Source organism: Coptis chinensis, chromosome 2, assembly GCF_015680905.1.
Source record: "Coptis chinensis isolate HL-2020 chromosome 2, ASM1568090v1, whole genome shotgun sequence".
Lineage (NCBI taxonomy): Eukaryota > Viridiplantae > Streptophyta > Magnoliopsida > Ranunculales > Ranunculaceae > Coptis > Coptis chinensis.
In genome coordinates this window covers 68832620-68976798 of record NC_141457.1, presented here as the reverse complement: position 1 = coordinate 68976798, position 144179 = coordinate 68832620, and the positions used below count along the sequence as shown (strand labels likewise).

At 37.8% G+C, this 144179-nt stretch overlaps 7 protein-coding genes and 2 long non-coding RNA genes across 20 annotated transcripts; 5 read left to right on the top strand and 4 right to left on the bottom strand.

The window, feature by feature from the left end:
* Nucleotides 1-27044: 27044 nt before the first annotated feature.
* On the bottom strand, nt 27045-28393 carry LOC147517413 (uncharacterized). Its single transcript, XM_086593581.1, has 4 exons — nt 28273-28393; nt 27865-28063; nt 27327-27780; nt 27045-27179 (listed from the first exon to the last, which is right to left on the bottom strand). The coding sequence occupies exons 1-4, from the start codon at nt 28391-28393 to the stop codon at nt 27045-27047; spliced, it is 909 nt and encodes a 302-aa protein (XP_086449707.1).
* Nucleotides 28394-39780: 11387 nt separating this feature from the next.
* On the top strand, nt 39781-42266 carry LOC147517412 (ABC transporter A family member 1-like). 5 transcript variants are annotated; one of them, XM_086594678.1, is made up of 5 exons: nt 39781-40137; nt 40265-40443; nt 40661-41010; nt 41243-41383; nt 41997-42266. In XM_086594678.1, the coding sequence occupies exons 1-3, from the start codon at nt 39823-39825 to the stop codon at nt 40704-40706; spliced, it is 540 nt and encodes a 179-aa protein (XP_086450804.1). In that variant the 5' UTR covers nt 39781-39822; the 3' UTR covers nt 40707-41010; nt 41243-41383; nt 41997-42266. The 5 variants fall into 5 exon arrangements, 3 of the variants coding, with proteins under 3 accessions (XP_086450804.1, XP_086450806.1, XP_086450805.1); XM_086594680.1 differs by having other exon boundaries at nt 40648-41010; XR_015213872.1 differs by lacking the exon at nt 40661-41010 and having other exon boundaries at nt 39781-40081.
* Nucleotides 42267-73992: 31726 nt separating this feature from the next.
* LOC147517411 (uncharacterized) lies at nt 73993-77714 on the top strand. Its single transcript, XR_015213870.1, has 3 exons — nt 73993-74130; nt 74823-74876; nt 77018-77714. It is a non-coding gene; the product is annotated as an uncharacterized LOC147517411 (long non-coding RNA).
* Nucleotides 77715-89986: 12272 nt separating this feature from the next.
* On the bottom strand, nt 89987-92249 carry LOC147517410 (F-box protein At5g49610-like). Its single transcript, XM_086589628.1, has 2 exons — nt 92030-92249; nt 89987-91366 (listed from the first exon to the last, which is right to left on the bottom strand). The coding sequence occupies exon 2, from the start codon at nt 91361-91363 to the stop codon at nt 90200-90202; it is 1164 nt and encodes a 387-aa protein (XP_086445754.1). The 5' UTR covers nt 91364-91366; nt 92030-92249; the 3' UTR covers nt 89987-90199.
* A 1127-nt stretch (nt 92250-93376) lies between these two features.
* Nucleotides 93377-95738, bottom strand: LOC147517409 (F-box protein At5g49610-like). 4 transcript variants are annotated; one of them, XM_086589625.1, is made up of 2 exons: nt 95586-95738; nt 93377-94810 (listed from the first exon to the last, which is right to left on the bottom strand). In XM_086589625.1, the coding sequence occupies exon 2, from the start codon at nt 94805-94807 to the stop codon at nt 93641-93643; it is 1167 nt and encodes a 388-aa protein (XP_086445751.1). In that variant the 5' UTR covers nt 94808-94810; nt 95586-95738; the 3' UTR covers nt 93377-93640. The 4 variants fall into 4 exon arrangements, with proteins under 4 accessions (XP_086445751.1, XP_086445752.1, XP_086445753.1 ...); XM_086589626.1 differs by having other exon boundaries at nt 95578-95700; XM_086589627.1 differs by having other exon boundaries at nt 95582-95682.
* A 405-nt stretch (nt 95739-96143) lies between these two features.
* LOC147517408 (uncharacterized) lies at nt 96144-99925 on the top strand. The gene is made up of 2 exons (XM_086589623.1): nt 96144-97835; nt 99345-99925. The coding sequence occupies exon 1, from the start codon at nt 96167-96169 to the stop codon at nt 97826-97828; it is 1662 nt and encodes a 553-aa protein (XP_086445749.1). The 5' UTR covers nt 96144-96166; the 3' UTR covers nt 97829-97835; nt 99345-99925.
* A 4253-nt stretch (nt 99926-104178) lies between these two features.
* Nucleotides 104179-112844, top strand: LOC147517407 (uncharacterized). 5 transcript variants are annotated; one of them, XM_086589619.1, is made up of 9 exons: nt 104179-104391; nt 104490-104552; nt 108211-108268; nt 108580-110228; nt 110314-110948; nt 111031-111281; nt 111371-112359; nt 112453-112631; nt 112711-112844. In XM_086589619.1, the coding sequence occupies exons 4-5, from the start codon at nt 108582-108584 to the stop codon at nt 110536-110538; spliced, it is 1872 nt and encodes a 623-aa protein (XP_086445745.1). In that variant the 5' UTR covers nt 104179-104391; nt 104490-104552; nt 108211-108268; nt 108580-108581; the 3' UTR covers nt 110539-110948; nt 111031-111281; nt 111371-112359; nt 112453-112631; nt 112711-112844. The 5 variants fall into 5 exon arrangements, with proteins under 5 accessions (XP_086445745.1, XP_086445748.1, XP_086445743.1 ...); XM_086589622.1 differs by lacking the exon at nt 111031-111281 and having other exon boundaries at nt 112245-112359; XM_086589617.1 differs by having other exon boundaries at nt 110314-111281.
* LOC147517406 (uncharacterized) lies at nt 111641-117440 on the top strand. Its single transcript, XM_086593580.1, has 8 exons — nt 111641-111949; nt 112245-112359; nt 112453-112552; nt 112743-113004; nt 113063-113079; nt 114405-114441; nt 114532-114807; nt 117096-117440. The coding sequence occupies exons 1-8, from the start codon at nt 111641-111643 to the stop codon at nt 117129-117131; spliced, it is 1152 nt and encodes a 383-aa protein (XP_086449706.1). The 3' UTR covers nt 117132-117440.
* A 5005-nt stretch (nt 117441-122445) lies between these two features.
* LOC147517405 (uncharacterized) lies at nt 122446-123864 on the bottom strand. Its single transcript, XR_015213869.1, has 2 exons — nt 123397-123864; nt 122446-123216 (listed from the first exon to the last, which is right to left on the bottom strand). It is a non-coding gene; the product is annotated as an uncharacterized LOC147517405 (long non-coding RNA).
* Nucleotides 123865-144179: the final 20315 nt, after the last annotated feature.

Here is a 144179-nt window from a genome sequence, read left to right as displayed (position 1 = left end):
TTGTTTTCCACGAGTCATATGCGTGGGGCGAGACTTGTATGACGGAGCCCTCTGATGGAAGCTGATATAAGCTAAGAAGGTGTCTCCAGGTAGTCTACCGCGAGCCATATTGATGTGGAGTATATCGGTGTGAAGATGCTTATACAGGCATTGATGATTCTTTATTGGCATAGAAATATACTCATTTAAAAATACCTACTACATAATTAGAACTGGTGTTGAATCTGATTTCGACTAAATCTCCATGTTCCACACTATTATAAACAAAAGATTAAAAGTAAAAAAGACTTATCTGATTGAGTGAAAAGTTGTCTTGGTGGATTGCTATGGATAACATACTGATGAACTTGAAATTAGCTTTCTCCCTCACAATGACTTTTTTGCTAATTCCCCACAGGTGGCGCTAATTATGTTTCGACCAAATATGATCAAAACACTAAATGGTGACGAAAGAGATGAAAAACGTAGAAAAGTAGTTAGAAAAGTAATGGTAATTGGGAGAATGATGAGATTGTACCTTTCGGTTGCCTACGTACCCAAATTATCGATGGGATCAAGTCTCAAGAACGTAGTTCTTTATGAAAAATAGTTTGGTATTTATATAGGTAGAACGTAGTTCTTTATGAAAAATAGTTTGGTATTTATATAGATAGAGTAGAGACTTCTTGTAGCTCAAGTAATTGTAATTGAATATAACTCTCAACTGATAATTATTTCTTTAATAAGAAACGAATCTGAACATAAATTAATGTACGTTAGTGGCAAACCATGTGGCTAAGGTTCAGCCTTAGACACATGAGTTAATGGGCATGTACATTGATCCATGGTATTGCAAATTGAGCTTTAGCCCTGACGATTAAACGAATAAAATGGAAACCCCTACTAATGGACGTTTGCCACGTAGGTGGGGGTCGAAACATCGTCCTCTCTTTGGCATGCGAACAAAGTTCATATGACAAAGAAGAAAAGAAAAATCAAGGAAAAAATGGAATAAGAAAAGAGTAAGCGGAATGTATAACAAAGTGACGTGTGAATGTAAATGATAGGAAAATGGACTGTCGAAAAAAATTCGTGAATTATTGTGAACGAAATAATTGGGATTTGAAAAATGTACAAGAGTAGGTGGAGTAAAATAGGACCAAAGAATTGTTCTAAAATATGAACACGAGTAGCGTTATAGGTGGACATAAAGAAATATAAAGAAGTGTACATACTGATGAATAACAAAATTGACTTGGAGCGCACATGCAAAAATTGCACAGATGGAATTGTAGGTAATAGAACAATAATATATACTAGGTGGTACGAAACAGATTGAGGAAGTGAAAAGTACATCCATGCAACTAATAACTTATTTGCATGTGAGAGCAATTCCTAGTATCCTTACATAACTCGAAGATGTGCACGTGATGGGATCAAATACCATAGAAAACTAGGACTCCAAAATTAAATCCGGATTGGATAAGGCTTATAAGCGAGTCTCCCACCTTAAATTGGTTTGGATAATAGAATTATGTAAGGACTGGGATACTGGACCAACGCAAGATCGGGAAAAGGGAAAGAATATATAAACAGATGGAACATGATGATAACTAATAAAAAAATAGCAAACACAAGCACAAATAAAAGAAAGAAGTCCAAGCCTAGCACAAATCTTAGAGAGAAGTCACGAGCTAGCACTGATAAACAAGAAGAAACAAAAGTAAACACCACCTTGCTAACAAAAGTACTACACCATTGTGACAGTGAATTTCCGTACTGTGTCGTCGTTGGTTTCGAAGAAAAAAGGTTGCGGGTAGATGAAGAAAAGGTTAGTACTGCATTCGTTTATTTATACGGTCTTAGATCTGATAATCAACCACTTCTTCTGTCTCCTCTGCTTTCAGGTAACTCCTCTCCTTATCTTCTTCTTCCTTTCTCAACTATCTCACCAGAAAAAAGTTTATCGGAGAGATCACGAAAAAGATTGCTTATTCCAAAAAGCTCACCTTGGTACTCCTTGCAATCCTGGACGCCTTCAAAATATCTTTTTTCCATCTTTCCTGATACATCAATATTTGAGAGCTGCTGTTTATATACCTAGCGTGTATACACAAGTTCCTCAAGGGAATTAGCACCGAGCAAGCCCACAACATGTCGTCTTTGCCCATAGCGAAACGACCTATCCTGGGCTTGTAAATCTTGAGCAGGATTCCAATTTGGATCAAACAATACAACTTTATTAGCACTGATGAGATTTAAACCCAGTCCACCAGCTCGAGTAGATATAAGAAAAACCAGCTTGCTTGGGCTTGAGTTGAACTCATCAATAAGGGACTGCCGAGAGCGTGTAGGGGTTGACCCATCTAGTTTGGAGAAGCAATAACCTTTATGTAAGGTACTTGCTATGGGCACCTCCCATTTTGTGTTAAGCAGACTAAAAAAAAAAGAATTATTACAAGTTTGTCAATGCCCTAAAAAACATGTTTTGTGTTGGGCACCCTTCTCTATTGAGTACAACCACGTTAAACACTATGAACGATAGATGTTTGCCCATTTCCATTTTTCGATTATTTCGGCCATTTACAAGTAGTGAGAATTTTGCAATGATAATTTCATTACTTGCTTTCTTCAAATTTCGTGGTTCAATTTACTTTCAGCCAATTTCCATGGCTTTGTTATGAATAGAAATTTCACTTTCATGGCTTCGTTCTGAAACACTATAGAAATTTATAGGTTCTAAGCGATTTAAATGGTGGTTGAGAGGGAGAGGGAGAGAAATCAGTCAGTTGGAGATGGTGGATATTGATTTTGGTTCAGGCTATTGTTGGTGGGGGTATATTGGACTCTATGTTGTGCCCAACATAATTACAGACCCTAAGTTGGGTCGCGGTTTGCCCAACACAATCTGGGGTCTGTCAATAATAGGACCCTTACGTATTAGGAACTTTTCCAGTATGTCCAACAACCTAACAGAATTGCTGAATAGAAGACTTTTATCGCCATGTGCAGCCCAAGATACCATTAACCTTTCCAGTGCTCGCAATTTTCCACAATGTTCAACATCACTAAGACCCATGAAACTCTCACTCTGCGTATTGCCTCTAACCAAATCAATATCAGTACTGAAGACAGTAGACACGAATTCCGCATCCTTTCGTTGTTTCTCTATGTCATCCCTAGGATTAGGCTAAATGAGCTCTAGGTGATTGCTTACCTGCTGAAGCTTCACTAGGCAAGGTAGGACAAGGCAGAAGGGGCACGAAGGACAACCATCAGGATTCTCTCGATGAATAAGTGGAAAATTGAAAGAAACACGTTGACCAAAAAAAAATGATGAATAAACAATGAAGTGTAGATAATGGTGTCGTTTGCACTGGTTTTGTATACATCAAAAAGGTATACTGAACTTGTGGCGTTGAATTGTTTGGGTTTTCTTGCTTTTAGTTAATATGATTGTTGACTTGTTGACTTTGGTAGGAAGAACTGATTTGACAAAAAGTTTTTTTTTTTTTGCTTTGTGCCGCAGGTAGATACGACTGGATTATTCGAGCGAAAGAGAATTGAGAATAGCAAGAATCGATGACGATCGTAGACTTGGTGAGGTGGAAAGAAGGTGACAGATATAGTTAATACACGAGGTCGCGGTGATGGTCACTTAAGGAAATACAAAAAATATTAATACTCGAGAGATTTGAGATGGACGAAGTGTATAAATTTGAAACGAAAGTCGAAGAAGATGAAGTAGTAATGACTTACTCACAATTAAGGTGTACGAATGCAATTCCATTGATCAAAGAAATTGCGCAATTATTGGAGTGGTGGCAAATTGCACCGGGACAACTGCAAATTCCGTCCTGGTTAATTTTTACGAGAGCGCACCGTTCACAAAATGAATTTAATAGAAGGTTCGGGGCTCAAGAATTCTTCGCGTTGATACAACCGAAAGCCGTATTTACGAAAGGGTATATAAAATTTGAATTTGAATTTAAGAATCCAAACAGAAGATTTCAAGGGTTCCCGAAAATATATACCAGATGTGATAGATTTTTGTATTGCTTACGAGGGAAATGGAATCCGGCAGAGTTTAAAGTGCCGAACAAATTTCGAGGTAAGTGAAAACATTAGTATGGAAAATTGTACTAAGAGTAAATTATTGACTAATATGAGTTATTTTGTGTCTAACAGAAAACACAATTATATTACCAGAAATTGAATTGGACAAGGAAGTGGAGAATAATCTTCGTTTTTTCTTTAATGAATGTTCTAATGAAAGATTGGTAGATTTGAGTTACTTTGATGATATCGTTGATTTCAAAAACTATGGGGATATCGATCGGTGGCCTGATAACTCAAGGGAGACACATAGTGAAATGGAGAACAGGAGTAAGAGACTCAAAAATTCATTATTTGGCAACGATAGTGATAATGAAAAAGAATATGGAACGGAATTAACAAAGCGAGAATTAGTGTTATGCTTGCCAAGCACAAATAACGAACTTTACAAAAGAAAAATTCTCACAAGAAACAGGCAAACGAAGACCAAGAGAGACAAACGACGCGACAATGTATGATGCCCCGAGGGACGGGACTACAATGTTCAAAACAACCCACACGAAATATAAGACATTCTCAACACAAGGAAGAAAAGGTATGTACTGTAGAAAAACATATATATGGTAGTTTCTCCTGGCTAAGTGTGTGCAAGATATAATAGAATCCATAGGAAAAACAAAAATATGTAAAACAGTCGGGGAGATGTAATATATTGTTCTACTTTGGTATATGTAGGAAAAGAATAGCTGGGAAGAGAATGAAACAGTGATACTTGCAAAAGATGGTGCAGCGAAGAACACAAAGTTGGTGAGTGAAAACAAACAGCAAAGCAAAATACAGGAGCAAAGAATCCCATAACCACTGACAAGTATTGTTATGGGTAATACACCTCACAGAGGAAAACCACAGAATCTGTTAACAGTAAGTTGATCGTTGAATTTTATTATTGTGTTTGTACGGTAATGAAATTCGTGTCCAACACTAATCCAATGAAATTGGTAGATGAAGTAGAGGTGCTCAAGTCTGGAAGACGAAGCGAATGGATCGCCAGGGACCAAGCCAAGTACCAAGGACACTGGCAGAAACTCAGAAAAAGAAAAAAGCAACAAAAAGAATTTGTACGAGCAAAAATAAAATCTAGAATCGTGGTCCAAAAGAACGAATGATGAAATGAGCGAGAGATTGTGGGAGAATGTGGGGCCGACTATCCAAAGAATATGGGATAAAGACAATGTGTCGTGCACAATGGAGGGGCTCGAAAAATATCGAAAATGTGACCAAAACACGGAGAAGGTCAAAGAATATGACAGAGCAGTGTCAATGATTTTCGACAATATGAAACAGGTATGTCAGTATTTTTTTATCAGTTATTTTAAACTTTTGGTTAAGTCTGAAAGATTGATGAAAAACTAGATATCTTCCTTCCGCAGGTTGAAACGGCGGTAGTACGGGCGAAAGAAATTCACGAAAAGGCCGTGAAGAAAAGTTTCGTTCCGAATGATGTCAATGCCGTAGAAGAAATAAAGAAAGTGAAGATACTCAACCGAAAATTGGAAAAAGAAAATAAAGCGTTAAGCGGAACCAATAGAGAGTTAGAAGACAAAAACAAAGACTTAATTGAGTGGACAGAATAGGCAGAGCGGAGATCGTACGAAGAATTCGGGAAGGCCTATGAGATAATGGAAGAACACAAACACTTAAAAGTAGAGGTGATAGAATTGAAGTCACTCGTGACGACCAAAGATCAGGAACTTAAACATGTGAAAAAAGAGGTAGAGAAAATTAACAAGCGGATGACAGATATAAACGAGCGGCTCGGTCAAGATAACGTGCAAATGACACATTGTGAATCGACCATAAGACAATTGACAGAGAATCTAATAGAAACGAGAGATGAACTAGAACATGAAAAGATGAATTACCAAGATTTGTACGAGTTGTATAAGCGAAAAACTGGTAAGGAACCATTGGATTTTTCCAAACCAATTATTATGTGATTGTGTGAATGTAATACCATAGAGCTAAAAATTCTTTTGATGAAAATAAAAATAAAGTATGTGTTGTCAATTGAATATCGTGGTGATGTCAGATAATATATCTGTGGAAAACTGACAATGTTGTTGAGTTATGTAGATGAAACGAAATAGAATGAAACACCCCCAATTCTAACTTAACTTGGCAAAATTAGACTAAGCGAACGTAAAAACGTTCAAACTCAAAATGACGAAACTAAATGGTGTAACTTCGTCAGATTTTGTCATAGCAATAATAACGAACTAAGCGAGTGTAAAAGCGTTCAAACGTAGACTGACGAAATTAAACGTGGTAACTTCGTCAGATTGTGTTGTAGCGATAGTAACGAACTAAGTGAGCGTAAAAATGTTCAAATTTAGACTGACGAAATTAAATGTGGTAACTTCATCAAATTTTGTCGTAACGATAGTAATGGACTAAGCGAGTTTAAACATGTTCAAACATAGACTGACAAAACTAAACGGGGTAAGTTCGTCAGATTTAGTCGTAGCGATAGTAACGAACTAAGCGAGCGCAAAAACGTTCAAACCTAGATTGGTGAAGTTTAACGTGGTAACTTCGTCAGATTCGTAGCGATAGTAACGGACTAAGCGAGCGTAAAAGCGTTCAAACTTAGACTGACGAAACTAAATGTGGTAACTTCGTCAGATTTTGTCGTAGCAATAGTAATGGACTAAGCAAGCGTAAAAGTGTTCAAACTTATACTGACGAAGCTAAATGTGGTAACTTCGTTAGATTTTGTAGTAGCGATAGTAACGGATTAAGCGAGCGTAAAAACGTTCAAACTTAGACTGACAAAGCTAAACGTGATAACTTCGTCAGATTTTGTCATAGCGATAATATGGTTTGCTAGAACCAAAATAATACCATTGGAACGGAAGTGAAAGAACTACTTCTTTATTGATTACTGAGTCTTAAAAAGTGCAAAGATAATAACGGAAAATAAACGACTAACCTATAAACAAACTAAAAGCAAGTTTTTTTTTTAACTGGAAAATAACAACTAAAATCTATTCCTATAACTTGCGCAGATGAAACGCAGTCTACGGCTTATCGAGAACACTCCCATCTAAATCTCGGAGAAAATAAGATCCTTTGGTGGCGGGGCGATCAATGATGTATGAACCTGTTGATAGAACGCTCTATACACACGTTTATTGGCTTTCAGTTACTTATTTTCTTAAGTCCGAGGTCCACAGTCCAAAGTCCGAGGTCCACAGTCCAAGTCCAAAGTCTAAAGTCCAACGTCCGTATAGTCGTACGTTTTAGTCAAGTTACCTTACTCACGTGGGATTGGTAGGATAGGCCGAGTAAGGGATCGTCCAAACCTTAGGGCTCGGATAGGTTCACAACTGGAGTTACAACTTTAAGTGAGAAGGATTTTTAGGTTTCTTTTTAGTTGGTTTTTAATTAAAATAACGGTAATGCAAATAAAATAAATTACTACGGCGATTATATGTAGGTAAACAAAATGTAGAGAAACAGGGAGAGAGTTAATCATGCTCATGCAAGAATCATTTCTTAACAGTTTTTATTACCAAATCACTACATCTCTAATTCGTCTCGTTTCGGAGACGACGTCGAGTATTGATCCCTAGTGCATGCCCACATCTCTAGGTCGCATTTCACTAGCATAAGGAGTTTTAATAATACCGCATCTCTGGTATATTATTTCCGCTCCTGGCTCGATTTCACATCAGCTGGATGAATTGGAGAGTCGTCGACACTGAGAGTCGCCGCGCCGAGACATTTTAGGTCTCGCTAGATGACCGCCCCGAGCATCGCCATCCAACTTTGTACAGCTCGATCATTTTGGGACCGGATGTTAATTCTATGCCTAATTCCTAAGTAGTGATTCTAGAATATTAACGAAGTCAATCCGATTTTTACACGAAAAGAAAGATAACCCTCCCCGAGGGGATTAGCTCATCATCATAGAAGGAATAATAAAACTTTTGTATACATTAAGTAAATAAATGCGGACGTAAATTAAACTAGAAAAGAAATGACCAAGTATTAAGGGTAAAATAACTTACTGTATTAAGCTGCTGAAATAAAAATGGCGGAATGTAAGTACTGAAGAAGAAGAAAAACTAAGCGTAGCTAAAGCATTAATATGCTGAAGACCTTATAATGAAGGCGAACCCCTCATATATATAGGCGGATGTCTGGAGGATGATTTAATTCGGTCTTGGCTGTTTCTCCATTTGAGACATTCAAAACTTTGAATGTCGAGGTTTTGTTTTCACGTGACTTCTTTTAAACCAAGTTTTGTTTACGAAACAAAACTCATTTAATGTTTCGTCCACTTGCGCCTTATATTTGTCCCTTTGCTCAATTTCATTTCCATCTTGAACAGGTACGTGTCTTCTCTCATTGCAAGGTGGCATCAATTTGAAACCATTCTCTGCCACCTGCCTATGCTGACTCATCATGCCTTCTGGGCCTGCAGAGTGTGTCTAGTGGCGGCGCCGATTTTGGCGCTTTTACGACTTTTGTCCTTTTGGCGTTAGAAGTTCGTCGCCTCGTCGCTATGGCAGCTTCACTAGCCAACGTCGGCACCTAGATTTATCCGATTTGAGCTTCTAAGTTTCCTCGCTTCTTTATATATGGGCCCGGCCCCGACCGGTTCTCGTTCTTTTGGAAACTTCGCTCTAGTCGCTTTGTTGGGCTTCACGGGATTGAGTGGGAATTCCAAATATTCCCAGTATTCTTGTACTTGGCAAATTCACTAGCCAACGCCGGCACCTAGATTTATCCGATTTGAGCCGGAAGTTTCCCTCGCTTTTTATATGTGGGCCCGCTCGCGACCGGTTTTGTTCTTTTGGGAACTTCGCTCTAGTCGGGCTTTGTTGGGCTTCACAGGGATTGAGTGGGAATTCCAAATATTCCCGTATTCCTATACTTTGCAGCTTCACTAGCCAACGTCGGCATCTAGATTTATCCGATTTGAGCTTCGGAAATTTGCTGCTTCTTCATATGTGGGCCCGTTCTGCACTAGTTCTGTTTTTTTGGAAACTTCGGCTTCACGGGGTCGAGTGGGAAACTCCAAATATTCCCGTATTCCCGTATTTCGATGCATGTTTTATCACTATATTCATTTTAATTGCGAAACCTGCAAAAGTAATGAAAAATATAATTATTACATGATTATTAAACACATAATCGACCAAAATGCTATGTCTCTGGGTTTAATATTACAGTTTTGGGTGCTTATCACACCACCCCAAACAACACTTTTGCTTGTTCTCAAGCAAAGAAGAGACATTAAAACGATAAGTGATCAAAAATGTGTTGTCCTAAGCTAAATCTCATTTCGCAGAGATATGGGTTGCATTGACCGTATGCAATAAGGCCCTTGAACCACTAGGAATTCCCTAGTGGGCGAAAGTTATAGCCTCGTGAGAGTTTTCCGAGAAGATACTCACAAACTTCATTTATACTACAACGACTCAAGAACAAAGGCTTGTTTCCTTAATTAATCTCGGTATCTAGACATCTCACTAGCAAGGGAAACAAGGATTTTATTCTTTTGAAATTCAAGTTAATATACATACAATAATCGAAACATCTATGTATGAGCATGCATGCAGTGATCTAATAATAAAATGTACGAAGCGGGGGCCGTTTCGATCCTTTGGATAACGTCCTTAAGTAGGTTCTCACAGGTGTATGTGTCGAAACACAATTTCTCTTTATTTTTCCACTCAAGCTTTGCTATCTCCAAATTAATGGTGGGCACACGCGTTTCCTCACATACTCAATGACAAATCGAGGAGCCGAAGTTCGAGAAGTCACAACTACTACTTATTATCACACTATCCTATCCCTAATTGAGCTAGAGGTCTTTATTAGGTGTTATGGGGCTTAGGTGGTAGTGTAGAAGAAAATGGAATGGAAAATTCCAAAAAAACGATAAGTATGAGAGAATAAGGTCTTCGAGATATTTATACTAGAGAATCCTTATTTTCCTTCCAGCTTTTAACATGGGTTTCCATACTTGGATTTTGCAAGCTTTTGTATTCCCTTTTGATTTGATTTTTGGCCTTTTGATTTTTGGAAACATATTTCTATTTTCTTTTTCTTTTCTTCTTAAAACAGTAACTGATTTTGATTTGTGACAAGGTTTTTTTTCTTCATTTTTCTACACTTCATCCTATTTCTCATACTCATCATCTAGGTAGGCTTATTTATTTGTGGTTACTAGATGGGTAATGATTTTTGGTGAAGTAGAAAGGATTAATGAAAGGTTCAATTAGGCTTAACTAGCGGTAAATTTTTTTACAGTGCGAATTTTGGCTATATCGATCCAAAGAAGGCCTAAATTCTTGCCTAGGATTTGGGTAGTGATCAAGTAAGTAGACGCGTGTGAACTTCTATTCGGAAGAACTACTCCTCGTGTCATTACTCATATATCATACATTTGAGGCTTTTGGTTAGATTCTTACAGGGATATGGAAACTAAGTTGTCTAACCGTGGGTCCTTAAACTTACTCACACGGTACATTTAATGATAGTCGCATGCATGAATGCTCATGAAAAGATGTAAAACTATTGCATAATGTATTAAATTAAGTTTCTAAGGACAAGTCCCCGATTCGATGCTAGGGGAGATTTCTAAATATTTTTCATCATAGAAAGGGAAACGAGAATTTGTCACTAAATACGTTTATTTAGACATTAAGTAAACTATATACAACTATGCATGCCTAATTTTTGCAAAAGTTCTCACCACCCCAAACAATCGGACACCGTGGTCCTCAAAGTGTTAAGAGGAAGAAAGAGTATACCCGGTGAGGCTTTGAGTAAAAATAAAGTCGACATCTTCCACGTAAATTTATTGTAACACACTATATATTATACATCATAAAAGTAGAAGCATAATTGTTAGGTCATTTATTTATTTCACATCAAAACATAAAACAAATATGTACATGCATTAACTCACATTGCCCCAACCTGGCGGGGGATAGTCCTTCCTTTGCCTCGCCCCCCCTCAGAAATGCCATTCCTTCGCAGATCCCGCCAATCTATCATAGCTTTCCGGACTTCACCCACTTCCTTTTCTTTGCATTGTCTAGATGAGCTATCATTTTATCATCATTAGGGAAAGAACGATTTTTCTTAAGATACCTTTGCGGCGCGTCCATGTCCGAAATCGCAAGGAACGAATTATCTTGTTTGTTGGACACATATAGTCGACCTTTACCCGCCTTGAAAGGTGGCTGCAAACTCGTGGAAGTACGCCCTCACAATCCTCGCATGTCTGAATCGCGGGGGTGATATAGTCTTGCCGAAAAGACCGAGCCTTCTTAAGATTCTCAATTACTAGTTCTCAGAATGTCGAAGGTGGTACATTGTCGGGCCAATGCATGGAATGTCTTACACGCCGCCTTTGATGCCGTGGAAAAATGCCAATCTCCCATGATGTTCGAAGAATAAATAACATGGCGCTTCAACATTCATGGTCATAATGGCTAGTGGAATAGTGAATTCTCGCCATCGCCGCCTTCGCACGACGCTTTTTGACGTGGGCAAGGCCATCGCCATATAGCGGGCAGCAAAAATCTTCCCTAGAGTAGTCATTAAGGTCATTCTCTATCATGTATTGGATGGGGAGATCCGGGCTGAAGGAGGAGGAAGGTCTAGAGCCATAGCCACCGTTGGCTCATAAAAGGCGGTCGGGTGTTACCAATAATGTAGTGTAAACCCATTCAAAGGGAAACCCCGGACACCGTAGATCTTCCATGTTATTATAAAAATAAGTTGCCAAACTCGGGGAGTATGTCACCGGTGTAGAATGAGAGAGTTCCATCCAACTTGAGTGATGTAGTCTCTGAAAAGATGTCCATATGCCGGGAGAATTTAGCAAGGAATGGAAAGATTGTTCGAATCATCTTTGGAGCTTCCATTGTGAAAAAATGTGACCTGTTTAGACAAGGATAAACAAATATTAGAGCATGATGAGAATAATTAAGTAAAAACAAATTACCATACGAAAATTAAAAACTAAAAAGAAAATGATAATATAAAATTGCAATATTTAAATGGTTTTATTTGCCCAAGTAACGGCGAGGATCCTTATGTGGGAGGAATCCGTTTATAAGATTCTCTATGCCATTAATCCGCAAATGCACAGCCTTTGTTGCAACATTTTGCTTTCTGCCTGGTAAATCTCGGCATGGTTCTCCATTATGAGAGTGTGATTTGCCAAGAATTGGTTGTGGCTGTGCAAAAATTGTGCTTGTTCCTCTTCGTTTATTGTCCGCAAGAATTAAGCGAAGCCCTTCCATGGGATTAAATATGTTGCATAAGGCATTTTCAGTAAAGATGTTGTCAGTGGAACAATCTTCGTTGGTTTCTACACCGACATGGTTCTTTGCAACGTCGGGGTTCCAGAATCCGTTCCTACATACTGAGTGAATGGTAAGAATGTTAGCTGTTCGAAGAGGTGTATGAGGAGAAGTACTAGAAAAACCCCAATGTATCATGATAAGTGTCACAATGGTTGGTAAAGGGGCTGCCTTTTTCCTGGCACGTGCGATCGCATTCCAGAGAAATTTTATAATGCAAAAATCATTGCAGTTAGTCTGCAACACCCAGAGTAAATGGAGGAGTGGTTTGGTTATTTCGGAAGTCTTAGATGTGCCTAGGACATTATGAGCTACCCATTGGATCACAGATAATTGGTTCTTTTGTAAAGATCGCCGATAAACAATACGGTTTTTCCGGTTGTATTCGGCCGTGAAGGATAGTTGCAAACATCGATGTCGGATATTATCGAAAAGTTGAATCCTGAAGGTGTACTCCTTGGTTTGTAATAGGAATTTGAAGTACCTCAGAGATGATTTCCATAGTCAATTCATGCTCGCATCCGTTAGCACGGACAAAGAATTGTCCGTTTTGGAAATAACCGCTTTTATAAAATAACAAGACCAATTCTCTGGAATAAAATGTTTGCTTATGGTGTAAAAGAGGGTACCATCCTTGACGTAATATTTCAGTGTCAAAAAAAAGATGAAAAAGACCATTTTGAAAATTTTTCATAAAATTTTGCTCAGGCACGAAACTTCGAGCGAGGGCCATTAAAGATGGAGTGGTGAAAAAAAAAAGGGAAGTTAAATTTTTTTTGAGGTGTCTATCCTTGGTATAAATAGCCACCCATCCAAAAATGTAAAAGATACGTTTCGAGGTGTCACAGGGTAGTTAGACCACGTGTATCTTCTAAGATATGCGCAAAAGTGGATGAAGTGTGGATGAGAAGAATGGGGCATGTGACAAGGAGTGCCCCTTTGTTTGTTTGTTTTTTAACGTAAGAAGAAGGACAAGGAAATTATAGATATACTATCACAATAGGATGTAAGAACGCATAATGGTATGGAAACACAACATAATGATACGATGACTTAACTACAAACCTAAATATTAGATAGAATTATATGCCACATTAACAACATGACTATAATAAAACAACCGAAAGCATGAAAACTTGAGTAGCATATTCAAGCTGCTGCCACGCTCAAACTTTTCTAGTGCATCCATGAATCTTGAACTTGGAGTGATCTAAAAACGCTTTTTAGAATAAGAAGTGTAGAGGGAAGAATAAGAAATGAGTGAATATGGAGGAAGAGTTGAACTTATTTATAGAAAGAAAATTGCCGCTTTCTAACCGTTTTCGACCGCTTTTCTAGATGTGGTCATGACCGCTTTTCGACCATTTTTAGTTGTGGTTCATGACCGCTTTTTAGATGTGGTTCATGACCATTTTCGACCGTTTTTTGATGCGTTTTCATTATCGGTTTCTGAACGTGTTAGTTACGTTAAAATTTGTTGTTTAAGTATGACATATGAAATATATATATATATATATATATATATATATATATATATATATATATATATATATGTATATAATTTATTATTAGCAATATATGTTCCTACCTATATACTATAATATTAGATATAGCTAATATAAAACTATTTAGGAACCATCTACTATTAAGCTAGAAAGTGAAAACACGTAAATAAAATGTCTGATATAATATTATACAAGACCGAAAAAAATAAATCTAGCTACCGATGATCCTCCTCGTGTCAGAAGCGTAATCCTCCTCTGCTGCGTAGAAGAAGAACCAGAGTCCCGCGACGCCGCGGCAAAGACGAGCTCCCGTGGAGGCTAACTGCTCCCGGATATCACCAAGAGTATCCATCACCGAAGCCTGAAATCGATCTTTCCGGCTTGCCATGAACATTCAATGAAACCGGTTCTCGGCGAGTAAGCATATCGTCTCCGAAATGCACCATGGAGGCTCTCATTTCCTCGCCGGAATTCACCCATGCCGCTCGCCATCGACTCGTGGCGAGTGGTCATATCTATCCTTAACTCGCCCAAGGTACGTCTCATCGATACCTGGCGAGTGTACATGTCTCTCAGACCACTGTTCACTGCACGTAGGGCCTCTATGGGTTGGGTGATCTTACTCATGGCAATCTCATCAAAGTATGGTGGGTGAGAGGATCCTATGCTAGTGTGCTCGGCAGCCCTAGGTGCTGTGGGTTCCCAAGGGTCTTGTATGCATTTCTTAAACACCAGCATATTCTCATATTGTGGTATAGGGAGTAGAGGGTGGCGCATGTAAAGCCCAGATTAATCATGACTTGCGTTACTAGAACGGCAAGGGGGGCTGACCTAAGAGTGGCATGTGTGATAATATCAAAAAGAAAGGTAACGATGCAGAAGTTACCCTTTCGCTCCTAGAGGATCCAAAGAAGGTGGAGGAAGGTCTTGTTGATGTCGGAAGGCTTCGAGGTGCCAATGACGTTCAGTCCAAGCCATTGAGTCACTGCTAGCTGGTTCCGTCGCGACCGAAAGCCGACGATACGCCGCATTTCCCGTCGATGTTGTACTCTCCCTCGATAAGCGTGTCGAGCATTAGGTCGTAAGTCCGTGGGTACACGGACTGCTGAAAGTCGACGCGGGTCGACCGCTGGAATGCCCGTGATCCCGGAGAGCAACACCGGTGTGACTTCTTGGCGCACACCCTCGACGGTGACCCAAAAATGGTCGCCATTAAAGCTTCCATTATCGTAGAATTTCATCACCAAATCCTTAGAATAAAGCCCTCCATTGGCATATAACAAACTCTCCCATCCTCTAGAGTGAATTTCGTGATCAAAGAATGGAGCAAACATCCCGTTTTCAAACAAATTTCCAAAAAAAAATTCTACACAAATCCGTCTGTTTCCAGCCATTGCTGATCTAAGAGGGAGGATGGCTATTGATTATTGATGAGGGGGAGAATTGGGATGATCTGACGGAAGGAAATCTTGATCGGAGGCCGCGGTCTCGCGAGACCTGGTTTTAGTGTGGGCCTGTCTCGTGCGAGACTGATTCGAGAGGGGGCAAGATCCGGTTTTTTAGGAAGACGAATCGTGGATTTGTGACGTGTGTGATCGGGTATTTTGGGTTTAAATGGACCGAGAAATTGATATTTGGGTTGGGCCAAAATTTTTCTCGAAGCCCAAATCAAGCCTAAAGCCTGATTTAAACCTAAAAATCTAAATGCGTACCCACGACTCGCTTGGACTCCGAATTGGACGAATGAGATATCGAAACGATCGGCACGAAAAATTCTATCCAATTGTATGAGTCATTCTTGAAAGTCACAATTTTTTTTTTTTTTTTAAGATAAGGAAAGTGTAAAGGTTTTATTTACATACAAGAGAGATATACGTGAAAAACACTGGATGTCCAGGGGAGTCACCATCTTAAATCATAGATAATTGTCATGTCGGCTCTGGAGCGAACCCAATCCAGCCAGACTGTGGCTTCACCTCTATGTATTATGGGGTTAGGGGCAGGACGGTACCATCCCCGGACCGCGCTGCGCTTCGGTCTAATAAAATTGCCCTTTTACATAATGACTATCCTCAAACCGCCCAAAGGGACTCAAAAGTAACCAATTCTAGGGTTGGTCCGGTGGAATACATTGCCCGCTTTGTGTTCCAAGTATGCAACAACCGAGGTTTGATTACGAATCCCTTTGTGCAAAACTTAATGCAAAGGGAAAAGGTAACAAAATAAACATATTTACAAGGTGAGTCTTTTAACGCCGATCCTCAAGACGAATCCCATCCCGTGGAGAAAACGGCGCGCGACGAAGATTATTATCCCCGCAGCTGGTGTTAGACAAAAGTATACCTTAAACCGGCTAGTATCGGATAGGAAGTCCGGCCTAGACAGAAGGGTATTTGGCAATGCATACACCAGCCCATCCTTCTTCAAGACGCCGCTTACGAGCAAAAAGAACTACGACCATTTCCTATTCGTGGATGAGTGAGACTTACACCAAATGATTAGCTGAAGTTCATGAGGTAGAGAGTAGAAAAGGGAAGAGAATGAAGGAGGTGAAATTTTAGGTACCCATCGTTTCGAAAAAGCACGCTTTGCTCGTGGTTACGTAAGACATTTATACTCGGTCACCGTAAAAGAGTTTTCATGGACTAAGGTTCCGGCGCTTGCAACCACACACTTCAAAGAACTTTGGAGATCATAAGATAGAAGATGGCCCGGCTACCAAAAATGGCGTACCCTCTATAGAAACAAGATTGAGTACGCCAAATGAAACATCTAGTCAGTGTAAACTGGATTCTGAAGAAAAGTCTGTTCAACATCTGGTGAGCGTAATTCGTGGTAATGTTTTAGGCATTGTCCATTGACTTGAAATTCGCTGTTATCTTTTGGATTAAGCAAAGAGATTGCCCCATAATGTTTCACAGCTGACACAATGAAAGGACCAGACCATCGTGTTTTCAATTTACCAAGAAAGATGTGTAATCTGGAGTTGTATAGTAAAACTTTTTGGCCAATTTTGAAATCCTTACGCAAAATGTGCTTGTCATGCACTCTTTTCATATTAGCTTTGTAGGATTTCGAGAGATCATAAGCATCACTCCGAATCTCCTCCAGCTCATTTAATTGCAGTTTTAAGCTTCTTTGCCTCGATGATATTGTAATTGAGGCTTTTGATGGCCCAAAAGGCACGGTGCTCAAGTTCAACCGGATGACAAGGTTTTCCAAAAACAATGCGGTAGGAGACATCCCTATAGGTGTCTTAAATGCTATTCGGTATGCCCACAAGGCATCCGATAAGCGGAGAGACCAAATTTTCTTGATGGGTTGACAGTTTTCTCCGAATAGACTTTATCTCTCCTTGTTGGACTTCCACTTGGCCACTCGTTTGTGGGTGGTATGGAGTAGCAACCTTGTGAGTAACTCCATATTTCTTCATTAAAACCCAAAAATTTTGTTACAAAAATGTGTACCCCCATCATCGATGATAGCTTTGGGAACACCAAAACGAGAAAATGTTTTCCTTTACAAATCTCACGGCAGTCTTATGGTCATTTGAGCGACATGTGAGTGCCTCAATCCATTTGGACACATAGTCTACAAATTACTAAAATGTATAGAAAACCTTTGAGAAATAGGGAAGGGTCCCATAAAATCAATGCCCCAAACATCAAAAATTTCCACAATCAAGATAGGATTTAGGGGCATCATATTTCGCTTGGTAATTCGACCTAGGTGTTGACAACGAATGCAAGCTACGCGAATGTTCGTGGTGCATCGCGAAAAAGGTTAGGCCAGTAAAACCACATTGTAACACCTTGGCCACAGTTTTTCTTTCCATCGAAATGACCTCCGCAAGATTGTTCATGGCAAAGGATAATACGTCGGTGTGTTCCCAATCGGAATGCAAATGACGAATGAGTTGGTCGAACAATACTTAAAGAGGTAGGGTTCATCCCGTAAATAATATTTTACAAAGCCGATAAGAACTTTTATGATCGACGCGACCAAAAGGAGGGGACTTCCTCAAGAACTAGGTAGTTAACGATATCCGCGCACCATGGAGATGAGAAAATAGAGTACAAGTATTCGTCTGAAGGAATCACCGATAGCTTCCGTAATCACTATCGATGTCACCAACCAGCCTTGATAAATGGTCGACTACTTACATTTTCTCGTTCCTTTCTTGTCTTTGATTTCCGTGGTGAATTCTTGTAAGAGAAGGATCCAAATGGAACAATCGTTGTTTTAAGGCCCTTTTCATGAAAAGTAAGTACCGAATGCGGCATGGTCAAGATATACTATGGTCGATGTTCCAACTAGGTAGGGGCTTAAACTTATCCAAAGCATAGACAACAGCTAGAACTCTTTCTCAGTTGTGGTATAATTACGCTTGAGCGTCGTTAAGAGTTTTACTAGCGTAGTAAATGACAACGGGTTTGTCGTCACGCCGTTGGCCCTAACACGGCACCAAAACAAAATCGCTAAGCGCCACACATCGATTCGAATGGTTGAGACCAATCGGGGGTTGAATAATAGGAGCGTAGTCGAGCGGTTTTAGAGTATCAAAAGCTTGTTTGCAATTGAAATTGAAGTCGAATAATCGATCCTTAAGCAGAGATTGGTTAAGGGTCGAAAGCAACTTTAGAAAAATCCTGAATGAATCTCCCCAGAAACCCAAATGGCCTAAAAGGCACGGATATCCCGAATCAGACGTGGGAAGGGTAGCTAAGAAATTTTAACAATTTTAGCTTTATCAACCTCTATCTCGCCTTTTGAAACAATATGACCTAGAACAAGTCCTTTGGTAACCATGAAATGACACTTCTCCCAATTGAGTACCAGATTTTTCTCTTCGCAACGCTGCTAATACTTTAGAAAGGTTGGATAAACAAATCGTCAAAAGAATTTCCGTAAATGGAAAAGTCGCCCATGAAGACTTCCATATAATGTTCCACCATATCACTAAAAATGTGAAGCATGCAAATATTGAAAGTGCCCGGCATTACAAAGACCAAAAGGCATTCGCCCCGTATGCAAAGGTTCTAAAAGGACATGTGAAAGTTGTCTTTTCTTGATCGGCGGATCGATGACAATTTGGAAGTATCCGAATAGCCATCAAGAAAACAAGAGTAAGCATGACCGTTAAACGCTCTAGCATCCGGGTCAATGAATGGGAGAGGGAAGTGATCTTTACGGGTTCCGCATTAAGTTTGCGATAGTCAATGCAAATTCTCCATTTCAAAGGAATGCGAAAGTGGAGATGCACTCACCATTTTCATTTTGCACAACTTGAATGCCGGACTTTTGGGAACAACGTGGATGTGACTAACCCAAATACTATCCGAGATAGGGTATATGATACCCGCATCAAGTAAACGAGAACTTCCTCTCGCACTACTTCCTTCATTGTTTGGGATTAAGGCGGCGCTGTGGTTCTCGTGGACGCTTTGGTGCCGCCATCAAGATGTATACGATCGCGCATATGCTAGGGTCTATTCCCTTGATATCATCTAAGGACCATCCGATAGCGGAGCAGTGTTCACGAATGACATGCATCAAACGCGTGCTCTTCGTCCAGAGTCAAGTGAGCAGAAATTATTATAGGGTGACTACCATCGGGATCGAGATGCATGCGCGCTTCAAATCCGGGGTAAAGGTTTTAAACCGAGTTGGAGGATTGGGGATCAAGGATTCGTGAGGGATCATCTCTTCAATGGAAAAGAGCTTAATCCGTTCTTCCGAATTAGTTTGCACCAAGCATTAGGGTCAAATAGTGGTAATCGACTCTAATAATGCATGGACATCCCTTTATGTATGAAGTCATCGCCAAACTCCGGATTATCAAAAGAAAGAAATTGGTGTATCTCGTCCCGGGGAAAAGAGTTTGTGAAATAATCATGTTCCGCACTATCAACCAAGCTAATCTCGCCTCCATTATAGGATCGGAAACTGCTTTCATTAATTTGAACACGCTGAGTTCGACGTAAAGGTTCCCGAAAAGACAATGTCATTGAACCATCCCGACAATTTATGAGAGCGCTAGCAGCAGTTGCAAGGAAAGGACGTCCCAAGATGATAGGGATGGAGTCACAGTGCTACTTCAAGATCTAGAATGACAAAATCAACCGGGTAGTAAAAATCTTGGACCTTTACTATAACGTTCTCTACTATGCCTTTTGGGTATTTGATGGAGTGATCCGCGAGTTGTAGAGTCATATTGGTAGGTTTCAATTCATGAAGACCTAACTGCTTAAATAAGTAGTAGGGAAGTAGGTTAACACTGGCACCTAGGTCTAAAAGCCGCTAGAAGCGGTATACTTATTTGTCGCCCAACGCATGGTACAGCTTGGTCGACTGGTCCTTGTACTTTACTACACCATTGGTAGTGGTAATCGAGGGAAACTGCTCAGTGAGGAACGCTTGTTGAGGTACATTCGTACTTCGTTTGGTGGTGCACATGTCCTTCAAAAACTTGGCATGCTTGGGCAAATGCTTTAGCGCATCTAGGAAAGATAAGTTTATGGTCAAATTTTTGAAGGTTTCACGGATCTCATCAAAATGTTTGTCATGTTTATTCTTTACCAAACGGGCAGGGAATGGAGCTTTTGGATGGAATCGTGTATAAGGATCAGTGGTGTCTTTTCCTAGGGACGAGGGTGTAGATTTTGATGGCACAACTTCGTCCGCTATAGGTTCGCGAGGTAGGAGTTGGAAGGACGTTAGTCGGGGCTTCCGCCGATTCCTCGTCCGCATAATGATATTATTGTCGATGGTTCGCCGAACGAAGAGTGGTAATGGCATTTACCTCACCCCGGCTTGGATTACTAGGTCCCGTGCATTGTTGAGTTCAAAGGCGGTGTTTGTAGGCTTAGGGTTTGAACCGCTTGGCGCCGGGAACACGCCTTTTTGACTTTTATCCCGAAAGCTAACAAAATGAAGAGACCGGCTGATAGAAACTAGGATTTGATTCTATTAATTCATGTATGTCGGAAAGTTTCAGCCATTTTATCGGGCGTGGATTGTACCAAGGGAGCAAAGCAGGAACTAGTTCACGGTTATTATTCACGGGTTGATTTTGGTAGCCATATCCTTGGTTAGCGGAACAAGGTTGCGGTTGTTTTGGTATCCCATATTTTGCGCTTGTTGGGAAAATTACTTTGCCCTTGCTGAAATTGTGGAGGATTTCCTTGACGATAGGAATTGTAGTTCGCGGGTGGTCGACAGAACGCTTGTTGCCACCGAAGGAGCTTGTTGTTGACGGGGTGCCCAAGCTAAATTTGGATGTTGTTGCCAAGGTGCATTAGGGATGTTGAAAGCACAAGCCTCTTCGTAAGGTTGGGGAGGACACTCGTGATACCAAAGGACAATAAGAATCGGGCGCTTTCGGACTTAAGCAAAGAGGGCATGGGGAAGCGTTGCAGCCCATGACCGTTTTGGGTTTTGTTCATTTACTTGTACCGAAAGAGCATCGACCTTTTGTTTAGGGACTCGATTAGAGTTTTAATTCTGGATCGGGTTTGACCTCAAACATAGACGTAACTTTGGTAGGAGTGTCTTTAGAAGATCTAGAAGAATTAGTGTTTCCCCAATGGGTGCTTCATGAGGCCTGTTTCTCAAGAAAAGTGTATGCTTCAAGAATACCCTTGTCCATGAAACAACCGCCGCTCATGATATCTAATTTTTCCTTTTGATGGTCGAGAGACCATTAAAGAATGAACGGACTAATACAAATGGTGTCAAGTTGATGATGGGGACATTCGAGAAGTAGATCAAGAATCTGCTCCACGCCCGAAAAGGATTCCCGGGGTGCCGGGCGAAAAGAATTGAATCTTTTGAAGCATTTCTGTAGTTTTCTTTACGAGTATAGAACTTTATCATGAATGCTTGAACAAGTTTGGCCCATGTGTCAATGGATTGCGGGGCGCTTTGTCCGGGCGAGCTAAACCGAAGCTTTTATCGCCTAAGGTGAAGGGAAACAACCTAAGCAAGACTTGTTCGTTGGTAACGGTCGATGGCGGAAAGTGGTGACTACTTGTTGCATCCGACGAAGATGATTGTACGGTTTTTCATGGTCTAAACCATAGTAAACAGGTAACAAACCGAAAATGTTTGGCGTAATCACGAAAAATCACCTACAATCGCGATCGAAGTTTAATGCGAGAAGCGTGTCCTTCCCCAGAGGGCGATAGAACCGAAAGGGTTTCTCGACCGTGAGATTTTCTTCACCCATAATTAAAGGAGATAATGGAAACGGAGATGTTTGACGAGGTTGATTTACTTTGAGGAGGAACTATGCCCGTGAGATAACATAAACAGTTGTTTCTTGTATTTTCGACGATGATATGTAAGTTCTAATTCCTTATGTTTACCGACCGTAGTCTCATACAAATATGAATTTTAATTTAGAGCTCATAAGGAACGAATAATGACCGGAGGTTTTAGAAGTTAGGAAGGAGGGAGTTGAAACGCGCCTTCCTCGAATGCTTGCTAACCTCGAAAGCGAGGAAGCTAGGATAACGCAGAATATTCCAAAGAAGCCTAAGTTACCCGAGAGAGAATTGAGGGAGGTTGTTCGTGCTAGCACGCTCCTTTAATTAGGCAACCCCAATTTTTTCAAGTTTCCTAGGCAATCGATGGAATAGGATGATGATTTATGATGGTGTATTATGCGGGGTGTTATTAAGATGATTTAGATGAAATTTTTAATTACTATGATTTTTTATTTTTATTTTTATTTTTATTTTTTTTTTATTTTTTTTTTTATTTTAATTTACGTAATTAGTGTATTATGGAGACGGATTACTTAAATATGCAATTAAAACGATAGATGCCAAAATAGAACTAATTAATTATATACTAATTTACGCAGAAAAGTCTACCCATGCAAATCTATATTACCTATAATGCGCAACTATATGTAAGTTATATGTGAGCTAGGGGATGTCAAGAACGAACTCATGCAATTGAAGACCGTGGTAATGGAATTGATGTAACATACACATACAAAAATATTCTAAGTGGTGGTTTGACGCCACGCATATATCAAAATATATTCAATCATATTAATTGTGTTACGTGAATATGGAATGACGAACCATCTTTACATGCACCGAAGTTCTCATGCCAACATATACATATACGAGGTAAAACAGGTTATAGCAAATAATATCCCTCGACAAAGTTTGAGGAGTTTAAGAGTTTGAAACCCAAGGCCCCGCCGATTCCTTTGTATAGCGATCGACTACTCCCAAGCTTATGCTTACTAGAAAAAAGACCAAAGAGCCCAAAAGAGTAATCGAAAAGGAAAGTAGCTCAGACTGAAAACCGGAGTGTTGATACTCCGTGTTAGTTTCAAGGCTTACTAATTCTCGTCTCGTCCGAGACTCTTTTGTCCGCTTTAGTACTTCAAATTCCTATGGAGTACTTAGATCTGCTAATGAAAATAAACAAAACTTGGCTCACGATAATTGTTAGTAGAAAAAAATTACGGTAAAAGAGTTAGTATTGTAAATGTAAATGAAAATTAAAAAGATGAGGAGGTAGGGGAGGAGTTTTTATGGATGTATTCCAGTTATTACGTTAAGTCCAGAGTCCTTCGCTTCGCATGTACGGCTTTATTTGATAGAACGCTTCTTTACACACGCTTATTGGCTTTTCGCCATTTATTTTCTTAAGTCCGAGGTCCATAGTCCAAAGTCCGAGGTCCACACTCCAAGTCCAAAGTCCAAAGTCCAAAGTCCAACGTCCGTATAGTCGTATGTTTTAGTCAAGTTACCTTACTCACGTGGGATTGGTAGGATAGGCCGAGTAAGGGATCGGCCCAAACCTTAGGGGCTCGATAGGTTCACAACCGGAGTTACAACTTTAAGTGAGAAGGATTTTTAGTTTCTTTTTAGTTGGTTTTAATTAAAATAACGGTAATGCAAATAAAATAAATTACTACTGGCGATTATATGTAGGTAAACAAAATGTAGAGAAATAGGAGAGAGTTAATCATGCTCATGCAAGAATAATTTCTTAACAGCTTTTATTACCAAATCACTACATCTCTAATTCGCCTCGCTCGAGACGACGCCGAAAGTATTGATCCCTAGTGCATGCCCACATCTCTAGGTCGCATTTCACTAGCATAAGGAGTTTTAATAATACCGCGATCTCCGGTATATTATTTCCGCCTCGCTCGATTTCACATCACCGATCGAATTGAGAGTCAGTCCGACACTGCAGAGTCGCTACATTTTATTTTAGTCGCTAGACCGGCCCCGAGCATCGCCGAATCCAACTTTGTACAGTCTCTCACCATTTTGGGACCGGATGTTAATTCTATGCCTAATTCCTAAGTAGTGATTCAAGAATATTAACGAAGTCAATCCGATTTTTACACGAAGCAAAGATAACCCTCCCCGGGGGGGATTAGCTCATCATCATAGAAGGAATAATAAAACTTGTCAGATACATTAAGTAAATAAATGCAGACGTAAATTAAACTAGAAAAGAAATGATCGTATTAAGGGTAAAATAGCTTATTGTATTAAGTCAAAATAAAAATGGCGGAATGTAAGTAAGAAGAAAAAAAAACTAAAGCGTAGCTAAAGCATTAATATGTTTGAAGACCTTATAATGAAGGCTAACCCCTCATATATATAAAGGGATGTCCGGAGGATGATTTAATTCGGTCTTGGCTATTTCTCCATTTGAGACATTCAAAACTTTGAATGTCGAAGTTTTGTTTTCACGTGACTTCTTTTAAACCAAGTTTTGTTTACGAAACAAAACTCATTTAATGTTTCGTCTCGCTTACTTTATATTTGTCCCTTTGCTCAATTTCATTTCCATCTTGAACAGGTACGTGTCTTCTCTCATTGCAAGGTGGCATCAATTTGAAACCATTCTCTGCCACCTGCCTATGCTGACTCATCATGCCTTCTGGGCCCGCAGAGTGTGTCCAGTGGCGGCGCCGATTTTGGCGTTTTTACGACTTTTTGTCCTTGCGCAGAGTTCGTCGCCCGGGTCGCTATGGCAGCTTCACTAGCCAACGTCGGCCCCTAGATTTATCCGATTTGAGCTTCGGAAGTTTCCTGCTTCTTTATATGTGGGCCCGCCCCGCGACCGGTTCTCGTTCTTTTGAAACTTCCGCTCTAGTCGCTTTGTTGGGCTTCACGGGATTGAGTGGGAATTCCAAATATTCCCAGTATTCTTGTACTTGGCAGCTTCACTAGCCAACGCGTCGGCACCTAGATTTATCCGATTTGAGCTTCTAAGTTTCCTCGCTTTTTATATGTGGGCCCGCTCGCGACCGGTTCTCGTTCTTTTGGGAACTTCGCTCTAGTTAGGCTTTGTTGGGCTTCACGGGGATTGGGTGGAATTCCAAATATTCCCCAGATATTCCTGTACTTGGCAGCTTCACTAGCCAACGCCGGCATCTAGATTTATTCGATTTGAGCTTCGAAATTTGTCGCTTCTTCATATGTGGGCCCGCTTACGACCGGTTCGTTCTTTTTGAAACTTCGGCTTCACGGGTCGAGTGGGAAACTCCAAATATTCCCCGTATTCCCTCGCCGATGCATATTTTATCACTATATTCATTTTAATTGCGGAAACCTGCAAAAGTACGAAAATATAATTATTACATGATTATTAAACACATAATCGACCAAAATGCTATGTCTCTCGGGGTTTAATATTACAGTTTTGGGTGCTTATCACCTGTCCAGTTTTCTCCAAATTTATCGGAATCTATCAACCTCATCTTTCGACAGAGTACCTAGTGATCTTTCTCAAATACTTTAAATCAAACTTTCTTATCATATTTGCGTTTCATATCAGCCTGATAATGAATTAACTATTGAAGACCAACATCTCTCGTCTCATCTATCAAGGCTTTGGCTTGAGCAAATGCTTGATCATTTGACTCCAATTCCATGGCAGAAGTTCATGTGGTTGGAGTCATCAACTTTGTAGGCAAGACCGCTTCCGTACCGTAAGCAAGCTTAAACGGAGAAAATCCCATGGAATGCTTAGGCGTGGTTCGATAAGCCCACATAACCGCAAGAAGTTCTTTAACCCAATTTCCTTTGGCCTGTTGAAGTCGCCGCTTGAGCATTGCAAGAATGGATTTGTTAGTAGCCTCAGCTTGTCCATTAGCTTGTGGATGGTACGGTGCCGAGAAATTGTGACTAATCTTCAAGTCAGAACAAAATTTTTGAATTTCGTCAGCGTCAAATTGTTTGCCAATGTCGGAAGTCAATGATGTTGGAATACTGAAACGACAAACAATGTCACGCCATAAGAACTTTTTAACATCTGAAGCATGGATCTGGGCTAAAGGCACAGCTTCAGCCCACTTGGTAAAATAATCAATTGCGACAAGTAAGAAACGAACACTGCTAGGAGCTTTCTGAAGTGGACCGATAATGTCAAGACCCCACTTTGCAAACGGCTAATGGCTCAAGATTGGATGAAGTTTCATTGCTGGAAGGGTTCCCATATTATCATATTTCTGACAAGGAACACACTTCTTAGACAAACACTTAGCATCCTTTTACATGTATGGTCACCAGTACCCTTGTGTGATCGCTCTATGAGCGAGACTTCGCCCCTGGGAGTGGTTCCCACATAGGCTTGAATGAATTTCTGCAAGGACGAGTAAACCTTTCGCTCTACTGAGACAATGAAGCATAGGGTTAAGACTTGTGCCTTTGTCATAAAGTTGCAAAAGACCGTCCGAAGTCGAGATGATACAATATTTCCAAGCATCGCATTTGACATGATCACCAACTTTATGATCGTGAGGCAAGATGTGATCATGTAAATATGTGATATATGGAAAGCGCCAGTCATCCTCGTCACAAGGCGTAAGTGGAAAACTTAACTCTACATTAGGAACTTCTAGAGCATTGTCAGCTTCATGATCATCGTTGGTATGGACCGAGACAATATCATTGACAGGATCATTAGGGTCATCAGATAGCATAAGTTGTGGATCAAGTGTTTCTCAATGACAGCTTGATTATCAAGATCACACTTGCGCTTTCGAGTCAGCATAGGAGATATCAAATTGGTGACGTGATTCGTCAGAAAATGTCTGGACGAAAAAACAACTCTGAGTGATGTACATATCTCACAAGTCCTTGATGGACAAATCGATACCCAGCTCCTTTTCAAATTCAATGGTAATCTGGCAAGACTCATCCGACTTAACTGCTGCAGATAAATATGTGAGAGAATCAGCATGTCGTACATCATGATCCGGACGCTACACAATACTGATAGATTTAAAATTTTGAGCAATCCTATGAATTAAGTCCAAATAAGTTGTCATTCTCTCGTCACGAGCCGCATACGATCTGCCAAACTAGCTAGTGACTAACTTAGAATCTGTGAATAATCGTAACTTAGTCACCCCTAGGTGAAAAGCAGTGCGCAAGCCACGAATGACAGCTTCGTACTCAGCTTCATTATTGGAAGAGTCAAAACCCAAATGCACTGACTTCTCAATTTTTTCTCCATTCGGCTGCAAAATTACACACCCAATATCGAAGCCAGACTTATTATGTGAACCATCAGTGTAAACAATCCAGCAATCGGCAGATACATTTGATAAGTGTGGCAAGTCATCACCCCCAAGAGGTAATGGCGTGTTGTCGATGACATTTTCTTTGTCCAGTAATGCGTTAAACATAGGAATATCATCAATAGGAAAATTGGCCATTAGCGAAGCCAAAGTTTGCCCTTTCTTAGTTGTGCGAGTTTCAAAACCAATGTTATAAGCGCTAGAGTAACTTTCCCATTTTGTGAAGCTACTTGATTCCTGGGCATTGCGAAAAAGCTTTCGCAGTGGATATTCGGTATAAACTCTGACAACTCATCCCTGGAAATAAGGCTTAAGACGTCGCGCAACATGAACCAAGGCTAATGCAATTTTTTCCACTCAAGAATACCTTGTTTCAGCTGTTGTAAGAGTCTTGCTAACAAAGAATATAGGACGACCATCGTCACCGTCGACAAATAAGATAGCGCTTATGGCATGATTAGTAGCGGCTAAATACAGACCTATAGGCTGCCCCATTGCTAGACTGGCGAGAACTGGAGGTTGGACTAAGTACGCTTTCAAGTGACGAAATGCAAGTTCACAGTCCTCTGTCCAAATTGATGTATCTTTCAATGTTTGGAAAAAAGAACGACATCGATTAGAATACCGAGAGATAAAGCAATTTAAGGCAGCCAAGCGTCCTGTAAGTCGTTGAATCTCTTTCTTTGATGTCGGAGAAGACATTTCAAGGATATACCAAATCTAATCCGAATTTGCTTCAATTCCACGTCTAGTCATCATGTATCCTAAGAATTACCAGACAACAAACCAAAATAACACTTAGTCGGATTCAAACGCATGTTGACATTGGAGAGTCTGTCGAAAACAGCTTGCAAATTAGTAAGATGATCAGGTGCTTCTGTAGATTTGATAACCATGTCGTCGATGTATGCTTTGATTGTCTTTCCAAGTAGATTAGAAAAAATGGTGTTGACTAGCTTTTGATATGTGGCTCCAGCGTTTTTCAGACCGAAAGGCATTACCTGGTAACAGTAAATTCCTTGGTCTGTAATGAATGCAGTGAACTCTTGGTCCTCAATGAATAACGGAATCTGATGATAACCAGAATAAGCATCCAAAAAAGACAAACGCTGAAAACCAGATGTGGCATCGACCATTTCAGATATACGAGGCAACAGATACGAATGAATTGGACATGCTTTATTGAGATTTGTGAAATCGATACAAACACGTAATTTTCCCTTCTTTTTAGGCACTACAACTACATTCGACAGCCATGTTGGATAAATCATAGGCCTTATAAAATTAATAGACAAAAGACGGTCGATTTCTTCTTTCACTTTCATCTTTCTATCGAGAGCCATCCTTCGGGGTTTTTGTCTAACCGGCTTTGCATTGGGATCAATGTCGAGTTTATGACAAGCCACAGAAAGATCTATACCAGGGATTTGCTCTATTCACCAAGCAAAAACATGACTATTCTTCCTCAATAGCAAAATAAGCTCTTGTCTCTCCGCTTCTAGAAGTTCAGCTGAAATAAAAGTTGTCCCTTCAGGGAGTTGACCAATTTGAACTTCTAAAAGTGGATTGACGGTCGGGGGTCCTTCAACATTTCTATTGGTAGAGTAAACTGAAGGTCCCAAATGCTGTAATTGCTATTTGACGGCATTAGAACTAATAATAGTTCGTCCAACAACTTCAGACTTCTTATAATCATCGAGAACATTGTCATGGCAAATTAGAGATACAAGTTGATTGCTGCGCACTTTAGAAACTTTACCATTGAATGAGAACTTGATTGCTTGATGATATGTTAAGACGACAACTTCCATATAATGAATCCAATCGCGACCAAGGATGACATTGTAAGGGGATTTACAATCCATCAATAGGAAATTAATATTGACTTCCTTCTTTATAAGAGTGACCGGGAGAGAAACCTTTCCAACGCAATGAGTAGCAGTACCATCAAAACCAACGATAGGTGCATTTCCAAGAGTGACGAAGTTATCAATAAAAAGAATACTGCGATAACAACCAAAAAACATGACGCTAGCTGAACTACCAGTGTCGATCATTATACGTTGTACGCACATATAACTGATATACGCAGTTATCACGACAACATCATAATGAGGAACATGCACTCCCATTAGGTCTTGGTCAGTGAAACACAACGGTTCATCTTTAATAGTCTCCGTGCGAAAACTTTCCACGAAATTGATCTCGTTTACTTAGTAAAAATTAGAAAAATATTTGACTTTAGAACGACGAGCATTTTTCCGTTGAGTATTAGACAATGAATCAATGACAGCATGCCCAACCTTAATAACATTGTGTTATGTTACAGTTAAAGCTTGAGTTGTCACTTTTTCTGCACATATTGATCAAGTTTCCCATTCTTCATAAGCTTTTCAATTCTTCCCCTAAAAAACCTACAGTTCTCAGTCTCATGACCATAATCATTATGAAATTTGCACCATAAAGATTTATCGCGAGTTGTTTTAGTGTCGTCGGGCAGGGGAAATGGCGGATTGAGTAAACCTTTATTCTTAATTTTGTCGTAAACTACCGCATACTTAGTATTAAGCGGAGTTCATTCAAAATCATTAAAAGGCTTTTCGGTCCTACTCGTGGTGTCTTCTTTCTTATAAGGAGGCTTCTGACCAGGTAGTTGTTGATCAAAAGTTGGATTCTTCTTTTTATTTCGTTGATCATTGAAATATTTTCATTTATTATCTTTGTCATGAGAAGTTCGAGCAGCCGTGTCATCCTCAACATTGATAAATTGTTGAACTCGCTGGTATAACGCCCGTCGAAAAGATGGAATGTCCCAAACAAGAGAGTTGTACAACCCATCTTTATAAAAAAAAGATAGCTTCTTTAAAAGCATAGACTACCATTAGATCGGACTGTTCGGAAATCTCAGCTACAGCTTGGCGGAAACGAGTGACAAAACTACGGAGAGTTTCATCACGTTGTTGTTTGATGTTGAAAAGAAGCCAGACACCATTTGGACATTTTAGATTATGATGAAAATGCTTCAAAAATGTTTCGGTTAAGTCCTTGAACCAATGAATAGATCGCAGGGTAATTCCCTAAACCATACCAATGCTTCCCCTTTTAATGTAGAAGGGAAAAATTTGCATTTCATAGCATCATCACCTCCCAATAAAACTAGTTTGTTCGTAAAATTAATCACATGAAGCATAAGGCAGCCCTCTACATCATCATATTGATCAAACTATGGTTGTTTGAAATCTTTGTTATGAGTAGCCCGTTGGACGGCGAGAGAAAATTTGTCCAAAATACTATCTTCAACTGCAAGCTTCTCTAGTGTCAATTCAAAAGGATCACTATCAAGAAGGGTTTTTTTAATCATTTCTCTGACATATTGAGGAGTCATCAGATCCATATCAGCTGGCTCATAATCATAGTCACAATGACGTCTATGGAAACGAACGGAACGAGAAGAAAATGATGAAGATTCATCATGTCAAGATGAATGTGGTCGGTATATTGGGCCTTCAGTACGTTATTGTTCGGAATGATAAGAATCACGTCGCTGAAGTGTATCTCCATACTGATGGTTCCGATCATGAGTGCGACCATTATTCTGTTCGCCACCCGAATTCCTCAGGACTTGTCAATAATCTGTAGGACCTTGGGGTGCAGTTGGATGGTCATTAGTAGTACCTTGCCTACCGAGAATGTGACTGAGTAATTGGTTGTTTCTCGGCGGAGGTCGGGGAATTTTGTGCCTATTACTTGGAACTCGTTGATGGCTGTTGCGAATATCATAAATCTCATCCTCACCACTTAAACAATCTCACACACTGTTGTTTCGTTGGCGTGTGTTACGTTATGGTGTAACAGATACAACATCATCGGCGAGTGGAATAGGTCGTTTCAGACGACGCTTGTAGTAGTTATTCTGTTTTCGGACACTCTTGAACTTTTTAAAAAGTGCTTCACGAGACATTTGACTGATATTATCTATATCAGATGATGGAGAATCGTCAGAGGCAATAACCTCGTGTTGAATAATTTGGCGCATTAGTGGAACGACAGTATTATGAGGGATTAGTCCGTTATCACCAAGTTGACCTTGACCATCACGTTCATGATAATCGTCAGTAATTGCATCGGGACCTTGAGCTTTTCGAGTATACGTCATAACTTTTGCAGAACGTGATCGAGGGTGTTAAATAAGAACCGCAGACAATGCCAATTATGTTTTGACCAAATATGATCAAAACACTAGGTGGTGACGAAAGAGATGAAAAATGTAGAAAAGTGATGGGGATCGAGAGAATGATAAAACTGTACCTTTCGGTTGCCTACATATCCTAATTATCAATGAGATCAAGTCTCAAGAACGTAGTTCTTTATGAAAAATAGTTTGGTATTTATATAGGTAGAGTAGAGACTCCTTGTAGCTCAAGTATTCTTGTAGCTTAAGTAATTGTAATTGAATATAACTCTCAACTGACAATTATCTCTTTGATAAGAAACAAATCTGGACATAAATTAATGTACGTTAGTGGCAAGCCATGTGGCTAAGGTTCAACCTTAGACACATGAGTTAATGGGCTTGTACATTGATCCATGGTGTTGCAAATTAGGCTTTAGCCTTATCGATTAAACGAATAAAAATGGAGACCCCTACTAATGGACGTTTTCCACATAGGTGGGGGTCGAAACAGATACCTTTGACCATGTTGCTTGATTTCTTCTTCTTTGAGAGTTGTGAGGTTTTTGAACATTTCTCTTGAATTTGTAATTTTGTACAAAAGTGGTGGAGATACAATAGAGCTGGTTTCCTGGGTTTGCCCAGGCAGTTCGCCTTACTTATTGTTGTTGCGTGGCATTGGTCAGATACATTAAGAGTTGATAACCTGGGGCGACCTAGACAGTTCGCCTTTACTATCTGCTTTATTTTTGAGACCTTGACGAACTGGTTTCCACATAAGTGGCAGTTCGGTAGTTTTAAAGAACTGGTTTCCTGAGTGTGTTCAGGCAGTTCGTACTTGCACTTATGAAATGCATGTTTACTTTGAAGTATGATCTTACTTTTGTCTGAATGGCTTTAATATCTCAGTAGGAACTTGACCTAGAGATGTATGTTCTGTCGTCTAAGAAAACTTAGGATGCCTTGAAGCATTATAGCTCGATTGAGTAAGCATTTTGCGATAAGTTGATTCTCGAGTTGTAGGTATTCAACTAGTGAGAAGTGTTGGAGCTGTGAAGCCTTTGAGCTTGAGTGAGCGTTGTAGCTTAAGTAAGCGTGTTGCTCTTAGAGAGCATTCTTCACTAAGTTAACCCTAGAAATGTAGGTTTTGAACTAGTGAGAGGTGTGTGAGCTATGTTGCCCTTAGCTCGAGTGAACGTTTGATCATACAGAACGTTTAAGCTCTGGGGAGCGTTTAAGTTCGTTTGAATGTTTTCCTCTTAGAGAGCTATAGCGACCCGCCCCATCCTACCACATTAATACTATCCCCACTTAGTCACTACGGACATCCGACAGTGTGAGGTTTTCGGACTCCGGACAGCAGCTTCCCAGGAGGTCACCCATCCTTGGACTATGATAAGAGCCTAAAACTGTAGTTTCAACCCCTTAATAGTATTATATTTAGGCCAATTATGTTTATAGTAAATAAGAGTTAGTAATGTTTACGTGTTTTTCTATATTACAGGTCTTAGAATCAATTATATGAAGAAATACGTCACTTTTGCAAGAGAAAGGAGTCAAATTGCTTGCTAGAGAAATTATATGATTAAAGCCCAAGTTTCAAAGAGAAAAAACCTTTTTAAAGCCTAATCAAAACTGAAAAGTCAAAGTCAACGCGGGTAGAAAAAGAGCAAAAAAGTCAATTGAACTTCTACAGGCCATATCTTTGGACTCAGACCTCGGAATTAGTCCTATTATATGTCAAAATGACTGGCTCAGAAAGATCGTTCTAATGGTCTAAGTCTTGACCTAATTAGAGTAGTAGAAGTAGACGAAAAAGGTGTTGCAGTAAATTTGCGCAGAGAAACTCTTTTGGGACTTAAGTAATTAGGTTTTGGGCTTGATTTAGTGGCCCAAAACACAGCTCTAAAGCCCATGCACGAAATTGTAAACCTAACCCTTTTTTATATAAAGCGGGTTAAGGCTAAACAAAACTTGGCTACTCCCCTCTTTAGTTTAGTTATAAATTAGGGTTCTCTCTATCTCTATCTCACCCATTAGTTAATTAGTCTCTTGTCTCTTAGTTTTTCTTTTAGTAAACCTATTTTATGTTATTTAGCCTAGCCACCATTAATAAAATCCAAGTTCATTATATTCTTCTATCATGTCTTCTTAATCTTATTCTTTTATTTATGATAGTCCCATGATTCATAGCTAAACCTCCATTAGAAGGGTTTGATTGAAGCTTTGATGAAGACATGATATATTAGTATAGAGGGTAGTTGTTTTAAAGAGTTTCAATTCTAGAAGGTAGTTAATTCACCATGAGAATTGGTTTCAACTTCCTCTCATGCTAATTATTAGTTGGTTAGAGATGCCATGAATTATTAGGGATAAAAAGACCTAACATTTATGTTAAACCTTGTGTGAAAACATAAAGATTAGGATTTGCAACAAACTCCATACTAACATGTTAGGGATTAATCAAGGTGGATTTCAAATCTCTCTATTCTTCTCCATATTTTACTCAAGTCATATCCAATCGCTTAGTTAAATTATTACAAGTTAAATTCATATATTCAGTTTCGTAATATAAATTCACATCCATAAATATTGCTCTCACAATTGTTTCTTTGTGTTTGATTAGTTGAATTCGTTTAAGTCTAGAGAGTTAAGAGTGGAACGATTCCATACTCGATATATTGCATGAATATATATGTGAGAGTAGGAAATAAATAATTGATAACATAAGAATAAGTTAGAGAAATCTAGTTGTGTTTTTACGTTTATCAGAGTACTCCTGCCCGAGCACGCTTAATTGTGGAGTTCTCACCAACCCCATAGCCAAACAATCTAGAAAAGGCCTCGATGTTAGGATTTGGTGGATCAATTACTTATAGCCAAGATCTTTGGACAGCTACTTAAGCAAAGTGAGGTCACACCATGGCGCAACCATCACCCAAACCTGAGCTAGGCGCCTTTCCATCATACCCCCTCCTTGGACCTTGCCCAGGGGTATCACTTTCCCACCACCTTAAGATCAAGCCATCCTCGGCTCTGATATCATTTTGTAACGACCCTCCCTATCCTACCACATCGATACTATCCCCACGTAGTCACTACAAACATCTGACAGTGTGGGGTTTTTGGACTCCAGACAGCAGCTTCCCAGGAGGTCACCCATCCTTGGACTACTCCTGTCCGAGCACGCTTAACTATGGAGTTTTCACCAACCCCACAGCTAAACAATCCGGAAAAAACCTCAATGTTAGGATTTGGTGGATCAATTACTTATAGCCAAGATCTTTGGACAACTACTTAAGCGAAGTGTGGTCACACCATGGTGCAACTGTCACCCAAACCCGGGCTAGGTGCCTTTCCATCATACCCCCTCATCGGGCTTTGTCCAGGGGTATCAAAAGAGTGTTATGCACTTAGTTGACCCTAGAAGTATAGGTCTCCAACTAGCGAGTAGTGTTAAGGCTAAGTAGCCTGTGAGCTATGTAACCCTGAGCTTGAGTGAGCATTTTAATATGGAGAACGTTTAAGCCCTGTAAAGCGTTTTAGCTTGAGTGAGCGTTCTTCTCTTAGAAAGCGAGATGTGCGTCTACTTGATAACATTGAGAGATACAAAATAAAAACTATATGTATAATGCTAAGAGTAAGAACTCATGAAAACGGAATTGTTTATTGATAAAATTTCTTTAACAATAAAATATTCCAAGGACGTGGAAGTGCCTGTCCATCTTGGGTTTTGATCCAATATGCTCCATTGCCAACAACTCATTCCACTAGGTCTTTCCATGTTAGTGCCAGTTTTGAGTCATCTTTAGTCTTTTTTAAGACTAGGTCGCCAGGTTGGAAACTTCGAGGGTTAACTCGTTTGTTGTATGTTTTCCTCAGGGTTTGATGGTAGGATGCCACTCAACACTAGTAGAAAAAAGACTTTTTGTGACTGTTTTAAAATGTTATTTGTGATTGTTCTGTTCGAAACGGTGACAAATAGCAAAAAAAGGGTTTTTGTGACTGTTTTAAAAAGTTTTTGGTGACGTGCGTTTTTGAAACAATCACAAATGGGGTTTTTTTTAAAGAAGGTGTATATGTGTGGAGAACTATTTGTGACTATTTTACTAAAATAGTTACATATTATCCGACCTTAAGTGACCGTTTTACCCAATATTTGACCCAACTAGTTTTTGGTCCAGCGCCCCCACAAATGTACTAAACAACAATTAATTCGAAACACGACACAACCACGTTCTGCTCCCGCTAACTTTGGATTCGAAAACTTTTGTTGTGTGTTGTGTCATAAAATATTGTGAATTTGTAATTTCAATGTGACAATTTTTGTTTCGAAAAGTTTTCCAACCCGCTCAAAATTTCAGATTATCTCTCTCCCATTAAAAGAAAAGAAAAAGAAAAAGAAAAAGAAAAAACCCTAGGCTACTACTACTAACTGTCGCACTCTCTCCCCCACTGAACCGCCCTTTCTTCTTGCCTCCACCACCAATTATTAAATCACCTCAACCGATGAATAACCCTCCCTAATAGATCAGAGAACTGTTTCCCTCCCATACATGCTTCTTTACTCTTAGAAATTTAGAATTTCTTAATTTGACATCTGCACGTGTTGCTGAGATCATATGCTGATTGAGTCCTTATACTCGACAGGTTAAAGTATATTGAACAAGAACTGGTGAAGAAAAAAGGTAAAAACATTGATGTAGCAGATCAAGTTGAGAACGATCTTAAACGCGCGGAGGACGAATTATACATCATTCCAGAGCACCTTAAAGTGAGTTGGTACTACTTTATCTTCCCATCCTTCTTTTTAGTTTGAGCAATTTTTAGGAAAAAGATGTTATACTTTTATTCTATAGCAATTTCCCTTATCTTGAGTTTTACATCCCAACTGTCCAAGTGAGGGGTGGGGTGTATGTTCAGGTGATACTTGAGGATTTCATCAACAATACAAAAAAACAAGTGATTTTGGCTGATGACTTGACTATTTAGTATCCACTTGTTGTCAAATACCTTGTGTTGCTTCTATATGGAAGGAAAGCTATTTTTAGGAAAAAGGAACCAACATCTGAAATAGTATATTGGAATTAAGAATCAAGGAATAATTTCTCGAGTGACGAGCATTTTAAAGTAAATCCACTGCAATGAAAGGAAGGAAAACAAGAAAACTTTGGTGGTTTTTCTGAGTGAACATTATAATAATGGCTCAAAAGGGCACCCATATAGACGTGAGAGCAATCCGATATTATACACTTTCTTGCAATCAAAGTATCTTTTAAAAACTTGTCCTGCAATATTTTTCCATCCGGCTTTCTTTTTATTTGAGTAGCTTTTGTGGATGTTCAGATGATACCTGAGGATGCATCAAGTATCAACACCGAGTGATAATGGTCTCTGATTTGACTATACACTTGTTGTCAAATGCATCACGTAGATCCATAAAGAAGGATTTCATATATATAGAAAAAGAACATAAGTCTGAGGCAAAATGTTGGAATTAATTAGTGCTCGAGTTAGGAATTTGCTCCTAGTGCTCCAATTTTTTTAGATGCACAGTGTACTTCCTCTCCAAAGGTGTTAGGTTTGGAGAGTGATCCTTAATGTACTTCCTCTATTATTTAAAGGAGTTCAATTTGGTTTGTGGGATGCTAAAAAGATTCTTTTCAGAGAGGATAGTTCGTTTGATGGTGGCCCCCTTGCCATCGCTTTTCGGTTGTTGTTTGATCATCCGATTTAAAGTCTAACTTATTATGGACTGCGTGTTTGGATATGAGGATGACATATTTTTGAACTTTGGTCTACAAAGAGCTTTGAATTGTTGGAAAATTGATGTATGGGCATCTCTTATGGCTAAGCTCAACAGCTCATGTGGTGCAAAATTATAATAAGCAAGTGTGCCCAAGCAAGAAAGGTCTCGTTTATTTGAACTATTTTAGTAGAAGGTACACTCTCTCTATCACTCTATTCTCTCTCTTAGGGTTTTAAATTTGATTTTTTGGGGTTTCAATGCAACTTGATTAGCAAATGAAATTCATTCTAGGGGTTTTACTTAATTTTGGCTACACATTTGTTTTCTCTACTAATTTTACAGTCATGGGTTTTATCACAAGTTTCTTATAGAAAGTGTTGCTGCAAGGTCCAAGTTAGAGATGGAGGATGAGAAAGGGGAATGAGAAATGTGTAGTCAATTGCTTAGTCTGTTTCGTATGATTAGTTTATTTTGGGAACAATTATCCTTCTAGTTTTTGAAGGGAGTGACTTGCTATGTATGTATGAGGTAAAAGTGGCTATTAGATACTTTCATGCTTTGTTGTGGTATGCTAAGGTATTTGTTTGCAGATAAATGGTTAGACTAAAATTCTTTTTCTGTTAAATGGTTAGACTGAAATTCTTCTATGCTAAGGTTTGGAAATCGTTAAAGTATTATGAAGATCTTAAGTCAGGTTCCTACATACACCTAGCCTTTTGCTGTTGTAGTGGCTACTGCTCAAGCTATTCTTGATGAACAAGCACTTCAAGGTCATTGTTGCCATAGAGAGGCGGCTTTGTCTTTGAATATTTTCACATTGGGTATTAAAGAAGAGCGAATGAAAAGGCAATCAGGTGATGTTGTTTCACTCAACCTAAGATTTGCTCGATATCTATGTTCATTCAAAGTTTAAATTGTTTTGGGTAGTTAGGGTTTTTCACTTTTAGCTTTGACTGATCGAAAAAATCCTTAATTTTACTGAAAGTTTACAATTAATAAAATGCACTCAAATAATCAAGGACTATATTAGTTTGTGGTATTTAGAGTTGCATATAGGCTGACATTATAGTATTAGTGATGGTTTGACATTGTTACTCAGGCATCTTGAATATAGTACATAGTCAAGTGCATGTCATATTGTCACGATTTGATATAGGGCTACTGCCAAGAAATAAGTTTCCGTCAGAACTCATGTTAGTTATATTTGGATGCTACCTAAGTCCTGGTGATATGAAGTAGGTGATGGTCGCCTGGATTCTAGCTTAAGCTCTTATGTTATTTTGTTTAGGGTCAGGAAAGTAAAGAAGGAATCTACTTTTGTTGCTTGTAGTTTCATGGCTATGCTTTTGAACAAGGAATACTAAGAATTTCAAATATCTTGTACTATCGTATTATGCTGGTCCAGAGAGTACTTCAATTTTTTTTATTGCCAGTTGTCACTTGGTTTTGTGTTTGTCTTTCAACCGGTGGCTCGGGGCTGGCTCCTCACCATAACACCAAGAGTAGAAGAATATTCGGCGTGCTTGGTCCTGAATGCCTAAATGTTTGCTTGAGAATGAACAGTTTGTTTTATTTAATCTTTTCAGGTAGGTACAGAGATTTCCTTGAGACTTCCTCTAGCATCCTCATCTTCATTTGAGAGTATGTTCCATGAAATAGAAAGCTGCGTGATAAAACACACTATATCATAGACAAGTCGTAACAACGGTTTATGTTATGGTACTGAAAGTTATGGAATCTCAGTCACAACATTGGAGGATGTTTTTCTAAGAGTTGCAAGATGCGACGTAGAAGAAATTGAACATATGGAACCGGATAAGGATCTTGTTTTACCTAATTCTCTTGATTCTGATGTTCAACAGTATTCTCAGATAAAGGCTTCGTATACCAAAATACTCTGTGGATATTATAGGAAAGTTCTTGAGGCAGTATTCACCATAGTGAAAAGCAGGGCCGAAAATATCAGTTGAAAAATCAATTTTTTGCCAATATTTATCATTTTTTCAGCCTATCGACTTCGAAACATTCAAAATATCAGCTCCAAAAATTAAATTAATTTTAAATCGATATATATCAGTAAAACCGATATAAATATATATATCGGCGATATATTCCGACATATTCGATATATATCGTTTGACTTGGTTGGACAGTTTGACTTTTGACCGATTTTGTTGACTGTTGACCGATATATCCCGATATATATTGTTATATATTGGCGATATTTCTGATATATCCTGATTTTTCGATTTTTTTTTAATATTATCACCAAAATGGGCAAAAACGATATATCGATCCAATTTTTCGATTTTTCTAATATATATCGATTTTGGGAGGATCCGAAATATCTTCAAATCCCAAAACTTTCGACCTTGGCGAAAAGATCTTTCTGTTTGATTTTCACCATGGTTTTCGGTTTATTAGGTTTTGTACAGGGGCTCTGTTGTAGTTGTATCATCCCAAGGTCTACATTCTGGGAACATTTTAAAGCTCTTCTTATAAAGAGGGTAATATCTACTCGTAGGGACCGAAGAACAGTTGCTTTCCAGCTTGTGATCCCAGCTGTGTTCTTGTTCTTTGGCCTTCTTTTCCTCAAGCTTAAGCCACATCGTGAACAGTTGTCTGTGACCTTAACAACATCAGAGTTTAATCCTCTTTTACAAGGTGGAGGTGGTGGTGGTCCGGTTCCTTTCAATTTATCATGGCCAATTTCAGCAGCAGTACTTGTCTTTTTGTTTTTTACATCTTTCTTCCATAGTTTCATATTTATTCTGAATCGTGCCATGTACTACTGTTCTTCTCTACTTCATGACATGCAATTTCCAACTGAAAGCTTTCATCATGCAGGTTTCACATTATGTTGAGGGAGGCTGGATCCAGAGAGCTGAGCCAAGATCATATGAATTTCCAGATTCGGAGAAGGCACTAGCAGATGCTGTTGAAGTGGCAGGACCGAGATTGGGTCCAGCCCTTATTTCAATGAGTGAATATCTTATATCTAGTTTGAATGAATCATACCAGTCAAGGTGTCTCCCTTACTTCTATGCTTTACTATGTCTTAAATGTTTTTCCTTTTTGCGAAGAAATTTATTTTGGTCAAGTCAGAAAAATTAACATAAGTTTAGGAGGACATGGACCAATCATAAGACACAATTGGCAAGATCCCATCTCAAAACTTACTAGTTACGACATAATTCGTCTTTCACATAACTAAGGAATTCCTTTAATAGAATGTTCACATAGGTACAAGAGAAACTTTGCTGATCCAACATGGTGCATGCTTTCTTGACAATATTCACAAGAGGGGAGATGTTTTCAACGGCTTCTTTCTCGCTTTGCTATCCACCTCTTTACTTTGTGCTCCATAGTCGTACTTGACTTTGTTTTGTTTTTTCCATTTTTTGTTGGCCACACAACTACCACTTGAGGTCTTTAGTCCACAACAAGGTTGTTAGCAATCAGTGTTATGGATCTTGAGGTTTGTGAAGGATCATCACTCTACATACAGTAATCGTTAGTTATTTATGAAACTTTGTAAAGAAGGATCATCACTTTGTAAAGAAGGAATCTACTTCTGTTGCTTGTAGTTTCAGGTGCTTCTTAATTACTAGGTTTTTTTTTCCAATAATTCTTTTGTTTATGCTACTACACTTGGCTATATGATGATTATTTTCTTTTGTTTCCATGTTTATATGATGATTCTACTATAGAATGTTTCTTATATTTCAGTGGACTTCATCACCAAGTTGATGCTATTAGTCTCTATTTGAAATGCTGATATTTGGTAATGTTACTAGCAAAAGTGATAGTAGTTGTGTTTAGCAGTGTGCGCAGGGCATAAAGTTTGAGTCGTGTTCAAGCTGGGATTCCGCTACCTACACAAAAATGTTACCCCGTCGAGTCTACATTTAAGCGAACCAAGTTTCATTACTTGTCGATGTCTGCTAAAAGCTACAAAACTAACAGGTTAGACTGTTCAAACTAAAAAATTTATCGTTCATATACTTGCACTGATAATGAATTTTCGTAGTTTATTTTTCGACTCTTAGGCACTTAAAGTGTACATATACATTTTTTTTTTATCTCCTTGGGGGTAGGCTAAAGCATTGGCCATATGTTTATTTATTTATATATAGGTGCTTTGTACTTGGTTGTAAGTGTTTGAGTTATTCACAAAGGGTATGAGTTGTACATGTGTTCTCCAAGAACAATTAATGGGTATTAGACCTAAGTCTATCTTGGTTTAACTTAACAATGGACAGATTGTTTGTTTGCGATCAAGGTTTCTTATAAGATGCTTATAATGACTTCTAGCTTGTTTCAAATAGTTTCGGTCGATTTAACCCTTAGATATATTAACAATTGCAATTCTACTTATTCACATAGGTATTTATGATCTTAAGTTAACTATTTTGCATTAAACTATCATACCTACTAACGACTTACTTTAAATCCTTAAGAAATATCTTATGTATAATTAGTGCATGCCTAGATTACTTGGTTACCTTGTATATCGGTGCATTTATTGGTTATTTTATATCAAGTTATATTGAGTGTCACCACTTCTTTTCAATTGCAGGATTCAAGTGGGCTAGTGTGTTAAAAGATGTGAGATAGGATTTTGGAGTTCCCTTGGAGGAATGAATGCTACCAGTTGGGAAAGCGCTGTGGATTTGTCCAATTTGTTCATATGTGGGTGATCGACTTTGAAGAGATTATGTTATTTTTTCATTTAGATTTGGATTAGGATTAGGATTAGGCTGATTATATTTATATGAATTAGATGAGAAATGTGTTATTTACTTCATTACGTTTTACGATTAAGTAAAAATATATATTGGTTATCAAAGGGGATTGGAATGTTTCAATAAAATTAGCAATATATACGTATTACTTGAAATTTAATGGATCATATTTAGGTATGTTGTTTATTCAGAAGTGTAGTTTATTGCAGGTTCCCAATTTTGTGAGTTTTATATATATATATATATATATATATATATATATATATATATATATATAAAACTCACAAAATTGGGACATAAAATATTGGAAAGAGTCGCCAAGGGATGAAAATTTCCCTCGACCCATTTATGATAAATGAATCGGAGAAAACCCGGATAAAATTCCTTGCCTTAGGCCGATTTATTTCCTCGAAGGGGCAAAATTATCCTAACCTTTTTTTTTTTAGTTAGGTTCAAGTCCGACGGGAATAATATTCTACGACTAGCAATTCATTTATTTTCAAACCGACCCCTTACTATCTATTATTTGATTGACCAATCCTTTATATTGGGATGAGTGAAGAGTCAAATGTTTTGGCAATTCCTCGGGGGATGAATCAAGATAATTTTGAATCGAGCTCGATTTTGTTCATCCCTTGTAGTAATAATATCTCGGGTTTGCATCGATAACTTTCGGTATGTCTACTATACGCCATTAACTAAAATATGCCTATGGTTATATATATATATATATATATATATATATATATATATATATATATATATATATATATATTCACTTTTTTTCTTAATAAAAAAAAATATACATATCACGATTTTACCCGAACCGTCATGACTAATGGTACTTTTTATGGTTGTTCAAAAAGATGAATGCATAACAGTTTATTTAAAACCGTCACAAATGGTATGATTTGTTGTGACGGTTTTTGAGCAGTTGTTACTATTTTTTTTATGGTTTTATGACTGTTAAAAAGGATGAATGCATAACTGTTTATTTAAAACCGTCATAAATTATATGATTTATTGTGACGGTTTTTGAGCAGTTGTTACCATTTTTTATGGTAGAGAGAGGCTAGTCCAGAACAAATATTTGCGACGGTTTTGGAAAAAAAATAAATGACTCCCACTCCGTCACGGTTTTAGAAAAAAAAAAACAGTGACAAAAGACTTTTTGTCACTGTTTTTAACAGTGATATAAAGCCTTTTTTCTTGTAGTGCGAGTGGTTGCTAGGTCACGCCATTCTTCAAGTAAGTTGACCTCACGAGCAAGGATGGAATCGTTCTGACCAGATTTGACGATCTCAGAACAAGTCGTTGTAATTGTCAGCTCAGTAGAGATGACTACCTCAGTACCGTAGCATAGTGAGAATGGTAACTCGCCTATACTAGAACGAGCTATCGTTTTATGAGCCCATAGGATATTTTCTAGCTGCATTGGCCACTGGCTTTTGTTCTTTTCGATATTCTTTTTCAAGTTCTCCAGAATTACTTTGTTACTAGCTTCTGCTTGACCATTGCTCTGAGCATACTGAGGAGTGGAGAATGTGTGAACGATCTTCCACTTGGCCAAGAATTCTTTGACTATTTTTCCCTTGAATTGAGAGTCATTATCCATTACTAATGTGTGTGGGAGGCCAAATCTGGTAATGATGTTGGTCCAAATGAAGTTTCTGACATTAGATTCTTTGACATGAGCAAAGGGAATCGCTTCCACCCATTTGGTGAAGTAGTCTATTGCAGCTAGGACGAATCAAAAGCTAATGTTTTTCTGTGGGATGAATGGACCCATGATGTCCAAGCCCCACATGTGAAATGGCCAAGGGCTGGCAATGTTGATCAGTTCGTGAGCTGGCTGGATGATGTTGTGGCCAAATGTTTGACACTTAATGCATTTGAGTACATACTTCTTGGCATCGATCTGCATTCTTGGCCAGAAGTATCCTTGTGAGATTGTTTTGTGAGCCAAAGAGTGACCTCCTACGTGGTTCCCACATCTCCCTCATGGATTTCTGCAAAAATCATCTGACCCTGTTCTGGGCTTATGCACCTCAGATGGGATCCTCTAGTGGATTTCTGAAAAGTTTGTCGTTTACTAGGCAGTAGCGACCTGACTGATATTGAACCTGTCTGGCCTTGGTGCGATCTGCTGGTGATTTGCCAAACTAGATATAATCTATGATAGGTTGCATCCATGTTTGACTCATCTGACTGTCAAAGAGTGGGCATAGGTCGGTAACTTCTAGGACGTGCTCAGTTTGGTAAGCAGGTCGATCGACTACTTCGATAAGTAGTTTCTTGGGGTCACAGCTTAGTGTTTGGGTTGCGAGGTACGCCAAGCTGTAAGCGTGGTGATTCTCTTCCCGTAGGAAATGTTATATGGTAACTTTCTTGAAAAAAGGTAGTAATTGATCTACAACTTGAAAGTACTTAGCAAGGTTACCTTCATTGGTGGTATACTCATGGGCGACCTAGCGAACGACTAGTTGTGAATCGCTAAAGACTTTGAGATCCTGTACTTTAAGCTTTGATGCCATACAGAGTCCCATGATCAAGGCTTCGTACTCAGCTTCATTATTGGATGTCACAAAATTGATGCGAACTGATTTTTCTACCATGGAGCCATCTGGTGACACTAGGACTACTCCGACTCCGCTGCCACCTGGATTGCTAGCTCCATCCACAAAGAGTGACCATACCTCCGGGTCGTGTTCTTTAGAGGTCGGGGTATTATCTTCTGGTTCCCAGTTCAGGTTGTCAACTGGGAAATCTGCTAAGAAATTAGCAATGACCTGACCCTTCTGAGAGGTTCGTGGGGTAAACTCAATATGGTGTTCACCGAGTTCTTCTGCCCATATTGCCATGCGAGTTGTCTTGTTGGATTTGAGAAGGATCTACTTAAGTGGCAGGTCGGTGAGCATTTTGATTGGATGTCCTTGGAAGTAGGGCCTGAACTTTCTTGCTGAATTAAGTAGTGCCAATACTGCCTTTTCAATGTTTGAGTAGTTCTTTTCAGCTAGCATTAATGTCTTGCTGGTGAAGTAGATCGGTTTCTCAGCGTTCTACTCCTCTTTAAAGAGAACTGAACTGATAGGGAAGTCAGACACAGCTAAGTACTGCCCCAACGTTTCACCATTAATCGGTTTTGCCAGCATAGGTGGTATTGTCAAATAGTTCTTAAGAGTAGAGAACGCTTGGTGGCATTGCTCATTCCAAGAGAATTGTTCACCTTTTTTGAAAGACATTGGTTTCTGATGCTCTCGATATGAATCGGTTTAGAGCGGCCACCATTCCTGACAGTTTCTGTATTTGTTTCTTTGTTTTTGGGTTGGGCATGTCCAAAAATGATCGAATCTGGTTAGGGTTTGCTTCTATCCCACGCTGTGAGACTTGATACCTTATAAATTTCCCGGAGGACGCTCCAAAAAGGCATTTCTCAGGGTTAGGCTTCATTTGAGTTCGCCAAAGTCTGGAGAACGCTTGTGTGAGATGATCTAAGTGATCTCCAGTTTTCTTGCTTTTGACGACCATGTCGGTGACGAGTCGCTAGTAGGTCGCTCCAGCATTCTTGAGGCCGAACGGCAGGACGTTGTAATAGTAAATCCCTTGCTCTGTTACGAATGAAGTTTTCTCTTGGTCTTCTTCTGCTAGTGGGATTTTCTTATAGCCATTGTAGGCATCCATGAATGACAAAAGCTCATGACCACAGGTCTGGTCCACGAGTGGGTCGATTCTTGGTAAGGGGAAGCTATCCTTGGGAGTCTCCTGATTTAGGTGTGTAAAGTCTAAGCAAAGGTGAACTGTGTTGTTCTTCTTTGGGACTGCTACTATGTTAGCGACCCATTCAATGTAATCTACCTTCCTAATGAGGCCAACTTTTTTTAGATTTTCGACCTCTTCATTGATTGCTTTTTGGAACCTAAGGGATAGCTTTTGAGGTCGTTGGCAAACTGGTTTAGCATTTGGGTTGACATTTAACTTATGACATGTAATATTGGGATCAATTCCATGCATATCGATATACGACCAAGCAAAAACATCTTTATTTAATGATAAAAAGCTGACAAGTTGTACCTTGAGAGTAGGATCAAGGTTAGCTCCTACATAAATGAACTTGGGGTTATCCTCAGTTCCTCGGTTGACCTTTTCTTTCAGCTCGGACTGAGCGACCTTTAGGGTCCTGGTCTCTTGTGGTGTCTCTTTCATCTGAAGGGGTAGGGCGACCTCTGGGGTCTGGACTTCTGGAGGGATGTTTTTGACCGAGCCCCCAGTGTTCTTATTTACGAGTTCACTGCGGGGGGGGGGGGTCTTGGTCAAGGTCTTGACCTCAGAGATGAAGTCTTCTACCAGCTTGGTTTTGGCGATCTCTCCCTTGTTTTTTAGTGAAGCCCCAACAGGCTTGCTGACTGAGAGGATCTTATTACAGTTGTGAGCATTGAGCTGGTTGCTTCGGAGCTCCATCACGCCTCTGGGTCTGGGCAAACACAACACTTGATGAAGTGTTGATGGAACTGTTGACATCCAGAATGCTGAAGCGCGTGTTGATCCTGACCTTGTCTTCATGCGACCCCACTGAGATAGGTAGAATGATGTCCCCTATTGGGTCGGCTCATGATCCGTTGAAGCCATAGAGGGGGGCTATTTGATCCATCATGACTGACCTGTGCATGTTCATCTCCTTCAGAGTTTAATAGAATAGGATATCGCACGAACTGCCTATGTCGATCAAGACGCATTTGACAATCGAGTCGTTGATTTTGACGTAGACTACCAAGGCATCATTATGTGGGAGGCACACCTTGTTGAGGTAGGCCTCAGTGAAGGTGATGTCTCATGAGCTACGACCATTTGTGCTTGGGATGGGGGCCACTTGTGAGAAGAACTGGTAGACTTCCTGGAAGGCACCTACTCGTCTCCTTTTCTCCCTAGAGGACATGACAGAGTCATCCTGGAAGGTGATCATGTTGATGGTTCTGTTGTTGTCTCTGTCAGAGGAGTGCTGGCGATGCTCGTGATGAGATCGCTCACTGGAACGTCCTCTAGCATGAGAGTGAGCTCTGTTGTTGGGGCGAGGTGGAGTTCAGCTTCGCTCTCTGCGAGCCATGAGTTTGTGACGTAGATCGCCATCAGGTATATCAGTATAGTGTTTGATATGCCCTGCCTCGATGAGGTCTTGAAGGTAGTGCCTAAGCCCCCGGCATTCGTTGGTCTCATGGCACTTTGCTTTATGGAAAGCGCAATACGGCTTCTCTGGTATGTCTTCTAGCCATTTTACCTCAAGTCGGTAATAGGCCGTGTTTTTTATTTTCTCTAGTATGTAACTTGGAGATCTTGTAAGCACAGCGAACTCTCTTTTGGTTTGGGTTCGGATGCTGGACTGTTGACCCTGTTGCCTGGGTCACTTCTTGGAAGACGGGGCGCTATCTGAGATCGCCGCGACCTCGCCTGGTACCTTCAGTCTTTCTTTTTCGAGACCTTCAGCAAGCTTGATGTACTTCATGAGCGACTTGGACAGATCGGTATTCTTTCTGATCACGTTGGTGAAGGCCACTATGGCGAACGACTCCTTGAGGTCGCTTTCCATAGACAGTAGCTCTGTTTTAAAACGTCCTAGGAAGGTGTGAATTAGTTCGTCACTGTTCTGAGACAATTGGAAGAGTGAATTGAGGTCGGCTGTCTTACGTCTGTTGTGGACGTACTGGCTGGCGAACTGGTTAGTGAGCTTTTCAAAGTTGTCGATTGAGTTCGGACCTAGCGAGTAGAACCAATCGAGAGCTCCATCTTTTAAGCTTGATGGGAACAAGCGGCACTGTAGGTGGTTGAACTCTTGTGCACTATAAAGTGCAAGGCTCTGAATGTAGCGAGCTACGTGCTGACCAGGGCACATGCTGTCGTCGTACATTGCTAACCAAGGCTGAATGAAATCTTGGGGGGAGGGTTTATTGAGTACCTCGAATGTGAAAGGTGATGCCCGGTACGTCTTTAACATCTTTTGGATGACCTGAGTGGCGTCCTTCTTGCCAGTGCTCTGTTCTATCCACTGGGAGAGGCTGTTGATTTGCTGATTGACCTCATTGATCCCGTCCTCAGCGGTAACTCCGTTCGGGTTCTGGGACTTGACCTGGGTTTTGAGAGCGGCATTCTCCTACCGGAGTTGGGTGATGCTGCCGTTCATGGCTTCCATCTGGGTAGCCATAATCTTCAGTTGATCCTGGAGGCTTTTCATGCTTCGTGGGCTTGAAAATTGACGATTCTATGAAGATGGTTGGAAGAAGTGGAAATTTGAGTAAATGAATTTTCAAGTAATTTGATCCACATATGGCGTCAATGTAAAGGTTAAGTTTCGTTTAACCTTACTGGAGTAGGCAATTTAGGGAAGATGGGTTGGTTGATTGGGTTTGACCGAGTTCGTTTGGACAAACTGCCTACGTATCAAGTTCTCTCTGCTGGGGAGAGTCTTGAATCAAGTCAGATGTAGTTCCTCCTCTTCTTTATATAGGTGAGGGTGCTCGCGCCTCCCCCTCTCCCGTGTCCAATCAAGTTCTGAACTTGATGGCACTTAAAAAGCCATAAAGGCGTCCTGCGGTGGAGTAATGGTGAGCGCATCTGCAGCTCCGGTCTTTAAGGTGACAGCCAGGCCATACGTTACTAGACGTTGAGGTGATGGACAATATGAGCATTCTGGATGCTTACCGTTATGGATACGGACAATCTGAGGGGGTAGCGTTCAGGGTGTTAATGAGGTCACATGACCTATATGAACTGATCCTTAGCGACCTGGAGGCATAGATGAGTGTTACCGTCCTGGTGTGCTGGACACGTGCTTAATATTATTGGGAAGTGTATATTACTCCCTCACAATAAACAAAAATTTAGCAGTAGAGGCGTTTAGCGGGTGGAACTGAGTTGCTTAATCTGGGTAAGTGGATTAATTAAAAGCTTAGAGAGACATACTGATAATGCCATAATGTACACTGAGGGAAGGAAATACAATAATTCTAGGGAGGCAGGGTTTTGAGCCCATTCCTCCCACTCACTCAGGAGCCCTTTAATTTACAAAAAGAAAATAATTAAAAAAAAAAATACTAATAATGGCTTCTCTTCTGTGTGTGTCTCTATCTCTAAGTATGTATCTGAAAACACCCATCCCCATTTGAAACCCCCTTTCATCAATAAAAACATCATATATGAATTTAATGTCAACATGACTAATATAAAAACACCTCAATTTTTTATTTTGCTGTGTTGGGTTTTCTATAGAATTTTTTTTTTTTTTTTTTTTTTTTTTTTAGCTTTAAAATTGAGAACTTTGAGGTTTTAGGAGATACCCTCAATTCCCATTTTAGTTTGAATGATCTTAAGTTCATTTGATTTTGGATTAAGATTTGGTGATATATTAGGGATTTCTTGAATGATCTTGAGGTTTGTTTATTTCTAATGAATAGTAGCCACTACCAGTAGGTGTTATTAACTTTTTATGATGATGATGGTTGATGGATGATGACAGTTGTAAACTTACAGAGGTGAAAAAAAAAAGTCATTGTGAAGAAGAAGCTTAATTACTTGGCATGCATTTGTTTTACTTTTTATTTTGTGATTTAAATGACAGAGGAGCAAAATTTTCCTTCCACGTCGACAGGTCACTAGAACGGGCTCAAAATCCTGTCTCCCTAGAATTATTAAAGGAAATAATACAAAAAGGAAATAAGATTTTAATGAGCTCCGAGTAGATATATGTTTCTCTTAGGAGAAGTTGTTGATTGCCAACTAATTGGAATACTAGTAAACTATAAAGGAGTGGAATCGACCTACAACTGTAAAATTGTATAACAGTATAAGGGAGTTCTGTAAAAAAAAAAAAAAAAAGGCAGTTTTGACTCCTAAACTTGTCCAATATTATTAGCGGAGACCCTGAAGTTCACTTTAGGCAATTTAAACCCTGAACTTGAAGAACGCAAGCAGGTCTGTTCCGGTACCTGAAAGAGGATGTGACAACTTCTTTTCATGCATAAAATTTTATTTTAATGACTTGTAATCCAATCAAACTACACCTGGCGAGTGGGCAAGCGCTGAGGTGTCCTTTTAACCCACATCAGCACTAACTAAATCACACACTCCTCACGTGACACTAACTTTCCCACAACATCAGATCCAACGGTCAGCACGCGACATTAAAATCGATAAACCAAGTTTAGCGCCAATTATTTTCACAAGTTTTATTTTCCCTCTCTCAACCCTCGAAACCCTAGTTTTAAAATTTTCTAATTAAAACTGAATGAAATCGATAAAATTAATCCCTAGTTCAACGAAAAAACAAAGATATTGAAGTTAGTTGATGCTGATATTGTGTGAATTCGATCGTTGCAGCTAATTGATTGACTGATGAGGAGATCAAGTAAGTAATTTTATAACAAATGTTAAATTTCTCAATGATTGTTCAGTTTAAATAGATTTTTTTAGTTCTATGAACGAGTTTAAATTGATTTTTTAGTTGTATGAACAATAGATTCAGTAGAAGTGATAAAAATGTTGGTATTTTTTGTTAAAATTGTCTTTGATATTGTTAGGGTTTTCTGTTCATATTGTTAGGTCGTTGTAGTTATGGGTTTTTAAATTTGAATTAATTTTTTTTGTAGTGAATAGTTTTTTCATCTTAAACATACATCATAGAGGAACTTTTCTTAATATACCCACATTACACTATACTGGTGGTGATATGACTGCTTCTTATGAAGATATGACCTCAAATTTGACATATCTTGAATTGAGGAGTAGGGTAGTTGACTTGGGTTATCATGCTAGAACTATAGATAGAATTATATTTAACACACCTGGTTTTGAGATGATGAATGGAATAAGCAAGCCAATTGCAAATGATGATGATGTAAGGCTAATGATAAAACAGGCTAAGGTTTTTGGGGCCTTGGATGTTTATGTTCATCACAAACAACCTAGTGATGCGGATAGTGAAAGTGAAGTTGATAGTGAAGCTGAAAGTAATATTTCTAGTTTAGATAATGTTTCTGATGATGAGGAGCTTATTGAGTTTAGGAAGATAAGGCTTGAAATGAGGAATGGAAATAAGCATACTACAATGGAAGGGACTAGTGCTGAAGAGGGTTCTGATGTGGTTGAATGTCCTCGATCATGTTGTTGAAAGTGAAGTGCCTAATGTGGTGGAAGGTGAGGTTCCTAATGTACCTGATGTTGTTGTCTCTGATAACATTGAGTACACTGGGTATGATAGTGAATATGGGAATTCATAAGAGAATGAGAGCCTCAATGAGAGTGATGAAGATGATGGTGTATGAATTAGGAAAAAGAAAAGTAGGTGGCCCACATTTGATCCTAAGACTGATATTTTTAGTATTGATCTTGCATTGGGTATGAGATTTGCTAGTAAAGAAGAGTTTAAGGAATGTATTAAAGACTATGGAGTAGGACATGGATACCCTATTATGTGTAAGAAGAATGAAGCAGATAGGGTAACAATTGTATGTTCTAGGGGAGAGGGATGTGACTGGAGATGTCATGCCAGTCCAATGCAAGTTGAGTGTACTTGGCAGATAAAGTCATTAAACAATGTGCACAGGTGTAAAAGGGATTTGAATGCTAGGTTTTGTAATTCTAGATAGCTCTCTAAAAGATTTAAACCTGAAATCCTTGCCAACCCTAAGTGCAAGTTAGAAAATTTTAAATTTGCAGTTTTAAAGAGATTCTCTATGAATGTTTCAATTGATCAATGTTCTAGAGCTAAGATATTTGCATTAGGTGAGATGGATTTAATTATGATAGAACACTATACCAGAGTACATGATTATGCACATGAGTTATTTATTAGAAATCCAGGTAGTACTGTGAGAGTGCACTCTGATAATCTGGTTTCCAATGATGATACTTCTCCTAAAATTTTCAAAAGATTTTATGTATGTCTTGATGCCTTGAAGAAAAGGTGGAAAAGTGGTTGTAGACCTATCATAGGATTGGATGGTTGTTTCTTGAAGGGTTATATAAAAGGATAGTTGTTGGCAGCTATTGGGAGAGATGGTAATAACCAAATGTATCCAATTGCATGGATTGTGGTTGAAGCTGAAAACAATGACTCTTGGCTGTGGTTTGTGGAGTTGTTGGTTGATGACATTGGTCAGTCAAATATAATGGGGCTGGGTGGACTATTATATCAGACCAACAGAAAGGGTTAGTTGAGGTTGTTCACTCACTCTTGCTATTGGCAGAACACAGGTGTTGTACGTGCAAGGCACATATATGCCAATTTCATAAAGAGATATAGTGGTTCTATGTTGAAAGGGTTGTTTTGGAAGACTGCTAAGAGTGGGGACAAGTCAATGTTTGAGGCAAACATGAAAAGAATTGAAGTTGTGAGTAAAGATGTTGTTGATTATTTGAGGAACAAACAACATCTAAAGCAGTGGCGTAGAGCTTTTCAACTTGAAACATCTTTTTGTGATGCATTAGAGAATAACATGAGTGAGTGTTTTAACAATTGCATCTTGAGGGCAAGGTTCAAACCATTAATTCACATATTAAAGGACATCAGACTTTACATAGTGAGTAGGATTCAGAAAAGAAGTGTTTTAATTGAGAAGTGGACATCAGACTTGTTGTCACCAAGAATTAGGAAACAATTAGAAGATAACAAGATGGATAGTAGGAACTGGCAGTGCACTTACCATGGGGGTTCTGAGTTTCAAGTAATTGGTGAAAAGGATGCATTTGTTATTGATTTAAAGAAGAAGACATGTGGATGTAGGTCTTGGAATCTGACTGGAATTCCTTGTGCTCATGTAATTTCTGTAATTTTTACTGCTATTGATAACCCAGATAAGTATGTGCACCCTTGGTATATGGTGGAGATAGTTAGGCAATCTTATGCTGAATATATAAGGCCTATAAATGGTGAACAACAATAGGTCAAGCAGCATTTTGCTACATTGTTGCCTCCAAAGGCCAAAATGACTCTTAGAAAACCCTAAAGAAACAGAAGGAATGATCCACATGAGGAACCAAGTAAAGGGCCCAAAATTTCAAGGAAGGGAAAACAGATGAGATGTTCCAATTGCAATGAACTAGGGCATAATAAGACAGGATGTAAACAAGATAAAAAACCAGAAGCAAAGCCAAAGTAATTGCATGTAAGTTGATATTATTTTTACTTACTTAATTTAAACTACATTTGTATTGAGCTTAGTTTTTTTTACTTTATTGTAGGTTAAAAGGAATACTCCAGTCACTGAGCCAGAAGCAGAGGGGAAGAACACCACTGCTCCTCCAAAGGCTATAGGAAAGCCTCCAAAAAGATCAAGGAAGGAAAAGGTAAATATGTCTCACCACTGCAATATATTGTTTTCAATGTATCTTAGCAATATCAATTTCTCATGTGTAGGCCCCAAGTACACCCTCAACCAGTACTGCAACACCATCTGGAACAGATACAAGAGAGATCCCCTCAAGCAGTGCTGCAGCTCCAGTTTTGGCTTCACAAACTGCATCAAATGCGCCAAGTGGAACAAAAGTCAGAGCATCCAAGGTGAAAGCAACTGTTACACAAGTTAATACTGCTTCAAATCAAAATGTTCAAGGGCACAAATGAGTGAAGTTCTAGATATTTCAAGTCCAGCCAAGAGTACTAGATCAAAAATTTCAAGTGCACGAGAGAGTGAAGCTCCAGTTAGTTGTTTCACTGAATACCAGGGCACAAAAACGTGTATTGGGAATGAAACCTAGTGGTAGGGGCTATAAGCCTAAGAAATAAGAGTTGAGAACTATGTATGTTGTTGGTATTTTGAAGGAACCATGTACGTCAGGAGAATCCTATTTCATGATGTTTTGATTTCTTGAAGTTTATGAACACTGTGGTGTCACTATTAAGAGATGCAATGACAAGAACAAACTACTTTTTTTTGTTCTTATACTTGTTTTGGTATGGGAACTTTTGGTATGTGTGTTATTTTAGATATGTTTCTTTTTCCTACTTGAATAAGGGACCAAAATAGGGAACAAACACCTTGTGAATAGATGTACCCATTAACTTCTCATGTATATTTCCTTTTTTTCCAAAGTGTCATAAGCACTTTCCAACAACTTGACTCACTGCAATTCCCATGCCTTATCAAGAAAGGCCTATAAAACACATCACACATACACCTTATAATGTAGATTTTGACTGGCAGAAGTTTCAGTTAAATAAAATCTACACTTTAATTGAAACACAAATTAAAGAAGACCTAAAAATCTCTCTTTTATTGAATCTCACAACTCATAAATTTCAACACCCTGGAACCCTAACTACAAGCCTCTTATTTATACTAATAACAATAAAACAACAACTAAACTAGTGGGCTCATGGCCCATGAACTTGGACTCGACTAAGGGGCGCACGCCCTCAACATCAGCAATACACTAATATTCTACATCACTCTCCCCATGTTGAAGAAGCTTGTCCACAAGCTAAAGCAGTGGAGCGCCTGAAGCTGGAAACACTGACAAAGCTTCATGCTGGAAATCTAGGAAAAGATCAGGTGGCTTGGCAACAACATCTTCGACCTCATCTTTACCTTCAGCTAATAAAACAGGGCGCTTTTTCTTCTTAGGACACTCGGCAGAAATGTGACCCATAGGGCCATAACGCCACATTCAAAGCATTTTCTAGCAGCACTATATGAACTAGCAGCCGACACAGGAGTAGCAGTAGGAACTGCACTTGTCAAACCAATGTAAGGAGGTGCTGATGTCACATTAGGTGAAAACACTTTTTCAGCACGCAAGGCATACTTAAATTCAGTAGCCATGTCATCAATCTCAAACATGATAAGTGTTTCACGAATTGCTTTGTGCGGGCCATTCAGATAATGACCCACTCTCTGTTCACCCGTTTCAACCAACCCAGCACAAGTACACAACAACTGAAAGTGCTCATTATATTCTTGAACTGGAGACAATTGTTGTTTCAAATTTTGTAGACGAATGAACAAATCTTGCTGGTACTGTTTAGGAACAAAATGAGCATGTAACTCTCGACGCATAGTAGACCAAGTGCAGACATGATAAGTGCTCAAAAAGTGCTATTTAACCCTCGATTATGCCTCTTGTTTAGCCATCTTAGTGGACTAATAGTGTTTGTAAGTTATGTTTTATGATTCTACAGGAAAAAAAGAGAGTTTTGTAGAATATTAGAGAAAATGAGGTAAAACGAAGCAATTCGGAGCATTAATGATCACATGGGAGGTCCGTGGACAATCATAGAGAAGGCCAAGGAATTGGAGCTATTAAAGATGCGACTTGGACCTATTTTAAAGTCTATTTGAAAGCCCAAGGCCAAAGGATTCGTTGCTTGGACCAAAGCCCGCAAAAGAGGATAGAAGGATAAAGCAGAAGGGAGAAAATCGGCTTATGCGTCTGGGACGCATGGATCGAGCGTCCAGACGCATTGATCAAGTCTGGGACGCATGGATTGAGCGTCTAGACGCATTGATTAAGTCTGGGACGCGTGAATAATGCGTCCAGACGCATGAATCGACAGTGTAGCCAATTCCTTCTCAGTTTTGGACATGAAGTTGGACTCTGAAAGAAACCTATTTGTATTAGGAAACAAATGACGGTTTGGAATGCTTCTAGAGCTCATTGTAACCACTATAAATAGAGGACCTAAGTGCCTCATGTGGAGAGCCAATTCACTTATATTCTTGTCTCCAGAACTTGAGGCAGAGAGAGATTAATAATAAAATATCGGTTTTAACTAGCTGAGTCTTAATAAATTAGTCTTTCTAGTCTTATGTTCTTCAACTCTTCTTCTTCTCGTTCTTCGTGTTCTTCCTTCTATATGGAAGGCTAATCTTCTCCTTCAATGGAGGAGATGAAGCCGGTGCTTAAGGTTTAATGATTCTTCTGGTTTATGGTGTTCTTCAATCAGGTTAGTTCTTTATGTTTTTAGTTATTAGTTCCATTGCCCACACCAGGGGATGGAAGTATAGATTAAGGTTTTTATTTATTACAATTGAATATCATGCTAGTTTAGGGTTTTATTTATTGCAATTGAATATTTGCTAGTAATATGCTTTTATTTATTGCAATTGAATATAATGCTAGAATAGAGTTTTATTTATTGTAATTGAATATTATACTATTATTCTCTACTTTTCTTCTAATTGTGTAGTGTTTTAGAGTAAGGGAAGTATTCCTTGTGTTTGCCTTAGATGGTGATTCATTGAATAGCTGCCCAAGCTCACATAAAAGGAAAGAAGATACTTGTGTTTGCCTTAAGTAGAGTTAATTGTTTAACGATGTTTCACCCAAAAAGGCATCGACACTCGCTCGATTGCCCGATTGTAGTCTACTTGGAGAACAACATGAAGCAAAAAGTCATTGAATCAAAAGCATTGGTGGATTTGAATCTCTTGAATCTATCTCTCTCATATTCTCTCCTTATTTCCAATTCTTAGCTTTAGTATAAGTTTAGTTAGTTTAGTTTAGTTTAGCATTAGAATCTACAATATCTATAATCATAGTTTTTAATCCCTCAAACCCCCTTTCCAGTCCTGTCCTTCATATAAACATACACTTAAAAGTGGAACGATACCCTACTCATCCTTTACTTATTGAGGGATAATTAGGTTTTGATACGCTTCTATTTGTTCAACGACCATCATACATCATACATCTACATCATCTATACACATCTACACACACAAAAAGAGGCAGTGTCAAGACACGCCTGTAACCTTGATTAACTCTCTACATATTTAACTCATCCCACCATACCAAAGCATAACCCTTCAATTTAGTAGCAGCTAATTTAACCTTCTTACCATCATCTAGGTTTTTATAATCAAAGGCCTTTTCAATTTGATTAAGCCAATCAATAAACTCATCAAGATTGAGTTTACCATCAAAAGTAGCCACATCGATTTTAATATCACCCACTTGACTCCTCTCCAATATTCGGAGGAAACAATTAACATCAACAATTATCAATATTTTGAATACTATGATCTTCATCAAAATAATTAAAATGATCATACCTTTCAAAATCACCTGCTTGGTGATTAGGTTCACGGTCTGGCCTACGACCACTTCGATCAGTAGAAGGAGAAGAAGGAGGAGATGGAGGCCAACCCCTATTCTCTTGCCTTGCATTGCAAGGAATGGATTGTTCTCAAAAATTCCTATCACCATCAACCCAGCGCTGTATAGGACGTTGGTAACCACGACCTCTACCTCAAACCTGATTAACACGCAGATTCTCACACCCTTGTTGAGGAAGATGCACACCTCTAGCCGCCTCTTGCATTGGTAGACCTTGATTTTGGCCATTAAGGTTTAACCTTGGCTGAAAAATCGGATCTTGTGGCCCTTGGGGGCGCACGACAGGTAGCTCTCCAACACCTTCATCACCTTGACCATCTCCAACAATAGGTGGTATACGATCACCTACTTCATCCGGGGGATGAACTTCATTGTTGTTATTTACTCCAACAACTCTTTCCTCACCATTATTTTCTGCATCAATAAGCGCAAAAGGGTTTCGAAGAGGGATTGTACCATTACTCTACAATGACGCATCATCAGTACTAGCCACTGAACCATTATTCTGTGGTGGTGGCGGCTGTTGCGCCTCTCTCTATACTATGGCTATTGTTGCAGTAAAGTTCTGGAACATCTGTGTCATGTTTTTCATGTTTTCCTCTAAACGAAACATGCGAGTATCCATGGATGGAGGATGACCTCAAGTTGCTCTGTTATTCAGCATAATAACTCAAAAAAAAATTGACTTTTCAAGAAAAGAAAAAATCTTCGTGAACCCTGGGTGAACAGTACTCGATGAACAGTGTTTTCGGTGAATAATATCGTGAATAGTAACCCCTGGACTCAATCTGCTCTTATACCAAATAATGTAGATTTTGACTGGCGGAAGTTTCAATTAAATAAAATCTACACTTTAATTGAAACACAAATTAAAGAAGACCTAATTAAAAATCTCTCTTTTATTGAATCTCACAACTCATAAACTTCAACACCCCGGAACCCTAACTACAAACCTCTTATTTATACTAATAACAATAAAGTAGCAACTAAACTAGTGGGCTCATGACCCATGGCCTTGGACTCGACTAAGGGGCGCACGCCCTCAACATCAGCAACACACTAATGTTTTATATCACCTTCACTCACACCATTTCTCATGGATAGTGGAAAAGGCAAGGGTAAGGCATTGCAATAAGTTGCATTGGCAGAGAAGAAGAAGGAAAAAGAGTCAAAAGCAAAACAGAAAAATAGAAACAATGCAAGCAAAATAGGAAATGGAAAATCATCAAAGAAACCAGTTACTGAGTTCAACATAACCATTACTGATGACCCAGATGTTGATCAAAGGAACTTTCTTGAGCACATGCAAACCATATTAGCTGAAAATGATGATGAAGTATCTGAAAGTGTTGGGAGTTCTTGAGACGTAGTGATATGGTGTGAGTGAACATTATTGTTCCTGTCATGCTCTGTTTTTAGTTTATTTTCATGTCTATGTTACAATGTTGTTCTCAGTTGATCTATTAATCTTTTTATCTATTAATGTGGTTTATCTATTAATGTTGTTGGATGATTCTATTTTAAAGACAAACATAAAATATTTCCATTCACAAATTTGAAACTAAAAAAACCAAACTAAAACAGAGGATTTCACTTGAACCAAGTACAAACAAAGTAACCAAAGAGAAATACAATAATCCACGTTTTAATATCAAATCTTCTTCTCGGTAGAGCAATCTCTCTCCTCAGTTGTTCAATTTGTTGAAGTTCAGCTTCAGTTACCATCGGTGGATCGATTCACTCGAAGTATCCACATTTTTCAGGATAGAATCGACAACCCAAGAATCTCCTCTATGGATTATTTGATGTTCTTGAAACTCTCATCACTGGGTGATACCCACAAAAGTAATACTCACCGCCGGAGTTCACAGAAGCAGCAGACATTTGTAGTTGACCTTAAAAAAAAAATTGAATTAGACAATTACATAATCCACAATATCAATTAAAGACACCATATAACAAACACATTTGAATGTTAGAGAAAATCTATTCAATTGAAATAAATTTGGAGATTTTTATTTTATTTTTATTATTATTATTATTATTTTAAGTGGAGAAGGTGACAGTTGGAGAGAAATGGGAGATGGGTTATACCCGTTGGAGAGTAATAACCAGACGGGACCGCGTGGGTTAATTGAAGAGATGTCGTGTGCTGACAGTTGGATCTGATGTTGTGAGAAAATTAGTGTCACATGAGGAGTGTGCAGTTTAGTTAGTGCTGATGTGGGTTAAAAGGACACCTCAGCGCTTGCCCACTCGCCAAGTGCAGTTTGATTGGATTACAAGTTAATAAAATTAAGAGTTCGTCTACCCTGAGGATATCCTCATAGGGACGACATCCGATACCGTTGGATCTTCCAACGGTCCGAAAATCAAAAACAAATTCACATTCTCTCTCTTCCTTTTTGTTTTTGATTTTCGGACCGTTGGATCCGAGATCCAACGGTATTGGCACACTCATCCCTATAGGGATATCCTCCGGGTAGCCCAAATCTAAAATTAAATTCCATGCATGAAAAGAAGTTGTCAGTTGTCACATCTTCTTTCAGGTACTGGACTTTTGTGTCCCAAACAGACCTGATTGCGTTCTTCAAAGTTCTGGGTTTAAATTGTCTAATGTGAACTTCTGAGTCTCCGCTAATAATTTTGGACAAGTTCAAAGGTCAAAACTGCCTATTTTCCGCGTGTAAACTATAAACTACAAATGCCAAACGCCAAAGAAAAGCAGCATATAATTTCAATAAACAACAATCTCAAATCCTAACAAATGGATTTTAAATTACAAAGTATGACAAAAGGCATTAAGTGAGACATTTTGAGTATTGAGCACATCACTTGCAGAAAAACTGGACTGTGCTCAGTTATTGTGTCAGCTGTCAACATAATACTGCTACAAGATTATTATCAGAAAGCTTAATGATACCACATAAAAAGTAAACAAAAATGTCATTCTATTGCATAACATGAAAATAAATAAGTAATTAAGATGTGCATTCCACCACAAGTACGACACACCATACAAGGAATTTAACCGCTTAAGTCTCCACTTATGTAAGTAACGTAACCCCAGTTAAGCCCTCAAAATCTTAGAGAAGAAAGGATGATAACTGACTTCCTAAAAAAATGTGGCAACAGTTGCTGAAATTTAAAGAGACTAGGTTAAGAAAGATAATAGGTCTCCATGGCACTTAAGCATATCCCAAAGGTACCAAACTCATGCCGTAAGGAACCGTTTTCGAGAAGCCATCGTAGTCAATGATGCAGAGTTCTTCCATCGTTCTACCATGAAGGTTATACAAGTAGATCTTGGTGCCTGACTCACTCCTTTCGTTTTGATAACTAAAACTGAAACATAATTTGACAACCAAAATCCCATCCTTGTAAAGTAAGGGTTCAATCCATGGAGGAATTAGCAACCCCAAGGGAACCAGATTAGCAGCACTTTTTGCATCACTATATTAGAAATGTGGGTACTCTTCCTCCAGTGCAGATAGGGATATCTTGTGTTTATGTACCCATTTGGGTCCAGAATCCAGCATCCAAACAAAAAGACCACCTACAGATTTTTTTTTGATTGGTTACAAATACCAGCTACAGATATTAGAATAAAATGAAGACAGTCTTCAGACTCCCCAATGGAAATTTCATGAAGGCCCTCAAATGGATGTCTCCACCTCCTCCGAACAGGTAACTTAATAAAGTTGACCTGCTCTGTTTCCACATCAAAGGCAATAAGAAAGTCTCCCCAACTCTTACCACTCCAGCAACAAAAACCACTTGGCTAAGGCCACAACGCAGACGATCGCAGTCATAATCACACTGAAAAATACCCAGTACTCTCCATTCTTTAGTCTTAGAAGAGTAAACTTGAAACAGGAATCTACGATATTCTTCCTTGCTGACAGAAACAATTTTCAAGTTTGACAGTTCATCAACCGGATGGCAAAATGGATCGAAAGCCGAAGCAAGTTTTTGATCACGATCACCACCCTTAGGCCACTCTATTTGGACATATTCCTTCTCGGCAGGGTTGCAAACATAGACATGCTTGACAGGATATCGAATACTAGAAAAAGCAAAGCAGCCCATTGCTTGAGGCAATAAGATCAACCTCCTCCGGAAGGAAGTCCAAGATTTTGTTTTGTATTTGCTTAGAACTATAGGAAATATATTTGACTTGATAAGACAGATCCATGAAACCTTGACAAAAGAAACCAGAGATACTAGGATTTACCATATGACAATGAAGTCTTCGAAAGAAATCAGACTTAATAAAGTTGCGCCACTCTTTGGATACAGACTCAAATCTGAGCAGAGATTTAGCTGGCAATCGAGATAGGACTTCAATTGCACTCCCATTCTCCATCTCCTGTAGTAAGATAGAAAGAACAATTATGAGAAAGCAATCACTCATATGAACTGTTTTAAACATAAAGTGAGAAAACACTAATCACCTTCTCAAACATATTTCATTTTACCAATAACGCAACAAAAAAGAAAATGATAATGAGATCCCATTAGAGGTGCTCTAATTATCTCGAATTACAGGGTGAATGACCAAACAGTTAGCACCAGCAGTCCAGCACACTGCATTGTAATTGGCATAACCTAATTGTGTTGGGATTTAGGGCCATTTTAAACTATTTAGTTATAACCCAAAAGATTTATGGAAGCTGAAACAAGCATTAATCTGAACCCAAAAACCAAGATAAAATGTTAGAAATGTGATGTGATCATCTTATAAACAAGAAAACTAAAGTAATGCTAATGCTTACGTTATAAGTCACCAAATTGCAGAACAAGTTGTTGTATCGTCTGGCTACCTTACTGTTTTCGTTACACAATTTTTTTTCTTCAGGGCTCTTTCATTTCAAGTGTTTAAGGAGTGGCAGTTCAAGAATGAGCGAGGTACTGAGGTCTGTGACTGTGACTGAAAGAAGAATTGGTCTGGGTTTGGGTCCATACGTTAGGCCCATAACTATAACTCTAGAAGGCACCCTCAAAGCTCAACTTGTGCAGTTGCATGAAACTGATGAAAGAGAGGAGATTCTCTGGAAACACAGATTGTAATATACACATGCTTATAAATTGCATGTGTTACACCTTTTCTGCTCTTATACTCTTATCGGAATATTTCTGGCTGATACACAGAACTTTTCTATGAAATCAATCACTATTCACCAACATGAATCTGAAATCACCAGTATCTAAAACTGATCAGGCAATGGACTAGTATAACCAAGTGGCGTTAGCAGAGAAGATAAATCCATCATCTGTTTATTCTTTTTGTGAGGACAACATAGCCAACAACCATCACAGATGGACAGAGAACAAATTACAGGACAATTCCAGGTCTTCGGTGGATGCTATACAAAGGAAACAGGGCGGCAGTCCTATAATTCAACACTTGTGGAAATCAGTTGTCCCTTGAGGCATGATCAATTTATGGAAGCTAACGGGCAGAGTCATCCACGAAGTCTAGTAGGTTAGCATGGACTTCAAACTCATCATCATGGTAGGAATCTTCAAAAAGAAATTTTGTTAAGAAGTTTCGAACTAATGAGCCATCACGCAGCACGCATAACAGCCAGGGCCGGTTCAACCCCTAGCAAAATAGGCAACTGCTTAGGGCCCTGCAGCCCAAGGGGCCCAATATAATTCAGCCCAATGCTTTCTTTTCAGCCTACAATCGTTTTTCTGGCCCTTATTTAAGGGTTAGATAAGGTACATTGGAATCTATGAAATAACGTTAGACATCCATTGGCATTTGGCGTTCTTTGACCAAAAAAATTTCTCACATCCATTGGCATTTGAACTTTGCCTAGGGCCCCTGATTGTCTTGAGCCGCCCCTGATAACAATGCCTTTATTTGTCAATCAGCAAGAACTTCTGTAGTATACTTGTTCTTACATCATTTCGTTCATCAGCCAAAACATAACTTAGAGCATTTGCAATGCAGGTGATAGAGAGGGGGTAGTGATAATTATCACCTACTTGGGTCCAAAACTGCTGTGCAATGCAGGGTGATAATGAAGGTGATAATTTTCCCGTTCAAAAAAGCGAGGTGAAACCAACCACCGAAGTTTATCAACGACTTGTTAACCGGACGGGATGTTGGATTCCGTCCTGGATTACAAAACTCACCGGCGGAATCCAACATCCCGTCCGAGTCCTAACGGCTACCAACGGTCAAAAAGTCGAACGGTCAAAAAAGCGGTCAAAATAAAAACTTTGGTATATATACAACATTTGTTTCATTTCAACTCACACTTCCAACAATCATATATCATATTTCTTCTTCTTTAAAATCAGTTCTTAAAAAACCAAATATCAAATGGCATCAACTCAAGCATCTCAAGCAAGTGGTAGCACTCAAGCAAAAGCGAGAGCTCACTTTAGCATGTCCGATGATCAAGCTCTATGTCTTGCTTGGATAAAAATTAGTGAAGACTCTATTGTTGGTGCTTTCCAAAATGCAAAAGGATTTTGGAATCGTGTAACAAACGAGTTCAATCAAGCACGTGGATTCGGATAGGTCTCCGATTCAATTAGCGGAAGGTGGAAATATATTTCAAAAATGATGAACAAATTTGTTGCAATTGTGAATCGCGGTGGAGGCTCGACATGCAAGTGGTACAACAATACAAAGCCGGTAATTACAACGTTGTCAATTTGGAATTTATTGATTATCTTAGTCTTAGTCTAATTATTTCCGTCTTCGTCTAATTATCTTAGTGTATTTATTATTTCCATTTTAGTCTTAGTCTAATTATTATCTTAGTCTAATTATTATTGCAGTTTAATTATCTTAGTCCTAGTGATTATTTTAGTCTAATTACCACCATTTTTTTTTTTAGTTGTCCGAGGCAAGGATGACGTACCAACTACAAGAAAAATCGGCTTTTTCACTTGATCATTGTTACGTTATACTCAAGGATAATCCAAAGTGGAGTAACGTTTTTTTGAGGCAAGGTCAAGCCGCCCCACAAAGGGAAAAGGTCGCAAAAATGATGGTGAAGATTCAACTTCTAATTCACCAAGTGTTGGTGGAGTTGAATTGGAGGGTTCTCAAGAAATAGAGCGTCCAAAAGAAATGGAGCGTCCTCTTGGATCGAAGAAAGCCAAGTCCAAAAGGAACCAAGAAAAATCATTTGGTATGTTGGAGGGTTACTTTACACGTTTAGAGGATACATTTGCACAGGATGCAAATGAAACACAAAAATGCTTAGAACTTAGGGAAAGGGAACTTGCATATGGTCAAAGAACTGTGATGGCAAGAGAAGAAAAAATCGGTTCAAGCAGAAAAAAATCAGGTTCAATTGGAAAAAATCGGCTTCAAAAAGATGCAATATGAAGCTAAGATTTTAGCGACCGATACAAGTGTCCTCCATCCCGATACACCGCTTTTATAATCGAGCAACAACAAGCTGAAATACGTGCTGAATGGGGAAGGGCTAGAGGTGGTTCTAGCTCTAACTAAGCTTATGTATTTTAATTATCTAGTATTTTATTTTAATTAAAGCACTATGTATTTTAATTAATGCACTATGTATTTTAATTTCACTGTCTTTTTAATTAATGCACTATGTATTTTAATTTCATTGTATTTTTAATTAATGAACTATGTATTTTTATCTAACTGTTTTTTTTTAATTAATGCACTATGTATGTTCTGTCCAATATAATTATTTTCATAGAAATACAATTACCAATCAAATTAAAATACATTGTAATATAGTTCATTAAAATACAACTGATTAAATACGTTGGAACTACATAGGAAATACATTAGGAAATACATTAGGAAATACATAGGAAATACGTTGGAACTTAATAGTTCACGTTAGGAAATACATAGGAAATACATAGGAAATACGTTGGAACTTAATAGTTCACGTTAGGAAATACATAGGAAATACATTTTCATTTCCATTTTAATTTTAAGCCTCCTTCTCCCTCATCCGGATCCGACCAATTTGGATCATAAATTGGTACCGGATCTCTTTGTTTCTTCAATGCCACCAATTAAAAACATGTTCAACTAAGTCCTTTTGAAGATTAGTATGTGTAACTTCATTTCGATCTTATTTCTTGCTTCAATCATCGATAGACAAAATGAAAACCATCATCTTCACGAAGAGAGCGCGGTATTGTTTCTTTCCTCGACCTTTCCAATTCCAAACTCCACTTTCACGTTCATTCTCAACAATCATATTATGCATTATAATGCATGCCTTCATTATATCTCCAAGAACAACAACACTATGACAACGCGAAAGCCTTAACAATATGCCATCGTGCTCGCAAAACTCCAAACGCGTCCTTTCAACATCCTTTCTTGCGGCTTCTTGGCGTTGAGTAAAGATCTTTTCATGCTTATTTCTTGGATAACGAATGGCTTGAACAAATGTGCCCCATTTTGGGTAAATACCATCAGCAAGATAATATCCCATATCATAGTCATTACCATTCACATTAAATGCAACAGCGGAGAGCCTCACCTTGCTCTAATGATTCAAAACATGAGAACGATGAAGCACGTTAATGTCATTATCACGAACTGGTAGGCCGAAGAAGCAATGCCGGATCCAACAATGTTTGTGCGCAACGGCTTCAAGTATCAAAGTTGGTTCCTTCTTGTACCCTACATGTGTTCCGAGCCCATCCACTTGGGCAATTCTTCCACACCCGGTGCATACGATTCGATTGATCCAAGCATTCCCGGAAAACCCCTTGCTGCATTTTCAGCTAATATCCTAGCGATTAATGCGCCTCTCACTTGGTCGCCTCAAGTACTCTTCCTAAAACGCCGTGATAATTGCCTTGCACCAACGCTTCATAGATACATTTGCTGTGGAATCTCCAATTTGTAAATACTCATCCGTTGAATCGGAAGAACAACCAACCATAATTGTGCAACTGCGGCTAGTCCCTTTTGTAACCCGAAATTGCTTGCCGAACCCAATCCATCCACCTTGTCTTTAAAGTAATCGTCGAATGATGCAACGAAGATGCAACATATACATAAAAGCTCTCTTGTCATCCCGTACCTTCGTCTAAACTTATGAGGAGGCCACCTACAAGGTGTTGTGAAGTAATCCCTCATTATCTTTTGTTTCTTGAAATCACCACCATCTCTAAACGTGTACTCTCTCGCCTCGCCGCGGATCCACCGCGTTTATGCGTATCCACATCTTCAATTTCAATGGCTGCTTGAGTCATTAATGCCCCAGCAGTGGATAATAACTGCAACCTCCTCCTCCTCCTTCGCCTCATCATATCATTATGCTCATCTCTTACTCTTTCCATGTAGTCATCTTCTTGTGAAGTACCCGGAAGGCGACCGGTGAAACCGTAAGGCGAACTATTACTACTAGATCCTCCCCATAACCTTTGGTTATATGTAATTCTTTCTTCTCTAGACATTTTTCCTATTTTTAGCTTGGTTGTGGGGAAGAAGATGGCTATGTTGTTTGTTTGATATAAAAGATAGAAGAGTAAAACGAAATATGAAAGGTAAGGTCACATATGATAAGGTCACATGTGATACTTTGATTTTGGTCCACTTACCAATTGACAACACATTTTATTAGATTTTTGTTCACTCTCCAAGTGACAACACATTGTATCCAAATGTCTATCCATGTACCCTCAATAATTCCAAATGGGCCACCATCCCCATCCATAATTGCATTGTTTGGAATAGTAAAATGTGCGGGAGGAGGGGCTTAAAACCGGGGGGGATGTTACATTCCGTCTCGGTCTAAAACCGGGACCGGGATGTTACATTCCGTCTCCGGTATCCCCATACACTATTCTGTCGAACACAGCCGAACCAAACCACCTGCAAAATGAGTGATATTCCAAACTAAAAATTTGTGTTTCAACAATGACAGGAAATGAGTGAAACAAATGTGAAACGAGCGAAACGAATGTTCCATTTTTGGAAACATACGAACTTATAAGTTTTTAATTTTTTTTTGCCATAACCTCATTTGTTTTATTGACATATTCATATAAAAAACCTGCTAATATACTTTGAAAATAATAAAGAAGACAAACAACAATCATGAACAACACCCAAGTCTAACACGAAACTTCGGTAAAAAACTAACTTATAATTTCTTAAAAAATTTGGACATAACCTCCTTTGTTTAATGACATATTCATATCCAAAACTCATCAAAGAAAAACACGCTAATCAAAAATTCATTACAAACAACAATCCCAAACGCCATAAGACAAGTAATGGCGCGGTTATTACAAACTACAAAAAATATCTCCATCGAGACCTCCTCCCCTACGAAGGCCGGTCGAAGAGCTCTCCCCTACGTCGTTGTCGCCTCTCACGGTTGAGCTTGAGCTTGAGGTACTCCACTTCCAAAGATTCTCCAACTCTTGCACCGCGTCTCACGAAGCTGCAAAGTTCGATTACGTTCTTCTTGTAAGTACTCAAAACTGCGACGAGAGGACTCCATGAAGGACTCACGCATGGCATAAGTGAGAGAGCTGTAGTTAAGGAGCTCTGACCTTACTTCATCCTGTTTAACAAAACAAATGCAAGTTAGGGGTTATAGTGAATACTAATAATAACAAATCATAAATAAATTCAAATCATACTAACCTCGGCTAACCTGCTTTCGGTATCTTGACAAATCTGCTACCAACTGCGGCATCTACCGGTGGAATAGGTATTCTCATATCTTGCCCCCGAGAAGTAATCATCATGCTCCAATGCCAAAGGTCATCATCATCAAATATCTGTGGAGTTCTTTGCGGCATCTGAATATCATGAAACACCACGGCTGCGGATGTGGCAACTCCACTCCTCACGGGAAATGAATGTCGGGCCTCGATGCTCGAGTAACCCGCTTCAAAATTGGTGCCCGGTATAACGCACCTAGCAAGAGACCTCGACCAACCCTCTTCCAATATAAGTCATAGTAAGCCCGTAAAACTGAAAGCGATCGTCGGCCCTCATTTGGGTTTGCTCTATAGTGTGAAAGAACGGCGGGAAGAATATCGAGGGCATCATATCCATAGGTGGTGGGTAAGGTATAACAATCTCTCCGGATACTTGCCGCCAACATCGTCCCCAAGGTACCATCGGTGGTGACCCTATAAGTATCATTAAGCGAGAAAAAAACCTTGCTCTATGACACATATATGATAGTCTACGGTACTCTCACTGTTCTCTGGAACATCCGGAATATCCGCGTAAAAGGGTCCGAAAGATGAAGGACTTCGGCCCGGGGTTGCCACTTTCGATTCGACTAGCTCCTAAAAGCTCAATCTGGCGGACGAGTGTTATGAATATTATGTGATAGGTCCCCATACCCCCTCTGCCTCGATGAAGCCCCCATGCTTGAATACGTGGAATCAGTCATGAGTCTCATCCTCTTCCAACCTCTTCAACACGGGATGCATCACACGAAAATGCTTTCGTACCACCAATACTGTCATCAATAGATAAAATACAATATCAATATATATATAAACATGTCAACATTAATAATTAGATAAATAAATGAAATGAAACAATAACTTAATAAATAAGACTTACCGGTATAATCCAAACAAAGCCGCACAAATTGCCTTTAGCGGCTTTCGTCTCAACTCAACTAGGTCTAGCCGGTAAAAGGTATGCTAAGATGGATTGACCCCAGTCATAATCCCACATCCTCTCTACGTCTGAGACAGCGGCCATCCACCCGATACGTAAATAACTATCAGCATATCCAAATAATACCGCACCAACAAAGTAGAAGAGGAAGGCACGTACATACTCGTGGATCGACTCCTCACCAATATGATAGTCTTTCGGCTTCTCCTTGAGTCTATTCAAATATCTCGCCGTAAACCAACTCATATTTATAGCTCCTCCCTTAAACTGCTCAGCCGATAATCTCAAAAACTCGTCTTGCTCATCATCTTCAACCAAATCAAAACATTCAAAGAAACTCATCGCCGTAGTAAAAACCTCTAAAGTTTCATCAAAAGGAACGGCATCTCCATAACCAATTGGGATACCCGTGAGCATTGTGAAATCAAGAGGGGTAATCCCAAGCTCACCCCATGGGAAATGAAATGTGTGGGTAGTTGGCCACCACCGCTCAACTATCCCAAACAACAACGCCTGATCATTTTGTCCCAAATTACAATTAAAAAAACTCCCAAATGGTGTGGCGGATATAATATCGGTAACCGTGACAAAATTAGGATCCGTTTTTGATTTCATACAACGCCACCACAACACAACATTTGAAAGTGCACAACGCACTTTCCATAAGTGTACTTCCTACATTCAACAAACACGCAATACGATAAAATTCAAACTAAAATAAACTAATATAAACTAATACAAATTCAAACTAAAATAATACGACAAATTCAAACTAAAATAAACTAATATAAACTAATACAAATTCAAACTAAAATAATACGACAAATTCAAACTAAAATAAACTAATATAAACTAATACAAATTCAAACTAAAATAATAATAACAAATTCAAACTAAAATAAACTAATATAAACTAATACAAATTCAAACTAAAATAATACGACAAATTCAAACTAAAATAAACTAATATAAACTAATACAAATTCAAACTAAAATAATACGACAAATTCAAACTAAAATAAACTAATATAAACTAATACAAATTCAAACTAAAATAATACGACAAATTCAAACTAAAATAAACTAATATAAACTAATACAAATTCAAACTAAAATAATACGACAAATTCAAACTAAAATAAACTAATATAAACTAATACAAATTCAAACTAAAATAATACGACAAATTCAAACTAAAATAAACTAATATAAACTAATACAAATTCAAACTAAAATAATAATGACAAATTCAAACTAAAATAAACTAATATAAACTAATACAAATTCAAACTAAAATAATACGACAAATTCAAACAACAACAAACTTGATATAAACTAACATAAATAATAATAATTAACTTAAAAAAAAAATCAAAAACTTACTTGAGATTCCGCCACTCGATTTGCTACGTGTCGGACCGATGTTGACGCTAATGGTGGGTGGTCCTCGATTTCACAACGCTTGGAAAATTAAACCCAAGTTCAATTTAGTCCCTCCTCGCCCACATTCTGGCGTTCTCGACGACGATCCTTTTTGCCCCTTTTTTTTGGAAATTTTGACATTTCCAAACCATCGGGAATGCTCTTGATGTGGTGAGGTTGGTGGGGATGGGTTGGGGGATGGAGAAGTCATTATGAATGGAAATTTGTGTTCAAAGGTTGTGAATGGAGGCTACAAAATCGGAATTTTGGCTGGAAATGAAGTGAAAATGGAGCCTGTTCGCGTCTGTTGGTATTGAGCCATCAGACGGGATGTTACATCCCGTCTCGTTATAAAATATCAGACGGGATGTTACATTCCGTCTCGTATAAAAAAACTCCAGACGGAATCTAACATCCCGTCCGAGATGTTTTTTATCACCTTTGCATTGCACAGCTTCACCTTGTTTATCACCGGGTTGGTGATAGAGGGGGTGAAAAGTGAGGAGGTGGCGGTGATAGAGGGGGTGAAAGTTATGACTTGCATTGCAAATGCTCTTAGAATCATAGATGTAATCCCTGCAGTCATTGGCCCTTCTTGATCATTTTAGTAAGAAATTGCACTGCCTTATGAATATCCTTTTCCATGAAAAATCCCTAAACTATAACATTGAATGTCAAGGAGCAGATATCTAGATCTTACAAGGAGCACTTCGTATTATACCTCTGAGAAGCATATGCTTCCAGTTCTCCACAACTGTGTGCTAGAGAAGATAAGTCCATCCATTCCTACTTTTTAACAAATTCACGGGAGAGTGGAGAATTCAAAGATTCAGGTCTTTGGTGGATGCTATAAGAAGGAAACAGGGAGACAGTCATATCAAAGACTATTAATACTAAACAGTCGAGAATGCTCCCAAGGAAACACGTCAGCCACCTTTTTTCTCTTAGATGGACACCTCAGCTTTTCCAATAATTCGGCAGAAAAAAAATGAATTCTAGGCCCTCTTTTCCCAATTTCAATTTCAATTGTTCATAACCCAAACAAAAAGGAAAGTCCAAAAAATACAAAAAAGAAAGTCCAAAAGGAAAACCCTTCACGCCTCTTTTCCTCTCTCTCTAACCGAACAAAAACGATGGTGAAGAGAAGAGAAAGCTCTCACCACTTTCTCTCTCGCTACAAAAATCTCTCAAAATAAAAAATCCTGGGTTTTGACAATCAGTTGAGTTTTTTTCTCCCTCTTCAAAACCCATTAATTTTCATATCTATAAGTCAAAGAGATAAACCAAAGGTTTTATTTTTATTATACTTATTATCTGTTTGTGTGACAGATCTTTGAGTACAATGGAAGTGCAATTGTTGCAATGGTTGGAAAAAACTGTTTCAACTTCAAACATTGACCAGGTAAGCTGATAATTTGTGCGTAGAGATGTTGGCTTACATCTTTGTTCTCTATAAATATCACTCCCGACATAATATAATTCTATAAATCAAAAGTTTGTACAATTCAATTATCTCAAGTCATTTTTGCTTTCATGATTCCTACTTTCTTTGAAATGTTTGCTGCTACAGTTATGATCCATTTAGCATCAAAGGGCATCGCTATGCTTTAGCATGTAATCATGTAGAAAATAGATGTACAACCATCTACAGTACATAGGTTTTGCTCGTGGAAGAAAGAAAAAGAAATTCATAATTGCCAATAATCTACGACAAAAATTAAGATTTAAGTAGTAGTCTTAGTAGTTAATATTTAGTACATGACCCTCTCATAAATCTTCTTGAACAGTACACTTAGCATAGCTCCCTCAGTCAACCAAAACTGACAAGCAAAACTAGAAGGCTAAGTAACTCAACCGTTCATTCAATCCAGGACTACTTAGCACATACTAAGATACAATAAACATGGATGCTGTATTGGGTAATGTCTATGACTACTTAGCACTGTGCCACTCTTAGTACTTAGTAGGAATTAGGAAGTAGGAATAGTTTTGTGACTTCAATGATTATTTGTTTATTCCTCTTCTATTGTTGTTTGCCCCTATCTTGATTGCTAATTCAGTACTATAGGCAAGTATGTTTTTATATAATATGTACCTTTATGTTGATAATGACATATTGAGTCTCTTTGGCGCTAAGATTCCTAACATTTTAGACATCCTCTAGACGCTTTGCCTGGACAAGAGAGACACTTGAATCCACATTTTTTCCTTTTTTAATAATCTCTTTTTCATACACATTTATCATAAACTTCAGTTAATATCGATTTAATATTAACACTCAAGTAGCAGGTCCAGCGAGGTTGATGCTATCAATCACAAAATCTATGGGTTGATTTTCATACACTTTGTTATTTCTTTCTCTCTGCACACGTAGTAATATAGAATTGATATTACGAGTGGTTATCAGTTGTATTATAGTGCACAATTTCACATTGGTTTACAGTAAAAACATGTGTTTAGTATACAATTTTGGTACAATGCATTGTCATGAGTTTAGTATGAATTCATATTCTCATACAGCTAATTGGTATGAATGATAGATTAGTTCACTTGGTGTTAAGTGAGTTGTAGTTGTAAGAGCACAAGACTCATTACTATTCTTTTTAAATGCAAATCTCACTCATGTATGGTGTGCTGGAGCTGAACTTAACTCAATCGAAGGAGAAGGTAAGGTTTAGACTTTCAGTACGTAGATAGATTATATGATGGGTTTTCTGGCTAGCGACATCCTCACCATTTTTTGAGACCCTAACAACTTCGCTCCTTTCAGTTCATTGATGGATGAACTAAGAAAGCTAGCCTTTAACTCAAAGATTCTTCTAACTGGAATTTTATGCAAACAAATGGGTGGAGATTGGAAATCAGGTTATTGTGCATTGTTTGTGGGCTTTCTAAAGCTACTAACAGTTGAGATGATAGCTGTCTTATTATGATTAAATCACAAATCAGAGATGAGATGTTTTACTAACTCTCATGAACTAACTGTGGTTTTGTTGATATAGGTTTTAAACCTGCCAAGGATGTCCGACATAACATCAACTCATCAAGTAAGAGCAAGCAAATAAACAATTGTTCGTCACAGAAATGAACACGCAATGAAGGTACGTAATTTTATTGGTACTTTCTCTAGAAATTGCATAAATGAATTTAAGTAGTCAATCCTATGACATGTGATACTCAACCAAAATAGAGTAGAATAAACCTATATGGTACACATGACATATATTGAAGGATTAATCTTTTCTAAGACGTGGAAAAATTAATAATTATAATAAAAAAAAAAAATAAGGCTATCAAATCAATTAAGTTATGTGCATATACGTGTTGGTGAAGAATATGAATTATGCTATCTAGACCAAATGAATACTTCACTGAATACCAATAGCATGGATATCTTATATATAAAGCGGATATCAAATTTCCCAATTAGTTTCCGTATTCCCGGTTTTACACCAAAGTTTTTAATGGGAAGGGTACCGGAAAGTTAGACAGCCACTTATTTTTTGTTCTTCATTGAAAGGGTACATTTGTAATTAGCCTGTCACCCGAAAAATAACCCAAAAAGACGCACCGCTTCGAGCAGTTTACCAAAATTAGCAAAACTAAACTGTTCGGTCATCTTCTCTAAACCAATCTCTTTCTCAATTCTCTATCTCTGCACCTTTACATTTTTTTTTCCGGATTGATGCATCAAAGAGGTGATTCTTTGAGATAAATCCGTTCCATGAAGAACTGCAATACCAAATCTCGTTTCGAAGTTCATTAATCTGCAACAAAATTTCTGATTATTTTCCTATCTCTGAACAAAATTGTTGGATTTACTGGTATGTTTTAGTTAGTATTTTTTTTATAATACTTTCTGTAATTTCTTGCAAGTAGACATTAGTATTTTTTATATATAATGCCGAAACTTGCCTTTTGCTTATTTAGCAAATAGAGACAGAGACACCATTTCGCCGTTTCACTCTCCTTCCTGACCAATACCCCACTCTTCCATTTCCAAATTAACTTTAAAATCGAAATACCTTATTTCGAGTTTTCACATTTTACTTTCTTCCCACCAAAACTCGCCGAAATTTCTTGATCGCTGGTAATGGTTTGCAAATAATTATTATCTTCTTCGGATTCAATGTACTATTTTCTTTATGATATTGTCTTCAATTAATCTTCTTTTTGAATTCAAATTAATCTAATCTATGGCCTGCAACTTTGGTATCTTTCTTTTATTTCTTCAGTAGTTCAAACAATTATTTGTGTATCAATCACCAAGACCTGTCTGATAATGATGGAGTATGAACTTTGTTTTTCCACCTATAAGGTTTTTAATTTCAGTTCAAGATCGTAATTAATGTATATGGGGATGACTATTTTTGAATCCATGTTTTGCCTTTGTTCACACCATTGTCATTATATTCCACTTCTTCACCATTGTCATCTTTCATCTTTCTTTCCTTCTCTTTTTCATCATCTTATTAATTTTAATGTACACAAAAAATAAACAATCTTATCTCTGCAGGCATGCAACAATTATTCAAGGCATCCATGGTCATGGGACTTGAACAGGCAATAGGTAAGAGTGGTTTATGAATTTTTACTATATCCAATTCATTTGAACTGTCGTTAGTAGCATCACCAACAATACAAATGCCACGACATGCTCATTCTAAATACAAACCATAACTTTATATTTTGTCTGTTATATTAATTCGCTTAGATGCTCACAGTGGGAACTTAGATTCCCCTCTTTGAATTGAAGCAATCAAATGTGAGGGATCATTGTTATTGCCTAATACCAACCTACAATCAAATTATTAGAATAAGCACTTTTTTCAGTAGTTGATTTTTATTTCTTTGTGGTCCACGCATTATATCAAGTGAAGAAGAAGTTAATGTGTTAGCCAGATGTTGCGAAACTTATGGTTTTAATTCCTTTAGTTTACTCTATGAATTGGTACTCTTCAACTCGGTTTGAGTACATTGTTCCTCCTTCATTTAGCAGATTAGACTTTTGCAGTAGTTTAAGTGTGAAAAAGTTGGCCTATGGAGATCTAAGTGATAAAAGGTTAGTAATTAGTAACTGGAGGTATTGCATTTTATCTTATAATTATACAATGGTATACGCCTATTTTATTTGATCACGGTCATGCGGGTCATTGATACTTCTTGCTCTTTCTTTTTATAAGATACATGAATAACTTAAAAATGGTATAAATTGTTGTCCAACTTTTATATATATGAAGGGTTTCTTACCTCACATGTTAAGAAGAATTTCAGTCTTATCATAAGTTCTTCACATTTTATTGGAAAGTTATTTCTAAATTTCCATGCACGTATTCATGGGGAAGAAGATATTAATCTTATATTTTTTTTTTCAAAAGTTTACTTGCCTTCCAAGGAATTTGTATGAATTTATGCTTATGAAAGATGTATGGTACTCTTATTTTTTTCTTTATGTGATCATGTGTTGCTCATACACTTAGAATAGTTGTATTTAATTAATATATAGATATTAGTTTTAGTTTCTTTAGGCTCTGAATTTCTACTGTGTTAGAAATTATTATTATTATTTCATATCGGGAAAAATGTCATTATGTTACATATATTTTCTTCAAATTTCTTTATGGGGTTTCTGTATACTTCTCGAAACATGTCTTAATAAATTGTTGAATGGTGGTTAAGAAGTAGATGGTCTAATTGGTTCAGTGCACCTATTCTTGATTTGTTGCTCAAGTTTGCTATCAATGTTTTTGATATAGATGATTATTTGGGTTTTGGCTATTTTTGCAGCTTGCAATTTTGGGAAAAAAAGTTAAAGTTGATTGCATGGTTGAGACATTTCTGTCATTGATGAACACAGATAATATGCTTTATGTGTAAGCATTGCTTAAGTTTGGATTTTCCATTATTTTGTTGCATGTTACGTGATTTGTAGAGTTAGCAAAAAGAATGTCACTTCACTATTTTCGTCGTTTATTATTTCACGGTGTAAGTGTTATCATCTCTACTTTCTATTCTTTAGTTGTTCGAGGAACGAAACCCACATAAGGATAGGTGCAAAGAAACCTGTTTGGTTTCAACATTGATAAATGCTACAAATCCATAATTAAGGAATACTAAATTAATATCCTTGAGAGTGGAGTCTAGCATTTTTGTGTTTACTATTAACTTCATTACATTGCAGCAAATTGTTTGTGATATAGGTCAAAGAGATTTCCTCTAGAAATTCGTCAACTTGGCTCTGAAACCAATCTCCTTTGACTTCTCTTTTGTTTGGATTCCTCCCTATTTACTAAATTCTGTGTTTGCAATGTCTCATGCAAGATGTGGATGGCAGTTACCTCATTTCTAATCTTAAATGAACTATATTTGTCTGCTATTCATCTTCATCTTTCAGCCTCATTTAGTTGTCACTCTTTTAATTGTTAGGTTTGAAGTTAGACATTTTTTCTATTATTAATAGTCCTTTTTAAGCCTAGTGATGATCAGTTGCTAAGAGTAGCCACTTAATCATGTATTTATCAAGGTGAGACACAATTTAAGAAACCCACAAATTTGATTTCCCTTACTGTCATGTGTAGAGTAGTTCTACTTAGGATCCCATTACTTATGGTAATTGGTAGTTCTAGATATCGTGATATGAATCACTCTTTTTTTGTAATGTACACAAATCACTGACTTTTAATATGTTTTATGGAATTGCCTATATTACAGTCAGGGTTGCTATTCAAGGGGCTATCTCTACAAATTAGTATTAGTAGACTTCAAGGAGACTCAGTCTTATCTTGGATTTTATCAACTTTGGAGGATATCAACTCAGTACTGAAACTTTTCATTTTGGGGCCAGATAAATGCGATACTTTGAAGTGATAACCTTCTTGAGATAAAAGCATACTGTTTAAGAAGATGATTCCCTACCAGAACGATCATCTCTGTTTGGATTACCTGATCGAAGGCATGTGCTGAAGGGGGCACACTTGCATATGTCTTCCATACATAAGGATCACGCAGGTTCATAACAAATAAGTGCAGTAGGCATAGTGTGATTACAAATGATTTTCATACACTATTGAGTACTCACTTAGATTGATAATATTCCTTATATCTAAGAGCTTCTCTCTTCGACTGCATAACAGAATTTCCATCAAGACCATCTAAGAATCCACTGACGCAGTATATGCATCCATTATGAGGTGTGACGACTACAAAGCTCCTCAGCATGCACCTACAAATCACCTTATCATTGGAGTGTACATAATTCAAACAACTCTTTTCAGGGCAATGACTCCAGTGACAGTTCAATGTAGATAAAGAACTAATACAATCCCAATGTACAATTGGAGATTTCCTATCTGCATTTGTAGATGGTAGTAGTAAATAGCTGATCCTTGGAACGGTGTCATTTTGCTGGTGTTTGTCCAATGCAGCAACCACACTGTTCCATTTTTGGTCAATAAGTAACCTTAAAACAGTAAGCTAGAACTTTGTAGCCACCGAAACCTAGAAGCAAATATGATTACAGTAACAAAATAAAGATCTGAAGTCGGTCATAATGTGATAACCTTATTAAGTCATATCATGCATTATATCGAAAGTAGTTACCTGTTCTGGACTAAGAAGAATGGTGCCAGCGTAAACTATGTTTATCCCTATTGAGCCCTTACTGACAAATAAGTCAAAATCCAAATGCGTGAAACCATTTCCCAGATTACGCTTTACAGCAAGTATAATATTTTCAAAGGAAACATCATCGTCAAAATTTTGCTGCATTTCAATTGTATAGCAATGGTAGATCTCCTCAATGTGAGATGTCGTCTTCATTTTAAGGCAGATCAAGAAATTCATTGTAGTTTATTTGTAAGAACTCCATTCCTAACTTGCTTGAGCATACTAGAATTCAATGTAAATGCAAATCTTTGCGTTTTTGGTAAGGAATGCAATTTTTTTTTTAGCATTTTCTATAGCAGTAAATTATATGATTATGTCAAAATTTTCTTAGCATACTAGATTTTAGTGTACGTAAATGACCGGATGAGTTAGAAAAAAACATGTTCCATTGTTCCACAATAGTTTGGCCACTTTGGTGTATAACTGTAGGTAGCTTTCCATGTCATTCTCACTCTTCTTCCAAATAAAAATTTATTATCTTTGTAACACATGCAACGATGTGTCCGTTTACTCTGTTATAGCACTGAATGCTGGAGATGGATTGGAGCATGTAAACGGAATTCATTATAAACAATGTGATAGACATTAAATAGGTACGCATAAATTACACTACTAAAAAAAAGGGTTTTTATCTCGGTTCTAAAATTAGCCTTATCTCGGTTCTGCTGATAAGAGAGATAATATGTCCTGTAAATGAGATAATATGTCCTGTAATTTAGGTACTAACTCTGAGTATAAATCTGTTATCTCGCCTCTTACTTAACCGAGATAAAATATATGGATTTTACCACTGGTGGATAGGAACTGATATAATAGGAAATTTCATTTATCTCACCATTGTGGAACGGATATAATAGGAAATTTCATTTATCTCACCATTCTAAAACTGATATAATAGGAAATTTAATTTATCTCACATTGAACTGATATAATTGATATTAAACCAAATATCTCGGCACTCAAATGATATAATAACTATTATACCAAATATCTCGGCACTAAAATGATATAATAGTTATTATACCAAATATCTCGGAATAAATTAAAGAAAACAGAAATCCCAAAAAAAATAGAAGTCCAAAAAATATTGAACTCCCGCTCTACAGTACTCGATCTCTATCTCAGGAATATCATTCACGAACTCACGATAATGGCAACTGCCATTCTAATCCCAACTATCTAGCCCCACCCACTATCTCTTGGCAGATATTGCCCTCTCTTCACCTCGCACCAACTCAGAAACGATTTCCACTACCCATTTCGTAAATTAATTTGTTTATTGTCTAATTACCATCGTTGTTTGTCTCGATTGATACTACAATTTAGGTTAGGTTTAATGCGCATTTGCAGTTCATATGGTTTGGCTCTCCGTTTTGGTGGTTTAATATTCCAGGTTTTATGCTTACCTTTTGCATTCGGATGGTTTTGCTCTCTCAAAATTAATTGTTTGTTTTCTTTTGTTTTAAGATGAAGATGTGAATACCCTTATGTTGCTTACAAGGTTGTACTGTTAGGTTGAGGCAAGGCCCATTTACTAGGTCATATCATCCTATAGATGTAAATGATCGTCTTTTATCTTGGATGGTTGTTGTAATAGATAATTTAATGGGTGAATGGATCAAGGAAGAGCCTGTCATTAATAATTTGTTGCATCAACTCGATTGATACTTCTACTATCAATGTGTGGTTCAGAGTGCACCGATCGTCCAAAGGCTTTGGAGTCCTTATGTTTAAGCTGGGATGATATATATGCATCATTTTCATTGATTCCGTGAGCATCAGTGTATACCTAGTTTCTGTATATCTTGAAAAACAAAAGTTTACATGAATCTAAAGTCGATTCTTATCTCTGACATCTTGCTGTTAAGCATTATTTCTTTAGATATTTGACGACTGTCTTCTATTGAAATGCTTATTTTGTAGCTAGTTGGGGGTGTGGTTATAGTAATAATGCTACCCGTGGTGTTGTTGACTACACAATCTGCATCCTATGTGTTCACTCATTTTGAGACAGCTCCAGGGTCCATTGGGATCACAAGCAAAACACATGCAGTCATTCTATATGTTCTTGTTAGTCAGTACTCATTGTATGGATATGATGATGCAGCACATTTAACGGAGGAAACAAAAGGAGCTGACAAGAATGGTACAATAGCAATTCTTTCTAGTATATTGATGATCTCGTTATTTGGATGGGCATATATCTTAGCCCTTACTTTTAGCATGCAGGTATTGTTTATAAACTGTTTTTACAGTTATAGTTACCTACTGAACTCATTTTGTTTAACATAGATTTGTAATTCTTAGAGCTACTTGTATGATGTTAACAGTGAGACAGCTGGAGCATTTGTACCAGCTCAGATTCTCTATGATGCATTCCACATAAGATATAATAATTCCACTGGAGCAATCAATTTGCTCTTTGTTATTTGGGCTTCCTTCTTCTTTGGCGGAATTTCAATCACTACGAGTGCAGCTAGAGTGGTATGTAAATACTACTTTTCTCCACTAATAGTCGTGGAACCTTTTGAGTAATTTGTTGTTATTATTGTTTTCTTCTGGACTGAAGAAACCATGGCAGAGGGATGTTTTGAGTGTATCAGGTCATTAAGTACTAGGCAAAAGAAAAGATTTGTAAAGTACGCTTCCTTTTCCTCTAGAATGTAACACATTGAGTTTCTTCATATCAACTATTTTCTGTTGCCATGGTCAAGCCTGATTTAGTCTCTTAGACATCACTAATAACCCACAGGTGAGAGACCTTTGAGTTCATAGTTGTCACCTTTTGAAGCATTATTTAGTCACAGAACTGTGAGATGGTCAAAGAAGAACTAGCACAGATGGTTTATAGTCTCTTAGACATAACTAGTAACCCAAAAGCTCATTCGAAGCACCACAAAGACATTTTCCTTACACAGCGATACCTTGTCATTTTCAGGTGTACGCTCTGTCAAGGGACAACGGAGTCCCCTTGTCATTTGAGGGTATGTTTGTTTTATTACTTTTTTAGATTTATATTATTTTGTGTCATATATGATTATTATAATTGTATGATTGAAGCAATTGTTATTCTAAATTTTGGGTCTATGATAATTGACTGCTAGTTATTCATTGGTGACTGGTATGATTATTGGAGAGTTGAACAAGGTTAACTATGTGTTGATATTTTACGCATTTTGACTAGTTAATAGGATAATGAAAGGATATGGTGAACAAGTAAATAATAAAACAATAGAATCATTTGTGTGTGTGTGTGTGGAAGTGGGATTTTTGCAAGAAAGTAGACGCCAAAGTGTGCAAGGACATGAAAGCGTTTGAACATGTGGTGTTTGTGATATGTGGGTTTTTCGTGAAAGCATTTGTGAAAGCATTTGGTGTTTGTGATATGTGGGTTTTTCGTGTAGTGTCTACTTAATTGCGGTTTGAACATTTGGGGTTTGAATGCATGTAGGAGTGGTTACAAGAGAGGAAATTGAATATATGGTAGGTAAAGTTGTTGAAGAGAAAAAGAGCACTATCCTAAAATCGAGGTATCGTACGGAGGGTGAGCTGTTTGCTTAAGTGCGAAAATAATTCCTTGGGATAATACAAAGACGGTTAAGGTGACACACTAAGAACCTGTTATTGCATAGTATTTGTGACTATTATTGTTTGCATAGTATTTTAGCGACCGCTCTGTGCTAAGGGTATGTAATACAAAGGAAATGCTTGATAAGCAATAGGAGGCAGAGTTTTTTTCTCGTTTCCCCCTAGAACCGAATGGATACCTACATATAGGTCATGGTAAGGTAATATCTTCTTTCAGTGAGTTTCTTGAGATTTTTATTTTCTTTGGGAATAATTGATCAATTACTAGTAGTTTTACAGGCTATGTTTGTTAGCTTTGGCATGACAAAAGTGATGGATGTTGCTACTTGCAGTAAGGTCCCTCTTAGATTTCCTTTTTTGCTTATGGAATAATGCTTATGACTTGACAAAAAAACATTTAATCTAGAACATTGTAATCCCCCCCCCCCCCCTACCTACCTACCCATTCATTGGAGGTAATGTAGGGAGTCGTTTCTGCAATTTCTATCTCTATTATATTTATTTTAAATGCACAAAAGTATCTATTCATTAACAACGTTTTCCACTCTTAGGTCAAGTGGTTTAAGAAAGTTGGAGATTCTGTAAGTAAAGGGACACCGTTTGGCAAAGTTTCTGGTAAGGTCACTGCTGCAATATTTTTATACTTGTCTTAACCCTTCCTTTTTTTGCCCTTCTCCTTTTGTTTATATTCTCTCTTATTGTGTGGTTCTATTGCTTAGAAGTAACTTCTAAGCATTGTGAGGACCCTGCATCTATCCTACTAGAGCTTCATTGGGGTGAGATAGCTTCTAATGACACACATAGTAATGATGTCCTTGAGCAATCAAATAATTTTGTTCAGGTAGGGCCTCCACTAAAGATGCACTTCAAGTTGAGTCCTCGGTTGCCAAGCGTTCCGCTCCAGAGCGTGGAGATATTCTTATTAACATCAATGACCGATTCCCTCGGTATTTCCTGTCAGATATATTTTCAAAGGAAAGATTGACTGAAGACTCCTCTAGCATAAGTACATTGTACAGTGACGGAACTGGATTGAGCATGAACATGGAAAACCATGATCCTAAACATTGGTCATTCGTTCAGAAGTTAGCACAAGATGAGTTTGTTAGAAATGATGTTTCTCTTATGGATCAGGACCATCTTGGATATTCGTCTCCACTTACTAAAGTTGACGAAGGGAGTCCTGGAGCCTATAATTTTTCACAGCTGACGACCGATGTGAATAGGTCCTTGGATTCTTAACAAAATGTTGAGTAGGAAATTCAGCAGGAACCATCTGTAAGGAGGAAATTCAGTAGGAACCATCTGTCTCAGTTCTTGAATATATAGAGAAAGGTTAAAAAAATGTCTTATTATAGTTCGAATAATAGTAGTTGATACAATATTTGAGTTTCTATAAATAAATGATTGATCACTAGTACTCTTTGAAAGTTAAGATCATGTTCGACATTGTTCTTTCTTATCTTAATGAAATAAGTTCTTTAAAGAATTTACTTATGTTAGGTTGCTTTTGTTAATTGGTGTTGATGTTTATGAATATGAAAAGGAATATATGTAGTGGTTTGGGACATGTTTTTATTTGCTGGTTAATTGTCATGAGCAATACCAACAAAAAATGACAAAGGGTGAGATAAAAGGTTGTCCAATAATCTCCCTTTCCAAAAGAATTTATCACGGTTATTTTTTAATATTATCTCGGTTTCAATAAAAAAAATATCTCAGTTTTCTTCTTTACTAATTGGTTTCAATCAACAATTTATCTCGGTTTTATTTAGAAAACCGAGATAATATATTTAGATAAGATATCAGACTTCTGAGATAATTTAATAGTTTATTACCTCGGTTTTATAGAACTTTATTATCTCAGTGGATTTTACCTCGGTTGTTTTTTTTACCTCGGTTGTTTTTTCTTAGAAGACCGAGGTAAATACTCTAACATCTCACCTTTTAGCTGAGCTTATAAACCCTTTTTTTAGTAGTGTTAGTAGGTATATGTTCTTTTGCCTTTATCAAACTCTGAGAACGAACTCGAATTATTTCTCAAGTGTTGAGGGCCCTAGAAGTATGTATTTTTCAGTCCTTTTTTACTATGGTCAATTGTGTATTACTAATTATGGTGACGGCAGCAACTCATTTAGACTCTAAATTTATGACTATATTTGGTTATTAGATATTTTTTTGTTGGAATTTGATTTGTAATGCAACAGTGATGTTACTAATGGCTATTAGATTTGTTCTGCCATCTAATAGTGATGCGACAGGATTTACGTAAATAGTTGTTCTATAAAACTGCCTAACAAGTAAGCTGAGCATCTTTCCCTTATGTCAAAATTTCTCAGTGAGGGATAAGGTTTAGTTTAGTGGCCTTCCTAAATAAGCTACAATCAAGTGATGCATAACAGAGTCTGACAGAAAGTCCAACTTAGATAGATTTTCATCCAAGCCAAACCAACAGACATAATCCCCGACCTCCAACTATGTTAGTACCATAGGACTTCCCAGTTGACCATCAAATCTTGGCCGGAGCAGGCTTACTTTGGAGAACCAGCACTCATGGAATGATTTTAGAACTGAAGGAATGGCTATAGTTCCTGGTGTACATTGAGAATGCATGGCTATAGTTCCTGTACATTGGAAATGATATATGTCTTTAACCTGATTCACAATCAACTTGCAGTTCAAGCTTTTGTAGGGTATGTCATGCCTTGGTAGCTCGAAGCAAAATGGCTAAGAGAAATTCAAAAGTTTCAGGAATGAAGGATTAGGTACTCATAAATGGCATGAAACCAAACAATTACCAAGATGGGAACAACGTCAGGCCATACTTTGTTACTAGAACAGAGATTCTTTTCACTGTAAATGGTAATGTTAAGGGAAAAGCTAATATTTGCCAACCATTCTCTTGACGAAAATGTTCCACGAGACTACCATTTGGGTTAATATTTATATTCTCTGCATCCTTGCAATGAACCATGCTACAGTAAGCCCATGTCAAGAGACTCTGCACAAATACCATTCATCCAATGCAATCAACAGGCAAAATATCTAAAATCAATGCTACATAAAACGACCATTCATCCAATGCAATCAATACATAATGCTCCTCGAAAAACCAAGCCACCACTACCAAGTACAATGACATGTCACCAACCAAGTCACAGCGTCACCACCAAATGGCAGTCGACGACAGGTGCTAGCGTGGCAGTATTGTTCAAGTTGATTTTGGAACCACTGGTGCTAATACAGATATTGAGTCCTCACTTGAAAGATTTGGAATCAGTACCAGTGATGTGTCACTTAATTTAGGACTTCAACACAACGGAAAACTCCCGGAGAACAACCGATTTTCAGTTAGCGACTTTGCAAGCTGCTAAAATTTGGACTACAAGTATATCATACTTTCTTTTTGCCCTTTCATTTTAATTTACCCCTCTCAATTATTTTTGGTAAATATATATGAATGGAAAATGTAGCTTTGTGTTAGTTAGCTAGATGAGAATGAGAACTACTAAAACATTTCTAACATCTTATATGTTTTTGGTAAATCTAGGTTTTGTATTTTGATATCAATGCCAGAAAGCTTTGTATCATTTCAATAACCTTCAGGACTCAGAAGTACCATGTGCTATTAACTAGACTAATTATCCAACCGTGCTTCTGATATTGCACCAGATATTATAAAATTGATGTCTGTGTTTCAGAGAGGGGACTGTGGGACTTGGCTGTTATATGAACCTCTGGTCCACACCACTAGGAGAGAATCGCAGTTCTTCCTACATCTATACTTTTATTAAGATATAAGATCTTTAATGTTAAACAAACTATCAACAATAGCTACTAAATGAACACTATCAACAATAACGAATTGAGTTTTTATGAATGAAAAAGATAGTGGATGTAGAAAGGTACCTGTTGAGTAGACTCTAAGGTGGTCTAGCTTAACCCTATATTTTTGAAAATTTACTTTAATAGAAGAGAATGTGACACTGGAACCAACTCCTCTTTTTGGATGTCTTTTAAGTTTTCTTAAATATACATTAAGGAGCTGGTAAGAAGTGATAAACTTAAGCGTGCTTATTTTCGACGTTAAGTTGCAAAAATAGTATCAACTATGGGTTGTAGCAATAAGCACTTAACGTGATTAAGGCTGATTAATGAGCAAATGGATGACATTTCTAAACCCGACTTGATCCAAGGAGAGGTACTATTCAATTTCCACTCTTATTTGTTCTTTTGTTTTTCCATGGGACACAATGTTGATTTTTGGTACCCGTGAAAAACTAATGTTTTGGATTGATATTGGTTTATTGCCATGAATGAGTGGTAACATTGGCGATGTACGACAATCTTATGGTTTGTTTGATGTATAAGTCAAATATTAGACAAACTCTATAACTAGGACAGTGTTACTGCATTTACTTCGAATCGTTGGTCTAGGAATATATATTGCGAAATTGTGTTTGGCAAAGAAATTGGAAGCTAGCGAATAATCTAATTGCATTGTTTCCAGCTTTCCATAATATCAGTAATTAATAGTTGTTGTTTACAATTATGTTTTGTTGTCAAATTGAGAATTGGATTTTCAACACCTTGAACAGTTGAAGGACTTCTACACAATATAGCTGTATGGGTTTCCGTATTTTCAAAACTTTTGAGAAGTCTTTGTTTTGAAGACTTCAGATATTAATAAGCCTCTTGGGTAGATAGCAAATTTGTCCAGTAGTTGCACACTTGCTAAGTCTTCATGAATAATCTGCCTTGTGCTAATACTTGGTTACATATGGCTTTTTTTATTGTTTGTATGCCTTTAGGTGTGAATGTATGATATTTCGTTTGAGTTGCTTGCAAAATTGGAAAAGAGACCTAAGGATCTTGAGTATAGACCTGCAAGGATATATGCTCAATTGATGATGTGGAGCATGAAAACATCATTGGAGATGATGAAGATAGCCCGGAAAGAGAATTGTAGGTAATCTCAGCAGTTACTTTTGGACGACAATTATTTCAACTTACGCTGTAGTAATTTGTAAGGACACTGCGGATAGCTTGGGAAAGGAGTCGGAGGAAAGTTCGAAAAGCTATGGAGAGTTTGAAGAAGGCATTTTATGGTTTTTGGATTGTATTTTGATCCATAGTTTGGGATTTCGGAATTCCGACAAATCCAAAAATCAAAATTCATCAAATTTCGACCCCTATCATATTCAAAATTTCGATTGATTTCGGAATAATCAATATTTCGACTCTATATTCGGAATTTCAATTTTTTGAAAAAGCGAAATATTGAGCGGAATTCCGAGGTTTCGTTCGGAATCACGAACACTGTTTTGATCTTTGTAATCTATCATTTTTGCTGATATAATCTTAATCGAGCTTGATAGACGATATTTTTCTGCATTTTCTACCATCTATTTATATACTATTTTCAGTGTCTAACAAAGATGTGTCGAAGATGATAATATAGGTTTGAATTCATTATTAATTTCAGGAATCCTTATTCATGAGCTTCTTTGTTAATTCATAAATCACAGGTTAGTAATTTGGTTTTATTAGAGGATATTTTTTGTTTTTTTTTATTCTGTCATTGGTTACTAGGGGAAAAATTAGCATTATTACTTCACTGCTATTCATTCGTACATTACTATGCAGGACTGATGATCTTAAGGCAAAATTGTGTGGGATCTCAAGTACACCAACTTTGTACAGTAACCGCGCATAGATATTGGAAGATGTATAAGTTGATTCAAGATGTAATAATGTTTCTAAAATATATTCAGGGCATCATACTAATTGTGGGATGTATGTCAATGACTGTTGTTAACATTCTCTTTATAACTTTTGGCTGTTGCATAAATCATGTATTTCGATTTATATATTGGATCTTGGAAAATGTTGCGCAAAATACAAGTTTTCAATCTTAGATAATGTCCCTAATATATATATTTTTTTATGGGAGATAATGTCTTTGATACTTATTTTTTATGGGAGATAATGTCCCTGATACACATCAATGTGTTCTTTCTTTTTTGGTTACATCAACGTGTAGTTATTTTTAAGAGATGCAGCAAATCTATATTTTCAATTGAACTCTGATTCAGTTTCCTATCCTTTAGTTATACAATTGTCATATATGAGTTTCCAAATGCTTTGAACAAGAAATGTTTATTTTTTATATTCAATATTGACCACCTTAATGGCACAAAAAATGCTTCTAAAGGAAGAACTCAACCATGTTGGATATACAATAAATACATGTATATATTATTCTTCCAATCAAGACATTTTCAATTACATTGTTGATTTGGCCACGTGCAAGCACATGCACTTTTGCTAGTATATATAAGTGTTTCTGGGTAGTGTGTTAGTACTGAAATTGGCACATTTCATTCCTTCAAGCATATGGTATGCAGATGGAGAGACCATTGTGTTCAATGAATATAATTTGGTTATCGCTTAAATATTTGGTATGTTTTGAGTGTTCTATTTTTTGATTATTGTGTTATATTTTGATAGTTTATATAATTCGGTTATTGCTTAAACATATGGTATGTTTTGAGTGTTCTATTTCTTGATTGTTGCGTTATATTTTGATAGTTTTATATAGGTGAGGATGACAAAGATTGTTATTTAGAACAATAATAACCCAAAAATAGAAATAAAACTCTTTAAAAAAAATTAGAAAAATATAAACCCTTCAAACAAAACAAAGTATACATATATTATAAGCAATGAATCATTATATATCAATATACATATATTATTTATTCAAGTGGATTTTAGGCTTTTGAGTCATTAGCTATCTATGTAGCAAGTCCAGCTATGGGCCGGGGCCAAATGGCTAGTATAGTTCAAAACATGAGAAAATCTGCTGTCCTTGGAGCCGTTGGAGGCATGATCAACAAAGTGGTCAGGACTCTTTAAACGTGGACTTCAAAAATCACCGCCATGACATGAATCGCTATAAAGAAAGTTCGTAAAGAAGTTTTTGACTCATCAATCAACAGTCAACACCCATAGATAATAGCCTTTATTCGTCACTCAATAAGAACTTACGAAGTATATTTGTACTTTCATCATTAGGTTCATCTGCCACAAGCAAATTTACAATCATAGATTTAGTTACTGCATTAACAGTGAAACCATTCTCCACCATTGCATTTAAATATTGCACTGCAATACGAAAACACTTCTCTGCGAGATAACCTTGAACTAAGATATTGAATGTCACGTCATCTGGAGCAATGCTCTTCTCTTCCATATCTATCACCAAGCTTTGAGCATCATTTAATAAACCTTTCTTACAACAACTTTGGTAGAGAGGCTCTGAAATAGTTCCTTTGCTTTCAACAACTTTTCTTCTTTGCACATAAAGTGAATAATATTGTTATTTATCACAACATCAGCTCCCATTGTTTTCCATCAAATGAATCAATTCCATTGCGTCAGAAAGACCACCATTAGCACACAAGCCTTCTATAAATATAGCATAAGTGACAATGTTTGGACTTTGCCCACGAGTTCGCATGTCTTCAAAAATCTTCTTTGCATCCTCAACTCTCCCAACCTTTACATAGCCCAACACTCATAAGGGTGCTATATGTAACAACACCAGGTTTGACTTCGTTGCAGTTCATACCGTTAAAGAGTTTCATAGCCTCGTCTAATCTCTTAGCTCTGCAATAACCATTAAACAAAGTTGTATAATGTAACTAATAATGCTTGGTTCCAGACCACCGTCCACCAGTGGAATCCATTAATTTGTACATCGATAAAACAGTATAGTGTCTGGTCTTGACAAGGGCTCCTAGCAATTGATTGAAAGAGAAAATAGAAGGCAAGGGTCCCCGCATTTGAAAAAGCCCAATGCCTCGTCAAGGCCCAGTGTTCCTGATTTACAACGATCTCTAACCAATTTCTCTAATAAATGTATGGGTGGAATTGGGAGATGAGTGATGTGAGTGGTGATTTGTACTAGTAGTAGTTTTGAAACGAAATAATGAAAAAGAAGAATAAATAGGAGAGTGAGTACCAGAATAAACCCTTCTTAAAATCGCCATGACCCAAAATGAAAAGAGGACAGCAGCTGGAATCCCGTGTCAAGAATGAGGTCTGTGAGACTGTAACTGAAAGAGGAATTGGTGTGGGTTTGGGTCCATATCTTAGGCCGATAACTAACAAAGCACCCTCAAAGCTCAACTTTTTGTGCTTCGCATGAAACTGATGAAAGAGTAGCCTTTGGAAACACTGACTGCCAACGTAGATAGTAATGACTGTAACACACACATGCTTGGAAGTAACTCGAGAAAAAGTATGATGAAAAGAGAATGCACTGTTACATTTGAGTTTTGAGCGCATGTGTTGCAGAAAACGGGTATGTGCTCAATCAATGTCTCAACTAACTCCACAAAATTTGAATTCAGTGCAAGATAATTGTCAGAAAAGCTTAAATATGACTAACATGCAGAAGCTATCACAAAGCATTAAATCAACAAGCTCAGCACTACATACAATGATACAAAGGTGCCCAAGTCGCCAACCCTAAAATTTATCAGAAACTTAGCATAAGATTACATCCCAAAATGTTGCAACAGCCGCTCAGAATTTCAAAAAACGTACGTTGAAAGATAATGGTGTCCTTGCCAATTAAGCAGATCCCAAAGGTGCCAAACTCATGCTATATGGAAGCGCTCTCAAGAAGCCAAGTTGCGATCCCAGTTTGTCAATGCTGAAGAGCTCCAACATCGTTCTAGTCTCAAAGTTATACAAATAGATCTTTGTGCATACCTCGAGCTCTTCGTTTTGATAACTATAATTGCAACGTAATTTAACAAGTAAAGTCCCATCCTTGTACACTAAAGGTTCAATCCAAGTTGGAATTACAAAATCATCGGGAACCAGCCTAGCAGCTCTTTTGGCGTCATTATAAAGAAAATGTGGATTCCCTTCCTCCATTTCAGATAGTGAAATCAAGTGTTTGAGTACCCATTTCGGTTCGCTGTCCATCAACCAAACTTGAAAACCAGCCTCAGATATTACAATAAAATGAAGACGATCATTAGACTCTCCAATGCAAACTTCACAAAGGCCTTGACTTCTATATATCCTTTCAACCGGTAAACCAACAAAACAAAATTCCTCAGTTACCACATCAAAGGCAAGGATTACATCCCCATAAGTCATCCAGTATAACATTCCACTAGCAAAAACCACCTGGCCATCAGGCACACAATTGTAATTATCACCACAAACGCGAAGTTCCAATTTGCTCCATTCTTTTGTTTTAGAGGAGTAAACTTGCAACAAAATGGTCAATAAAGTTTCCTTACAGACACAAGCCAGTTTGAAGTTTGACAATTCGTCCACTGGATAACAAAACGGATCGAAAGCCAATGCAAAGTCTTGATGGAGAACAGTGCCCTTAGGCCACTCAATTTGGACATACTCCTTTTTTATGGGGTTGCAAACGTAGATAAGCTTGTCACGAGCGTTCGAATCGTCACAACTTTTACAACAAAGAAGTCCATTGCTTGATGCAATAAGCTCAACCATCTCAGGGAGGAAATCCAAGACTGTGTCTTGCAAAATGGCTTGATCATTTTTAACCGAAAAATATTTGACCGGGTACGGCACATCCCAAGTATCCTGGAAGAAGAAACCAGAGGTGACAGTTTTTACCCTATGACATTGAAGTCTTCGAAATGAATTGTTAGAAATAAGGTCGCGCCACCCTTTGGAAACAGACTCAAATCTGAGTAGAGACTTAGCCGGCAATCGAGATAGGACTTCACTTATAGTGTCCTTCTCCATATCCTATAATATGAGAAAAAGAATAATTACAAGGAGGCAATGATTCAATCATTTAAAATGTTCTGAACACAAAATAAGGTAGCTCAAATAAAAAGTAAGCACTACTTGCGGGAACTCATATAGACTGTTGTGTACTTTGCCTTTTTATTGTAACTGGTATGACCTATTTGCAGGATTTTGTTTGACAAATGTTCTAACAGTTCACGTGCAAATTTTATTTCTTTCCATTATTCAATCCAGAACAACCCCGTAACTTTCTCTTTCATTTTGGTTACATCCATGACCACTAATCATCTATCGACAAAGCAAAAAGAAGCTGAGAAGACACTCTGCATACAAACATGAATATTAACTAGATCCTATATAAAACAAGCAGGAAAATCTCACAAATTGGAAACGACCCATGGTCAAATAACTCGGTTACATATTCCAACTCGTTAGCCGAGTTAGTATTAACTCTGACTCGTTCAGGTCAAACGCGGGTTATAAACTCCAATGCTCCCACACCCATCTCATTACATATTCTCAAGTACCCAAGTAGACAACAAGGAAATAATCCATTCACACAGAATGTCGTGAACATACAATAAGGTAGGTCAAAGACAAAAGTAACGTTTAAACTGCATATTAATATAAGTGTTGTGAAATACAATGTTTATGACTGACCTAATTGCGGCATCTTGTTTCAACCCATATTTTAGCTCGTGTGGATCCAAAAAAGAACATAACAAAACAAAAGAGTAGCATCGGTAGTTATCCCAAAAAGAGAGTTCTAATTACATACGAAGTCTAGATAGAGTAAATCCCCAAGCTTCCAATTTCAACTATATATATAGAAGCTAAAACTGAAAAACAAAGTAATAAAAATGCGTAAAAATTGCAGATTCAAGAGAAAGAAAGGTAACTTACGGGTAATCAACGTTGCAGAGATGGGCACAGCTTTCTCTAATTTGAGCTCAGTCCCAATTTCTAAGTCCAAGTGTCCAGACAATGACGCCAACTGGCCCAGCATGCAGCAAAATCTCGTAATCGAGGTTTGGACTGATATTTCGTCATTACTGCCGGCAGGTTACATAAATATATGTCGGTCCTCCAGATAGATTGACGATAAAGTGCGAAATTATATGTTTTTTTTGTCGAAATATTTAATGTAGTCTGTAACAATCTTCCAGGGAGGGAAAGTGAGAGACAGGGAGAGAGAGTTTAAAATTTTAATGTCGATTCTAATTAATAGCTATATTCAGTAGTAGTCGATAAGCTAAATTGACAACGGAAGAAAAAACTTGCAAGCTTTACACTTTTAGAGCATCTCTAGGTGGCTTTATATTTGGTCGCATCCTTCAAATTTGAAGGAATGCGTCGGAATTTGCCGAAATTCCATCTCTAGGTGGTAGTATTTGTGGTCGCATCACCTGTTTGTTCGTATTTTTGTTCGCAAATTTGGCAATTTGGATGCGGATGCGGAGCGACATTAGTAATGTCGCGCGCCATTGCAAATGTCGCCCCACTTTTTTTTGACTTTGATGAAGACCACGCCGCGCGATGTTGCATCGCGCGCCCAATCTCTAATGTCGCGTGGGTTACTTTTGGAATGGTTGCGCGCCACTCTTAATGTCGCGTGGGTTGTTTTGGAATTAGACCACCGCAGCGCCATTAATCGGCGCTAGCGACAAGATCTAATGGCGCGACGACATTGTGATGCTGGCGCCGCCAAGATCTAATAATGCGGCCGTGGGTGGCCCCTACAATCAAATTTGCGGTCGAAATTTGCGACCACCTAGAGTTGGTCGAAATTTGGGACCAGTTTCTGTGGTAGCATTCTTCAAATATGAAGAGTATGCTACCACCACCTAGAGATGCTCTTACATTTCTAAATGTCACTTCGTCAATCGCCAACGTAATAAAATAAGGACTCTAATATTTGTACGCCTGAAGGTTATGGTACGGCAACTTGCAGTCTCAAATTATACCAAATAGCTTCAAATCCTTCAATCAAAAGAATGACAAAAGGGATAGAGTGGCAGGTTGAGTTTTGAGTGTATCATATGCAGTAAACCTGAATGTGCTTAATACAGTGCAAGAAAACTTGTCAGAAAGCTTAAAAAGTAAAGCACGGAATCAACCAGTTCAACACTACATACAAAAGGTGCATAAGTATCCAACCCTAAAATATATCAGAAACCATAGGAAGTCCCTAAGTCTCCAACACTACTTCCCAAAACGTGGCAACTGTTGCTCAAAAAACGTAGGTCGAAATATAGTAGTTGTCATTGCCACTTAAGCTGATCCCAAAGGTGCCAAACTCATACTATAAGGAACTGCTCTCGTGTAGCCAAGGTAGGATCCCAGTTTGACAATTGTGAAGAGCTCCTCCATTTTTCCAATATCCAAGTTACACAAGTAGATCTTGGTGCAAGCAGAAATCTCATCATGGTTTTCATAACTATAACTGCAACGCAATTTAACAATCAAAATCTCATCCTTGTAAACCAAAGGTTCAATCCAAGGTGGAAGTGGGACATAATCGGGAACCGGCCTAGAAGCTTTTTTGGCGTCATTATAGAGGAAACGTGGGCACTCTTCCTCCATTGCAGATAGTGTTATCGAGTGTTTGAGTACCCATTTAGGTTCACTATCCAGGATCCAAACTTGAACACCAGCCTCAGATATTAGAATAAAATGAAGTCGGCCTTTAGACTCTCCAATGCAAACTTCCCAAAGGTCTTCACGTCTACGTGTCCTTCTGACCGGTAAAACAATGAAATAAGATTCCTCTGTTTCCACATCAAAGGCAAGGATTGCATCCCCATAAGTCATCCAGTATAACACTCCACTAGCAAAAATAACTTGACCATTGGGCAAACTGTAATGAATGCTACAATTGCAATTATCCAATATTCTCCATTGTTTTGTTTTAGAAGAGTAAACTTGAAACGAAAAGGTATATAAGTATTCCTTACAGATACAAACCAGCTTGAAATCCAATAATCCATCTCCAAGACAGTGATACGGATCGAAAGCCAATGCAAAATCCTGATGGTTATCACTGCCCTTAGGCCACTCTATTTGGACATACTCTTTCTTGGCGGGGTTGCAAACGTAAATAAGCTTGTCACGATCCTTAGAATCGTCACAACTAGTCAAACAAAGAAGTCCATTGCTTGAGGCAATAAGCTCATTAACCTTCTCAGGAAGGAAATCCAAGATTGTGTCTTGCAAAATGGCTTGATCATTATCAGTAGAAAGATATTTGACCGGATACGGGACCTCACAAGTATCCTGGAAGAAGAAACCAGAGGTAGTAGCTTTTACCCTATGACATTGAAGATTTCGGAATGAATTATCAGAAATAAGGTCCCGACACCCTTTGGAAACAGACTCACATCTGAGAAGAGACTTAGCTGGCAATCGAGAAAGGACTTCACTTATCTCGTCCTTCTCCATTTCCTAAAATAGGAGAAAAGTAAGAATTACAGAGTCGCAATAACCAACTCATATAAACTGTTGTGAACACAAAATAAGTAGCTCAAAGAAAACAGTAACCAGCCTTTTAAACTGCATACTTACATAATGTTGTGAAATACAGTGTTGTATTGTAACTGGCATGACCTAGTTGCGGGATTCTTCTTCCGAAAATGTTCTACTATTTTGTTTTTTTGTTTTTTTCAATAACAGTTTAATTTTCAATACAATCAATTAAAAGAAGTATTTAGCAAACCAAAGCATTTCTCGGCAGTAAGGCTATAGCATAGCTAGTCACCCTACAACAGAGTTCTACTTACATATTTTCAATCAAGGTGGGCTGCTAGCTACAAATTTTCATTACTAACTTTTTTGGGGGGTGGGGAATATGTACTATTTTTTTTTCCCTTGGGAAAGATAATCTCCACGAGAATCATAACAGTATATCCCTTGCCAACAAAGAACTACACATGACTTTTTCAACCACTTTTGCCACTAGCTGTTTTTTCACTTCTTCTGAATACTGTATTAACTGACATTTGAATCCTATGTATGCAACGCATGATTATTAAACATTATTAAAAGCATCAGTTACATATTACAATTCGATAGCGACAGGGTACGCATTCAGGTCAAACCAGGGGAGCGCCTTTCTCCCCAATTCCCCCACACACAAAAGTTCGATTTCAAGTACATACATAGAAGCTCAAAGAAAAAACAAAGTAATAACAGTTGCAGAAAGAAAGAAATACCTACTTACCCAACGTTGCAGATGTATATGGCACAGCTAGCTACTCAATTTCTCTACTCTTTTTATCCCAAAATGCTAATTTGAGCTGAGTAAGTCCTTGGGTGCCGCCAACTGGCAAGCATGCAGCAAAATATCGTAATCGGGGCACACAAATTAAGCAGGTGATATTTCGCCATTAGTATCGGCAGTTTACTAAATTTCAAGTGTATATATCGGTGATACAATCTGATATTCCTGAGAGAGATTATAATTCTGAACATGTGATGTACTTTGTGTAATCTTTCAAGAAAGAGACACGGGAGAGTAAATTGCAACCTTAAATTCTCTAAATTACTACAATAAATTGCGACCCAATGTTGCAGTTTCCCTACTAATGTTTCTCAGGTGTAACTCGGGTACTCGGGTTGTACACCTTGGGTGGGGTTTGGGCTTAAATTTTCATTTTCCTGGATTGGACTCGGGTTAAACCAATAAAACCTGACCCAAAACTTAAACTGGGCAGATGGGCACAGCAAACAAAACCGACAAAACCAACCTAAACATAAATTTTCCTACTTGAAAAATACACACACAATTTTGGTTTGGAAACAATGTTAAAAAAAAGAGTGCCCATAAACTTAACTCCAACAAAAACCCAACAGCACAACAAGTACCACCACCACGCATGTAACAACGACCAACTAATCCGTTTACAAAAACTAGTAAGACAAAGATGCAAGTCCGGCAACTTAACCTATAAGGAGGCACTACATTTATTCCACCAGCTTCTCAGCACACGTCCATTACCAACATTCTCCCCATTCGCCCAACTACTAGGTACCCTCACTAGAATGAAACACTACACTAGAGTAGTTTCATTAAAAAACAAAATGGATTTTGCTGGGGTCCACCCCAATATAGCTACACATTCTATCATTATAAATTGTTACTGCCACATGGGCCGTGTAGATTATGGTTTTGCAGTTTTAGGTGATGGTTTAAAAATTGGGCTAGAGCCAGATGAAGTTACGTTGACTACTTTACTTAAGGGACTTATTTTGAAAGGAAAAGTTGTGGAGGCAATTTACTTACTTGAGAAAATTGTGGGGAGTGGTTATTCATTTGATCATATTACTTATGGGACTGTTATTAATGGGTTAAGTAAAGATATGAATGCGGATGCTGCACTTAGGTTGTTGAGAATAATGGAGAAGGAACAGATTAAGATTGATGTTGACAAGTATAATATGATTATCGACGGACTTTGTAAGGAAGATCGGGTTAGTGAAGCAATGAGTTTGTTTCAAGAAATGGTTGGTAGAGGGATTGCGGCGAGTGTATATACTTATGCTTCTTTGATTAGAGGATTGTGTAGTATTGGGAAGCGGATGGGAGCTGTGAGTTTGTTTAATGAGATGTTGAAGAGTAAAGTAACGCCGGATGTTGTGACTTATAATGTTTTAATCGATGCTCTTTGTAAAGAGGGGAGGACGGATGACGCGTTTAAGGTTTTTGAGTTGATGTTGCAAAGAGGTGAGCATCCTGATGTTGTTATATATAATACTTTGATTAATGGTTATTGCAAAGTTAAGAGAGTAGATGAGGCTATGCAACTTTTTGAAGATATGAGGTCGAAGAGCTTGATGCCTGACAACATTACATATAACACCGTTATTGCTGGGTTATGCATGGTTCGGAGAGTTGAGGATGCACGGAAACTTTTTAGGGATATCCGAGTTCGTGGGAACAGTCCAAATGTGATCTCATATGGTGCATTGATAGATGGATTGTTTGCTAATGATTGTTTTTCAGAAGCTATGGAACTATTTCATAAGATGGAGAAGAATGGATTGAAAGCCAATGTTGTGATTCTTAATAGCATTATTGACAATATGTGTAGAGCAGGGAAACTCGACGAGGCAAAGGAGCTCTTTTGCAGCTTATCTACCCAAAATGTGCAGCCTGACACCATAACCTTTAACTCATTGATCAATGGTTTTTGCAAGAGACGGTTGCTAGATGAGGCTCAAAGTTTGTTTATAGAGATGGATGAAAAGGGTATTGCTCCAGACGTTCTCACATATAATATCATTATTCAAGGATTTCTCAAGGAAAGAGATATTCCTAAAGCAGTGCAATTTCTAAACGAAATGGTTGGGAGGAATTTTTCAGTGACTGCAGCAACTACGTCTATGTTAGAGGAGCTTCTTGCAAAAGAGGAACCAAATTATGAAGGTGCAGAGATGCTTCGTGAGTTCTTGCCAGAAGACTAATGCAAAGGTAATACATTCCCATTGTGATCCTGTATTTGAATATGTGATACTATCAAGTACCAACCACATCAATTAGTCAATTGTGCTGTGTGTGTGTGTATGTGACTGAAAGTTCCTAAGCGGATAGTGTGGAGTTGAGGGCAAGTAAAATCCTTGAGAAAAATTAGAATTTTGTGTATGATTCATTTGACTTCAAGAATACTTCTCAGGTACAAAAAACTGTGCTCAAAGCACCTTCTTCAGGTGCCATTGCCTACATGGTTTTGATATTATCTATTAATAATATTGCTGACCTTAGTTAATAGAGTAGGAAAGCTTACAAGCACACCACGAGTATTATTTGGATTTTATGAACAAGTTGAATTGCCCACATTGCGGATATGTGAATGTTGAATGAGAAGCTTTAACAATACAAATGAGTAATTGATGCATTCAGAGGAATATAGGAATGACACACCATGGATAGCTATAGTAATGAAAGTCCATTTGTATGGTTTGGTCTATTTAATGAAGATATAGTTGTGAATGCTTTGAAAGGTTAGATACTGAAAACTTCTGCAGAAATTTAGTAGTAAGTCTGAAGTGATTATCGACTCCTGAATGATGTCCGTTCAAAAGTGCTCTTCTGCAACACTTCGACAGTGGGTATTATTGGCCTGAAGAAACACTTGATTTCTATTTCGTTCATTTAAGATTCTGCTACGCAGCTTCATATTTTTCACTTTCATTTTTTTTCAATTTTCATTTTTCTACTTCTGTAACTCTGTAAGTTACATTCAGATCTGAAAGAATGATATATAACATACATGGTTTATATTTTTCCATCTTATTTTCATGATAGTTATGCATGGACATGCATGAATCATGGATTGTTTCTGTTTGTTCCCCTTTTTGAGGTTGTTCACTTACTTCTCAGTAATTTGATTCTTTTTCTATTTGCCAGCCCAGCTTATGAGCTGCTCAAGTTTTAGATTTATTTTGTAGGTTTGAGATTTGTTGTTAAACTAGTTTGTGGTTGTTGTTCCTTTAAGAAGTGGCCTGATTATGAATTTTGATTTACCAAATTATGAATTCAGTTTGACTTGGGATATATTGTGAACGATGACCCTCATCTAAAATAAAATGCAATAGTTGAGTTAGTTGAGAGACTACACTAGCTTTGAAAATTGAAAGTTCTTGACACTCGTGGGATCTACATAACATCTGTTTGTTTTTTGTTTGAATGAACCTCTAGATTCTTGTTCTGAACTCATCTAGGTTAAACTTTTTAAATGCTAGATTCAACTGCTCAATTTGTTCCCAGTGTGCTACTAAGACTATAAGTTAGAACTACTAAGATAAAAGTTCTAATCATCATAAATGATAAGCTTCTCTACCTTGGCAACTGTGGACTATAAATGACCTTATATTGTGAGGAATCACTTCTAATTGGATTGTTTTGTTCGTGCCGTGTATTGTATTTTTAGTTGTTTTCCTTATGTTTTATTTTTTTTCATGTGTTCTCCTTGTGTTCTAGGTAAGACTGTGTGTTCACCTACTCTTGATCAAGACGCACATGTTCCACCATCCACCAAGTTGTCTTTTGAAGAAAATAAAGAAAGGAATCGTTGCACTTGGAAGCATGTGTACTGATGTGGCACCATCTGCAAATTCATAGGGATGAATCACAGTTCATGTTGAAACAGAGATGAAGAAGGAGAAAGGTTACAAAATTTTGTATAGGGACGAATCAGACTTTGGGAAGAAGAAGCCATGCAAGTTTTTACACTGAAAACATAAATTGTTGTTTGTCCCACATAGGCTAGATACTTGGATTCACCATTTTTAATTTGCTATAAATAATAGAGACAGAGGACGTTGCTGGTTCTAAGGCGGAGGATGGGAATACCGAACCGGGTCCAGTGAGGTCATAGACCGAGGCAGTTTCAGGTACTAATTTCCCGGCCTGATGCCTTCCCTAGACAATGTAAAATTTGATGCTATTCCACAATAAATGTATAAATGCTTGGGAGATTGTAGTTGTCTTCATCTGTCACCAGTTTAAGAGTGTTAGGAACTCCTTTATAATTTTATACCATAACTTGGCTAGGCCCTAGAGTTTTGTTTTGTTTATTTCTTGTATGTATATCTTGGCTCTGGTGGCTTACTTAGCCCAAGACTTTATACCAACGCCTTACTTACCCCTAGAGGCATAGGCTATATAAATTTTGATACTATTTCACAAAATCTTGCGAATCCACTTTCTAATAAGACTGAATCAATCTAATTTGTTATCTAAGATTCCCGTAGAACTCATGTTCAATGTTATGCATAATGAAGCAAAGAAACTCTAAGCTCAGGGCAACTTAACAAATGCTGAGCGGAGTAGTATACCTCTTGGGATTGAATAGGTCTTTAGGAAACACTTGATAGCTTAACTGAACTAGTAATTACTGGGTCTCTACGGATAAACAAGCTGCTCAAGAAGAATATCTGATAACTGCCCCATGAGGAAATGATGCGCAACCACCTGAGACATACTTGATGTGTCATTTCTTCAGTTATTGAAGACCACTATTCAGGTTTTGATTGGGTACTACTTGTCGTTATCATCTACAAGAGAAGTGATTTGCCTTTCTTTTGAACCTGATTCGCTTTGAAGTTTAAGAGTTCCAGTGAAGCAGCAATACTGAAGATGCATTCTCTTTCGTTGCCTTCTTGTTCTTTGGTTGCTTTGTTTGGTTTCTTGTTCTATTGGGTGGTCGATCTTGTAAGTATTCGTCAAAGAGTCTCAGAGCAAAGATTGAAATACCTTTTGTCCCTTTTGATATGATAGTTGTTTACATTTCTAAGATTGTGGCAGTCAGAATATATCATCACAGTGAGCTCAGACACATCAATATTTGCATTTCTAAATGTCAGAAGATAGAAGATCATTCATAGCCAACTTACTAAATCAAGGATTGTAGTCTATATATGCTCAGAGTTTCGATCGCAATCTCAAATCCTTCCAAATGACTTGAATTGAAAGTACAAACAAAAAAGGAGAAAAGTGGCACTGTGGCAGATGTTACTTTTGGGTGTATCAAATTCAGAAAACCAGAAATGTGATCATAAATATCGGAATCAACGTGTAAGTTGAGTGAACAGAACTATAATACACTGCCAGATAATTATCAGAAAATAGGCGTACACATGATCGCAAAACAGAGTACACAAGTTGGGTTTTAGACAGAAAGGTTCCTAGGTCTCCAACCCTACTATTAATCAGAAAATAAAGCATACGATTACATCCCAAAATGTGGAAATAGTTGCCGGTGAATTTTCGAAAACGTAGGCCGGTAGAAAATAGGCGTCAGTGCCACTTAAACAGATCCCAGAGGTGCAAAACTCGTGCTATAAGGTCAGTGCCGCTTAAGCAGATCCCAGAGGTGCCAAACTCATGCTATAAGGAACTGTATTCAAGAAGCCATTGCAGGATCCCAGTTTGTCAATGTTCAAGAGCTCCTCCATCTTTCTAGTATCAAAGTTATACAGATAGATCTTGGTGGCTTCCTCGAGATTTTCATTTTCAAAACTAAAATGATATTGCAACCTAATAAGTAAAATCTCATCCTCATAAACTAAAGGTTCAATCCATGTTGGAGTAAGTAAATTATTTGGAACCAGAGTAGCAGCTCTTTTGGCATCCGTATAGAGGAACTGCGGGCACTCTTCCTCTATCGCTAAAAGTGATATTGACTACCCATTTGGATTCACTGTCTAGGATCCAAACTCGAAGACCAGCCTTAGATATTACAATCAAATGAAGACAGCCTTCAGACTCTCCAATGCAAACTCCACAAAGGCCTTCGCTTCTATGTATCCTTTCAACCGGCAAAATAATGAAATAAGGTTGCTCTGTTTCCACATCAAAGCCAAGGATGTTTCCATTAGTCAACCAGTATAACACTCCGCTAGCAAAAACCACTTGGCCATCGGGCCAACTATCATAACCAAATTTGTAAACATCCAATTTTCTCCATTCTTTTGATTTAGAAGAGTAAACTTGAAACAAACAGTTAAGCATACCTTCCTTACTCATGGAAACCACTTTGAAAATTTTCAGGTCGTCCACAGGATAACGAAACGGATTGAAAGCTAATGCAACTTATTGATGAATATCACTGCCATTAGGCCACCCTATTTGGACATACTCCTTCTTGGTGGGGTTGCAAACATAGATAAGATTGTCAACACGTTCGCCAAGTTCTTGAGAACGATGACAACAAAGAAGTCCATTGCTTGAGGCAACAATGTCGACCTTCTCAGGAAGGAAATCCAAGATTGTGTCTTGCACAACGGTCTGATCATTATTGATGTTAACATATATGACCGGAGTGGGACGGGGAAAAGCCATAGTAGTCTGGAAGAAGAAACCAGAAATGACAGATTTTACCCTGTGACATTGAAGTCTTCGAAGTGTGTCATCAGTAGAGACTTAGCTGGCAATCTAGATAGACGTTCACTTACAGCTTCGCTGTCCATTTCCTATAATATGAAAATTAAAAATTATAATCCACTCATTTTGTTTTTAAATTTCTAAAGTTAACCCTCATTTCTTAATCGTACCCCTTCATTTATTTGTGTGTGTTTTCCGTTAAATAAACTTCTACATATTCAAGTATAGAAGCTAATAAAAGTTAACTAAGAGAGAGAGAGATGTTTACAGACGAAGCTGTAAAATTTATGAAGCTCAGTCCCAGTCCCACAACGATCAGCATCTCTTCGATATCTCGCCATACGTCGACATTTCAAGGATTGAAGATATATGTTGGTATTTTCTGTTTGATATGCCGAAGAAGCCATGCAAGTTTTCCACTGAAAACATAAATTGTTGTTTGTCCCACATAGGCTAGATACTTTGATTCACCGTTTTTAATTTGCTATAAATAATAGAGACAGAAGACATTGCGGGTTCTAAGGCGGAGGACGGGAATACCGAACCGAGTCCAGGGAGGTCATAGACCGAGGCAGTTTCAGGTACTAATTGCTCCTTTGGAGGTTGTAGTTGTCTTCATCTGTCACCAGTTTAAGAGTGCGAGAGAAATAAATGCTTACAGTGTATCACAAGATTGCCATTGTTCTGTAAGGTAGCCCTTCCATTAGTTGCAGAATTCCATAGCGTCCTATTTCGCTTGACGTACAAGACAAAGTTACAGTTTGATTGCATTATGAACCTGTAAGGACCATTCTCAATGAATTCATTAGAGTTCAATGTTGCACCATTTTGAGGAGAACTTCTTCAAAAACTGCACTATTGATGGACACGAAAGCAAAAGAGATGATAATATGTTGAACATACGTGCCATAATTATATGTTGATCGATGAACCTAACGAAGATTATTTATGTATTAGCAGACAATATTGGAAGAAGATCGAAGGATGTTTTGAATTGTAACGTGCATGGTGTTCTACTTACACGACTGTTAAGAGGTGTGAACAATATTCTGACTTTGAAAATATCATAAGAATTAGAACCGACGAGAATTTTTTTTGCTCGAGGTGTGAACAATATTCTGACTTTGAAAATATCATAAGAATTAGAACCGACGAGAATTTTTTTTGCTCCTTGGGCTATAAAGTAGTGCTATATAGACATTCATTTTATACTTATTATTGCAACTCACTATTTGGATAACATTGATTTGCATTGCAATACATACGGACACGTATCTCTATTTAAATCAATGGTGATAATTAGTAGGTCGGTTAAATAGGTCAAATTGACCTACTAATTATCCGTGTAGAATGCTCATTGTGTCATTGTCTAACCGCAACTAGCCATGTGTCATTTGTTTCTCTCACCTCACACATAAGTTTAACAAAGACGAAAATCTCAATTAAGAAACTAACTGACCGAAATAAATTAAGAAAATTGAACCACAAAATAAGGAATCTAAATCCTATGTGAGATATTTGGGCGCGATATCTCTCCCTCTCTCTTTTATGTTCATCCCTCCATTTCTCCATTTCGTCTCTCTCCTTTTCTTTCTACTGATAGTAACGTAAGTATGATTGGACTGACATTTGATTCGGAAGAAGAAGCCTATGATTTTTGCAATTTGTATGCGAGGGCTATTGGATTTAGTATAAGGAAAAATCAAATGACTAAGAACAAACACTACACCAAATTGGCCAAAAAACAACAGCTGTAATCGGGCATAAACGACGGTTAATAGCCCATGTAATAAAATAGGAGCCAATATCCGTCATTGTTTAACTCAATAGCCGTCGTACTCTTCTATTAGAATTTGGAGCTTCACAGGCTCATTCCCGCTGTATTATTTCGCGAAAAATTAGACTTGGCGCTAAATTTCGGTTGGGCAAAATGGCAAATAACAAAAACATTCTTTTGAGAAACTAAAATATAGTAGAGAGAATACGCCTTCATCAAAACAAAACAAATAATGACTACTCCTCTTCCGACTCATTCTTAAACAGAGTTAAACAGAGTGTGAGAAAAAAATAGATAGTGAGGCTCATTCTGAAATCTCGATTGTTGTTTTCATCTCTTTCTGTCGCCATCAATAGCTTAGTTCAGGTAATCATGTACTCTTATTTGCGACCATTAACACTTTATTTTTTGTTTTTTGGTACAAATTCTTGAGATTTCAATTATTCTATTTGTTTTCCCATCAGTTTTTGAGTTTCGATTTTGGGGGTTTTGGTGGAATGCGTTTTGCTCGATCATCCCATTAGCAGGTACTATGTATTTTGATATTAATTCTTTGATTAATATCTATTAATAGTCGAAAAATTAAATTTGTTGCTGTTATTATATTAAGCCAATTGCAATTTTTTTTAAAAGGTTGAACTTTTCCTCAAAGATTACAAATTTAATGTTTAATTCATTGTAAAAAAGTAGTTGGGTTGCTCAAACAAAATTTTCGGTGGTAGTGTAATGCGTACAACTTGGATTCCTTTCCAACGTCCTCTTAAGTTAATTTTTAGGGAGTTAGATACTTAGATGTAGAGACTTAAGCTGTTTAGAGCGAGACTTGGGCAGAAAGATGTTTCTAGTGAGTCTTGTAGCATATATGGTTTGTTAGAGTACTATATGAATCCTTGTTGATAAACATATTGTTAAGGATAGAATGTTGATTACTGAAAGCTACTAATGATTAAGGGCTTTAGGTATACGTGGTTTAGCCAATTTGGTTTTAATTGTGTGCTTGATTTGTATGGTTTGAGTGTTTGTTTTCATATTTGTAGGATTGGGTTATGTCAAAACTAGTTTTTCAGGTTTTATGCATGTTTAGTAGCTTGGTGGGGTTGATATGATATGATAATATCGTTAGGAAACCCATTCTCTTGAAAGTGATGATTGATATAAAACTTGGTTTTTTCGGAGAAATAAAATTTCAGCAAACAGTTAAACACCCTTTTTAGTTTTGGGCCGTTTCTTGTGATTATTTCTTTTACTCGTTGAGATGGAATGCTATGCTTATGATACTTTGTGTTTACCAACTTTGTTATTGATGGGAAAAATAAATCACAGTCCTTTTAGCTTGCTCACTTTTGCTTGTTGGAAATATTTGTTTCCATAGTAGGTCTTTTTTGTTGGGATATTGTTTATGGAAAACAAACTGTTTGCTTTTAAGAAATAGCAGCTTTGAAGATGGGTTTTCCAAAAAGAGAAGGCAACAAACATTTATTTGTAAGCACAACTTTTAAAGGTTACAAACATATTAACCATGTAACCCACCCACAATTTTTATGTGTACCCCAATTCTTTCAAGTTTGACGCACACCAGATGCTAGTATTGTCGAGCACTAAGTTAAGTATTCACAATTGTAGTAGTGATTGTGATCTCAAATAGTTTTTTTTTCTTAGACAACATTCCTATATAGAGGAACTACTTAGGACTTTAGTCATGCGAGTGATCCTACTTTACATGAGAAGAAAATTGATGGGGGTGCTCTATATGAAATTTATGAAGGATGAGTTCACTATAAAAAAAAAAGGGTCTGATGTGTCGCTTGGTTTGTGTCGGTTATATCCAAAAGTGACACGCTAAGAGTTCTCCAGACGCTTTTGTAAAATAAAAGGGTTGATGTGTCGCTTTTTCCATAAGTGACCACAAGAACAAATTTATTGGGTCGTTTTGGTAGAATGTGGCACAAGAACAAATTTCAGGTACTATTTGCTTTGGAAAGGTATGCTCATCCTATGATTATTTACTTTGGAAAGTTATGCTCATCCTATAATTAAAGATAGATATTTTAGCTAGAGGGAGAAAAATCGAAAATGAAGGTTTAGGATATAGGTTCCGGATCTTGTTAGTTCTATTTTAGAAATGGGTGTTGATTATTTATTCTTTTTATTTCTAATACATTATGAATTAGGGGGAAGGGGAAACACCTATAAAAAAGAAGAAGTGCTATTGTTTTCCTACTTTCAAATAGCATATTAGTCATTATTTAATTATTGCTTGTATGGTATGTTTTCTACTTTGTTTAGTAGATTTGTATGGATTCTACCTTAGGTTCAATTTTTCTTCTCCTTCGGGTGTACCGGTAACCTATAGAACACCAAGGAATTTAACGACACTAGTAGAACACGACAATGTTTTGATATGACAAAATGGTTTTGGCTGATTGTTGAGGAGCTTGTTTTCTGGCTGTAATTATTTCTGAACGAGTCAGTTATGTCGGTTATTGTCAACGTCGTTAAACTAGATATAGTCAACTAAAAAGGTTCCTTGTGTGAGTTTCATCTTTGGAGCTTGAAATGTAACACAGTGGTATCGTTGTCAATAAATTTGGATTTTTGTCTTGTTTGTTTATGTTCATTAGAAAGCTTGGTTGATTCCATTGTTTTGTTACTCTATGGGAATCAGTGCGCAAGGGACATGTAAAATTGTATGTATTCACTCTAATGTTTCATATTGGTAGTTCACTTGCTTCAGAATTGATAATTTAGAGAACGCTTGTCCTGCTGTCTATCCTGGACCAGACTCGCTGGTCAGACTTTGCACTAGAATTTGTCTTAGTTAGAGTGGGTTTTGGGATATAGTGACCTAGGATGAAAAGTTAGTCCTCTGAATCTATTTTCTAAGAGTTCCAGTGTCATAGTATTTGAATATCCGAGTCACGAGTTACGCATGTTCAAAGATGGTATTCTAGCCTGCCAGGAAAGCTGCGCTGGACTGACTTCGCGCTCGATTTTGTAGTAGTTAGAGTTTGATTTGGGTTTTAGTGAACTAGGCAGTAAAGTTAGTACTATGTATCTACTTTCTAACGGTTCCAATGTTATGGTGTTTGGATTACTGAGCTGGAAGTTACGGGATTCTAAAGGTGGACTGTTCCAACTGAAGTTTTAGTGTACTGGACTGATTTCCAGCTGCATTTTAGCATAGTTAGAGTCAAATTTAAGCAATAATAACCTAGGCAGAACAGTTAGCACTCTATCTGTGTTTTCAAATGAACTAAGTTTCATTGCATTTGAATAATTGTAGCAAGAGTTATGCATCTTGCAAGATGGTATGTTCAAACTGAATTTTTACTTAACCTCATTGATCATAAATATGTTGTATTATATGGATCTCACATGTATATGGTGTGCCTTCATTTTTTTATGTGTATTACCTCTGTTGACTATGAAGGGCTTTAGATTGACTCAACTTATTAGTCTAATTGTTTGTTGTTCATCTTGCTGGTGATGGTTCCATATTTTCTTGTTTGATGATTTAGTTATCGCCTTTGGTTCGATATGTAAGTTATGGAATCTCGATGAAGTTGGTTATCTTGGCAGAAATTCTTACTTTTCAACATCTTTTTTCTTTTATAATATATTTGCCATGTGAACATCAATATCTTTGGTAGGATTGAATATGGGTATTAACCTTTAGTTATGAGAGATATAATATAGAAGTTTAGGTGGGTGTTTCTCAAAGAGGACAACAACACAATTGAATTGGGAATTGGAGTATGGGGTATATAGTCATTGCCTTCTCTTTTTGATGTGTCGATAAGTTCATTAGTTGAGGCTTGCTACTAGTTTGGGGTTTTGTCAAACACCGATCTAGTTGCTACTAGACATGAAGGTAAAGGTGTAAAGGTGTTATTCTAAAGGATTGAAGCATGCTCAGGTAAGCATTTAGACATTTAATAGATAAATCTTGCAAGCTGTTTTCAATTGAATTAAAAGTAGGATAATTAGTTTTAATTTATATAAAGTAGTGCATAGGTGTTTTGTTGCACCGCCATTGTGCATGTTATTAATCAATTAATCTATTGAACCAGACTAGTCATGTTATCATTTGTCCTAAACGTTGAACTCACTTTCAATTATTTTTGGTTTTTAGTATCAAATCTTCGGTTTTCAATTCTTCTATTTGTTTTCTTATTAGTTCTGCAGTTTCGATTTTGGGGGTTTTGGTGCATTTATACGTTTTACTTGGTCATCCAATTAACAGGTACTTTTGATTTATTTTGGTCTTAATTCTTTGATTAATGGTCTTAATCCTTGCTCTTGTATACATAATTCTAGTTGATGTCTTGGTGTCTATTTACTGATTTGAGCTGTTTTTTTTACTTACTTGAAAATCTTGTTTATCCCCATATATTGAGGTCTTTTGATCATATAGCGTTCTAGTGATTGATATAGATAGTATTTTGAATTATTATTAATATACCATTAAATTTTGTCTTGGAATTTAGCAGTTGCTAGCTTGAACTTGTGCTTATTGCTAATATTATATTTAGTTCTCATTCTTTTGTATAATAGGAATGTCTTCAGTACCCCTAAACAGGGCATGGATGAAAGCACCTCACACTTCTACGGAATATCTTGATGGTGTCATATCGTTCCTCACATTTGCTCAAAACAAACCAGGAAACGATGGATGGTACTGCTGTCCATGTGTAGCATGTCGTAATGTTAATGGGAAAAAGACTATTCGGGAAGTCAGTGACCATCTAATCCGTCTTGGTATTGATGAGACATACACAACGTGGACTTTTCATGGTGAACCATTGCCCACTAGTGGTCTTAAAAAGGGGATTCCTAGCACTTCTTCAAGTGCAGCCCCTAGGATGGTTGATTTGGTTAACGATGCCCATATAGATCCCGAGTCATTAGATGATTGTATGAATGAACTTCGAGGTGAACGTGACACACAAAATGAAGAAGATATACATGGCGATGATTACTACAAAAAATTGAAGGAAGATGCAGTACAACCTTTATACCCTTCGTGTGAAGATGGATTAACGAAACTTTCTGTGACAGTTGAGTTGATGAGTATAAAAGCTAGAAATAGATGGTCGGACAATAGTTTCACGGAGTTGCTCCAAATGTTAAAAGCTATTTTGCCAAAGGAGAGCACTATACCCATTGACACCTATAATGCAAAAACACTGATCAAATCTTTGGGTATGGACTATGAGGTGATCCACGCGTGTCGTAATGATTGCATTCTATACTGGAAAGAGCATGCAACTAGGGAGTTTTGTCCAGTGTGTAAGGCAAGTAGATGGAGGTCAATTGTTCTTAGGAATAAAGGGAACAAAATTCCGTGGAAGGTGCTAAGGTACTTCCCATTAACACCAAGGCTGAAGAGATTGTACACAATACCGTGGATTGCAGAGAAAATGAGGTGGCATGCAAATTCAGTTGGAGATGAAGATTACATGCGCCATCCTGCTGATTCTTCTGCTTGGAAATCAGTTAATCATAAGTGGCCTGAATTTTCAAGTGAGCCACGCAATGTCCGACTAGGACTAGCTACAGACGGATTTAATCCTTTTGGAATGAATAGCAATTCTTATAGTTGCTGGCCCGTCATGATGGTTCCCTATAATCTTCCTCCCTCCTATTGCATGACCCAAGAATTTACAATGTTAACATTGTTAATCCCCGGAAAAACTAGCCCAGGAGATGACATTGATGTGTATTTGCAACCATTGATTCAAGAGTTGACTAAATTATGGAGAGTTGGAAGTCTAGCATACGATGCCTACACCAAGAAAACATTTACTATGAAAGCTATTTTGCTATGGGCGATACATGATTTTCCGGCTTTGGGTCATCTCTCAGGTAGTAGAACAGGTGGAAAATATGCTTGTCCAGTTTGTAGTGTACATACCGACTCAATCAGACTATTACATGGGAAAAAGGAAGCTTACATGGCAACCAGAAGATTCCTACCAGATGATCATGTGTTTAGGAGCCAAAAAATGCAGTTTAATGGAAAAGAAGAGCATAGAAAAAAGCCCAATCGCTTGACTGGTTCTGAGGTATTGGAAAGGGTGGAAACATTTCCCACAGTGTACGGAAAATTAAGCAAGAAAAGGAAAAGATCCGCACATGACGATGAAAATGGTTCATATGCATGGTCTAAGAAATCAAAATTATTTGACTTGCCGTATTGGGAGGTAAGTTTAAAATTTTTTGCATCACAAGTGTTATATATTATAATATGTTAGGTATTTTAACATTTCCAGTTTTGTGTAAATGTAGGAGTTATTTATTCCACACAATGTGGACGTGATGCATACGGAAAAAAATGTTGCTGAACATCTCCTTGGGACAATCATGGGAACAAAAGAGAAGAATAAGGATGGTCTTGCAGCTCGCCTAGACCTTAAAGAAATGAAGATAAGGAAGAACTTGTGGCCTATCGAAAAGGATGGTAAGATTTTCTTGCCTAAAGCTCCATTTGCTTTGTCAAAAACAGAAAAATAGTTGGTATGTCAAACTCTAGTTGATCTGAAAGTTCCCAAAGGGTATAGTTCAAACTGGAAACATCATGTGAATATGGAGGAGCTTCAACTCAAGAGCATGAATTCACATGATTATCACATCCTCATGCAACAATTGCTCCGAGTTTTACTTATGCATGCATACAAAAAGCATAAGCCTTTGCGTGCTGTTATCTTGCAATTGTCGCTATTCTTCAATGTTTTATGCTCAAAAGTTATTCACCGTGAGACGCTCGAGATCATGAAAAAACGTGTTGTGGAAACTTTATGTGTGTTTGAAAAGTACTTCCCTCCTTCATTTTTTGTTCCCATGATACACCTTGCTGTGCACTTGGCGGAGGAGGCACTAACTAATGGACCTGTTCCATTTCGATGGATGTACCATTTTGAGCGGTACGTGATATATATTTATCTCATTTTACGCTATTCATATATGTAAAATTATTCGTGCCTCTGATTTATTTTATGTAATAAGATGATGAGAATATACAAAGGGAACGTGATGAATAAGACACATGTAGAAGGGTGTATCGCGGAACGGTACATTATGGAAGAATCAGTAAGGTATTGCATGGAATACATGCCTAAAGCGAGAAAAGGAAGCCATAAAAGAGGAAAGTTCACTGCTAATAAAAAGGGGAGAAGATACATTTTGTCCAATTTGCAATACGAACAAGTGCGCAAATGGCTTTTGCAACATTGTCCTCAAAATGCTGAATGGGAAGCGTAAGTAAAATTTGATTTTTTTTCTTCATTACTTTTAGATATTTGACATGTAAATGTATTCAAATCTAAAGATGTTATTTAAATTACAGGAAGTACCAGTTATACCTTGAACCCTATACATCTCATCCTTCTAGGGGTCGACGTCGAAAAAGGAATGTAGCAACTGAAAAGCCATTAGAATACGTTCCTTGGTTAAGACAACAACTACAAAATCAGAAGATGACAACCTTGAAAAGGCTTGCTATGGGTCCAAGCTTTGAAGCCAAGTCATATGACAGATATGAGCACAATGGATACATGTTTTGTACAGCAGGGGTCCGAAACAGCCAAGTCAACCCAAAATAGTGGGGTTTCAATGAATGCTTTTACTAATTTTAGAGCAAGTCGCGAAGGATCGAAACCTCGTGGAGAAACAAGCTACTTATTACGGCATCATTAGGCAAATACTTGAAGTGGATTACTCTGATTTCAAAGAAGTGGTGTTCTATTGTGATTGGGTGCTGATTGGAGATAAAGTAAATGGATGTGTGGTTGATCCAGAAACAAATTTAGTATTTGTTAACCTTGGGAGGTTCCAAGGAAGATATAAGGAAAATGATGAGCCATTTATTCGTGCGTCTGAAGTTTCTCAAGTTTTTCTACTGCAAGGATCTAACAAGGGACAATTGGTATGTTGTCTTGGATGCTCCAAAAAGGTTGAATCAAGGTGTGGACGCATTTGAGGATCCTTTGGTTTTTGAGGCAAGAATGAGTGAAGAGGAAATGATGTCAGAATTAGTAAATGACATTGTGGAAGAAGTAGATACCATAGATGGTTCTTGGGTTTAGATTTTTTTTTTCAAGTTTCTTTTGGAGGAATTGATTGTCAGAATTAGTAAATGGATGTTTTGTGTTTTGTGAAGAGGAATTGATTGTTATAATTAGTAATAGTAAATGGATGTTTTGTTTTGAGCATGATATTAGGTATACATGTCGCATCCAACATTTGATCGAACGGTTATGTCGGAGGAGCAATATAACGAGTCTGAGCATGAGTATGAGCATGAGCATGAGCATGAGTATGAGCCTCAGCATGAAGGTGAGATTTTTAATATTTGGAAGTATTGTCACTCTAGTTTATTTTTTTTCTTATATATGTATATAATTAACAATCTACTATGTTGTTATTTAGCCCCACCTCTTGTGAGAATAGAAGTTCAATTCAGTGGTGATGGGAAGGCGATTGGACCAAATGCAGCGAAATATGCTTCACGAATAGGGAAGCTTACAAGGCAACATTGTCCTCCACAATACTCTGAATGGACCCTTGTTCCTGAAGAAGCGATAGATTTTTTGTGGAAAGGTATCCTGGTGAGTATGTCTTTCATTCGAAATTTTCATATAAATTTTCATATATATATATGGCTGACTTCTGAATCTATTTTGGTAGAGCTGGTTTGATGTCCCAGTAGAATATTGAAGCCAACAACTACACAAAGCAAATAATTTGTGGAGGAATTGGAAGACTACTCTTCGGAAGCATTGTGACAAATATGATACAGTCCTAGAGAGAAAGCGAAATCGTAAAAGTGGTGTGAAGAAAGAAGAGTGGGATCTATTTGTTGACATGGAGTCAACTGAGCACGCATACCTTCGTCGTGAAAGGGGGAAAGAAAATAGAAAAATGATGAATAATCCACACACGACAGGTAGGCGAGGATCAGCCAGGACAGTAGAAGAAATGGTAAGTTATAGTCAAATACTACTATGAATCCTTAAATGTTAATATGTTATTGCATTAGCTCTGTAGATTAATCAGGTAAGATCAATCAGGTATACAGAAAATGCTTTAGCCCATTCTTTTTTCTTTTGTTATTTCTTGGTCATAAATAAGCACATTGCTTGGTTTGCTTGTTATAACCCTTCCCTACCATCCTTTTGTCCTTCTTTTAGTTGAGTACGATCCAAGTTTTAACAATTAAGGATGTGTTAAACATATAGGTCACAGTTGTGGATATTAGGACATGTGCCTCTAGATGTTCTCTTTCATTCTCTAGTCGATAGATGCACTTAGTATACTTTAACGCTATTGAAAAATTTGGGATTAGGTGCAAGTTATGGTTGGATCATTTAGATTATGTAAAGGTGAGGATTGGCATTTTTCCCAACCAGTAGTATAGGTTGGATTTGTTTGCTTCAAGTTCAATATATATTCTCAATGTATGGTTTTGACACCTTGTAGATTATTTGGAAGAACATTTTCTATTACCTTTTTCACTTTGTGTATATAGAGCTGGATTTTTTTACCCCTTTTGATAGTTACAACTTCATTCCCATCTCGCTGAAGGTGGGAGTTAAATATTTGATCCCAAGACCTTGGGCTCAACCTTCCAGGTTTTACCAAGATATATTCTTTGGAGAAACAATCATGATAGTACTTTCTTGAGCATCCAAGGCGGATATTCGAGTTGTTGGTCTGCTGGGTAACATATGACTCTGGCTTATATTAGCTTTTGCTTAGGTAACTTTTGGTTGTGTTTGTGTGCTGCTTTTGCGAGGAGAAGGAAAATATATGCATGAGAACGTTTTTGCTCCCAGTATATTCATACTATTTCTCATATCTCATTTTGGCTTAAGCTATTGTATGCATTCTCTGAATGAAAAGTGTATTCTCTATCATTTTATTCTAGTTTGCTGTGAGAGGTAAATATGACAAAAGGTCCTTATATGGGACAGTTTCAAGAATCGAAATTAGATCGATACTGTCAAATGATGGGTTGTCCAGAGTTACATTCATCCTCATTTCCTTTTGATTTATTTTATCTTACTGAATTTATGTTTGCAAAAGGATGCATTTTGTATGAGCTATAGAACTGATAGCTCTTATTCATGTGACTAAAGGGATGATATATTCTTATTCATAGGTTGCTAATGATCCTGCTAATCCCCCCTCCCGAACTGATATATTCGTGGTGACTCATACTAGAAAGAATGGAACATTTGTTTAAGAGGAAGTTAGACAAAAAATGGTATGAAATATATATTTACTATTCTTATAGTCAAGGGAAAAGTTTAACTTATTTTACTTTTGTTCTCGCTTTTAGATAGAGATCAATGAAATTGTTGCTCGTGGACCGAAAGTAGCAAATACAAGGATTTGGACCATGACCCTGTTGCAGAGGTTTGTTTCTTGTTTAATATATACTTTTTATATATTAATTTTACAATTCTTCTAAAATTAATCCCAATGTGGGTAAAAATGAGTTTGTAGGTCTTTGGAAAGGATGGAAGGGGTCGGGTACTAGGCTTGGGTAGTGGTGTCTCCAAGACCACTCTTATGGCTACAGCTCCTTATAAGAAGAAAGCTGAAGAAGCAGAGAGATCAAAGTTGGAACTCCAAAGCCAAATAGATGATTTGAAACAGCAGGTGATTGATGGGAAGAAGACACAAATGGAGATGCAGTCACAAGTGAATGCATTGCTCACAATGCAAGGAACTAATCCGGGAGCACAAATGCGAATCTCTACGAACTCTCCATCTGATCAGGTATTTGGTTAAAATTAGTGTACTATTTTAACTTGTAAATTGCTAATTGTAAAGATGTTAGCTTTGCATAATCCCACTCTGAAATACTTAAGAACACATACTATAATCAATTCTTTCCGAGCTTCACCATTGCCCACTATCTGAACCTCTTTACCTTCGTGCAACTCTGAAAGGTAGCTGTTATTTCCTCCTGGTACAGCTACATAGGTATGTACTGACCCCTATAAATCACAAAAGAAACTTAAAGATACTTGGTGCAGGACTGAAAGTTCGCATACGTAACCTACACAACACAGCACATAAAATAGTTGATTAGAGTAAACACATATGTTATGAGAGTGATATACAATTCGCATACATAACCTAGTAACCTACACAACACATCACATAAAACAGTAAACACAAATAAATAAACAAAATAAACTAGCATAACAAAAAATAAAAATAAACCCACCTCATCTAGTGGAACTGAAGCTATTGTATGATGAACTGCTTTAGATTTCGCGATAATTTGATCAGATAATTTCAGTATCTCGGATGCCAATAAATTGACATGGGCATTTGATCGTGGAATATCTGTTAGACAAATATTGATAATAATTAGGTTTAATTACCTTTATTAGTGAACTTGTAATTATTTTTGTTTGTTTATGGTTAGGAAATTGAGAGTGACTGCTATTATGGCTGATGTTCCAATTAGAGCTAGTATGTTTATTTCTTTCTTTTCTTTTGCCATTTTTGTGTGTGTGTGAAGCGGCAAATGCGAGGGAGGGAAATGCTTGTTTGTAGTCAGATGCAGCTAGGGGTATTAAAAGGGTCTGGCCCTCGTGTGTTGAAGATTGGGTTGAGTAGGGTCGACATAAATACCCAAGCCCTTACCTACCTCACAAACTTCTTATTGGGGTAGCACCATCCTATAGGTGCGAGTGTTTGGATGCACGTGTTTTGTTCATATTCCTACGCAGTTAAGAGAGAAATTGTCCCTCAGATCCAACACTTGTCCCCGGTATTAGTTTTGAAACGCCCAGGGGTGAAACCCAAGCTAACGCTTCCCTTGTATATGCCGTAGCTTCTCTCGCCTCTTTGGGTCAACTTCAATGGGACCTAGAATAAGCTATGACTATAAAAATTTGTTATCCAAAATGTGCCTCCCTTATTTACCAATAAATAAGGTAAACTCGGTCTGTGAGTCATATCTCAGCGCTTTACTTGTCACAATCGTCACAAATATCAGCACTAAGAACGGTCAGCTATGATGGATGCCGGATAATTTGAACAGAGGCCACATTGATTACTTCTACTGGGTGCTGGTTGTGCTAAGCGTTGTTAACTTTATAGGGTACCTCTTCATCTCTAAAACATACACTTACAAAAAGGCAAGAGGCACCGTCAACTGATAGTTTGTTCTGTCTCCAACATCCGGGCAAGCATTAATCTTTGTGAAGAGACGATCGACCGTGTGTGTGGGTGTTAATGCAGTTCTAGGAAGGTTTTTACTTTCATTTTCAGATTAGTTGTTCAACTTGGATATTAGTTCCTTGTAAATTTGTTGTGGAGATGCAAATGTCAAGTCTTCTTTCGCAAAATTAGATCCTTTTTCATGCGGGTCAGTATGTGCTTTATTTATAAGAGATAGTGTTTATTCTGAAGTTGTTAACAATGTTTATTCTGAAGAACTACATTATATCCAAATTTTACTAAGGAACACAAGCATGCCAATGTTGCGACTTTGAGTAACTTAAATAATTAAATTCCTACGCTCATTTCTAATCATAATCTCTACTGCAAAAGATTAATTCTTTTCTTTGTTCTGATTTGCAAGTACGATGGCTTGTACATATATGCTATCTCCATGTTGCATCAAGTCACATTCAAACCTTTATGCTTTGAAAGTTTCACTTTCTTGTCTGTGAGTCTTTTTCTTGTACTAGTGTAAGCTTGATCTTCGGATTTTAAGAAAGGAGAGGTAAGTAGCTAGTGAGGGGTAGATTATATGTCTAGTACATTGGATTTTTTTCTTTTTCTTTTAGTGTTTGGGATGTTGTAAATGACTTGATTTTTTTGCTTTAATTCCCTCTTGCTTATATATAAATAAAGCTGCCAAGTTTACTTGTTCTTTGTTGAGTCTGCAAGAAGTTATCAACTATAAATATAAAATATTGCTATATATTTGTTATACAACTCTTGATTTTACACATGAATCTGCTAGTTAGCATGTTTGTCGTATTGAGATTTTCTTATTACTTCATATTTTGTTCGTCACAAACAACAAGTCATTCATTGTCTAGGCGACCAATGGTATCACATTCTGGACAAACATGTGAGCTGCAAAGCATGGGGGGTAGAGTGGTTGCCATTGGAAGAATGCTTGGTGATCGAGAGGATGCACATGAGAATGCATATCGGATCATAGTGGACGAGATCTTGGAATTTAACGCCGAGTTGTTTGGTGCTAGAGGACAGACTTTTGGTGACATTGACGTGGGATCTACTATTAGATGGCCTAAAGTTTTTACTAATGTAATCTAAATTACTTTCTTAAGTTATCTTAAAGACTTGGTTGTGTACAAAGTTGTTGGATGAGATTTGTTTAGTTGAAGTTTCAAGTATTTAATGGAAATATTTTTCTTTGATTCGAGTTCTTGTTTTATATTTTGTTAATGTTGTTTAGTTATAGCTTTATAGTTATAGGAATACATGTTTTTCTATCAGGTACAACAGGAAAAAAAAAAAAAAAAAGATACTAAATTAATAAATGACAGTGAGAACCACTGAAAAATCTCTCCTATAAATGACGGCTCAAGTTTGTGGTTAAATTCTAAACATACGTGGGCCTAATTTTAAAAGGAATATGTGCTGACGGCCGTCGTTAATTTACAAGTATTAAAGGCCGTCGTTATTTTTTAAATATTACAAGTGCCCCGGTCTGTCATTTTTCAAAAACTACAGCGGTTTTTATTACGGCCCTAACGACAGAATATAGCACATGTTTTTATCATAAACGACAGCTATGGGCCGTTGTTTCTTGACTGTTTTTTTTGTAGTGAAAAACAGAAATATAACTCGAAGGCAATTAACATGTTTATTTGAAGGCGAATACCATAAGAAAAATACTCCAGTAAAGACATAGTGTGTGAAGCAATGCTGGAAATTAGCCTTGCTGATGGTGGAAACTATACCATTACGAATTTCAAAGAGGGGCACAATCATAACCTGAACCTCCATCTAGAGTTCATTAGTTGAGATCACAATGAGGCATCGAACCTTCTCAAGAAGATAACATTTTCAATATGCGAGTTGCTAGAATTGGGCTTAGTGCCATATATGTTTTCTTTCGTGCTGAAGCAGGTGGAAGCCGGAACTTGAATATTACTCAAACAAACTTTAATAATCTTGCTCAGAGAAGGCGTGTCGATTTTCTATAGCAAGGGGATGCAAATTGTCTTCTTAGTTATTTTCAAAGTAAGCAAAAAGTCAACAAGTCTTTTTTTTTTTAGGCTCATGACAGAGGATGATAACCATATATCAGGTTGTTTTTGGTGTGATGCGAAATCGAGAATCGACTATAATTTTTTTGGTGATGTTATCTCTTTCGACACCACATATAACACCAACAATTATAATATGATTTGTGCTCCAATAGCAGGGGTGAACAACCATGGGCAGACAGTCCTATTCGGATGTGGACTACTCGTTGATGAAACTACAGACTCATTTGTTTGGTTATTCTAGAGGTTCTTGGAAACTATGGGAGGAAAACATCCGAAAACAATATTCACAGATCAAGCTTAGTTAATGGCAAATGCAATTGAAATAGTGTTTCCAGGTACACACCATAGATTATGCTAGAACTGATCGTGTCTTTGTTGCTAAGTCCGTAGTATTTTTCAGTAAGTTGATGGGAAATTTCACCATAAAAATAAATAAATAAATAAAAATCACCATACGGTAAGATTGTTGCTAGTTTTGAGAGGGAGTTTGAGTTATCTGCTCGTCAGAAAGCAGTCATTGGATGCTTGTAGTCGGAACATACAAAAAATTTCTACTTGCTATTCCGATGGAGGGACTTGGACAACGTATGTCATAGGTGGAGTATCGTGTCATTCTCCGGTACCGTCTTATGATTCCTCTGTACTTTGATGGGGGTCTTTGCCCTGTATGCAAAAAAAATAGATTAGATGCTTTTGGGGACCATGCATCATTGTAGACATTTTCCTGGTTTTAAATACCGACATGATCATATTATAGAAATTTTGTGTGATGCATTTTGGAGGGCTGAGGTACAAGTGAAGAAAGAGGCTTATGCTAAGTTTTTCACTGATCCGAATGAGGGCAGATCGACACTTCGCCCTGTGGATGTCTTGATTTACAGTTGTTCCAAGGGAAAACATGCATGTGTTGATGTAACGTACTGGAGTTTCTTCGTTGGTAAGGTTGGGGAATATTGGTGACTTTGAGGTGGGAGAAGCTGCTAAGAGGGCAGCAACAGGGAAGATAGAGAAGCATGGGGAAACTTGTAGGGTTAACCAACATTGTTTTATTCCGTTCAATTTCGACACTTTTGGGATTTTTGAACAACAGTATGTTGAGCTCCTCGAGAGACTTATGGACAGTATCGTTATGACAGCTGGTTCTAAGGAGTTTGTTTTTCGAAGGATAAGATTTGCTATTCAGAAAGGACTTGCGGCGCAGCTTGTTGCATGTCTGTCCTAATTATTTGTAAAACTCGTTATCATTATTAATAAAATTTCCACTTGATTAAAAAAAAAAGTTGATGGGAAATGTCTCGACCTTCTGTTTTGACCATCAACTCGCTTGTAAGAATTAAAGGATGAAGCTCAAAGCCCGGCCCAGAACTAGTCCCCATCAGGATATAGGTCAGGGAGTCAGGCAAGAAGCTTGGCCTCCAAAGGAAGTTTATATGAACTTAACTGATATTGTTAACATATTCTAATTTCCAAGTCATTCAGCCTGTTGTTTGGTATGTAACCCGCAGTTTGATGTTCGTGAAAAGTATATCAAATTCCATAACTTGGTTGGTTCAATTAGGGTGCATGCAAAAGAAGTTGGACTTTGAAGCTTCTGTTGTACGCAGGGCCGGCTCTGGGGCAAGGCCAACTAGGCGACCGCCTAGGGCCTCCATGCTCCAACCCAACTAAAGGGCCCCCATCCAAACCACAACTAGTATGATTTTGTTGGTATGTGCACGGTCAATTTGCATTCACAGGGCAAGCTTTGGGGCAAGGCCAACTAGGCGACTGCCTAGGGGCCTCCAAGCTCCAGCCCAACTAATCATATCCCAAAGACAGTAGGCAAAACTGATCTTTTCCGACGGACTACCTAACGGTTGTTATCCGTGGCTATACCGACGGCAATGACTAATGCAAAGACCGTCCATTGGTTGGCTTTAGCGACCGTCATGACTGTCAGCAGAGTATTACTGACGCACAAGAAGCCCACAGTCGTGCGATTGTCTATAGCCGTGGGGAAAGGCCTTTTCCCACTGTCTTGGGCCGTGGCGTAAAATCTGTTTTCTTGTAGTGATCTAATGAAGTTTCTTTACCTAACAATAAAAGATTCTGGAATTTGAACGTTCCCCTTAGGATCAGACTTATTGTGTGGAAGTTTGCAAAAAATATTTTAGCTACTACTGACAATCTGATTAAGCTTAAACTGAATATTGACTATACTATGCTTGTCAAATGTGTAGAATGCATGAGGAGAATATGACGCGCACTTTATTTACTTGCACCTGGTCTACCCAAATATTGTTTGCCTTCCCTCAATCTTTAAGATGTGATTCTGAACTGCTACAATCTCATCACTGGTTAAACTTGATCATGGATGTATATGAGGATAATACTGCGTTATCTAGAACTACTCTTGCTTGCTTTCATTATAGAAACTATTTTAATGGTTCGAAATGCTTTATTTTTTCAACATTGCGTGCCTGATATTGATTGATGTTGGAATGGTGCAATTCAAAGATGAAATGAATGGTGTGATGTCACTGTCAGAATTTAATACATAGGGATGAAAGATGGCATGCTCCACCACCAGGGTGGATTAAACTGAATTCAGATGCTGCATTTTTCAGTGACAAGGGGAGTTGTGCATTGTCTGTGGTTGTCAGACAGAGCACACAAGTCAGTGCATTGGAGAGTGTACAAAGAAGGACAAAACTGGTTATGTGGGTGAAGCTGAGATGCTGGGAGCTGAACTTGCAGTAAACAAAGCTATTCAAGATGGCTGGACAAAGATATTCGTAGGAGGAGATTCTACTCAAGTCACCAAAGTGCTACGGGAGGTTCATCATCGTGCAAACCAGAACTGGGTTTTGATCACTACTAGTATAAAAGCAAAACTTGATTGCTTTAGTACTTTTTGGTTTAGAAGTGCACCTAGAGGTTGTAATACTCTAGTCCATAACTTAGCTAAATGGTCATCGGTCTTCACAGATCATTCAGGATCTTTTGTATCTTCTTTTACTCATGACTGAATAAAATTTTAGTCTTTATTCCAAAAAAAACAAAAATGTTCATGGAACTTGGGTTGTCTTGTCTGCCAGACTTGTTTGTTGTGGAAGGAACTCCTTTACAATTTTATACCATAACGTGGCTAGGCCCTAGAGTTTTGTTTTGTTTATTTCTTGTATGTATATCTTGGCACTCAGTGACGATGTTTAAGTTCGGTGGCTTACTTAGCCCAAGACTTTATACAAACGCCTTCCCTTCGGCCTAGGCTATATAAATTTTGATACTATTTCACAAAATCTTGCGAATCCACATTCTAATAAGACTGAATCAATCTAATTTGTTATCTAAGATTCCCGTAGAACTCATGTTCAATGTTATGCATAATGAAGCAAACAAACTCTAAGCTCAGGGCAACTTAACAAATGCTGAGCGTAGTATACCTCTTGGGATTAAATAGGTCTTTAGGAAAAACTTGATAGCTTAACTGAACTAGTAATTACTGGGGCTCTACAGATAAACAAGCTGCGCAAGAAGAATATCTGATAACTGCCCCATGAGGAATTGATGCGCAACCACCTGAGACATACTTGATGTGTCATTTCTTCAGGTTTTGATTGGGTACTACTTGTCGTTATCATATACAAGAGAAGTGATTTGCCTTTCTTTTGAACCTGATTCGCTTTGAAGTTTAAGAGTTCAGTGAAGCAGCAATACTGAAGATGCATTCTCTTTCGTTGCCTTCTTGTTCTTTGGTTGTTTGTTTGGTTTCTTGTTCTATTGGGTGGTCGATCTTGTAAGTGTTCGTCAAAGAGTCTCAGAGCAAAGATTGAAATACCTTTTGTCCCTTTTGATATGATAGTTGTTTACATTTCTAAGATTGTGGCAGTCCAAAAATATCATCACAGTGAACTCAGACACATCAATATTTGCATTTCTAAATGTCAGAAGATAGAAGATCATTCAGAGCCAACTCAGTAAGTCAAGGATTGTAGTCTATATATGCTTAGAGTTTCGATCGCAATCTCAAATCCTTCCAAATGATTTGAATTGAAAGTACAAAAAAAACAGGGGTAAAGTGGCACTGTGGCAGAAGTTAGTTTTGTGCGTACCAAATTCAGAAAACCAGAAATGTGATCATAAATATCAGGATCAACGTGTAAGCTGAGTGAACAGAACTATAATACACTGCAAGATAATTATCAGAAAGCGTAGTAATACGACTACCACACACATGATCACAAAACAGAGTACACAAGTTGGATTTTAGACAGAAAGGTTCCTAGATCTCCAACCCTACTATTAATCAGAAAATAAAGCATAAGATTACACCCCAAAATGTGGAAACAGTTGCTGGTGAATTTTCAAAAACGTAGGCCGGTAGAAAATAGGCGTCAGTGCCACTTACACAAATCCCAGAGGGCAAAACTTGTGCTATAAGGTCAGTGCCACTTAAGCAGATCCCAGAGGTGCCAAACTCATGCTATAAGGAACTGTATTCAAGAAGCCATTGCAGGATCCCAGTTTGTCAATGTTCAAGAGCTCCTCCATCTTTCTAGTATCAAAATTATACAGATAGATCATGGTGCCTTCCTCGAGCTTTTCATTTTCAAAACTAAAATGATATCGCAACCTAATAAGTAAAATCTCATCCTCATAAACTAAAGGTTCAATCCATGTTGGAGTAAGTAAATTATTTGGAACCAGAGTAGCAGCTCTTTTGGCGTCAGTATAGAGGAACTGCGGGCACTCTTCCTCTATCGCTAAAAGTGATATTGAATGTTCAACCACCCATTTGGATTCACTGTCCAGGATCCAAACTCGAAGACCAGCCTTAGATATTACAATCAGATGAACACAGCTCCAATGCAAACTTCACAAAGGCCTTCACTTCTATGTATCCTTTCAACCGGTAAACTAATGAAACAAGGTTGCTCTGTTTCCACATCAAAGCCAAGGATGTTTCCATTAGTCAACCAGTATAACACTCCGCTTGCAAAAACCACTTGGCCATCAGGCCAACTAATGCGATTATCATAACCAAATTTTTAAACATCCAATTTTCTCCATTCTTTTGATCGAGAAGAGTAAACTTGAAACAAACAGCTAAGCATACCTTCCTTACTCATGGAAACCACTTTGAAATTTGCCAGATCGTCCACAGGATATCGAAACGGATTGAAAGCTAATGCAACGTATTGATGACTATCGTTGCCATTAGACCACTGTATTTGGACATACTCCTTGGCGGGGTTGCAAACATAGATAAGATTGTCAACACGTTCGCCAAGTTCTTGAGAACGATGACAACAAAGAAGTCCATTGCTTGAGGCAACAATGTTGACCTTCTCAGGAAGGAAATCCAAGATTGTGTCTTGCACAACGGCCTGATCATTATTGATGTTAACATATTTGACCGGAGTGGGACGGGGAAAAGCCTTAGTAGTCTGGAAGAAGAAACCAGAAATGACAGATTTTACCCTGTGACATTGAAGTCTTCGAAGTGTGTCATCAGAAATAAGGTCGCGCCATCCTTTTGAAACGGACTCAAACCTCAGTAGAGACTTAGCTCACGTACTTACAGCTTCGCTCTCCATTTCCCATAGCATGAAAATTAAAAATTATAATCCACTCATTTTGTTTTTAATATTATAAAGTTAGCCCTCATTTCTTAATCGCACCCCTTCATTTATTTGTGTGTGTTCCGTTAAATAAACTCCTACAGCTAAAGTGTTGAACACATATTCAAGTATAGAAGCTAATAAAAAGTAACTAAGAGAGAGAGAGATGCTTACAGACGGTTGCAGAGACGAAGCTGTAAAAAATTACAAGAAATTGGGCCGAAGTTCAAAACAACTGTAGAGGACAGTGTTTTGTGATAAAGATTCGCAAAATCATTTTCATCACTGAAATAACTCACATACCCAATTTCTTGATTTTAATAGCCCTCAAGGACAAAATAAATTGGCGGTTTATTTTATATTTTTTAAATACCATTTTTACTCTTTTCTGTTAATAAATAAAATTACGACTGAGAAAACCCAAAACTCCTTCCCTGTTTTAATCAAACGAAATTACGAGAGAAAAAACCTAAAACCAAAGTCGAAAAATAGACGAAGTTATGCGAAGCTTCAGTTATTTTAAAGAAGTTGAACAAAGATGACAACCATTATCCAAAAAATCAAAGACATTGAAGATGAAGTATCACACCATTATATATATATATATATCGGTTTGGCTATACTGCCACTCTAATCTCACACTTCTCCTCAGCCGTCCGATCTCACTTCAAGATCTGATGATCTAACACTCCAAATTTCAACCAACCAAGGGGGGTAAAAATGTCTTTTACGACTCATCTTCTCAAAAAAAGAAAAAAAAAAAAACAGATCTACAAAAAAAAGAAGAGAGGGATCGATCTCGTAAAATATCTCGTGGGATTGAAGGGTTCGGCGCCGCTACGCAAAGTGTCTTACACAAGGGATGGGAATCGAGGGAACCTTCTTTTCCAATTTTAACGAGCATGAGAAAGATCGGTTTTCGTTCTTAGATGCGGTTCAACTAATCGAACGAAAAGACACTATTGAATCACGAGTTAAACAATTCATTCCTTTACATGCAAACCAAAGTCCAAGGCAAATGGGATAGTTCCAACAAAACAACCAACCTTGCTTTGCTTTTGGAGCATCGTTACATCTCAATTACACCAAAGATCAAGCCGGAGAAGGGGCGGTATCATTTGGCAATTCAACTACCAAATGCATCAATTCAAATTTAAACTTCTTTTGACTGTCATTGTGGATAGAATTGATAGATATGTAATTACTATAGTGCACTTTTGGTTATGGTGCTTGCCTATTAGAACGTTTTAATTGACACTTGGATTGTCATTATACCATAAAAACTTGAATTTTGATTTAATTTAGGTTGCTATGATTATTGTTATGATTGATATCCTCGTTTAAAGACGGTGACAATTTCGGTGAACTCTGTCAGAGTTTTGAATTCTGTCAAAGTTCGGTGAACTCTGTCAGAGTTCAGTGAAGTAGCATATTCGGTGAACTCTATCAGAGTTTTGAATTCTGTCAGAGTTCGGTGAAGTAGCATATTCGGTGAACTCTGTCAGAGTTTTAACTAGCATATTCGGTGAACTCTGTCAAAGTTCGGTGAAGTAGCATATTCGGTGAACTCTGTCAGAGTTTTAACTAGCATATTTGATGAACTCTGTCAGAGTTCGGCGAAGTAGCATATTCGGTGAACTCTGTCATAGTTTTAAATTCTGTCAGAGTTCAGCGAAGTAGCATATTCGGTGAACTCTGTTAGAGTTTTAACTAGCATATTCGGTGAACTCTGTCAGAGTTTTGAATTATGTCAGAGTTCGGCGAAGTAGCATAATCGGTGAACTCTGTCAGAGTTTTGAATTCTGTCAGAGTTTTGAACTAGCATATTCGGTGAACTCTGTCAGAGTTTTGATGTTTAAGTTATCTACACTGTTTATGTACATTGGGATTTTTGTCTGTTTAAGTTATTTATATTTTTAATTTTTTCGATTTATAGAAATGGAGACAGAGACATCAATCAATATCGAAGAAGACGTAGTTGGGTCTTCGTCTACTAAAGCCCCTGTTCAAGGCACGCAAACATTAGAATGGGGATTAAAATGCTATTTAGAAGTAGAATATTCGTACTTCTAGAAATGCTAATATGCCTTTTGGTTGCCTTTCCCTTATTTATTTCATTAAATATCTGGTATTTTTCTTACTTCATTTAATCCCTTCCCTTTTAGGTGTAGCCGTGTAGTAGTTCATTAGTATATGACTTAGTTTTTTTGTACTGCCAGAGCCATCCAGCAACCTGACAAGGTCTGGGCAGCGTCACCTGGTACAACCAAGGAATGGGTTATTTGTGGATATGAATGGAAGATGGGTGATGGTGCCAAGTCAAGGTAAAACTCAAGAAGGTTTGAAGGGGGATAGCTGATTTGAAGTTTTAAACTGATATGAATGGAAGATGTATCAATCATTACCACATTACTGGAAATTCAAGATAAATGTTTATACTGTTGAGATGATGAGATCCTTATAGCGTTTGTACTTGGATAGCATTCAACATATCTTTTCTATGCAACAATCAAGTTTACTCTGGAGAGAATAGATAATTGAGTTGGAAACTATTTGCATGCAATGATATGGCCGTATGAATAAGCTTTCATAAGCCCAACACAGGTGGCCAGGTGGGTGATGAATTTGTTTAAGCAGTTTTGCGAATCAAAAACTCCGAAGCCAAATCCAAACAAGCTGACAGTAAACTTTAACAAAATTCACCTCGAAATGGAAAATGATTAATTTGCATTAGAAAAGATCCATCATGTCCAAAAAATAGCTTAATTTTATCACCATCTTTTAAATAATATGACAAAGCAAAAACACAAGCACTGACATACAACATTGTTTCCACCCAATTTGAGTAGCCAAAGCTATCTTGAGAACAAGACTTCTCTTTTGAAAAGTCCATCAGCCGCAGGAAAAAGGTTGCAACTTGCAAGCCGCTATTGATTCTAAGATCCATGTATGGCCCAGAACCCAGGATCGAGTTTCATTTGCTAGCTTTTCTGCCTGTTCGTACCTCTGCTTCATAAATATTAAATCATCTGTCTGAGGTTCTGGTGGGAGCTCAAGACTGTAAACAACTAGCCTTGTTGATGACTCTGCTTCTAGATCGCGACTCTGTGATGTCAACATGTCCTCCGTCACAAGAGTACCACCTGCAGCTTCCACCAGTTGCTCAAGTATTCCCTTGTACTTTTGCTCAAAATCACTGTTAAATTCTGTGTTAGTGGTGATGCTAGGAGAGTTGTGATATTGATATATTAAAGACACCAAGAAGAAGACCAAAGAAGACTAGAGATTTATTAGGGTTAAAGAGGTTGAGAGAGTCCGAGAGATTGTTCTCTACCCAGAGTTACATACTTATACTAACCTAAAACATAATAATAGAAACTACTAGATATGGATGTCCACACTTATAAAACATGGGACTTTCCATATTGGACATATTATAATACCGACATATTATAATCTTGATATATTTTAACATTCCCCTCAAGTCGTAATTAATTAAAACTATGCAAATTACAACTTGGATTACAAAACAAAAGATAAGAATATCGCTCCCCTTTCGCGATAGAACTGCTCTTGATTGAAGAACTTCGAACAACCGTTGAGGCGTTCGAGTGCTTGCCGGTGTAGGCAATGACCTAACCTCGAATCTTGAAGGTGTACCTCGACCACAAAAATCGAAATCATAACACCCGGTGTAGTGGCGTCTTTGCTTGGCTACTACTCACTTCATTCGTTGTTATGGTCATCATAATATAAATTGAAAACAATAACTTGTTGACTTGATGTGCTTCTTTGGCTTGGTCTACTATCAATATCACCGTTAATGTCAACAAAATACTATTATGGGTACTCACGAAACATACGTCATTTGAGGCTTGATCGCTACCAAACATACGTCTGATTTGAGGCTTGATCAAGCTACGAAACATACTTTTGGTTGAGGCTTGATCGCTACCGAAACTTGTTTGCGGTTTAGGCTTGATCGCTACACGAAATCTTCAAGATCGCAGAGTGGGGATGTCATAATTGAAGACTGAATAGTGGATTGCCTTGTCATGAAGAGTTCGTCAAGGCTTGTTGGAATATGGAGACATGAGTACTCTTCCTCATACGCCTCCATATTCTCCTTCCTTCATATACTTCTTGAATGTCTTCATATCTCCCTATTCCCCTCTCGAGTTGGAATATACAAGTCCATTGAAACATACAAAGGCTTGTCTATTCCGACTTGAACTTGAAACTGAGAAAACTAAATACCAACTTATACAACCAACCAATGCCCACTTCAAAAAACAATACTTCATACTCTAATTCACAAAAACAAATTCTAATAGAACATGCATCAAACACAACTCACGATAGAGGGTGGAGGGTGGGTCGCGCCTTTTTATGACTGCGAACTTCTGGAACAGTGGAAAATGGAAAGAATAATTCCTCGTGAGATAGAGGTCATGTGCCCCTATAATACTTCAAACAAACAACTTGATCATGTTCTAGAAACTGAGACAGAAGATGGCATCAATACCAATTGCGCGGAAGCGAAACAATACTAAGAAACCAATACTGAGAAACTTCGGATCTCTCTCCTAGCATTCTTCAAACAAACTTTAAACACTAGCGAAATCTCAAAAACTTACTTTAACATGACGATGAACAGTACCGTGAATAGTAACTATGGACGGCGTAGTGAGTGGCGAGAACCGTGAAAAGAAACCGCCGTGAGAAAAAAAAAATTGAAACTTGAATTGAGATATAAGAACTTCTATCTTCTTGTGAGAAATCCTTCTTCTTCTTGAAACTTGACTTGAATACTATAATCTTGAAAATTAAAACAAACCGATTTTTTTTTTTTTCTTGGTGAGGTTTCCTCTCCTAGCATACCAATCAACCTCGCTCCGATACCATGTTAAATTCGTGTTTAGTTAGTGGTGATGCTAGGAGAGTTGTGATATTGATATATTAAAGACACCAAGAAGAAGACCAAAGAAGACTAGAGATTTATTAGGGTTAAAGAGGTTGAGAGAGTCTGAGAGAGATTGTTCTCTACCCAGAGTTACATACTTATACTAACCTAAAACATAATAATAGAAACTACTAGATATGGATGTCCACACTTATAGAAACATGGGACTTTCCATATTGGACATATTATAATACTGACATATTCTAATACTGATATATTCTAACAATCACCATGTAAGTGGATGTGCAGGCCATTGAACAGCTTTGGTGCCTGCCATATGCCAAATATGTATGTTAGCCCAATCGATCTTCCTCAACATGAAACTTTTACATTTTTTTTCAGAAAGTTCTAGCCCCTTAAAACAACCATCATAAGTCAATCCTTGCACAGATTATGCATTACTTTCGAGGTAAGCATTCGATTTGAAACAACTTACGCATTGTGTTTCCTCCTCATCTAGGATTAAGTGCCATATGGAGATGCATGGATATATGGGATGTGTGTGTATCAGCTACGAGGAGAGAGAAAAAGCAAAGGACTACCTTCTCCATAACTCTCTTCTTCCATTTTAGGTCCATCCCGATGCCATGAACATCAATGCTAACCGTAAGGCTCTTCATTCACGGGATTCATGGCTTCCATGCATGCTTTTATCCCTACCACATCAGACCAAAGGAAAGTGAATAAATATATGCGAGCATTGCAAATTTAACAAACTTGAGAGATCATTGGGATGACAACAACTACTATATCGAGAAAGGATCAATGTCGATGTCCGTAAGCGCACAACTAAGCGCATAAAAAATGGTTTAAGAAGAATAAGGGAACCCAAATTGATCTCCGAAAAGTATCTCGAAGTTTTCTGAAAAAGTTACAAGATGAGCAACCATTAAGGACATAACTAAAATGTGCAAAGGTAGATCTATAAAAGCCTTAAACAAACGCTAGAGCAACAACTAATCAATATTCCTTTTGGCATCCCATCTTGAAAGAAATATTTAAATCAAGATTGATCAACTATTAACCAATAGAGTAGAGCAAAAAAAGCTAGAACAAGAGATGAGAAATGCATAAAATAGGAGCTATTAACACCCTCGATTCTATGAAGGAAATTAGGAACATTTCATCAACCAAGACAATTAAAACAGCATGCTATATAGAAACTACTGTGAGTCTATGATGGTAACAAATAGCAGAGCCAACTAAAACGAATATGCTAGTTCAAAACTCGTATATATATACTGACAGAGTTCACCGAATATGCTACTTCACCGAACTCTGACAGAGTTCACCGAATATGCTAGTTCAAAACTCTGACAGAGTTCATCGAATATGCTAGTTAAAACTCTGACAGAGTTCACCGAATATGCTAGTTAAAACTTTGACAGAGTTCAAAACTCTGACAGAGTTCACCGAATATGCTAGTTCACTGAACTCTGATAGAATTCACTGAACTCTGATAAAATTCAAAATTCTGACAGAGTTCACCGAATATGCTACTTTACCGAACTCTGACAGAGTTCACCGAAATTGTCGCCGTCTTTAAACGAGGATATCAATCATAACAATAATCATAGCAACCTAAATTAAATCAAAATTCAAGTTTTTATGGTATAATGACAATCCAAGTGTCAATTAAAATGTTCCAATAGGCAAGCACCATAACCAAAAGTGCACTATAGTAATTACATATCTATCAATTCTATCCACAAAGACAGTCAAAAGAAGTTTAAATTTGAATTGATGCAGCTGGTAGTTGAATTGCCAAATGATACCTGTCCCTTCTCTGGCTTGATGCTGGTGTAATTGAGATATAACGATGCTCCAAAAGCAAAGCAAGGTTGGTTGTTTTGTTGGAACTATCCCATTTGCCTTGGACTTTGGTTTGCATGTAAAGGTCTGAATTGCCGAACTCGTGATTCAATAGTGTCTTTTCGTTCTGATTAGTTGAACCTGCATCTAAGAACAGAAACTGATCTTTCTCATGCTCGTTAAAATTGGAAAAAGAAGGTTCCCTCAGATTCCCATCCCTTGTGTAAGACCTGTTGCAGAAACTGCCGAACCCTTCAATCCCACGAGATATTTTACGAGATCGATCCCTCTCTTCTTTTTTTTGTAGATCTGTTTTTTTTTTTTCTCTTTTTGAGAAGATGAGACGTAAAAGACATTTTTACCCCCCACTTGGTTGGTTGAAATTTGGAGTGTTAGATCATCAGATCTTGAAGTGAGATCGGACGGCTGAGGAGAAGTGTGAGATTAGAGTGGCAGTATAGCCAAACCGTATATATATATAAACCCTGGTGGATCTTTAGCTCAAATGGGCAAGCACTTTGGAGATATCCAAAGGTGATGGTGGTTCGATTCCACCAAGATCCTCTAAAATTTTAATGTTAATCAAATAATGATTGTTCATTTTTTACTGTTGAACACGTATTGTTCATACCTACTTTAAGTATGAACACGTATTGTTTATATCTGTTTTGGGTATAAACATTTATTGTTCATATCTGCTTTGGGTTAATGTGTTTTTGTTAGTATGAACACGTATTTTTCATATTTGTTTTGGGTATAAACAATCAATGTTCATATATGTTTTGGGTATGAACATTTATTGTTCATATATGTTTTGGGGTATGAACAATCAATGTTCATATCTGTTTTTGGTTTATGTTTTTTTTAAGTAGGTATGAACAATCAATGTTCATATATATTTTGGGTATGAACATTTATTGTTCATATATATTTTGGGTATGAACAATCAATGTTCATGTTTGTTTTGGGTATGAACATTTATTGTTCATATATGTTTTGGGTATGAACAATCAATGTTCATATCTGTTTTGGGTTCATATTTTTTTTGGGTATGAACACGGATTGTTCATATCTGTTTTGGGTGTGAACATTTATTGTTCATATCTGTGTTGTTCATATCTATTGTTCATAGCTAATGTTCATAATTTGGGGGTATGAACATTGTTCATACCTATTGTTCATAGCTAATGTTCATAATTTTGGGTATGAACATTATTCATACCTATTGTTCATAGCTAATGTTCATAATTTGGGGTATGAACAATCAATGTTCATATCTGTTTTTGGTTCATTTTTTTTTTAAATGAACAATTAATGTTCATATATGTTTTGGGTATGAACATTTATTGTTCATATATGTTTTGGGTATGCATAATTAATGTTCATGTCTGTTTTGGTATTTATTGTTCATATATATTTTGGGTATGAACAATCAATGTTCATATCTGTTTTGGGTTCATGTTTTTTTGGATATGAACACGGATTGTTCATACCTAAAGTAGGTATGAACAATCAATGTTCATATCTGTTTTGGGTAGGTATGAACAATCAATGTTCATATCTGTTTTGGGTGTGAACATTTATTGTTCATATATGTGTTGTTCATACCTATTATTCATAGCTAATGTTCATAATTTGGGGTATGAACAATTATTGTTCATACCTATTGTTCATAGCTAATGTTCATAATTTGCATTGGGGTATGAACAATCAATGTTCATATCTGTTTTTGGTTCATGTTTTTTTTAAATGAACAATCAATGTTCATATATGTTTTGGGTATGAATATTTATTGTTCATATATGTTTTGGGTATGAACAATTAATGTTCATGTCTGTTTTGGGTATGAATATTTATTGTTCACATATGTTTTGGGTATGAACAATCAATGTTCATATCTATTTTGGGTTCATGTTTTTTTTTTGGATATGAACACGGATTGGTATGAACAATCAATGTTCATACCTAAAGTAGGTATGAACAATCAATGTTCATATTTGTTTTGGGTGTGAACATTTATTGTTCATATCTGTTTTGTTCATGCCTATTGTTCATAGCTAATGTTCATAATTTGGGGTATGAATAGTTATTGTTCATAGCTGTTTTGGGTTCATGTTTTCATAGCCACAATCAATGTTCATAGCTGATGTTCAGCATGGGTAGGTATGAACAATCAATGTTCATACCTATTGTGGGTATGGACAATTAATGTTCATACATAGATAGGTATGAACAATGCTTGTTCATAGCTCAAATAGGTATGAACACTCATTGTTCATAGCTAATGTTCATAATTGGGGGTATGAACAATCAATGTTCATAACCGGGTTGTTTCAGTTGGGTCGGGCCATTTATTTTTTTTTCTAGGGGTATACTTGACCTTTCATCTACCCGAGCCGTTCTTATTTCGCGTTAAGGATAAACTTGAACTTTCATCCACCCGGTCCTTGTGAGTGATTACAAAAATAACGTGTCCTCTAGAGTTCCTCTTTCTGCCGATTTGTCCTCTAGAGTCGCTCCCTGGTAAAAAATATGAAGCTCAGTCCTAGTCCCACAACGATCAGCGTCTCTTCGTTATTTCGCCATACGTCGACATTTCATGGATTGAAGATATATGTCGGTATTTTCTGTTTGATATGCCGAAGAAGCCATGCAAGTTTTTACACTAAAAACATAAATAGTTGTTTGTCCCACATAGGCTAGTAGATACTTGGATTCACCGTTTTTAATTTCCTTAAATAATAGAGACAGAGGACGTACCGGGTTCTATGGCGGAGGATGGTGATAAGAGCCCAAAACTGTAGTTTTAACCCTTTAACAGTCATACTTTTAGACCAATTATGTGAGTAATAATTAAGAGTTAACACTGATTACGTGTTTTTATGCATTTCAGGCTTCAAAGTCCATTATGTGCAAAATGTGCCACTTTAGCGAGATAAAGGAGCAAAGGTCGGTTACTAAGGAGTTCCGCGGATTAAAGGCCAAGTTTCGAAAGACAAAGCCTTTCTAAAAGCCCGGTCAAACGCTGAAAAGTCGACGGGCCAAAACAAAGACACAAAGTCGTGAAACTTCAAGGACATATCTTTAGACTCAGACCTCGAAATGGGGCCTACCTTATGTCAAAACGACCGGCTAGGAAAGAGATTTCTAATGGTCTAAGCCTTGACCTAATCAGAGGAGCAGAAGTAGACGGAAAGTCTGTTGAAGCCAACTGCAGCTGAAGAGGCCTTTTTGGACTGAAAGATTTGGGTTTTGGGCCTGATTCTCTGGCCCAAAACATGGCTCCAAGCCCATGCACGATTTTTGGATCTGAAAGTATAAAAACAAAAGCTTAATTCTTTGTTAAGGGTAGATTGTTAATGGTAGATAGTTAGACCTAGAAATAGATTAGATTAGTAGCCTCCATTAATGGATTCTAGATCTAGTTTTTCATATAGATTAATTAAGTTTAGTTCCATTTCAATTATTGTATTAGATTAAACCTTTGAATCTTGTTCTTCATTTTGATTAGATCAATAAAGTAGTATTTCTATCAACTTCGATTTTTGTCATTTCCATTTCTAGATCTAATTTCAATTCCTGTCCTTATTGCATTTTAGTCATTAAATTAGATTTCATTATTGTTTAATTAAGTAAATTTCAATTCTTTATATTATGTTTAGTTTTAATTTAATCGGAAATGATTGCGTAATGATTCTCGGCTAAACCTCCATTAGAGGGGGTTGAGAAGCCTTGATGAAAGCTTGATTCCGATTATCGTAGATTCGTCGTAATTTCCTTTCCACTCTAGAAACGATTAGTTCACCATGAGAATGGGTTTAATTGTTCACATGCTAGTTATTAATTAGTAGAAATGCCATGTGTAATTAGGGATTAGGAAGAACCAATTGTTCTCGGCGATTCAATTCATTCGGATTCTGACGATTGGCCGTTAATAGGATTAAGTCGGGTTAAGGTGGAATCAATCCCCACTAACTCTTTTATCATCGAATCAACGTAGCATTCCCTTTAGTTATCCCCATCGTCGACTAGTTGCATTTTAGGGTAGTTAGTTACATCGCAGCCTAGTTGTTATTTTCGTAAATCTCTCATTAGACTTTAAGTAGATAGTACGAACACGTGAGAACATAGCATGTGGAAGGACTAAGAGTGGAACGAATCACTCTACTCCACTATATCTCAATAGAGTTGAGAGTAGAATCTTTGATAAATATAAGCATCATAAGATAAGTATAGTTTTACTTGCGTTTAGAGTTAATCGCTTTACTTCGTAGGTAAAACTAATCATTTTACATTTATCAAATGGTGCCGCTGCCATCTTAGTTTCACTTTCGTATTGTTTTCGTAGTGTTAGTACTGTTCTTAAAGTCCCATTACACCCACCCACCCTTGTTTGATTCATACTGTGGTTGTCCATTTCAGAGTTGAAAAATTCCGGGTAAAAATTACACCGAAGTCAAGTAGCGCCTTCTTTCCTTTGAGCCATACAAACTTCTCATCGACCTCGAGCGACCAGCCCCATATGGAGCGACCCAGCCCCTTCAACTCGAATTCTAAAATACAATCGAGCGCCAGCTTAACAACAAAATTTTTCGGATTTCAAATGTTTTGATTCAACTTTGATCTTTCATATTTTTCAGTGTTCTAACCTCGCTATATACACTGAACAAAAGCGTAAACAAGACGCTTATTCATAAGCCAAGCAAGGACGCCTTGTCGGTATTCCTTTCTTCCACACCTCGCATCTCCTGTTAGAGGTTTATACTAGTATATCAGAATTGTTTGGAGTGTTGATGTGTTTAGCTAAGTTTGGTTTTATCCTTGTATGAGATTAAGGTCTGGCCGAACAAAAACACCGAACGTAATTACACAACAACGTCAACAAACAAGTCTATCTAGTATACCACCCACTACACCTCTAACTACTATTTCACACACATCACCTGACACAATGCCCGACGAAGAAGAGAGGCCTCTCTCTGACTTCTACAAAGCCTTGAGCGATAGCCCCAAATCGTGCATCGTTCTAGCAGACCCACCGGGGGATTTCCGAATCCCCCCAAATATTTTTAATTTGTTACCCGTTTTTCATGGATTAGACCATGAAAAACCTTATCAGCACATGCGCAGGATTGAACAAGTCCTAATAACATTCCACCATCCTACGGTTGGTAGAGAACAAATTAAATTAAGGGTATTCCCTTTCACCTTAGCCGATAAGGCGGCGTCTTGGTTAACTGCCCAAACGCCTAATTCTGTGGACTCGTGGGCTAAACTTGTTCAGCTGTTTATGGAACATTTTTACCAACCCCTAAAGACGGATGAGATACTTTCCAAGATTCATTTCTTTCGACAAAATCCTCATGAAACATTTTCAGAGGCTTGGAATCGTTTCACCGATCTCCTTATAGAGTATCCACATCATAACTTAGCGAAAGACACGTTAGTTCGTGCCTTTTTCAAAAGACTTCTACACCACCATAAAGAAGTCCTTGACATAATGAATGGGGGTAGTTTCTTAAGCAAAGGAGCTTCGGAGGCTTATAAATTTTTAGAGGACCACATAAAGAAGTCATTGACGATTACTCCCGCTCCGCTAGTTCTTCTTCAACAGTTAAGGCTACCAGTATGTTTGAGGTTAAATCAGATCCTGAGCTTAAAACTCTAATTGAATCCCTCACAAAAAAGGTAGAGGCCATTTCTATACAACAAAAGCCAATCCCCGTCATGAATGTAAATTCAAATCCATGTAGTTTCTGTTGGAGCCCTGAGCATCCCGACTCCCACTGTTCTATAGCCTATGAACAGGTTTGTTCCATTAATAGTGAACCTAACGCCCCTTGGAGACAAAATCCCAACTTCGGTTGGAGAAATAACCAAAACGTCACACCTCAAGGGTACAATAACCAATATGTTAGGCCTACGCACAACTTTAACGAAGCCCCACTACGACAAGGACAGGGTCAGGGGAATTTTAATAATTATAACAACCAAGCGCAAACTCGACAAGGTCAAGCACAAAGTCAAGGTAATGATAATAATTATAATGCTAATAGAGGTATCGTTCCGGTAAATAATAACTATCAAAATCCACCCATAAATATTTCACGTGAAATAGTTTCAGTCACACCACCCGTGACTACTACACCCACACAACCGGATCGTCTTGACACCTTCATACAAGTGAGCCAAAAACTTTTCCAAACCATGGCTCAATCTAACCAACAATGTACTTCTACAATCCGCTAATAATTTAACCAAACAAATGGCTCAAGATAAAGTCCAACCCAAAGGTGTGTTTCCGTGTAACTAAATACCTAATCCTAAAACAACAAATACAGCTTTGAGGTAACCGATAATACTAGTAATGAGTATGAAAATGTAGGTGAGCTAAAGGCCATCACCACCCTCCGCTCGGCGGAATGATTGATAACAAAGTAACTATGCCTATAGTTACCCCACCAAGAGAGCCCCTACACCCGCTATATTACTAGATACCTAAATAGAAACCAAGAGCCTACCACCGTAGAGGTACCAGGTTCAACACAACCTAAGAAACAGAAGCCACGGTTAAACACCCAGTAAATACCATTGCTAAATATAGACGTAAACCACCGCTTCCACAAAAATTAGCCATGTTAACTAGGGATACAAATTACGAGGAGATTAGGGATGTTTTCAAGAATCTAACTATAAACCTTCCCTTCCTCGAAGCTATAAAAAGCTACCACACCATGCGAAGTTTCTTAAGGAATTGTGTACTACTAGCGTAAGACCAATATACCAAAAGACGCCTTTTAACGTAACAATTCCCAACTCTATCCGAACATAATGGAATTGTTAAGTACAAGGACCCGGTCGCCCCATCGCATAATGCACCTTAGGAGATTCTTATACTGACGACCGCGTTATTAGACTTGGGGGCTAGTGTCAACTTACTCCCGCTTTATTTGTATAGACAAATAGGTCTAGACGAGATGCAACCCACTAGAATGACGCTGCAATTAGCTGATCGATCTATTAAGTATCCTAAGGGTGTCGCCGAAAATGTTCTCGTAAAAATTCAGGATTTTTACTATCCCGCTGATTTTGTCATCCTCGACCGTAAGTCGTTAACGACTCTCTCCGATCATTTTAGGGGCGACCTTTTCTCGCAACCGGCAATGCGCCATTAATTGCCGCGATGGTTCAATGTCCATGTCTTTTGGCCATCTTGTCGTTGAAGTCAATGTTTTAAAACAAAGACACACGCATACCCGATTCGCCTATGGATGGAGAGGTTAGCATGATCGAGGGCGTTGCTCGAGATTATTTCAACAACACGTTCCCTGATAATCATATGCCCAAATTTTTTTCCTTTGGAAGTTCAGACTCCAACATTTCCATCCCTACACTAGTCGATACACATATTACGGATGAGGATGAGATAGATAACTTTCTCAAAGATGTAGAGGACTATCATAGTAACGAGGAAATGACCAATCTAGATGAGCAATTCGATGAGTTTCTTCGAGAAGGTGATGAATCACCCTATCAAGAACTACTTTGCACAACATCCACCTCGATTCCCCTCCTTCCACCCTTTCAAAGGAATCTCGAGTTTGCATTCGATCCTTTTGTTTCTCCCGTGCTCCATAATTTTTTAAATCCACCTAGTAAACAAATACTACAAAAGGACAAACCACTTGACACCTTCATTTTCAGAATTGAGACAGTCCCTACAACACAATGAATGAATGATTTTTGTGCTAAAACCACATCCTCATTGTTTACAGACTGTCTTTTCTACAACTTATCCATATCCACCATATTCTTCACAACCATTCACTTTTCCACCCTTATTTACTAGAACACCCACTCATTCAAAATGAAAAATAAGGTGCATGATAGGTTACATAATAGGGTTATCCGACTTCGCTTTCATTTCACTAGGTTGAGTCATGGGAAATCTTGGTGCTTGATTGTGTTTGGATATGTTTTCTCGATATTTATTTATGGAATGATCCACAATTATTTTGGTTGTTGATATATGATAAACCGCATGTTCATACATACGCCTAGATAAAGTCTCGAAAGTATCCGACTATAAACGACTCAACTTTTTGTGGTTGGTGCATTTCCTTTCATTTCCATATATTGGTAAGTGCACCATTAAGGTAACCGGCCCTCCCTATGGAGTGTGTGGCTGTAAGTACCGGATCCTAAGTCCACGCTTAAACATAATTCACGCTTTCCACTCTTGCATGTTTTCTCGGATTTTTGAGTCATGTTTCTCTATGGGGTGAATTATGCTTTATTGTTTATTGTTTTTATTTTTTAAAATTAAAAAAAAAAAAATATATATATATATATATATATATATATATATATATATATATATATATTAAAGAATAAGCATAGTAACCTAAGAAGTCTCGAATCGACTTTAAAAGACCATCGCTAAAACAAATTTTCTAAGCTTCGTTGTAAAATTTGTTTGGGGTGGGGTGTTCGTGTTTCGCATTACTAAATATTTATGTCCCATTAGAGTTGCTTAGGCCGCTTTTATTGTATTACGATTCGGGTTGACATAATCCATGAATTTAGAGTTTAATTGTTCGCGATAACGCACGCCATGCACGACTTCGAGGCATTTTCTACTATCTTATATGTCATCCACGGTCGGAATAGAGTGTTTTATGGATCATTGATTGGAAATTCTCTCCTGATCATTTCCATATCTCATTCGCAAAAAATCGGACCGGTAACGGCGGCAATTTTGATTTGAAGTTTCGCTAAAAATCGAAAAAATCACAAATTTCGATTTTGGGCTTGGGCCCAACCCGCTTCACCCATATAGCCGACATCCGCTTTTACCTTTAGCAAAGACTCGCGATCTTCTTCTCCATTCCACCATTAACGCCAAGCTCCAAAACCTAAAAAAAAACAAAATCAAAATAAAAAGAAAACGAGAATTAACCCACGCCCAAAATCAAATCCCAACCCAAATTGACTCCAAACACCACCGACCACCACTCCCACCGATTTACATCACTAAAAACCACCAAAAATTCAAAATTTTGATGCTGCCGCGCCACCACTCCACCACCACCACTGTTGCTTCAACCGGTCGATTAAAATCCCACCACTACATCACATTTAAACCCCCACTACATTCCAAACTTCCAATGGCTCAACAACGCCGAATTTTGCCAGAGCAAGCTTTTACCGCCGACCACTTCGCTACCGTTTTCGGTGATGACGATGATCGATCCGAGATCGGAATAGCTTGTGGTACTTTCGACCGAAGTCTATTACCACGAGGACTTAGTCCGGACAGTTCTATGATACTGAGGGAGTTAGAAGGGACTAGGATTTTTGTTGGTAGTAGCGAGAGGCGGAAGGAAGTGACGACCGGGTTGTTGGCCGAGATTCTAGGCGGTTGTTATTGAGATTCTAGGCATTCCGCCTAGAATCCATCCGATGTCACCTCCCGCAGAGTCCCAAAGATAATAGGGTAGAGCCATTGATGCACGACGACAGCTTATTGAGGGGACTACAATGCAAGATCGCATTGTGTTCGACAAAGCTTCCTTAGGACCAACCACCGGCTCTGACCCAGCTGGATTGGTCGAACGCCCGTGGAAGGGGAAGGTCACCGATATCGGCCCGAATCGCCTCCATATCTTATGGATACTCCGTGAGCGGAAGTATGACTTCGCATCTTAGAAGTTTTATCGAGAGCATGATTAGGGGAGTAGGGAGGTCTGCTGCCCCTCTCCCCGTGTTGATAACAAAGATCATGCTCAAGTTGAGAGCAGCTTCAGCGATCGATCGGACATACATCACTCTCCACCGTAACCCTCGTGATCTATAAGGAGTGTCCAACGGGTTTGGAGATTGGCTGAGGATAAAGAAGAAGAAGAAGAGGATGGAGGAGCCGAGAATGCCGAGGAGGTCGGGGACATCGATGCCTCCGGTGGATGAGGAGGACTTGACTGCTTTTTGACGCGGATGCCTTGGAGAGGGTGCCGGACGATGCGTAACGCATGGCTGTGATCCATCGAGGCATCGCTCGCTTAACACTATCTGTGAAGACCTCCGACTCGACAGCAACGATGCATCACAACTTCGAGCCCGCACTACCGAGAGGACGAGAGGTGGGAATAGATGAGCCGAGCTAGAAGCTCAGCCCCGACAAGATGTCGACACGATTCCCACGCCACGGGACTCTCCTTCCGAGGATACACCCTCGAGACACGAAAGCCGTCGCGAAAAAATCTAATGGTGCCGGTCCATCGAGAGCGGGAGAGCTCCGAAAGGCGTGCCTTCCGCCACCACCGAGTAGCTAGGGATAGTATAGTTTTATGTTTTATGTTTTATTTGTAGTTTCATTATTGCCATTTATTTTATGTAAGTTTATTTCCGTAGTTGAATTTTGTAGTGAAATGTACTCCGCATGAATTATTTTTAATATAATGGGTTATTTTCATTATGCGTGGTTGTTTAATATTGACCCCACCTTCCCAACTTGTTTGGGGGTGGTTTTATCTATTCCAGCATGATTTTTATATAACCCTCGTGTTAAAATTTATTGCGGAGTCAAGGTGAAAATATGGCTGTTTAGGCATATATATATGAATAAATATCATGGTAGGATGAAATCTAGATTAAATAGGTACATTCTATCATAAAACCAACCTAAAAGATACTGGGTTTGAATTAGAATCAAGAAAATGAGTTGTTTCCGTTTTCGGGTTTGGAAATTTTAGGATTTCCGGAAACTGCCGTAATTAGTTTTGACAACTTCCCAATCCATTTTAGCAACTTTAAACCTATATAAACTTGATACAATCTATCCTCACAACTCACACTACACATAAACTCCATCACTCACCTTTCACTCCCGCGATTCCCACGCGTTTTTTTTATTTTCCGAAGTTTACGCAACTCCGAAATCCACGCCTCTTCGAGCGACTCGCGTTCAGATATTTTTTCTGAGTTTTTGTCGAGGCCATTCCTTCAGCCGAAGCCGAGCGAGAACACCGGAAATTTCAATTTCTTCAGAAGGCCATCCTTCTATCGAGCGCACTCACCCTGACTTCCGTGGACCAGAAATTTCCAGTTTTTCGTGCATAGTATCCGGATCATTCGCAGCTATTCCAAAGCGTAATTTTGAGATGACATCTCCAACATTGATACCGAACAGTCTTTTTCAAGATTTGTTCCAAAGCACTACTTATGGTGCTTGGTTTCGCGTTTATCACATTCGCCGGGAGCCGCTTATGGTAAGACCGATGCACTTTATTCTCCGACTCTAGCATCTTATTTTTACGATAACTGCATTTTCTTTGAAAGACCGGATGGAGAACAAGTGTTCTCCATCAACATTGATAATGAACCAATGGAAATTACCGTGTTCTTGCTAGCATTTGTTCTTGACTGGCTATGCCGCTGAAATACAAGACCCATGGTGCTATTGGGTCGATAATATGTATGTCTACACTTACGAAGTTTTGCATGAGTCGTGGGGCGGGCATTTTCCGTGATTGAGGACCAAGGGAATATAACGTCGCTTTGGTAGCCTATCCATGAACATAGGAACTGTTATGTTTTGGATCATGCTAAACATTTTAGGGAATGGCGTTTTCTTCGTAATGATGCCACTTGCGCCGCCTTCCTTTGCTTTAGCCACGGGACGATGTGTCATGACCTTCCCCTAACCTTGATGTCTAGTTTGGCTCGATCCCATAGCATGAGGCATAAGTACCTTCTTATGCCCGCTCTCTAGTTTCTCGTGATTATGCTATGTTTCTTTCCTGCTTTTTGTACACGCATCACGGATTGGATTACGGTCGACACTATACGACCCACCAATAGTATTATTCGATCTTTCCGTGCAATGACTTGGCAAGGGTGGAGGATACAACCTCATCTGGTTGCACCCTACACCCCGTCAGACCAAGTGGCTCTTAATAGGTTAGCAATAATAGATGATAAATGGCGGGAAGCCTGGCAAATTATCATGGCACGGTAGGACGCGAAGGAACCTCACTTCTTTATGGAAGAAGAGAATGAGGAAGATGACGAGTAATGCGGGGGGATAAGGTAAGTTTTCATTCTAGTTAGTGTCTTCTTATGTCCCAAGCAATTTCATTCTTGTTAACCCCATAATGGGTAGAACTCGTATAGAGTTGTGTCAGTTTTATTTCCTATATTAGTACGTTCTAACCTTGTTTTACAGATGTTCCTGAATTTCACGCGTTTCAATGGTATTTTTCCTACCCTCTTTATTTAATTTCTTTGAGGACAAAGCATATTTTTTGTTTGGGGGGGGGGGGGGCATAGAAACACATGTAATTAAGGCATCTGTTAGGATATAGATATGTATAATATGCATTTATTTCTAGTTAAAATTTTAAAAATTCAAAAATATAAATAAATAAGTTCATGCTATACACTTAGGAATATTGGTATTGTTTCTTTCTCCATGCTCTTAACAATCTAGAAGTCCCACGTAGCTGTTGCATCAAAATAATTGGTAGAAACTTAGGTTAATATATAGGTAATAATCTTTGCATCTATCTATAAATATATTACATGAGTATCTATGATTGTTAGCATAAGTTTCAAATCTAGGCTAGAGTACTTATTCTACAAATCCTGTGAGAATATAGCCTAAAAGCCTTATATGAGCTAAACATTTGAGAAATGACACAAGGGAGAAATAAAATCCGGATAGAAATCATCACACGCCCACTTGCTTGATCACTATGCCATATCCTAAGCGAGAATTTATGCCCTTTTTGGATCGATATAGCCGTAAATTCAAACCTATGAATTATTTTCCGCTAGTCGCCCCTCGAAAGCATTTCTTTAGCCTTCCATAAACCACAAATCCTTTTACCCCCGCTACAAAACAAAACAAAATAAAAAAATAATAATAATAATTCAACCCACCCAATTTAGAATAAGTCCGATAATAGAATGAGGAAGAAAAAAGAAGAGAAAAAACATGTGTAAACAAAAGTTAGTTAATTGCTTCAGAAAATAAAGAAAAGAAGTTTCCATCCAAGGAAAAGAAAAATAAAAATAGAAATAAAATAAAAACTTCAAAAATAGAATAAAAGGGAGTCAAAAACCAAAGGAAAAAAAAAAAAAAAAAAAAAAAAAAAAAAAAAAAAAAAAAAAAAAAAATATGGCTAAGGATGAAAACAAAGTGTAGAAGCAAAAGTAAATAACAAGGTTTTCTCTAGTTACATAATATGAAGACTCTATTATCTCAGACTTGTCCTTTTTGAATATCCATTTCCTTCCTTCTTAAACCATCTCCTAATCCCCGCAACACCTAATAAAGACCTCTAGCTCAATTAGGAATAGGCTAGTGTGATAGTAAGTGGCAGATGTGTTTGATCGACTCGCTTCCTTGTTGTCATTGAGATTGTAAGGTAAAGTGTGCCCATCGCTACACTAGAGTAGCTTAAACTTGAGTGGAAAAATCGAGTGTTGTATCTTGACTATTAT

What these genes read in the sequence shown, in the direction of transcription:
- LOC147517412 (XM_086594678.1), top strand. Translation starts at nt 39,823, where the DNA reads ATGGTTTTCGGTTTATTAGGTTTTGTACAGGGGCTCTGTTGTAGTTGT. An exon ending in CATGGCCAATTTCAGCAGCA is followed by an intron (nt 40,138 to 40,264) that starts GTACTTGTCTTT and finishes TTCATCATGCAG; the next exon opens with GTTTCACATTATGTTGAGGG. An exon ending in AATGAATCATACCAGTCAAG is followed by an intron (nt 40,444 to 40,660) that starts GTGTCTCCCTTA and finishes ATGTTCACATAG; the next exon opens with GTACAAGAGAAACTTTGCTG.
- LOC147517407 (XM_086589621.1), top strand. Translation starts at nt 108,582, where the DNA reads ATGTCTTCAGTACCCCTAAACAGGGCATGGATGAAAGCACCTCACACT. An exon ending in TTGACTTGCCGTATTGGGAG is followed by an intron (nt 110,229 to 110,313) that starts GTAAGTTTAAAA and finishes GTGTAAATGTAG; the next exon opens with GAGTTATTTATTCCACACAA.
- LOC147517409 (XM_086589624.1), bottom strand. Translation starts at nt 94,969, where the DNA reads ATGCCAGTTACAATACAACACTGTATTTCACAACATTAT. An exon ending in ACTGTATTTCACAACATTAT is followed by an intron (nt 94,811 to 94,930) that starts GTAAGTATGCAG and finishes CTCCTATTTTAG; the next exon opens with GAAATGGAGAAGGACGAGAT.
- LOC147517413 (XM_086593581.1), bottom strand. Translation starts at nt 28,393, where the DNA reads ATGGTTATCAAATCTACAGAAGCACCTGATCATCTTACTAATTTGCAA. An exon ending in TTATTTTGGTTTGTTGTCTG is followed by an intron (nt 28,064 to 28,272) that starts GTAATTCTTAGG and finishes CAATTTGGACAG; the next exon opens with AGGACTGTGAACTTGCATTT. An exon ending in GCACTGCTTTTCACCTAGGG is followed by an intron (nt 27,180 to 27,326) that starts GTGACTAAGTTA and finishes AGTATTGTGTAG; the next exon opens with CGTCCGGATCATGATGTACG.
- LOC147517408 (XM_086589623.1), top strand. Translation starts at nt 96,167, where the DNA reads ATGTTAAAAAAAAGAGTGCCCATAAACTTAACTCCAACAAAAACCCAA.
- LOC147517410 (XM_086589628.1), bottom strand. Translation starts at nt 91,363, where the DNA reads ATGGAGAAGGACACTATAAGTGAAGTCCTATCTCGATTGCCGGCTAAG.
- LOC147517406 (XM_086593580.1), top strand. Translation starts at nt 111,641, where the DNA reads ATGCTTTTACTAATTTTAGAGCAAGTCGCGAAGGATCGAAACCTCGTG. An exon ending in GTATGAGCCTCAGCATGAAG is followed by an intron (nt 112,360 to 112,452) that starts GTGAGATTTTTA and finishes GTTGTTATTTAG; the next exon opens with CCCCACCTCTTGTGAGAATA. An exon ending in ACCATGACCCTGTTGCAGAG is followed by an intron (nt 114,442 to 114,531) that starts GTTTGTTTCTTG and finishes ATGAGTTTGTAG; the next exon opens with GTCTTTGGAAAGGATGGAAG.